General features: G+C 40.9%; 18 protein-coding genes and 1 pseudogene across 18 annotated transcripts; 11 read left to right on the top strand and 8 right to left on the bottom strand.

Moving 5' to 3' along the window:
* The first annotated feature begins 3,295 nt into the window (after nucleotides 1-3,295).
* LOC114582137 (olfactory receptor 10A6-like) lies at nucleotides 3,296-4,252 on the top strand. The gene has a single exon (XM_077918279.1). It carries the CDS (start codon nucleotides 3,296-3,298, stop codon nucleotides 4,250-4,252), a length of 957 nt encoding a protein of 318 aa, XP_077774405.1.
* A 3,724-nt stretch (nucleotides 4,253-7,976) lies between these two features.
* Nucleotides 7,977-8,933, top strand: LOC114582139 (olfactory receptor 10A7-like). The gene has a single exon (XM_028702933.2). The coding sequence runs from the start codon at nucleotides 7,977-7,979 to the stop codon at nucleotides 8,931-8,933; it is 957 nt and encodes a 318-aa protein (XP_028558766.2).
* A 3,875-nt stretch (nucleotides 8,934-12,808) lies between these two features.
* LOC114582140 (olfactory receptor 10A7-like) lies at nucleotides 12,809-13,837 on the top strand. The gene has a single exon (XM_028702934.2). The coding sequence runs from the start codon at nucleotides 12,809-12,811 to the stop codon at nucleotides 13,835-13,837; it is 1,029 nt and encodes a 342-aa protein (XP_028558767.2).
* A 4,098-nt stretch (nucleotides 13,838-17,935) lies between these two features.
* LOC114582142 (olfactory receptor 10A7-like) lies at nucleotides 17,936-18,907 on the top strand. The gene has a single exon (XM_028702935.2). The coding sequence runs from the start codon at nucleotides 17,936-17,938 to the stop codon at nucleotides 18,905-18,907; it is 972 nt and encodes a 323-aa protein (XP_028558768.2).
* Nucleotides 18,908-21,787: 2,880 nt separating this feature from the next.
* Nucleotides 21,788-22,777, top strand: LOC114582143 (olfactory receptor 5AR1-like). The gene has a single exon (XM_028702936.2). It carries the CDS (start codon nucleotides 21,788-21,790, stop codon nucleotides 22,775-22,777), a length of 990 nt encoding a protein of 329 aa, XP_028558769.2.
* A 3,303-nt stretch (nucleotides 22,778-26,080) lies between these two features.
* Nucleotides 26,081-26,867, top strand: LOC114582144 (olfactory receptor 6M1-like; annotated as a pseudogene).
* Nucleotides 26,868-33,518: 6,651 nt separating this feature from the next.
* LOC114582145 (olfactory receptor 10A4-like) lies at nucleotides 33,519-34,463 on the top strand. The gene has a single exon (XM_028702938.2). The coding sequence runs from the start codon at nucleotides 33,519-33,521 to the stop codon at nucleotides 34,461-34,463; it is 945 nt and encodes a 314-aa protein (XP_028558771.2).
* Nucleotides 34,464-41,849: 7,386 nt separating this feature from the next.
* Nucleotides 41,850-42,779, top strand: LOC114582376 (olfactory receptor 10AG1-like). Its single transcript, XM_028703349.2, has one exon. It carries the CDS (start codon nucleotides 41,850-41,852, stop codon nucleotides 42,777-42,779), a length of 930 nt encoding a protein of 309 aa, XP_028559182.2.
* A 3,959-nt stretch (nucleotides 42,780-46,738) lies between these two features.
* Nucleotides 46,739-47,668, top strand: LOC114582387 (olfactory receptor 10AG1-like). The gene has a single exon (XM_028703366.2). The coding sequence runs from the start codon at nucleotides 46,739-46,741 to the stop codon at nucleotides 47,666-47,668; it is 930 nt and encodes a 309-aa protein (XP_028559199.2).
* A 7,672-nt stretch (nucleotides 47,669-55,340) lies between these two features.
* LOC114582147 (olfactory receptor 10A7-like) lies at nucleotides 55,341-57,586 on the bottom strand. Its single transcript, XM_028702939.2, has 2 exons — nucleotides 57,550-57,586; nucleotides 55,341-56,290 (listed from the first exon to the last, which is right to left on the bottom strand). The coding sequence occupies exons 1-2, from the start codon at nucleotides 57,584-57,586 to the stop codon at nucleotides 55,341-55,343; spliced, it is 987 nt and encodes a 328-aa protein (XP_028558772.2).
* A 2,788-nt stretch (nucleotides 57,587-60,374) lies between these two features.
* Nucleotides 60,375-61,343, top strand: LOC114582150 (olfactory receptor 2D2-like). The gene has a single exon (XM_028702941.2). It carries the CDS (start codon nucleotides 60,375-60,377, stop codon nucleotides 61,341-61,343), a length of 969 nt encoding a protein of 322 aa, XP_028558774.2.
* Nucleotides 61,344-66,512: 5,169 nt separating this feature from the next.
* LOC114582153 (olfactory receptor 10A2-like) lies at nucleotides 66,513-67,466 on the bottom strand. Its single transcript, XM_077918344.1, has one exon. The coding sequence runs from the start codon at nucleotides 67,464-67,466 to the stop codon at nucleotides 66,513-66,515; it is 954 nt and encodes a 317-aa protein (XP_077774470.1).
* Nucleotides 67,467-73,008: 5,542 nt separating this feature from the next.
* Nucleotides 73,009-73,962, bottom strand: LOC114581954 (olfactory receptor 10A2-like). The gene has a single exon (XM_028702685.2). It carries the CDS (start codon nucleotides 73,960-73,962, stop codon nucleotides 73,009-73,011), a length of 954 nt encoding a protein of 317 aa, XP_028558518.2.
* Nucleotides 73,963-77,810: 3,848 nt separating this feature from the next.
* Nucleotides 77,811-78,764, bottom strand: LOC144325393 (olfactory receptor 10A7-like). The gene has a single exon (XM_077918343.1). It carries the CDS (start codon nucleotides 78,762-78,764, stop codon nucleotides 77,811-77,813), a length of 954 nt encoding a protein of 317 aa, XP_077774469.1.
* A 3,932-nt stretch (nucleotides 78,765-82,696) lies between these two features.
* LOC144325392 (olfactory receptor 10A7-like) lies at nucleotides 82,697-83,650 on the bottom strand. The gene has a single exon (XM_077918342.1). It carries the CDS (start codon nucleotides 83,648-83,650, stop codon nucleotides 82,697-82,699), a length of 954 nt encoding a protein of 317 aa, XP_077774468.1.
* A 4,807-nt stretch (nucleotides 83,651-88,457) lies between these two features.
* On the bottom strand, nucleotides 88,458-89,411 carry LOC144325391 (olfactory receptor 10A7-like). Its single transcript, XM_077918341.1, has one exon. It carries the CDS (start codon nucleotides 89,409-89,411, stop codon nucleotides 88,458-88,460), a length of 954 nt encoding a protein of 317 aa, XP_077774467.1.
* A 5,079-nt stretch (nucleotides 89,412-94,490) lies between these two features.
* On the bottom strand, nucleotides 94,491-95,444 carry LOC144325356 (olfactory receptor 10A7-like). The gene has a single exon (XM_077918278.1). It carries the CDS (start codon nucleotides 95,442-95,444, stop codon nucleotides 94,491-94,493), a length of 954 nt encoding a protein of 317 aa, XP_077774404.1.
* A 7,661-nt stretch (nucleotides 95,445-103,105) lies between these two features.
* LOC144325114 (olfactory receptor 10A7-like) lies at nucleotides 103,106-104,059 on the bottom strand. Its single transcript, XM_077917228.1, has one exon. It carries the CDS (start codon nucleotides 104,057-104,059, stop codon nucleotides 103,106-103,108), a length of 954 nt encoding a protein of 317 aa, XP_077773354.1.
* Nucleotides 104,060-114,283: 10,224 nt separating this feature from the next.
* On the top strand, nucleotides 114,284-115,435 carry LOC144325355 (olfactory receptor 10A7-like). The gene has a single exon (XM_077918277.1). It carries the CDS (start codon nucleotides 114,437-114,439, stop codon nucleotides 115,433-115,435), a length of 999 nt encoding a protein of 332 aa, XP_077774403.1. The 5' UTR covers nucleotides 114,284-114,436.
* Nucleotides 115,436-121,896: the final 6,461 nt, after the last annotated feature.

The raw sequence follows: 121,896 nt of genomic DNA, 5'->3' as shown, positions 1-121,896 counted from the left end.
CCTCTCACTTAGCTCAATTTCTGTGTCTGACTCCTCCCCTGTGCTCTGGTGAGTCACGTTCCTAACAATAGCAGCATTTCAAGTGAAAGGGAGAGGGCAAGCATGGGGAAAAGAATAAGGAAGAAAGAGGATATGGTCATTAATGCAGGGGGAAACTCAATAGGACATAACACAGCTGATGGTATGGGAAGCCAGAGCTGAAGGTGGATGGAGTCAGAACCAAAAGTGGTTGTTCTCTCTAGGATTGCAGGATTGTATGGATCTCTCTCTGTCACCCCATGTCTTCAAGCATATGTTCTGGTTTTTCTGGGACAGTTGATGGTATGGACATAGTTAAGATTCAGGCAGATGGAGGCTTCACCCCAACCCCTCAGAGTCCTTGAAGGGATGAAGCATATCTGCTTTAAGAGCCAATATGAAAGGAAACAATGATGACATTATTATGTAAAGACTAGGACTGTGATGGCCTGGGAATCAGATTCAGAGGCTGAACGTGAGGAATCCCAGCCTGCACAGGAGTCCCTGCCCCCAGGGCCGGCTGAGCTGGGGCTGGGGCTTGAACCTGAAGGGCCTTCACCTGTGCCGGATCCTCAGGAGCAGACACCAGCTTAATCCGCTCAGGCTCTGGAGGTGATCGAGGACCCATTGCCTGCAGGTGCACTTCTCTCAGCCCTGTCAGGGGAAGGTGAGGTTGTCTCTGGGTCCAGTAACCCTCCAGCCTCTCCGGAGCTGCAGAGGCTCAGGGCAGAGAGGCGGAGGGAACTAAGTTCTCACAGGAGGAGTGCTCGCCTTAAGGCCAGGAGAGGCAAGTCACCTGTGGGCTGGGACCGCCCTATGCCTCAGAGGAGATAAAGGCCAGTCAGCCCAGTCCCAGGTTGCGGGAGCAACATCGTTGGTAACCTGTTTCTGCCAGCACCCTGTCCTGCTCTTCCAGAGTTCCTGACCACACTCGGCTCCTTGCCTTGGACCTCGCTTCACCCTTGACAGACAGCCTCCATACCCTCGACCTAGGACCGGACTCAGACCACGCCACACGGTAACCTCCCCCCCCCCCGGGACCAGCACAAGGACTGTTCACAGCACCCTTAGCTCCAATCTAGGAGGCATCAGGTTGTCCCACTGTTAGGGTGCCATTACTGAAATTACTGGGATTTCAGTGGTGGAATTGATTGGATTTTCCAAAAAAAGTGGCTCAGCCACTTTGGGAATTTTTAATATATATATATATATTAGATAGATAGATAGATTAGATAGATATAGATATAGATATAGATATAGATATAGATATAGATATAGATATAGATATAGATGATATAGAGATAGATATAGAGATAGATATAGATAGATATAGATATAGATATAGATATAGATATAGATATAGATATAGATATAGATATAGATATAGATATAGATATAGATATAGATATAGATATAGATATAGATGATATAGATATAGATATAGTAGATATAGATATAGTAGATATAGATATAGATATAGATGATATAGATATAGAAAAAGCTCGACAATTGTGTCTGGATTTTCACTTCTTGAAATACGGCAACCCTACCCACCGTGGGTCAACCTGAGGACCATCACTCCTCCCCCTCAGTATCCATTCCTGAATAAGTTTGGGAGTGGGGCTCATGTTTAATTAACTCAAATTAAATATATAGATGGGGGAGAAATGAAGGAAGATCTTGCATGGGGGTGATGACCCACAAGGAGCAGGGGCAATTCTCTTTACCACCCTCATGCTGATATATCACTCTCTTCTGTCAACAGGTGTTGAGAGGGGAGAGAGATCCTGGGAGTGGGAAACAGCATCAGGTAGTAATGAGACTGTTCCAATATTCCGCATGAAAATAGGGACATTCTATTTGCTTTAGCCCAAAGGTAGTTATTGTAGTTGAGGGGAAAGTGCCGTACTCCCCCTGGAAAATCTTGCTTCCTTAAGTGCCTTTCCTTTTCCCATATATAAAAGGATCATTATCATAAATGTCTGGGGACACTTTCAACTTCATGATGCAGGATATAAACAATTATATATAAATAGTCACCTTATTTTGGACTAATGCAGACCTTGGTACCCATGAAACAGAACTCTTTCAAAAAGGAAGAGAGAGGTAAGCAAATCTTTGTTAAAAGAAACTCTAAAGGCTGGGGGGGGGGGAGAGAAAAAAATGGGAGCATGCTTCAAAATGTGAAAATGAAATAGTTATTTCCAGATAAAACTAGCAACATGTTTTTGATAAGATCAAAAAATAAAGATAGATCCCATTATAGATGGATTCAGGGGAGGGGACACCCTAATTTTAAAAACTTATATATTATTTAGCATGTGATCTACCACTTAGAAATATTATCTTATATGAATACTCGGAGGTTATTAAGAAGAAAAAGGATAACAACAAAGAGATGGGAAGATGGGACTTGTGAACATCAAAGCAGCAGAAATATGAGATGATTGGACCCTTTCTGAACTCGAAGCATGGGTACCCCCAACAAAAATTTAAAATTTGGCTAAATATTTGGAATTTATTGTGTATTGGTATAATTTGGAATTAATGTGATATGATTGGTTTGTTAAATGGAAATTTAATAAAAATTATTTTTTTAAAAAAGAAAAAGAAATATTATCTTATATGACTTGCAAAAAAATGTCGTGGTTTATGCTTCCTCCTAAAACAAATGCCCCTGTTCACAATTCCATCTAAACATTCTCTCTAAGCAGGGCATTCCACTATCTACCCCCTAACCATGTTCCATTTTTCTTTTCAAACTGCTGCTATACATTTCATAGCTATAAATTGTGTTCAGTACCTAGCAAGCTGTTTTGTGTTTTTGGAAGAAAATTCTTCAAGAGTTTTTTTTTTTAATACCTATTTGTACTCAAGTAACCCTCTGGATTTCTTCAAGCATGCTTCTTTCTTATTTCTCATTGCTCCCATTGGTTTACAATCCTGTTGGTGCCAGAATTTTGTGGAACAGCATCTCCTTTCTGCTCCAGCCATCATGGCCAAGGATTAGGGATAATGAAAATTATAGTCAAACAACAGTTCTCCATCACTAAGTAAAACATCTTGTTGAAAATCTGAAGCCTACTTTCTTAAGTATACTTCTTTAACATTTTGCAAGAAACATTCACAGAAACCATTAAAATGGTTAAATTAGGAATTCTTCATATAAGAATTCTACTTATCATGCAGGTAGTTTAGGTGAATGTGAGTCTCTTTCTTTCCTTTTTTCTTTGAAACAATGAAGACATGTCCTTCCCCCTCCCCAGATTCAGCACACATGGCAAAGAAAGTATGGCAAAATCAAACAAGAGTTTTTGAATTCATACTCTTGGGATTTGGGGATCTACCTAAACTGCAAGTTCTTCTTTTCCTGCCGTTCTTGGTGATCTACATGGTGACCATGGCTGGGAACCTTCTCATTGTTGTGTTGGTTGTGACCGATCGACATCTTCACACTCCCATGTACTTCTTCCTGGGAAACCTTTCCTTCTTGGAATGCTGCTATAGTTCAACAATCCTGCCTAAAATGTTGTCAAGCATCCTGGCTGGGGGGGAAGGTATATCTATAAAAGCCTGTTTTTTGCAATTTTTCATCTTTTCTTCTCTGGCTGGAACTGAATGCTACCTCCTAGCCATGATGTCTTATGACAGGTACTTAGCCATTTGTAAACCACTCGATTATGTTGTTCTTATGAATGGCAGAGTGAGCTTCCAATTATCTGTTGTGTCTTGGGCTAGTGGATTTTTTGTTGGCACAATTTTAACTTCATCAGCGTCATGGCTATCTTTCTGTGGCCCCAATGAAATTGATGATTATTTTTGTGATGTTAGCTCTAATGTAAGGTCTATTTCTTGTAGTGACACAACTTTCTTTGAACTATCAGCCTTTGTATTTACTTGTGTGTTCACATTACCTCCGTTTCTCCTCACCATATCATCCTATGGCTTCATCATAGCCACCATCCTCAGAATCCCATCCACAACTGGGAGACAAAAGGCCTTCTCCACCTGTTCCTCTCACCTCACAGTGGTTGCCTTGTATTATGGAAGTCTGATGCTTGTCTATATGCTCCCTCGGTCAAAAGACTTAAAACACATGAAGAAAGTCTCCTCTCTCTTCTATACTGTCTTGACCCCCATGATCAATCCCCTCATATATAGCCTGAGAAACACAGAAGTGAAAGAGGCCATGAAAAAGGGTTTCAGAGGGTTTATATTCTACATCACACCATGATATTAATATAAATCTGCACAGTAGATTAAATGGCCTGACAATTTACAGTACTCATAAATATACTGAAATATTTATTGTTCCTTCCTATATGTCTCTGGGGTTTTGAGCCCCTTTCAGAGCATATTTTTGCTTAGAAGTTTGTCATTTTATGGAAGAAGAACATGGACTATCACAAAGGAAGATTTAGGACAGTGAGACAGGCATTGCAACTATGATGTAGTCAATTGAGCAGAATGGAAGGTAAGAGGTGGGGTGCCAGATTTTGGCCTTGCACAGAGTGCCACTGAAATTTGAAAGACCAAGGTCTGTCCCTGACTCTTGTATACTTCTTAGGAATCCTGATGTCATTCTACTAACTTGCCTAAGATGTCTGGCCTGTATAAAATAATATGCCTATAAAGTACCACTTTAATACAGTTCTGTACATCTGTATCTGGTATCTGACCTTTGACACTCTTTCACTCTCCTATACAAACAAAATCTGGGACATGTGATGTTTGCAGCAGTGACAGTAAGTATGATACCACTGTCCCCCTCCATGCATTGATTTTTTTCCACAGGATTGTGAGCAGTTTAATTTCCAGCTTTGTAACCTTTAGCAGTGCACATAATGCAGTAAGGATTAGATTTCCTAGTTTGCCATTCGTGTCATTTCTGTAGTAACATATGTATTACAAAGTGAATGCCTTATTTCCAAATAATTTGAAAAGAAATAAATGCAGTGTGTGTGTGTTCTTTTTAGCAACCTTGCCTTAGGATTGCAACAAAACTTACCCCACTAAAAATCAATTGATTGTCCTGTTTTGTTTTTTAAAAAATGCAGTTGAGTTTATTCTCTGAATGAATTGTGTTGTGATTATCCTGACCCCAGACCCCAGAACCTTGAGTCCTGGTTCCATCTGGGCTTATTTCTCTCTGATTACCGTCCCAAGAAGTAGATACGTGAAGCAGTAGTCAGTGGCATAACCAGCATGGCGATTATGACAGCAGAAGACACCTTAGTTTCTTTCTCTCCATCTCCCGCTCTCTCTCTTACACACGCTCACACTGTAGGTTGGGGGGGGGGGGAGAAAGGGTTCATCAGGAAGACATTCTGCACAAATAAAACACTGCAGAAGCAATTATAAAGTCATCCAAATGTGAAGCATGCCACAGCACAAGGGCTATTTGTTTATGAAACAGAAATGGCTGTGAAGTGAGATGGACTCCCTTTCTTTCCAGGACTCCCTAGAAAAAAAGTTAGCAAACCTGGAGAATAATACAAATTACATCCCTAACCCTGTCTGACTGATGATTTCAGAGAAATGCACTTATTTGCAGTTTAATATTGAATATATCAAAGTGCAAGCCTGTGAACTTTGAAGTGAAACCTGACCTCACCACTGAAACCTGAAGTGGTGTCGTTAACCTATCTTCTTTCTTTCTCTATTTCAATACATCCATTTCGTAATTTGGTATTTGTCCATCTCTGTACACAACACTAACTTCAGAGATACATCTCTCTTCACCGACTACTCTGCATTTAGACTTCCTTTTATTTGTGCATTCATGTTGTTTTCTGCTCATGATCACATTGGGGCAGTTATATGTAATACTCAAATCTGCAGTTATATTCAACACTGGTTTGGGCTAGATATAAATGCCTTGTTTCGAATCCATTTATGTCCCATAGCCTTCTGAAGAAATCCTGTAACTTTTCTTAGCATGTGGGGTTTATTTATTTTTGTCCCACTTTTGTTGCATTATAGTGCAAAAGTGTCCCTCCAGAACATCAATAATACACTAGCATGGGGAAGAATGACCAATAAAGAAAAATGATATGTGTACAGCCCATTGTAAATCCACGAACACCACACTAATATTGAATCAATGCCATGTTGCCAATATACCTGCAAAAAACAAACATCCAAGAGCATGGAGAGGCTCTGTGGAAATTCACCAGCAATGGAACACTTTCTGAATTTTCCATCATGTCACCCTCTCCCTTCTTCCTGTATTTACTATTCTATAACAATAGGAAAGAACCACTTTAGGCCTAAAAAGAACCCTAATCCTTATTACTACAGCTGTGCACTACATTTGGCTGAAGTCTGCATCCTGACCAAATTGGGCAATTTTTTTTTTGGGGGGGGGGTGTGAATCTGGACTAGGGCTGAATCAGATCAAGACTGTCCTGGGCTGTCAGGGTGTCTGGGAGGAAGCCTGCAGCAGTCTTCTCCACAGCTGTTGAGTGGAGGATTCAATTCTGTGGACTTCAGGGTTTTGTTTCTCAAGGTAAATCAGGGGAAGGCTATTGGAAAGCAACACTTGAAAAGACTGAAGGAGGGACAGGAAACACTACTTCCTCGCCTGAGCAAGAGCAGGGGGTGTTTCATGCTGTGGGTGCTGCTTTGCAAAAGCCTTCCCTGCAGCCAGGCCCTGCTCTCAGCTGGGATAGATGAGGGATATGTTGCATCTCTCAACTGTATGTGTAATTAGGGCTCACCCTCACTAAGCATTAGCCACACCACAGTTGTCTCCAGGGACATATCTGGGGTTGGGCTGGTGGTCCCTGGTTTGGCCCTTGCTGGGTCAACACATTATGTGGTCCAGTGTTAGACTGGGGGGCTGTGTACAGCTCTGTTTGCTACTGAAACCTGCAATGAGGACCCAGTCGCAAGAACATTCTCACCTCCTGCAGGTTCCAGCAACTGATATTCAGACACATTGCTGTCTCCAGCTGTGGCGGTGAGGCATAGCCATCATGTCTGGTAGCCTCAATAGCCTTTTCCTCCTTGAATTTGTCTAATCCTCTTTTCAGCCATCCAAGCTGGTGGTTTTATCCCTGCCTTCTGTGAGAACAAGTTATATGCATGATAAAGAGAAATAAGATATGGAACCTGAAATTAAGTGGAACCATCTTTTTCAACAACAACAGTAATTGTCCTTGTGTCTCCCCATGTGCTCATATCCCAAAGGAAGTGGTTGAGGGAAAAGGGCTCTACTCCCCTTGGAAAAACTTGCTTCTTTAAGTGCATTTCTTCTACCCACAAGTAAAAGGCTCATTATCATAAATGTCTGGGGACACTTTTGACTTCATGATGCGGATTACAGTATAAACAATTCTATAGAGATAGTCAACTTATTGTGGATTAATGTAGGCCTTAGCATCAGTAAAACAAAAACAGAACTCTTTCGATGGGTCAGAGAGAGGTAAGAAAATTTCTGTTAGAAGAAACTCTAAATGCTGGGGGGGGGGGGGAGAGATGAAGCAGGAACACGTATTTCAAAGCCTTTTTGCAGATTGATATAAAATAGCTCTTTTTAAAAACAGTGGAAAACTTTACTTTGATAAGATAAAGCAAAATAGATCCAATTACAGATAGATCTAATCAAAATATGAAGCCATCCTTGTGAATCCAAAACCACCCTTGTGAATATGCAGTTATTGTTAGTAAGGAACCTTTTTTTCTTTACCAATGGGACTGCAGTGTGTTTTATGTATTTTTCTCTTCTAAGCAACATTAGTTGTGTGAAGTGTGAATGAGATGTGTGAATAAGACATAATAGTAATAGTAGTAGTAGTAGTAGTAGTAATAATAATGTCTGACTAGGAAATGGTCAAATAAAAAACCTATTCATTATATGGGCAAGTTACTTAAATGTGAGACTCTTTTAAGTTTACTTTAAAACAGTGAAGCCATTAACTTTACTCTCCGTGCTATTTTCTCCAGATGCAGCACACATGGCAAAGAAAGTATGGGAAAATCAAACAACTATTTCTGAATTCATACTCTTGGGATTTGGAGATCAACTTAAACTACAAATACTTCTCTTCCTACTCTTCTTATTGTGTTATTTGGTGACTATGGCTGGGAACCTCCTCATTGTTGTGCTGGTTGTGACTGATCGACATCTTCACACCCCCATGTACTTCTTCCTAGGGAACCTCTCCTTCTTGGAATCTTGCAGCAGCTCAACCATCCTGCCTAAAATGTTGTCATGCATGCTGACTGGGGGGAAAAGTATATCTGTCCAAGCCTGCTTCTTGCAGTTTTTCATCTTTTCTTGCCTGGGTGGTGCTGAATGCTACCTCCTTGCTATGATGTCTTATGACAGGTACTTGGCAATTTGTAAGCCGCTCCACTATGCTACTCTAATGAATGGCAGAGTGAGCCTCCAGTTATCCGTTGTGTCTTGGGCAAGTGGAGTTTTGGTTAGCACAAGCTTAACCTTATCACTCTCATGGTTATCCTTTTGTGGTCCCAGGGAAATTGATGATTATTTTTGTGATGTTAGCTCTAGCATACGACATATTTCTTGTAGTGACACTCATTTATTTGAACTATCAGGTTTCATATTTACCTGTATTTTCACCCTACCTCCCTTCCTCCTCACCCTAACCTCCTATATTTCCATCATAGCCACAATCCTCAGAATCCCATCCACCACTGGAAGGACAAAGGCCTTCTCCACCTGTTCCTCTCACCTCACAGTGGTTGCCTTGTATTATGGAAGTCTGATGCTTGTCTATATGCTCCCTCGGTCAAAAGACTTAAAACACATGAAGAAAGTCTTCTCTCTCTTCTATACAGTCTTGACCCCCATGGTCAATCCCCTCATATACAGCCTGAGAAACATGGAAGTGAAGAAATCCCTGAAAATGGGCTTCAGGAAGGTTCTATTCTACATTACAGCATGACATTGACACACACACATGCACACTTCATGCATATGCTCACTAAATTAAATTATGAGACAATTATGAGAATTATTTATTGCTCTTTCCTAATTGTTTTACACATAATGGATCCCTTTATCAAATGGATTTTTGCTTAGGAAATGGATATATAATGGATAGGGATTCTTACGAGAAAGGATTTAAAATAAAACTGCCAGAATCATAATGCCATCACACAAATCAATAGTGTGACTGCATTTGGAATATGCTGCATAGTTCTGGTGGCCTCGCCTTACAAAAGGTATTGTAGAGTTGGAAAAGGTTCAGAAAAATGGGCAACCGAAATGATCAAGGGGCTGGATCAACTCCTCTTAAGAACGGTTGAAGCATTTGGGAGTGTTTAGTTTTGATAAAAGGTAAGACGTGACATGATAGACATTTATAAAAGTATGCATAACATGGAGAAAGTGGATAGATAGTTTGTTTTTTATCCCCCACTCATAATTCTAGAACTCATTGCCATCCAATAAAGTTGAATGTTGGAAGACTTAGGATAGATAAAACACAGTGCTTCTTTAGTCAACCCCTAGTTAAACTATGGAACTCACTCCTGCAGGAGGCAGTGATGGTTATCAGCTTGGATGGCTATAGAAGAGAACTGAACAAATTCATGGAGGACAAGGCTTTCAATGTCTATGCTTTATCTCCATGGCAGGAGGCATCATGCTTCTGAACACCAGTTGCTGGAAACTGCAGGAGGGGCGAGAGCTGTTGTACTTGGGTCTGCTTGTGGGTTTCCCACAGGCATCTGATTAGTTGGGCTAGATGGGCCGCTGGCATGATCACACAGGCTCTTCTTATGAACAAAGTAGACACATGACAATTAATATACCTGAGATAGTCATGTTTCTAACTTTGAGATTTTGAAGAGGAAAGGAGTGTGTGTGTGTGTGTTCTGTAATAAAAAGTGTTTGTCTAAGTCCTGGTGTTTTCTGTATGTATTCTGTATTTTCTAGCAAATCTAAGAAGCAGTATCAACTTTAATTAGTTTCTCACTTTTAATTCCATATTAGCTTCTCTCTTGACTCTATATAGGTGGGCAGGCCAATGAACTGAAGCCTTTCTTTATCGTGAGATTCAACAGCAAAGTGATAGCAACAACACTCAGCACCAGGCTCCAGACTAAAAACAATTAGTCTTGTGAAACGATGGTTATTTTGCTATCGTCTAATGGCCCAAACCCTTTCCAAATGTTATGATGACTACATGTAATGGTTAATCACCCATTATCATTTATTCCATCACCTACATGCATTCAGCATAATTTCTGGAACAACCTACATTCATTAGATTTAGGCTCCATAAGTGTGACAAGTGCCCAGCTGTGCAAATGGACCAATGCACAAACACATTATACTTGTTGGGCTTTTGTTCAGAAGCTACGCTGAATGCAGTGGGTGCAAAAGCCCCACCCCATATGTCAATTTTAACATGTGTGGCAGAAAAATGTCACCAAGTTCCTTTCTTTTGACAGGGCATTTTAAAGCTGCAGAACAAGCATTTTAATAGTATTGTCCACTGTGCTATAAGATATTTTTGTCCACACTCAGAAGGAAAATGAAATGTACTTTTAATCCAATATACAGTATATCAAATTGTCAGCATTAACCTTGGGTATTTAAGTGGATTAAGAGTAAAGATATATAATTAATAAATGGGCAGAATTAATTGAAATACACAGAAACAAGAACTGAATTATAACCATCTCTTTCAAACTTGTCTTTGTGACATAATCATCATCATTATTTATACTCCACCCATCTGGCTGGGTTTCCCCAGCCATTCTGGGTGGCTTACAGCATATATAAAACATAGTGTAAAACATCAAACATTAAAAACTTCCCGATACAGGGCTGCCCTCATATGTCTTCTGAAAGTTATGTAGTTACTTCCTTGACATCTCAAGGGCAAGGGTGCCACTAGCAGTGGAGCAAGCAGATTGGGTGCCTGGGGTAGCGTGTGTGCCCAGGGGCAGAGCCAGCCACCCACAGGGTGGTGCGAGCTGGGGCAGGATGCTCCACGGGGCCTCCAAGGCGTCTGTCTGCCTCCTCCCACTCAGCCACCCTACAGCTAGGGGGGGGCACTGGGTGGACCATATGGGACAGCACGGAGTCTGCTGACACCCAAGCCACCACGTCACTCCCAGGAGAGAGACGTGGCTCAGGCACACTGCAGGCCCTCGCAGTGAGTGCCACCCGGCATTTTGTCACCCCTCTCAGTGGGTGAGACCCAGGGCAGCCCGCCTCCACTGCACCCCCATTCCTCCACCCCTGGGTGCCACTAACGAGAATCATGGAGGTTTCTGTTGTCGAGGGAACATGGGTTTACTCTTCTCTGAAACTCTTGATTCCTTTTGTTCCTTTGCTTTATCCATGCATTGATATCACTTGTTATCCGAACTGCCAAGGGACTTTTTCTACATTGCTGGGTAGATTATAAATAATAATTCTGTAGAGATCATCTCATTATGGACTGATGAATTTGCAAGCAACAAGGCAGGACTCTGTGAAAGAAGCAGCAGGGTAAGAAAGTTTCTTATAGAGGGATAGAGACAGGACATAGAGTAAGTGATTCCAAAATTTTGTGCAATCCCAGAATGCAATAGCTGTTTTCTAGGACGGTCATCATGCCATATACCTGTAAGATCTTATAACTAAGTAAGTCAGAGGAATCAGTTGAAAAGTTGATATTAAGTGGATTTTCTTCTTGCTATGAATGCTTTTTGCCATAGTTATCTGTAACAAAAAAGGGGGGAGATTACATGAACACATTATATGTAAATAGATTAAAAAATTACTTTGCAATGTGCATTGTTTAGAAAGACATTTATGTGTAATTCCCAGTGTTCTGATAGGCGCCTCATCGCTTCACTTTTTTCTAAAGTGTTTGTTGATTTTGTGTAAGTTTTTGTGACTAGATGCCACCTGCATGCAATAAAGCTGCAATTCTAACCATGTTAACTCTAAAGTATATGGGGCTTAGTCTCAGGTAAGTGGGTGTGGATTGTGGCCTTAATTTTCTTTCTACTTTCCATTAAAAAACCAATAGAATGCATAATTAATTATCATTGTTTTCAACCACTTTTGTTACCTATAGACTTTATCTTGGCTCCTTGGTTAAAGTCTAAGACTGCATTCATTTAGAGCCCATCACCCCCTCAAAACACAAAACTTGAAACTGCTTGTCAAGGGTGCTGAGAATTGTAGCTGTGTTCCAAGGATTCTTTTGAGTGTTTGTGATTCAAAAATATCATATCCCCCCCCACATGCAATAAACATAATTTAAAATGCAGTAAGCAACAATAGCAGTTGGCCTGTCATTTCTTAGGAAACGGTACAACAGCAACTTAAAGTCAGAAATAATAAGAACAAATTCATGATGTATATTAAAGTATCTAGTCCAATAAGTCTCTCCAGATGTTTCCATGGGTCTGCATGTACCGGTACTTTAAATTTATGCAATGTATGCAGTCCTCACACTATCTCCATGCTGCAAACAAGAAATTAACACAATCAATAAGTCAAAACACAAATTTGTCATACTCATTATGCAGAAAAGTAGAGTTTAACTCAAAGCCAGTCGGAGAACAGCCAAACATTTTCTACTCATATGAAAGGCTAGCTGGGAGGGATGCTGTGATGGCCTGAAATAAGCTATGTGGTGGCAGGCATTTTAAAGGCATTCATCCTGGCCTCCCCTATTGGTCAAGTTCCCAGAGCGTCAGGAGGTTCATGTGTTCCCATCTCCCTTTGCCCAAAATGAGGCGAGGAAGTGCAAAACCACTTCCACTAAAAGGATGAGTGAACAGTGTTGTGGAGAGTTTCCTCTGGTTTAAAATGTTGATTTGCAAGACAACACACCAACTTGCAGTTGTAAGTGGTGCATTCTGTTTTCTCCAGATGCAGCCCGGGACAAGCAGAGAGGGACAAAATCAAACAACTGTTTCTGAATTCATACTCTTGGGATTTGGAGATCTCCTCAATCTGCAGGTTGTTCTCTTCATGTTCTTCTTAACGATCTACTTGGCCACCATGGCTGGGAATCTCCTCATTGTTTTTTTGGTTATGGCTGTCCAACATCTCCACACTCCCATGTACTTCTTCCTAGGGAACCTCTCCTTTCTTGAATCCTGCTACAGCTCAACAATTCTGCCCAAGATGTTGACTGTACTTCTGACCGGTGAAAGAACTATATCTATAAAAGCCTGCTTCACACAATTTTTTATATTTTCTTGCTTGGGAGGTTCTGAATGCTACCTCTTGTCTGTGATGTCTTATGACAGGTACTTAGCAGTGTGCAGACCATTACATTATGCCACTCTCATGAACAGTAGGCTGTGCCTGCAGTTGGCAGCTGGATCTTGGGTAAGTGGACTCGTGGTTGGCACAGGCATAACTGTTAGGGTATCACAGTTATCCTTCTGTGGCCCCAACATCATTGATCATTACTTCTGTGATGTCATACCAGACATAAAACAGATTTCTTGCACTGACACATACTTAGTAGAATTGTCTGCCTTCATATTTGTTTGCATTTTCACCCTGCCACCCTTTGTTCTCACAATGGCCTCCTATGCTTACATCATCGCTACAATCCTCAAAATCCCATCTACCACTGGAAGACAAAAGGCCTTCTCCACCTGCTCATCTCACCTCACGGTGGTGGCCCTCTTTTATGGAACGCTGATGCTAGTTTATATGCTCCCAGGATCAAGGAAACTCAGATACACAAAGAAAATATTTTCTCTCTTCTATACAGTCCTAACTCCCATGGTCAATCCCTTGATATACAGCTTGAGAAACAAAGAGGTGAAGGAGGCATTGCAAAGAGTTATTAGGAAGTTCATAGCCTATTCAACGTTTTAGAAGTTGTAATGGAACTGGAGAATCAATTACGGTGTGAATAAATTGTATCCGTTGGATAGATGTTTCCACTTTTTCATATTTTATATCCCTGCAATTGATTTCTGCAACATGCAGACACATTTATTTCCTGCTTGTCTTCCCCCAACTGCAATCATCTATTAAAATTTATGACTAAAATGAAAACCTTATTTGCTTTTTTATTGATGGATTTATTTATGGAGAAGTGGCCCAAGGGTTAATATTTCTCTTCATTATCTTCATAGTTTAATATAGACAGAGTGCTCCAGGGTGAGGTAGTCCCTTCACTGCAGGTCAAAGGTGATTTTGTAGTTCAAAAATGGGTATCTTGAACTGTTCTTAGAATCATTTGGTAACCTGTGTGGCTGCATACAATTAGTTATATATGTTCCCACATTTCACGCCACCTAAGAGGTGTGCCACAGCATCCACTTGGAGCCAGAGGTTACAAAAGTAGGAGCATGCTCCCCCATTTAAAAAAAGGCTTCTAGCTCATGTATCAAAGAAAACTGATAAATAAGACACCAGGATAGCTTAGATGCCAAAAGTAACATAAGATCCATGAGGACAGAATCCTCAGTTTCACTCTAAATTCCACATTAGATGTTCTCTTAACTCAATATAGGTGGGCAGACCAATGAACTGAAGCCTTTCTTCATAGTTAGATGCATTATTTAAATTAAGCAAGCATCCAAAGGGCCCTGTCTCAAACCACTGACAACTACCGAAGGAGATCACATCAGCTGAGAATAATTATATAATGGAAACGGGGGGTAGTAAAATATTCCATTTTTTCCTAAACAGCTCTTTATGGTTTTTCTTTTCTTTTTCTTTTCTTTTGTTTACAGCTGTTGGGTCCCCATTTGTTTCTACAGTGTTTTGGAGTATCACATATATTACACATATATCTCTGTGTCAGACAGTGGCGTAGCGTGGGGGTGCAGGGGGGGCCGGGCGCACCGGGCGCAACATCTGGGGTTAGGGCAAATCCACAGGTTAGGGGGCGCAAATCCACGGGTTAGGGGGCGCAAATTACTTGCCTTGCCCCGGGTGCTGACAACCCACGCTACGCCACTGGTGTCAGATAATGCAAAATTTCCTTCTGAAGATATTATCCTCTGTAGACTGGTATACCTATTAACAGAATAGTCAAGGGATATTCTTTTTCTGTGTGGTTCATAAATATCCACCCCATGGAGACATTCAACATATTGTGACACTACATAGACATCGTAGCTACCAAAGCAAAACTCTGCAGAATAGTGTGGGAAGACAGAAGGGAGAAGGAATGTTAAGGACTATATCAGAATCAATTTATATACAGTATTATTGGGCTCATATACTGGGGTGATATGAGAGGTAATGACTGCAGTCCTGGAAGTAAGTTACACTGAATCAATGAAGATTAATTTCGAGCAAGATCAACCAAGTCATGAGTGTTTCTATGGAGAACAGAAGAATACAATGCAGCTTTGAGTTACAGAATAAATCCTTCTGTCATGATATAAATTCAACATTAAGGTAAAAAAAAAAAGTTTCGTATGTGGGTACTTCTCTTACACTTTCCCTGACTAACTATCTCAGTAGGGGAACCTCAAGCCTGGAGGCTAAATGCAGCCTTCCAGAGATTTCCACCTAGCCCTTAGCCTTGCTTCAAGCCATACCATCTCTCGCTAGGCTGTACATAGCTTAGAGTAAAACCAGTTGTACAAAGAAAAATGACACATCTGCTGTCCTTCCTACTTTTGCCATTTGTATGTGACACGTGGACAAAATGTGACCAGGCTGAAAGAGGTTCCCCTTCCTTGTTCTATAAGAATTTGCTTGATGTCTTTTTAAAGCCACCTAAGTAAGTGGCCGGGGACGCGGGTGGCGCTGTGGGTAAAAGCCTCAGCACCTAGGGCTTGCCGATTGAAAGGTCGGCGGTTCGAATCCCCACGGCGGGGTGCGCTACCGTTGTTCAGTCCCTGCGCCTGCCAACCTAGCAGTTCGAAAGCACTCCCGGGTGCAAGTAGATAAATAGGGACCGCTTACTAGCGGGAAGGTAAACGGCGTTTCCGTGTGCGGCTCTGGCTCGCCAGAGCAGCGATGTCACGCTGGCCACGTGACCCAGAAGTGTCTCCGGACAGCGCTGGCCCCCGGCCTCTTGAGTGAGATGGGCGCACAACCCTAGAGTCTGTCAAGACTGGCCCGCACGGGCAGTGGTACCTTTACCTTTACCTTTAAGTAAGTGGCCATCAGCATATATTCCATGAATTAATAATTTGTTTACTGCAGTGGAGCTTTTTTTTTTTTTGTCTGCCACGAATGTACTGTTAATCAATTTAATTAGATGACTCTGAATTTCAATGTTATATACATATAGATGGAAGAATCAAACTATTTTCTCTCCACATTAGTTTTGCATGTATTCAGTCATGCATCCATTCCATCCTGTTTCCATATCAATGTGCAGTTGTCAACTGCATAAAATTTCACATTTTAAAGTATTTCCCATAAAAAATGCATTTCTGGACACACTGTATCCTAAAAGACATATTTTGTACATATTTTAATTTTAGATTGTATGCATTTTGAGCCAAGATGTGTATCACAAAATTCAGAGAAATGTGAAAACTGACAAATAACTGAGTTCTAAACTGTTCATTAGTCCAAAAAGTGCCAATCAGCTTGGTTCACTTAAAAATGTGGAATTAAAAAATATCCTTAAACAAATTAGAGATAAAGTGGGGAAATATTCTGTCTATTTATTTCTCTGTACCATTCACAGTTTTTCTATACCTCCAAACTAATCCCAATTAGATAACTAAACCAGAACTTTGCAGTTTTCCTTACAATGACTGTATCATAGATTTATACATTATTATTCTAGCTGTTGTAGCTGTTGTGGTGTTACACACCACAATATAGTGATTTCTGAGTTCAGGTCCTTATTTAGTCAACCTGGTTTCACTTATGCAGAGGGAGGGATCAGCAGGCTTGTAAAAGTCTGAAGATTCGCAGAAATACAAAACAACACTGTAGGAAGGGAGTGGAGACCCTGAATGAGAAGACCTTAAACAGACCAAAAAACAAAACCCCCAAGGATGGTTAGTAGTCCAGAAATAGGACACCATGGGGGAGCGAGATGGAAATGAAATAACTTGGAGGAGTGCAGCATTCCAACCATCCATCCAACTATATATGAAAACAGCACTGCAGCATTTTGTTTCATAGTCACTTTGATTCCTAATAATTTCCCCAAACTGAACAGACCATTCACAACACTGAGTTGATGGTGTATTCCGGGCTTCTTGGACTGGAAGCCTACAAAGGGAAATTTGTTGGCAGAATTGCACATGCAACATCCATTGCTTTCTGTGTCTCTAGCAGCAGCAGTGATATAGCTGGATAAATAAGTCTACATTTGGTCTCTGTCAGTTTTACACGTGCTCCCCTATATTAATAGCCACATGAAAATTGTATTTAATATGTATTTTCAAATGTGTTTTCTCTATAAATACATATTTAAAATAGATGTTGACACACTTTTCAAATGAGTTGAACATTCAGGTAGTATGAAACCAAGTGGATTACTAAACCCCAGCAAATAAATTAGTCTGGGCTGTGTGGATCTGCTTAGGTTTTTTTTAATTCACAAAAGTTGCATTTGTCAAGCATCCCCAGGCAGCAGTTCCCTGTGCTCTTGAAGAGATAATCTATTTGATGATAAAGACTGATGTAATGAAAACAAAGAGCCTGGTTCTCTTCTATATTCATACGTTCCACTGTAAGATCCCTGCTAATATCAGCAAAGTTGGATTTTCTCACATCTGTAGTGAGGTTTCACAGGACATGTCACAGGCAGCAGATAGCAGAAGACAATCAATCAATCAATGAATCAATCAATCAATCAAAACTTTAGTTTGCGAAATACTGAAAGTTCACAGTGACTTGTCATTAACATGTTACTACTGAGTAAAGAAAAGGTCTTGATGTTCAACCTTTGGAGAGATAATAGCTTCAGAGTTTAAGGATATGAGAATGAGTCTGGTATAATGAAATAATGTTAAATATTTTGTGTTTGATTTTCTCCAGATGATGCCATTTGCAAAGAGAGAGAAGCAAAATCAAACAACTATTGCTGAGTTCATACTCTTAGGATTTGGAGACCTTAATAAATTGGAGTTTCTTCTTTTCTTACTCTTCCTAGTGATCTACTTAGTGACCATGGCTGGGAACCTCCTCATTGTTTTGTTGGTTGTGACTGATCGACATCTTCACACCCCCATGTATTTCTTTCTAGGGAACCTCTCTTTCTTGGAATGTTGCTACAGCTCAACAATCCTGCCTAGAATATTATCAAGTCTCTTGACTGGGGGAAAAAGTATATCCATAAAAGCCTGCTTCGTGCAGTTTTATATATTTGCTTGCCTCGGAGGTGCTGAATGCTACTTCCTGTCTGTGATGTCTTACGATAGGTACCTAGCTGTATGTAACCCATTGCACTATGCCAGTCTCATGAATGGTAGGTTATGTCTACAGCTGGCAGCCGTGTCTTGGGCAAGTGGAGTTTTGGTGAGCACAAGTACAACCCTTTCAGTGTCTTCATTGTCCTTCTGTGGCCCTAATGAAATTGATCATTACCTCTGTGATTTGTCCCCAGTCATCAAAGAAATTTCATGCAGCGACACATATGTTGTAGAAATGACCGCATTCATCTTTGCCTGTGCCTTCACACTGCCTCCATTTCTACTCACATTAACATCTTACATTTTCATCATCGTCACAATCCTACGAATCCCTTCCGCTACTGGGAGGCAAAAGGCCTTCTCCACTTGCTCATCCCACCTCACTGTGGTGGCTCTCTTTTATGGAACGCTGATGCTGGTCTATATGCTCCCACGGTCCAGGGATCTCAGATATGTGAAGAAAATCTTCTCTCTTTTCTATACAGTCCTGACCCCCATGGTCAATCCCCTCATATACAGCCTGAGAAATAAGGAAGTGAAGGAAGCCATGTGGAAAGGTTTTAGGAAGTTCACCAGCTTCATGACAGATCCAGTTTTTTAAGAATAAATGAAAATAGTTGTCAACTGAATGTGCATCATTTTGAACAGCGGTAAACTGAATGTGTAAGCCACCATTTTGTTCTACTTAAAAATCCACCTCAAATTTGATACAGTGTGTGTATTTAAAATGCTTGTATGTGTACTTGGAGACCTTTGGGTAACAAGAAATTAACAAGTCAAATAAATAAAGGAAGGAAGGAAGATAAAGGAACACCAACTTTGCTTTAATTGTACAATTTTAAATTGCTGTTATGTGATTGAAATGTGCCCACAAAATAGGGACAGTGGAAGTAACCTTCCCCACATGTAGCGCTCATGGGACCACTATGTATGCAGGAATTCTAGTAATGCTTAGGAATGCTTAGCTTTAATAATGTGTCCTAAAACTATTCTTTACACAATGGGAGTAATTTAAGAAAGGAATCATAACTTGAACATTAAAAAATTCAGAATTTCTCCTCTAAACAACATAAGATATTACTGGTAAATACCATGGTGATTTTTAAAAAGTGCATAAAATTAACACTGAAAAACTTTTGCAAGAATTGAACATTGTAACCCTTTGTGGAATAAGCATTATTTTTTAGGAAAATGAAGTTGTAATGCTATTCTTAAAAAAACCACAGGCGAAGGCCTGGCCAGGGCAGTCATCCTTTTATATTCCTGCTGGGATTGACAAGGCATCTGACCCTCACCTGAATGTCATAACTCTCCTGACAGGTGATTTGTTCTGCACCCACAGTGTGGAAATAAAGGATGAGATTGCCCACCAGATACCAGGCACGCTACTATTCAAAGTAGGCCCCAGTGTTTTTCTTACAATCCCCTTCTCAATGAAGTAATCAATTTTAATCTAGAATTTAAATTCTGAAAACTTTCTTATTTGTTAATTCCAGCAAGTTTCGCTGTGCCCCACTGCTTCAAATTGAGCCCCACTGGCTAGCCCTGAGTCTCATAATTTCTGGGCTTAAGTTGCCCTGCCCTTGCATAAAGTCTTGGGTTTGCAATTTTGGGAGAGGGGAGACTGCCCGCTGGGGAGCGGGTGGGCTGGTGAGGCCCCCTAGATTTAGAGGCCCTAGGCTTCAGCCTACTTAGCCTATACAGAAATCCAGCACTGCATCCATGTTCTATCCCTGGCATGTCCACTTAAAAGAATTTCAGGAAGTTTTTATGTGAAATTAAGAAAATAAATTCCCCAAAATGCACCATTTTGCATTTGTTTACAATGAACATCCTCAACAATTGGAATTCACTTTAGAATCTATATAAAATGTTTCTTCAGTTCAAAAATTGAGACTGATTCAGCAAAATAAGAAAAAGAAAAATATTTTGGGTGTACAGGCAACTCCCAATTTTGTGTGGAGATTGTTTTCCAGGTAATTGTGTGCTTGTGTGTAATTGCATGCAATTGAAACACCCTGCTCTATGCCACCCTTGTTCCACATCTACTCTGGCAACCTAAAACGGGTCGTCTGTACTGGACTCCATAATGCCCCTACAAGAAGGTATTGTCTAACTCAGATAGATGCTGGAGTTGTAATGCTGGAAATACCTCATTGAGGCTTATGACCTAGGAAAACAAGATTTGAATCCCCACGCAGTCATAAAGCTCATTGGGTGACCTTGGGCCAATCCCCGTCTCTCAGCGTAACCTATTTCACAGGGTTTTTGGGGGTACTAATGTGGAGTTGGGAAATGATGTATGCCACTTCATGTTCCTTGGAGAAAAAATTAATAATAATAATTCCTTTGTGGTTGTTGTCCATATCAGTTTTGTATTGGTGAAATCATCAGTATTTGTGGATGTTCATGAATTTTTAAATTATATTCCTATAGTAACCTTAGTACCTCAGGCTTGTACTCTGAACCCAGAAGGATAAATACTCACCCTCTATTATGCAATGGTCTGAAGAACTGAACACCCTTACTATATTTGAACGTACTTTGTTTAAACACCAACTTTGTTTGGATTCCTGTTGAGACATTTGGATGGCATGCATCAATCTGTATGTGTAAATTATGATGGATGACTTGATGCTTCTTGTATTGTTAATGTAAGTTGACACACACACCCCTTATTCCTTGTAATTTTTTTTCTTTTGCTATGCTTTTGCTGCTTTTATTTCTTTAATAAATTTGCAACAGAAACACCATTTAACAACAGGTGTAATATTTTTCTATCTCTATAATTAGCAGTGATCATTACAGTGCTTCTGCTAATTACACTGTAGAAGTATTGTAAAGGGAGTTTCTTCATTCTGCTTGTTGTAGATCAGAATGGGCTCATTTATTTAAGTAGTTCGTTTCCAACATTAGAGGATATTGTAGCACATCCAGAGACAGTGTCAGCCTTAAGTTGCTTGGTTTCAATGGGAACTGCAGGCAGCAGATTGAGTAGATTAAGGGTGATTTAAAAGAGAACATCCTACATGAAAACCAAGTTGCATGTCAACCACTAGTTTTCCAGAAAATTGCAGTACAGGGATTTTGACAGCATAGCAGCTTTTATTAAACATTTGTAATTAAGGTAAAGTGCTACTCTTTTCTCTTTTTAGTGAACTGGTTCTTTTTTTAGGGACTGGGTCCCACATGGTATGAGGGCACTGAAAGGTTGACCATAAAGCCCACAGGAAAGGCCCACTGTCCCTGGTTAAGGGGACAGATATGGGTACTAGGACTGTGTTTAAAAACAAAATGAAACAAAAGCATTGTTAGGCAGAGACATATCCTACTGTGAGGCAAATCTCTCTCTGCACTTTCTGCAGCAGTTGAAGGAGACTGATGAAATTGAGCTTCCATTGTCTTAGCTTTGTTGACTAAATTGTTGCTCCTCCTCAAAGAGATCTGATGGTTTATTTCATCCTCCCACAGAAAGAAACCTATGGGAAGAGCAGGATGGAGAAATCAAACAACTGTCACAGAATTTATCCTGCTAGGATTTGAGGATCTCCCTAAACTGCAAGGTCTTTTTTTCCTGGTATTTCTGATTATTTACTTGGTGACCCTGTGTGGGAACCTTCTCATCACCGTGCTCATTGTGACTGACCGACGCCTTCACACTCCAATGTACTTCTTCTTGGGGAATCTCTCTTGCTTGGAAATCTGCTATAGCTCAGCTGTTCTCCCAAGAATGCTGGCTAGTTTCTTGACCGGCTTGAAAGAGATTTCATTTGCAGGCTGTTTTGTGCAGTATTACGTATTTGCTTGCCTAGCGGGAACTGAATGCTATCTCCTTTCTGCAATGTCTTATGACAGGTACTTAGCCATTTGTAAACCACTGCGTTATGCAGCCCTCATGAATGGCCAGTTGTGCTTCCAGCTCTCAGCTGGGTCTTGGGTATGTGGGTTTTTGGTCAGCACCATTACAACCATTTCAATGTCATGGTTGTTCTTCTGTGGCCCCAATGAAATAGATCATTATATATGTGACTTAAAACCCATGCTAAAGCTCTCCTGCAGTGACACCTATTGGATGGAGCTCACCAATTTTGTTTTTGCCTGCACATTCACTTTGCCTCCTTTCCTGCTCACCATGACCTCATACATTTATATCATAGCCACGATCCTAAGAATCTCATCCACTACTGGAAGGAAAAAGGCATTTTCCACCTGCTCCTCTCACCTGTCAGTGGTCAGCCTGTTCTATGGAACACTCGTAATGGTCTATATGCTCCCAAAAGTCAGCATCCTAAGGCATCTTGACAAAGTGTTTTCTCTCTTTTACACTGTCCTCACTCCAATGGTCAACCCCCTCATATACAGCCTAAGGAACAAAGATGTAAATGAAGCTTTGGGGAAAATCCTTGGTAGATGCCCACCTTGCCCAATGCCTTTGAGAATCCAGTTTGGAAAACTGCAACAATTTAGTTGATAAATTAGATGTGGCTGCGATGATCTCTCATATTTAATGTTTTGCTTTTGTTTCTTGGGATAAAATGTTCTGCTGTGAGATTTGGAAAGTACGTATCAATGGGATCTGTACATGTTCCTATGAGACTAATGAGGGGCATTAGAATTGTGAGGGGGACTACCCATCGATACGGGGCCAGTGATGATCTATATAGGAACATTTGCAGCTGGTTGTTATACCTGGTTATTTAATGTAATAAAAAACCACATATCAAGCAGGACCAAATAATTCAGCCCAACATTTTTTCCAGGAATATGGGTGCGAAGGAAGCCTTTTTCTGTGGAGGCGAATACAGTACATTTTGAAGCTTAACTTGTTAATACAATACATTTTGCCAGTGAATGATACCATTTTGTCTTTACATTAAAAAGATTGTTTTCCTGTTATTGGTGGAAAGTTAATAAAGAAGAGGCGAATTCCAAACCTCATTCTATATTATTGATTGCCTGCTTTCTCCACTTCCTTGGCCCATTTAATTACTTATGAAGATTGCTTATCCCAGTGGCATGAAACCAGAGGTTTTACAGAAATTTGACAGCGTCTGTGAAATTGGCTTGTCTGCCATCTATTAAACTTCCAGAAGCTGGGGAACAATTTCGTTTTATCTCCTAAAAACATGTTAAGTGCAAATATTAATTCTGGGGGATAGATGCCAAATGTAGTTTATTTATTTCTAATTATGCATATTTATTTATTAAATTTGCATACCACCCTTCATCTGAAGATCACAGGTGGTTCACAATATAAAAATAAAAAAGGAGAAGTCAGAACAAAGGACAAAAAAGCAACAAACTAATAACCCCCTCCCAAAAACACATTTAAAAGGACATAGAATGTTAATCAGACAAAGGCAAATGCTTGGTTAAAGAGAAGCGTTTTTGCCTGACTCCTGAAGATATGTAATGAAGGTTGCAGGCAAACATCCCTGAAGAGAGCATAACACAAAAGAGAAGCCACTGCAGAAAAGACCCATTTTGTGTTGCCACCCTCTGGACCTCCTGTGCAGTAGGCACATGAAAATAATTGTCAGGTGATGGTCTCAGGGTCCAAGTTTGTTCATACAAGGAGAGGCGGTCCTTAAGGTATTGCAGTCCCGAGCCATTTAAGGCTTTATAGGTCTAAACCAGCGCTTTAAATTGGGCCTGGAAACTAATTGGCAACCAGTGCAGTTGGATCCTCAAGACTGGTGTACTATGCTCAAACTGTCTTGCCCTGGTGAGCTACCTGGCTACTAAATTCTGCACCAGATGAAGTTTCCAAACCATCTTCAGAAGCAGCCCTATGTATAATGCATTGCTGTAACCTAACCTAATTGGTTACTAGAGCATAGGCAATAGAAGTTAGGCTATCCCTGTACAGATAGGGGTGCAGCTGGGCCACCAGCCAAAGCTGACGGAAGGCATTCTGCGCCACCAAGGCCACCTGAGCCTCAAGCGACAGCACTAGATCCAGGAGTCGCGCTAAGCTGTGTATCTGCTTGTCCATTTGTGAGAGGAAGATGCCTATTTCTCAGATTCTTTTTTAAAATGTATCTTAGAATTGTTGAGACCTAGAACAAAGAGTTTTCTTCACTCATAATGTACAAATAATGATAAAGGATTGCATCTAATCTTAGTCATATGTAGGCCCATTGAAATTAACAGACATGACAACTGGTCCATCCATTTCAGTAGGACTACTATGAGTAGAATTTAATGACCAACTTATGTTTCCAATTAATTCATATAGTTTTATACTGTTTTAGTAATATTTCATTAATATGTATAAATTTGATTAATGTATTTATATTAACTAAAATATAACCCCCAGATATTTCTGCTATTCCCTAACTATCCATAACCAAATTGGACTTTAATAGCTCCATGCTGACTCTCAGTTTTTACTGGCAAAATCTCTGGTTTTGGAAAATTAACTGTAAACCAGACACCTTTCCATATCCGCAAATAAACTTATTTTATGAATCACTGAACGAGTATGAATCCCTTGAATTCCAGAATCCCATCTGATTGTTTCAGGAAACTGCTCCATAGAAGTACAATGTCTTTCTGTAGTCACAACTCAGTGGACTAATCAAAAGAATAATAATTTTGAAAATATAAAGTTGAAATTCTCTTTGGAAGTGAATCAACTTTTTGCCTAGGGTGAAATTGCCTGATTACTCCCTCTGGGATGAAACCTGCTTAGATGTTTGAGTTTTGAAACACTGGAGTCACTGTAGTCATGTTCTGTTTCATCAGGTGGAGATGTTTCTGAGCCAAGAACTGACAGAACACAGAACTTTGCTTTTAATTTCAGAAGAAGGGTAAAATGCTTCTAAGGAAATTTTCATTCCCAGATTCTTGTAGGAAGGATGAAAATCAGCTAAATGTCTTGGTTTGTAAACTATTAAATGAGGGTGGGAAAGTCAAAGCTAAAGTTTAATGCACTACTCTTAATTCCTTCACTTTAGTTAAAATAATGTGTTGGCAGTAAAATTGCTCAGTATCTAATTATTAGGTTCATGAGCATTTACCTTCTTCCTAAAAGAACATACTGTAACATACTATTTTCAAACTTCTTTATTTAGTTGCTGCCACAATTCTTAAATAGTGCTAGAAGTTTATGCTTGATTCTTCATGCTTAAATAGAATCTTAGATACAATTGGAAAGGCATATAACATAGAATTCCAAGGACCCAAGTAAGAGGTGGAAGGAAATATGGTGCAAACAAAGTAGCAACAAAATAAGTAGATAAGTAAGATAATATTAAATTTCTCTTTAGTTTATGCATACATGTTAAACATTGGAATGTTCATAGTGTCCAATTGTTTATTATGAATATTGATGTGTATGAAAAGGATGGCTGTAAACTAATTGAAAAACCAATAAAGATGTCTATAAAAAATAATAATGAATGGGGCAACTGTGCCCCTGAAGGACCAGGTGCTCAGCCTGGGAGTTATTTTGGACTCATAGCTGTCCAGGAAGGCGCAGGTCAGTTCTCTGAGAGAGCTGATAAGATGTGGGACTTTCTGTTTTTAAAGTATTATTTCATCAATTGCCTTTGTTTCATGACATTTTGATCCTTTCTTATTTGCAGTTTGCACCTAAGTGCATCCAGAAAACTACAGCACATTTGATGAGTTTGTTCTTCTGGGCATCCCAGTTCCCAATCACTTAGTGATAATCTTCTTCTATCTGCTTTTACTGGTATTTGCATTGTCATTGTTGGGGAACTTGACCATTACAGTTCTGGTTTTAGTTGATTCTCGTCTTCATAGGCCAATGTACTTCTTCCTCTTAAACTTGTCCATCCTGGAGATAGCATTTACATTATCCATCACCCCAGTCACACTTTCTAACCTTCTCTCAAGAACAAAAACATTATCATTTTATGGCTGCATAACTCAGTGCTTCCTCTATTTCTTCCTCGGAGTGGCAGAGTTTGTACTGCTGGCTGTCATGTCCTTTGATCGCTATGTAGCAATATGCGATCCACTACGCTATGCTTCAATCATGAGCTTCAGGCTCTGCTCATGACTTGTCATTTTTTTGTTGGTTGGCAGGATTCATTTTTGTGATTTGGCCTGTTTCTGCTATATCAAAACTATCATTCTGTGGCTCTAACATCATCAATAATTTCTTTTGTGATATTGAACCACTCCTTGCTCTCTCTTGCTCCAGTACACACCATATTGAGTTTCTAGATTTCATAATTGCTATAATTGTACTTCTGGGATCTTTGGTATTAACAACAGTGTCCTACATTTCTATCATCACTGCGGTGCTGAGAATCCCATCAGCTACTGGGAAGAAGAAGGCCTTTTCCACTTGTGTTGCCCACATCACTGTGGCTTCCATCTACTACGGAAGTGCCATATTCATGTATCTGAGGCAATCAAAGGGATCATCCCTGGATCTCAAGAAAGTGGTGAGCATCTTAACAGCGGTGATAACCCCTGTCCTCAACACTTTTATCTACACCCTGAGAAATGAAAAGGTGAAAGAGGCCCTGAGAGACTTAATCAAAGGAAGGTTGCATTCAAATGTACACATGAAAATAAATAAATGATGGAAGAAATACATGTTTTCCATATCTTTTTTCAAGATGTGGCTGAAACAATCTCATGAATCCATAACATGGGGTGGGCAGGGCAGAGTGGTGGTGCTACTGTTGTGGCAGTGCATTGACAATGATTTCTCCAGGATGGGGATGTAGTTGTGTGGTGGAGAAATTAGGGGAACTCCAGCTTTGCAGTAACATCCTATAGGTATGTCACCAATCTAGAGTTGCCCAGCCTTTGCTCCTGCCTCACCTAATCCCAATACCATGCTGACATCAAAAAGGTGTAACTCCACTTCTCACTCACTGGTGATGAGATTAAAGAAAGTTCACATGAAGCATTGGCAAAGACTGTAGGACTTCACTGCACTTCCTTTTTTATTTTCCAAAATGAAGTTTTATAACAACTTTAGAAAATAATAAATCAAAGTGATTAACAAAGTGATTCAGAAATGGAGAGAAATGAAGGCTGGCAAATGGGAAACTGAACGAACATGAAATTTCTTCCCTAACCAATACTGGATGATTGATGGTGATGATGATTCCATTAGAGTCCCCCATCTTTTCTCAAATTCTACACAGCTTGATATTTTGCAAATTTTCAGTTGGTCTTAATACATGATTTCCTCATTTTTTAAATGTGATTTTATTGAACAAGACTTGTATACTGCTTGGTCAAAAACCAACCATCTCAATCCCATTTACATAAAATGCTATCTGAAGCATCAAAAGGTCTAACATGGCAGGAAGCATTTTGGGTTGTATCCAAACTTAGTAATGCTTACAACAGATCCACTAAATTTAAGGATATTTAAGTTAATCATTATTTCTGTGGGTCTGTTCTAAGCACAGCTACATCTGGACCTAACACTTTACAAATATAGACCAATGGAGTAATACTATGGCAATATTTGAAGAGCTGGACAAGAAATTCATAGATAAATAAGTTCCCATAAATGTCAAGCATAATATACAATATTGATTCTTTTTCTTTCTTTCATAGTAATGGGATTGAAACCTGGACTGCCCTACACCCTGGATATCTGGGTCCCAATAATATGTGTCCGCCTTACACTGTAGATATAAACTTTGGCTCTGTAGATATAAAACATGAGGAATGGGGCCTATAACTCTAGGATTTCATTAGCTATGCCTTTGAGCAATCTGCTATTAGTCCCTTTAATTAGATCATGTTTCCAATTGGAGTTGTTGTAGATGTTTATTAAAGACTGAGAATTGGAATTAGTTTCTTTACAATTAAAATAAACATTGGAGAACCGTTACAGCAATATATGTTTTCATAAAGTAAGAGGACAATATTTAGTTATTTGGAAAAAGTTTACACATGAAACAAATGTTTGTAAGATTAGCTGCGCCTTCTAATTACAGGACGAATCCTCATCATACTGAGTAATTGGCAAACCTCCCTTTAATTGTAAACTCTCCCAATTGTATTCCAGTCTTCAACTTCAGCTGTTTATTATGAGTCCGGTGTGGCCTGTTGAAGTTTGTGCCTTGGGGCTTTATTTGACAAGGTCTTTCTGAGGTAATGGGCCTTGTGTGTTTGTGGCAACATAGAGTTGTTAGCTTTTGACTTAATTAATCCTTAATTGCTCTCTTCTTATTTAATTGGATGATTAGGACATAGGTTGTGCCTCCTGCACAAAGGTAGTAGATTTCTTCTTAGTTTTACATAGAACATAATTGTTTGTTTTTCATTTAAACAAATTAAAATGCTATGAATAAATGTATTCTGATTTCTTTATTTTTTAAATGAGATTTTATTGAACAAGATTGGAAGATTGGAAGAAAAAATAAAATTATTTTCCAGGTCATCCATCCATCCGTCCATCCATCCATCCATCCATCCATCCATAAGAAAGAAGTTGATTTCATCAGTGGTTTAATCATAAATTTGAAGCACAGAATCTTGACATAACAGTCCCCCATCCACATCCCCAAGGGGGAAATTAAAATGCAGGCAACTATGATGATCCACATGCTTGTGGTGTGTGTGTGTGTGTGTGTGTGTGTGTGTGTCTGTGTCTATTCTATGGAGCAGGTGTACATCACACATTGTGTCTAGTTTGTTAGGGTCAGCTAACAGACACAGAACAGTGATCTGGAAAATGATTGTATGGCTTTGTAGGCTGGATTATGGCTACAGAAAAACATGGATTCCTATCCTCAATTGGCCATAAAGTTCACTGGCCTGACTTTGTCACTGTCTAGATGTAGCCTGTCACAGAGGGTTATTATGAGAAATCCCAGTATGCTGACAGCTTTTGTGATCAAGGTGCTTTGGATGTCCTGTGTGGTGAGCCCCCAGTAGTTGAAGGCCTCATAGGATTCCCTGGGAGTCTCCACAGTATCACTGGACTTCTGGGAAATGTGGGGCTGCCTGGTCTAGAAAAGGTGGTCCAATTCACAACAGTAGCCCTACTCGAATCAAGAATTCCATGTTTACCCTCCCTTGGGGTTAGGTCTTTTGTTGGTAACATGTTTGGTGACTGGTTGTCAGGGATGGTTTTTTTTTTTTACTCTCACCTGATTGGCCTTGGGAGCTGAAGAGTTTGTAAAATAGGTTTATTAACTGGTTGCCTTTGACACTTATGCAGCTTCACTGGTCACTGTTAGAATTTTGCTGTACAGTCCCTGAGTTGGAGTAACTCGCACATAGGTTTGTACGTGCATGTACAGACCGTCCCAGTGACAAGTTTACGTGGTTGAGCTGATAATGACGGTAGTTGTTCCCTTTCAGCTGCCATTTTGCACTTAGCTCCTGAAGGTAACCTGAAGGTTGCTTACCTCTTATATAGTACACATGTTGCCATCTGACAGGCTGGGAGGGCTCATTCTGAAGGTTCATATAAAATTGTAGGCAGTGCTATTTTTCTAGTAAAAGAAGTGTCAAAATTTACCATGAACACCTCCCTCATTCTCTGAGAAAGAACTGAGTCCCAGTGAGTTCTGCCTAATGAAAGCCAGTCTGTTGCTTTCTAACACATATTTAATGTAAAGAACAGATACCTGCAGGCCCTTTAAAACAGTGAAGAACTTTGGCCACAAGATTGAGTTTGACAGGTAGGCTAGTGTGGGGAGTTGAATGAGCTTTTATGGGATGGGGGTTGAAGGGGATGGAGGATTAAAGGAAGGGGGATTAAAGGAGCTGGAGAGGTTGAGGGCATGGAAAGAACAGTGAGGGGGTGGGGGGGGGTCTGAAGGAGCTGCTCAAGAGGTGGGGATTGATGAAACGGCAAGGGTATTGGAGAGTTGACAGAGTTGTGAGGAGATGGTGGTTGAAGGTAAAAAAAATGTAAAGGTAAAGGACCCCTGGATGGTTAAGTCCAGTCAAAGGCAACTATGGGATGCAGCACTCATCTCGCTTTCAGGCCAAAGGAGCTGGTGTTTGTCCACAGACAGCTTTCCAGGTCATGTGGCCAGCATGACTAAACTGCTTCTGGCACAACAGAACATTGTGATGGAAACCAGAGTGCACGGAAACACTGTTCACCTTCCTGCTGCAGCAGTATCTATTTATCTACTTGCACTGGCATGCTTTCGAACTGCTAGGTTGGCAGAAGCTGGGACAGAGCAATGGGAGCTCAATCCGTTGTGGGGATTTGAACTGCAAACCTTCTGATTGGCAAGCCCAAGAGGCTCAGTGTTTTAGACCACAGCACCACCTGATCAGTGAGGGGATGGCTTATTTTGGCAAGGTGTAAAGAAAGGGGTTTTAATGATGGTGGGGGCAGGCCAGGTTGGCAAGCAATGAGGAGGAGGAGGAGGAGTTTGGAATTGATATCCCGCTTTATCACTACCCGAAGGAGTCTCAAAGCGGCTAACATTCTCCTTTCCCTTCCTCCCCCACAACAAACACTCTGTGAGGTGAGTGGGGCTGAGAGGCTTCAGAGAAGTGTGACTAGCCCAAGGTCACCCAGCAGCTGCATGTGGAGGAGCGGAGACGCGAACCCAGTTCCCCAGATTACGAGTCTACTGCTCTTAACCACTACACCACACTGAGAGCAAGGGTGGTAGCCCCCAGTAGTGTCTATATCAACAATGCACACATTTCTTCACATCGTAATCTTGAATATAGCTAGTGGAATATAGCTGGTGGAAAGATTGAACAGAACAAGCTACTGTTTGATCCTACATGAATAAATATTAAGTAGTATCTGCTGTAAACAATACTAATACTTAGTTGTTTAACAATTATGGTGAATAGTTGTAAGCAACTAAAAGAACATATTGGAACCTCTAGTGTCCATTGTAGCCATTTGAAGATTTGAATGTGGCAGATGATCAATGATTTTTTTCAACTCATCAAAGGAATATATATGTATGATTTTTCTTGGAGATCCTAAACAATTAATCAGTTATCTCTCTAGAGGGTCACTCTCAACAGATGCCAGAAAGGTTGAAAAGCGACTATGGGAAAGGATATGGTGATGATTCTTCCAAACAGCCTGCTTTCCCTGATAAATAAAAGGTAGAAATCCTCACACTAAGGTGTATTTTAAATAACCATGCCCTTCTAGATTTTTAGTAATAGGTTTCCTGACCACATTTGCCTTGGAGTTGTACCACAGATATCATCGATTTTTGAATAGTTAAAATAATTAAGTCAAGTATCTTAATATTTGTGTTTCTCCCACAGCTCATCTTGGAACATCCACTAGGAACATCCACTAGCATACTAGTGGGAAATGGTAACACAGGAGTACTGCAGGAGACTGTATGGATTGGACATAGGCTAATGCTGTAGTCTGATACCCTCTTACCTGTGAGCATAGATAAGCATAGGATTTCAGTGTTAGTGAGTCCCTCAAGCCTTGATATAAATTATATGGATTATGTATTTCTGAGATGGAATGCACATCTACATAGTTCCTGGAAATAGCCAGCATTTCTGACACTAGAATACATAGTGGTTTCTGCTTCAGAACACATTTGGCTGAACTGTGAGCGTTTTGTCCTTCACTCCTCTGCCTAATCACTCTTGGTGGATTTACACTGTGGTAAGTATTTTCTAATCATCATGATGTCAGGTAGTGAAATAACTAATATTGGTTATTTATGTATTTATGTATTTATTTATTATTATTTATCAAAATTCTATACCGTCCTTCATCTGAGGATCATAGGGTAATTTACAATATAAGAACACAAAATATATACCATAGCATCAAACAAAAAATATCCCCCATTTAAAATGCCATAGATTATTTAAATAGCCAGGTGAGCCTTCCTGGGAGAGTTATGGACATGAGGCACATGACACATGCTGGTTTTAATGTATGTATTGTTGTGCCTGAGTCCCTTCTAATTTCTGGGGTCCTGGGACCTGCAAGTGTTAAAAATCCAATGGAGAATTGCACTGTTGAATCAGCCAAGCAATATTCTTGTTGAGTTAATGGCCACAAGTATGGTCATTAGTATAACAAATGAAGTGACTTTGTGCTAGAAGAGTACCTGGCTGGTAGTGAGGAAAAACAAAAACCAGGGCAGTTGAGTGTGTATGAGCTGGACTAGAAGCAGACAAAAGCCAGAGAGTGAGAGCCATGTTTGTTTCCTGTTTGATCCCAAGGCTGTGAATATGGGAGAAGCACAACCTTCTGGGGTGCTTAGGCTCAGGTTTTATATATGTGTAAACCATATATCATGCAGCCACCACCGTCACTGCTGTCCCTCATTCCAAGGAAACCGAATCCTGGGCAAGTGCCTCAAACTCCTGGAATCTCGCACCTTTCAGAGATTGGGGTAGCATGCGACAGTATGCATTGGTTTTTTTTTTGCCTAAAATATTGTAAATTCTTTTGACTTGTCATGGCTAAAAGCAATCAAGAAATGTAAATAATGGTGATTCAATTGAAACTCCCAAAATCACATTACTTTCATATTTTCTAAATGGGGAGCAGGGGTTTGTAGCTTGTTCTTCTTAGCTTAAAATAATTAGGCAGCACCAAGTGGTATGTATTCTTGCTTGCACATTTCTAAAACATTAGCTGCTTCACATGACCAGGTTAGCTTTCTTGTGCTTGTCTGTGTCTGGAGTGAAAGAAAGTCTTCCATTAGGACTGGTAAGGTGAGCTTACACCGAATATTGCCTGTGCTGCAAAACTCTTGAGAATTCCTATACCTAGCCCTTTCAAACAGAGGAATGGACTCTTTTTTATATTATTCTTAAAAATGAAGCATTTAGCTTTCTAATAAAATCCTGCTGCTCTGCTTTAACAACAATATCATCCAGAACCGTTTGGTGCTCTGCAGACAATGTTTTGGACAGCTTTCTTTTTGCCAAAGCCCACGGCCATAGGGGAAAAGAGCTAAAAGGAGCAAAATAAAACAGAAACAACAAAACAGCAAAGTGGTGTGAGACTTTGCGGGAGACCTGATCTGACTTTATTGGCATCAGACTTCAATTTGAAGAGGAATAAAGTGCCCTCAAACACCTAACTTTGCTTCATTTTTCAGCCCCCCTCCCAAGTGCTGCTGCAGGCACAATGTTTACTGTCATTATTCACTATCAACATGCATTTGGGTACTATTTATTTACATTTTTTTCTTATTTAAATTAGATGCAACCTGCTGTGGGGGAAAAAGAGTTTTTCTGCAATGAGGGAAAATATCTTGATGATAATGCTTTGAACTATCAACATGGATGGTAGGAACCAGTCGTCTGTGTCTCAATTCATTTTTGAGCCGTTAACTGATGTACATTCTATAAAGATCATCCTATTCCTTCTGGTGCTGACTTTGTACCTTATGATCTTGATGGGAAACACTTTCATCATCGTTGCTACTTTAACCAATTCTGCTCTTCATTCCCCCATGTATTTCTTCCTTCGGAATTTATCTTTCTTGGAGATTGGTTACACCTCGACAATAATCCCCAAATGGCTCTCAAATCTTCTGTCAAAAGACATGAGCATCTCATTCATTGGCTGTGCCACACAAATGTATTTCTTTGGTTCCCTTGGAATAGCAGAATGTTGCTTGTTGGCTGCCATGGCGTATGATCGCTACGTGGCGATATGTCACCCTTTGCATTACACAGTCATTATGAACAAGACCATTTGTCTGAAGATTTCTGTGACCTGCTGGCTCATTGGAGTGCTGGTGGTTTTGGTACCAGTAACATTCATATTCACTCTACCTTTCTGTGGGCCCAACAGGATCAACCACTTCTTCTGTGACCTTCCACCACTTCTGAGTCTTGCCTGTTCAGACACTTTTAAGAATGAAATCATAATGTTCACTGTCACTGTAGTCTTCATAATGCTACCCTTTATGCTTATTCTCATCTCCTACACCCATATCCTCCTTATTATCATGAAGATGTCCTCTGCCACCAGCAGAAGCAAAGCCTTCTCCACTTGTTCTTCTCACATCACAATGGTAACTCTGTTCTATGGAGCTGGAGTTTTAGCATACTTAAGACCTAAATCTGATTATTCAATGGAAACTGGCAGAGTGCTCTCATTTTTTTACACTGTTGTGTGCCCTATGATGAACCCTTTAATCTATAGCCTCAGGAACAAAGAAGTGAAAGATTATCTGAAGAGGCTGATGGTCAGAAAAAATATTTTTTCTAGATTGTAAAGTTAATTCTACCTTTTCTTTACTATTCTATGTCATACCTAAGTATTGCAGGTCATTAGTATCTGTATGTATACAGAATTATACACATTGTAAAAGGAAAGGAAAGGAGGAAACAAACAAACAAACAAAATAACACTGAAAACAATGACAGAATCCAGGTGGATAAAGTTTTTAAAATATAAAAATTGATTTCAGCAAGAAAGTTACACTGGTCCTTGTTTTTTTGTTTTGTTTTGTTACGTCATTTACCGGTAAATTAATGAGACATAAACTTGATTTGCTTTACCTGGAGTGTGCTCTAAATGAAATATATAACTCTCTTGCTACAACAGCTTCACTGGACTGTTTCTGAGGATGGTATGGGAACTTCAGTTGGTGCAGAATTCAGTAACCTGGTTGCTCACTGGAGCAACATGGTTTGAGCATAGTACACCAATCCTGCCCTAACTACAGTGGCTGCCATTTAGTTTTGGGGTCCAATTCAAAGTGCTGGTTTAGACCCATAAAGCCTTAATGGCTCAGAACTGCAAGACCTCACAGACCGTCTCTCATGTAAACCAACCCAGTCATCATCTGAAGCCCTTCTCCATGTGCCCGCTCCATTTTAGGTCCAGAGAATGACAGCACGAGAATGGACCTTTTCTGCAGTGGCCCCTCATTTGCGTGGACAGGCAGAGTCCCCAGATCCCGAGCGGTCCCCCCGTCATGTGGAATAACGACTCAAGACAACGTGCTATGGGATTAAATTGGCCACAACTTTATTAAATTTCAAATGTGGGTAGACCTTGACTCAGGCATTGGGCGTTCTCCCTCCCCAGTCCCCAGCCAGGGACCTAGGGAGCATCAGGGTTATCCAGTGTGTGTGTGGGGGATGGGCCGACTCTGGAGAACATATGTTCAAGCAGAGATAGCCGCCTCCGTTACGCCGCCGCCGCAGGGGAGAGCAATGACGACCTTTCGGCGTACGGTCAAAGTCTCCCTTCAGAAACCCCTTTAATGGGGAACCCTGGTATCGCCGCCGCAAAGAGGAAGATGGACTAAAGGATTCCGCCCAAGGCCTGATACCGCCAAAGTTGTGACGTTTTGCTACGGGAAAGGCGAAACCTGCCAATGCAGGGAAATTCCTTTCCGGCCCTTTAACAGCGACCTTAACGTAGCAGCGCCCGCAAACCTGTGAAGAAAAGTTAACCTGCAAAACCTGTGAAGAAAAGTTAACCTGCAAAATAAGACATTAACTGAGGGTGGGTAGGGTGGGAGAAGCTCTGGAGCCAAGTGAGGATTCCCAGGTAAGATCCTCCCTCTATTGTGTGGGCAGGTAATCCCTCCCCTACCTGGCCTGGTCTCCTTGGCAACGCTTCCCTCAGGTGGGATTCGACAACTGACTGAGGTAGGCAGAGACCTCCAGGTATCCCACCTGAGGGAAGGCAAAGCCAAGCCTATGCTGTTGGAGCCACTCCAGATCTAGGGGCTGTGCGCGTCCACGCAAAGGGCGTTTTAAGCGGGGAGCGGTCATTGTGGAACACTCTCCCCCGGGAGGTTCAGCTGGCACCTTTATTATGCATCTTTAGGCACCAAGCAAAAATGTTTCTCTTCCATCAGATCTTGGGCTGATTAACAGTCTATGTCCTTTTAAATGTGTTTGGGAAAGGGGGCATTATTTTGCTTTGTTTTTGCTCTTCTTTTTATTATATACTTTGTAGTTTAGTCTGTATTTTTATGCTGTGAACCACCCTGAGATCTTTGGATGAAGGGCAGTATACAAATTTAATAAATAAAATAAAAAAGTAAACAGGTCTGCTACACTTCAGTCACTGTGCCCAAGATGTTGGCTAACTTTATGTTGGACACCAGAAGCATCTCCTACCCTGGATGCCTTCTGCAGATGTACTTCTTTGCTCTTTCAGGAACTGCTGAGTCCTTCCTTTTGACAGCCATGGCATATGATCACTATGTAGCAATATGTCACCCCTTGCGTTACTTCCTAATGATGAGCCAGAGGGTGTGTATAGGACTAGTAGCTGGTTCATGGTTTGGTGGGACCATCATAGCTTTCATACAGGCCATGTTGATGCTCAGGTTAACTTTCTGTCACTCCAACACAATTGACCACTTCTTCTGTGACATTGTGCCGTTAATCAAGCTGGCCTGTGGGGGCACCTCTGGAAATGAGATTGAACTTTTGGTGGTTGCTACTTTTGTGGTGTTGTTCCTTTTCTTGCTGATCCTTATTTCATATATTCATATAATTTCTGCTATTCTCGCAATGCCTTCTGCCGAGGGCAGGAGCAAAGCATTCTCCACTTGCTCGTCCCACCTGATGGTGGTCTCTGTGTTCTATGGAAATGGGAAGTAGGAATAATAAATTAATGACCCTTCTCTATGCAGTGGTGACCCCAATGTTAAACCCTATTATCTATAGCCTGATAAATAAGGAAGTGAAAGGAGTCCTTAAAACGATAATAGGCAGGCTAAGACATATCTTGCATATCAAGCATGAACATTGATGAGGTGGTTTGTAATTTTGTTCCTTCTAACAGTTAGACATTGTAAATGCAATATTTGTTTTAATGCTTTCTATCATTTCCTTAGACATTGGTTAAGAAACTACGACCCTTCAGATATTGAATAACTGCCACTATCTATGACCATTAGCTATGCTGATTGAGGCTGAGTGGAACAGGTGGATGAATGACTAGACAAAATAACAAAGTGTGTTCTGTCATGACTTCCATAAAGAATCACATGAACTGCAATTTGGTGAGAAAGACACAGAGAACTTTTCTGCTAGAAATTTCATTTCTTCTCAAAGAACTAGAAATCCCCATGGTGCTCTGGAAGAGGTAATGGCCTGTCAATCATTAGCACAGTTCTGATGTGTCAGCCCTACAAATCTTGTGGTAAGCAAGTAGTGTTTTTGAGGGGTTTGCAGTGGTGTAACAAAAAATCCCCCCTTTTACCATTCTCCATCCATTAAGGAGAACAGAAATTGCCTTCAGACACAAACAAAACTCAAACCTATGACTAGCTGGAATTAATTGCTTGCTGTGTCTAGTGGGCTTGCTCTTTGCCATCACTGTCTTGCCTGCCCTTTCCACCTGCACAGCGCCTGGACTTTCTTGAAATGGAGGAATGTCAAAGATTGGAACAATTTCCAAGGGGGGAGTGCAGGAAAAGCAAAAGCCCTCTCTCACACACAAATGGACATACAGGGGCACGCAGCTATAGAAAAGACAAGCACTCAAAAAGGGGGGAGGGGAAGGGAAAAAAGACAACAATTTATGTTTCAGCTACTCTTACTTAAAAGCAAGGAGCATTCCTGAGAAATCCAGAAGCCCACTCAATGTGGAAGTCAACTCAATCCATTTACATTGCCTTTCCACATCCTTAATAACTCTCATTTCCCCTCTGCATTCATTTCCTCTAACACTGATCCTCAATTATATCACAGAGCACTTTGCTCACTACTAAGTGTGTTTCAGTTGGCGTCACCTGCAGGATACAATATTTTGCTTTGTCCAAAGAACACTCCAGTGATGCATAATGCATTTGGTATCTCATGTTTAAGTGCACCTCTCTTTGACAGCTGAAGCACCACACCTAACCATGGAGCTTTGTTAGTGCCTGAAGACAAACAATGAGAGTTCACAAAGGGCAATGGGAGGCCTTTGAACATGAAAATAAACAGTGCCATTGAGGGTCATGCACACTGATTTTGGAGGGAAATAACCCAAAGGATCTTGGGGAAAATCACCCCCAAATAGCAGCAAGACACTCAAGGGTTCTCAGAAACAATGTGGAAGTTAAAAATGACAATGCTTGTTCTGCAAAAAGTGCTTGACCTGCTGCTGTCAAGGGCGGACTTTGGTCTTTCAAATTCAGTGGCACCCTGTGTGAAGTTAAAATTTGGTCCCGCCCCTCTTGCACCTCTCGCCTTCTGTTCTGCTCACTTCACTTCAACATAGTTACAACAGTCTGTGGTGCCCCCTAGGCTTGGCGCACAATGCAGTAGAACTGGTTCCACTCCCCTAAATCCGCTACAGAGAGCCAGTGTAGTGTAGTGGTTAAGAGCGGTGGACTCATAATCTGGGGAACCGGGTTCGCTTCTCCGCTCCTCCACATGCAGCTGCTGGGTGATCTTGGGCTAGTCACACTTCTTTAAAGTCTCTCAGCCCCACTCACCTCACAGAGTGTTTGTTGTGGGGGAGGAAGGGAAAGGAGAATGTTAGCAGCTTTGAGACTCCTTCGTGTAGTGATAAAGCGGGATATCAAATCCAAACTCTTCACAGCTGCTTTAGTGGCTGCTGTAAAGTATGCAGAATTGGGGGGGGGGGGAGGTTTAGTCTCTGTGGGTCATGAAAACCTCCTGTGGCCAAATATGGGCCACGAGATAGCCATACCTGATTTACATACAGATTACTAGCCCACCCGTTTTGTTTCTATACAAGGGCAGCTTGCAATAATTTAAAATCACAATGTGAATAAATATGTATAATAAAAAAGAAAGAGTTATTTTCTTTGATTACATGAGGGGATGGGATATCACAGTTTGGGATGGATGCATCACTGTGTATACAGTGTCCTTGTATGGAGAGGGGGAAATATATCTGGGTACATGTCAGCAGCCATTGCCACCGCTCCCCCCGCCCCCCTCATACACATCCCCAGGAAGTCACTGCACATTATGACCACTTTCAGGCGGTCACAGAGCTGTTCTTAATGATACAGTGGTTGATTGTGTGAATGAAGATCAGGGAAGACCTTAGAGTGCCATACCACACAATTCTTTGTAAACAGCAACACTTGGGGGAATCACTTCCTTTACTATGATTCTATAGTCCAGAGGTTGTAATGCACATTTGGGGTGCTCAAACATTATTTTGTTAAATGTCTCCCAAGACTCCATCCATTTGGTGGTGGTGGTAGTAAAATCATTTGATGAATGGAGTGCAGGCAATAGATCTTCCTTCTCAGTTGATTTGCATGGATCATCTTGTGAAGCAGAGACTATGTCCACCTCTCCCTCATGTGCATGCGCACACACACACATGTGTGTGAGAGAGTGAGTAGGGCTGGCTATGTTCCCACGGTAGAACCTAGTCTGCAATATTAGACTATGCTGGTTAAGGACTGTTTCTCAGTGCCCATGCTATGCAGGCCAAAGCTCCGAGGTTCAAACCACAGCATCTCCAGGTAGGCCTGGGGAAAGACTCCTATGTGAGACCCTGGACAGCCAGTCTGTGTAGGCTGTAGTGAGCTAAAGGGCCCAATGTTCCAATATGGTGTGATGCAGTTTCATATGTTCGTATGTAAGTGAATCATACAGTAACTAGCATTCTAGAAAGAATGTCATTGAGTTTTTGACTAGGTAGACATTGGTGCATGATGTGGTGATTGCATAGCACAGAAAGAGGTGATGTAATCAACAGAGATATGCTCCCTTCTGCTTCTAATTGGCACCTCCCATCTGATCAAGTAAACGTGAATATAATGAGAACAAAGATAAACTGATTCTCTGTTTGCTCTCTTGCCTCCCTTCCACTCCAGAGTAGGAAAGCCCCGACTCTGACTAACTTTCTGCTCCCTTCAATTTGAGCAGAGCTACCTTTGATCCTTCCTGGGTAGTCTGTAACAGGAAATGCTTATGGTGAGACGGGCCAGTGGAGATTGGAGACTCAAGAGAGACGGAACAAGTAAGCTTTGAACAAAACATCCATGTAGTTTAACAAGTTTAAAGTAATTTCACTAGATCACTTTTGGGGGGAGGAAAATAGCTTTTTACAAAGTATATATGTAAGTGCTTATGCTCCTGGGATATGATGTGAAGCCACATGAGTCCACCACCTTGTTGAAGCAAGGCAGGTCTGGTCAGCAACTTTGTGAGTGGCCACCTGAACATTTTGCATGCATTGGCCAGTACACCTGAAGGGAGGAATAAGTTAATTTCTTAAGGAGTAATTGCCTGTCCACATGCTTTCCCTTAAATATCCAAAAGTAAAAGGCCACAGACATGATTTTACAAATTAAAATTAAACATTCAGGGAGAGGGTCTGGAATATTTCTAAAAGGGTCAAAGCTGTTCTTGTAGCTACAATAACATTTCCTTCCCTGCTCCATTTCCAATACTGGATTGAACTTTGCCTCTCCAGACTCTCAGGTTAAAGAACTCGGATGTGGTTCCTGGTGCCCCTCATCTCCCTCATCTGCATTCTTGGGTCTTTGCTCATGTATTTCATTTTCACCTAGCTTTGTCATCATTTTAAACAGAGGCTGGGCAACCATCTCTCAGGGATTCTGCACTTGTATCCTTCATTGTGCATTCTACATTGTACCTCCTGCACTGAGCAGAAGGTTGAAACAAATGACCTCCAAGGTTACTTCCAAGGTCACTCCCGACTTTTATAATTCTATAGTTCTGTGATACTTTGATTTTGGCACACACACCAGCAGTGGCGTAGCATGGGGGGTGCAGGGGGGGCCGGCCGCACCGGGCGCAACATCTGGGGTTAGGGCAAATCCACGGGTTAGGGGGCGCAAATCCACGAGTTAGGGGGCGCAAATCCACGGGTTAGGGGGCGCAAATTACTTGCCTTGCCCCGGGTGCTGACAACCCACGCTACGCCACTGCACACCAGAACTGCGCCCTTGGCAGTGGCCAGCCTAGCCAACCCCTAGGTATGACCACTAACAGATAAAAGCATAATGTTTCCAACATTCATTATTGGGCTACAGAAAAGCCTCTTACCACCATGGTGATCAAGGTGGGTAACAAAATTCAGACATACAGTAAAACAATGATAAACGGATCAGTTAAATTCCCCAAAACATAAACAGCCAAGCAGATAACTAAAACAGAATCAGCATAAAATGCCAAACCTAATGAAAAGCCAACCTAAACTGCATTCTCTTCACTTAGCCAGGTAGTAGAAAGTAAAAAATATATAGGGCAGCAGCGAGGAGCAGTTGAAAAACCAGGGAGTAGCTACAGAAGTTCTGCTCATGGCTCCAAAACAATCCAGCACCCACTTACATTAGGATGGGGAGAAGAGCCTCTACACCAGATTTTAGGGTGTGGGCATGGATTTTCTATATAGGCCTACATCATAAAATAATAAATAAGTCTGAACACTCTAGCAAAGGAATGGGAAAGCTGCACACACACACACTCTTGATGCTGTTGAACTCCAGTTCCCATCTTCCTTGACATTTGCTCATAGTGGTTCGTGCTGATAGGACCTGGAGTACAACAACATCTGAAGAGCCACAGGTTCTGCATCCCTATGCTGGCAGCTTTGAAGAAAACAATATGTGAGTAGGGGAAGTATATAGAAATTTTGCTTGCACTGGTTAATGTGTCTTCTCTGTCATGACTATCTCTTTAGACCAAATATGGCACAAGAAAATCACACTGCATTTTCTGACTTCATTCTCCTTGGATACTCAGATCTCCCAGATCTCCAAGGTTTGCTCTTTCTGGTGTTCCTATTCATCTATACAGAAATTCTGATAGGAAATGGACTAATCATCTGCATTACTGAAACTGACCTTGCCCTTCACACCCCTATGTATTTCTTCTTGAAGAACCTGTCTTTTCTGGAGATCTGCTACACCTCAGTCACCCTTCCAAAGATGCTGGTCAATTTCATTGTGGAAAACAAGGGCATTTCATTCTATGGCTGTGCTGCCCAGATCTATTTCTTGCTTTTACTAGGAGGCACTGAGTGCTTGCTTCTCGCTGCCATGGCTTACGACCGATATGTGGCCATCTGTAACCCTTTACATTATAAACTCATCATGAGCAAACAATTCTGTTTAGGTCTCATTGCTGGAGCATTGGCTGTCAATATGCCAATACACGTAGGACAGACCTATCTAGTGTTCATTCTGCCCTTTTGTGACTCTCGTGAAATCAACAGTTTATTCTGCGATATCCCCCCATTGCTTGAGTTAGCCTGTGCTGATACCAACATTAATAAAACAAGTGTGTTTGTAGCTGCCATGCTTTTGGTAATCATGCCCTTTTTCCTTATCCTTGCCTCTTATGTCAAAATAATCTCTGCTATTCTGAAGATGCCTTCAGCGGAAAGTCGGAAGAAAGTGTTTTCTACTTGTTCCTCACACATCATTGTGGTATCTCTCTTTTATGGCTCAGCAACTATTGTATATTTGAGTCCTAGGTCAAAGGAGACAGAAGACATTAATAAGTCGCTTTCCTTGTTGTATACCATTTTAGTTCCTATGTTTAACCCAATCATATATAGCCTGAGAAACAGGGAAGTGAAGGCTTCCCTGATGAAATTGCTGAGGAAAAAAATGTGATACAATGTTTTGAATGTACTAAAAATATTTTGTTGTCGCCAAAACAGTTTCAGAAAATAAAATTTTCATCATCTGGGGCGGCATAATAGCATCCTAAATTTTAGAAAGCCATAATGGTATATTTTTTTCAGCTGATAATAAGGAAGATTAGGGTTGCCATATGTCCTCTTTTTTCCAGGCCACATCCTCTTTTTCATGGGTAGAGTCGTCATAGCGATCCATAGTTAAAAGTTGAAGTCGGCAAATGTGTCCTCTTTTTTGCTCCTCAAAATATGGCAATCCTACCTGAAATTTATACTTCTTCTTCCCTCCCTTCCCCCCAAAAGTGACAGCCAACAATTAAACTTGTTGGGCACTTTAGCAACTGTTTTTCACTCCCCTATCCCTTGCAATGCCTCTACCACTTCCCTGCTTCTGGCAATATGATTTGTGACCTTTCCATACCCATTGTTTCTCAGTAAGCTACACAACTCAATGGCTTGTCTTTCCACCAAGGGTTCCTAAAGCAGCAAAGAACAATAACAAATAAAATTGTTGCTGATTAAAATATAAAGAGGAATTGCAATAAAACAGAGTTTGATGTGGGCAGAAAGGGCCCTTTCAGTTTTATCATTCATCTCCTGTGATGGTTCACCAAACACCTCCTTCATGGAGACATTTGTGGGAGATTGATGGATGGATTTACTCAGTGCTTTTTTCTATATATATAAAAAATGTTTAGGGGTACTCTCATTTTGACTCTCATTCTCACCAAACACCTCCTTCATGGAGACATTTGTGGGAGATTGATGGATGGATTTACTCAGTGCTTTTTTCTATATATATAAAAAATGTTTAGGGGTACTCTCATTTTGACATTTTATAGAAATAGACCTGTGAGGGGGAAAGAAGGAAGTTCCACTGAAGCAGTCTCTGGGGTGGCCTTTTGCCTCCTGGAATAATTCTCACTGGACAGTTGATGGTACATGGTCCTGTGTGTTGTTGAGGGAGGGTAGTTTAGCTGGAAGAAGCTCTGAGGTGGTCATTGTCTGCCTCTCTCTTTCTCCTGGAATTATTCCCATGGGAAGTTGATGGGAGGGTGTTTGAATAGGTGAAGCACATTTCTTTTAAGGCTATTTAATTTGCTTTGAAAATTGACATGATTACAAACGTATGTGTACCCTTACTTCCGGGTAACCTATATCAAGGCTCCTAGATTTCTCACATCAGAGTTAGAGTTTTCAGGAAAAGTTACCTAAAGAAACCGCTTCCTATTGCCAAAATTTAATTAGACGTTTTCTAATGAAAGTCCATTACAGTTGAGACAATTTCCCTAGATAACACCCACAATTGCATTTCTAAATATGTGTATGTATACAAATATATAATTGCATATCATTTTTAAGTGTCTTTCTCAAACTTATCCCTTTGGATTAACATAACTGTCAAATGTATTTAAAATATCTAAATGGTTGGTTTGTAAAATGTACATTCAGAATGAGTTGCTTTTCTCTTTGAGCAAAATGATGCATTCTTATGGACCCTCAAGGAAATAAAATGTTGAAATGAAACTCTTTACTCACAACACAGGTAAGATGATACTTTTGTTCTGCTTAACTGTATATTTGCATCAGGGTTTCAGAAGTGTTTTCAATCACTCTGAGTCTTTCTTTTCTTTTCCATTTCACATAACTTATAGACAAGTAGATTCCTTCTGTTGTGTTCTTCAAGCTTCCAAACGTATGCACATTTCTCTGGGCATAGAGCTCACAGAACTAAATATTTATTTATCTATCTATTTAAAACATTTATATGCTTCCCTTAAGTGAAAAGACTCTCTTAAGGCATCTTCCATAGAACGCCAATATGCCACACAATCAGAAACAAATTAATAAAACAGTCTTCCAGCAAATATTAAAAGAAAGAAACATCCAGTTCAGAATTAAACCAGAACTATAACTAAGACCGAACATAGCCAAAAGCATGATATTCCCTTTTTAAAAGTAGTTAAAACAATTTGTATTTTGTAACACCTGTAACAATGCCAGTTCAGCAGATTGAAGCAGTTGATTCAAAAACTAGTTGTCATGATGGTTTATTTATTTTGACTTTATTATAAAAAATATTTCTAAAATACATAGATTGGGGTAGAAAGAACAGCAGAATAATACAAACAGGGATAAGAAACACCCTGCCACTGTTCCCTCATTCTAAATGAATCACTTAGTGTAATTATACTTCTCTTGTCTATTTTACCAATCTGGATATGGGTAGAAAATTGAGTCTTTTATATGTCAAAGCAAGCAAGGAAACATCATGGTTCATTCCATAGTTGAAGGAAAGCTTGTGACATATTCAGCTGTTGTTCACACATTGGGATATAAGCCCTAAGTGGACGCCAGACCACATGAAAGTCCAGTAGCTTAGATTTTCCTTTGACTAGTTTCAGTGTAAAAAACAATTTCTTTGCTATTGTTTTATCTATTTGACCAAGCATCAATTGTTTACACTTTCTCTAATTTCGAATTTTTAGCTACCTCCATCCAGGCTGCCACTTCAGTTATTTAGATATTTCTAAACCATACTTCCTTAGGAAATATATGTAGCAATGCCATAGCAATGTGGTGGACAGCATAAGCAGTGGGAGCGAATATGTTCCCTCCTGTTAGAAGCTGATCTTCCTGCAATTGCATTCCCCCATCTTCCAATTCAGACCAGCCCCTGACACAGGCCCAGTTTGGATCCAACTCCTACAGCAACTCTTGTCAGGGCTGCAGATGCAGCCGTGGCTCCATTAATCCCTGCCATCATGTAAAGCCCAACCAAGAAGCATCTGAAGTTTGGATTGTGACCTAAGGCTGGTCTTGTAACATTTATTGTTGCATGTTGCCCCTTTTATTTTTAAGGGTGCAGGAAATACTTGCATGCACAAGAGAAGAAGAAATCGGAAAGTAGTGTAGGAGTGACAGTGGGAACAAAAGAAAAATGAATAAATCTGTACAGCATCTACAGACCTCCAGACACTGTTTTGGATGGCAAGTGACAGAATAGCAATGAATAATCTAAGGCATATATTCTGTTCTTGGGTCAAATGCCAATTAAAATAAATATTTGAAATATTTAATTATATAAAGAGGAATGCAATATTAATAATGTTCATTTTGTAAACTCATAATTGAGCAATTTATCTTAGCCCTGTCTATGTGAAATTTTGTTCTGTTCTGGAGAATGGAACTTTTTTCTGTGTTAGAATATGGATTCCCAAGACTGATAAAATGGGATTGTGTGGAAGCCAATGTACAGAATGTACACATAGAAAGATTGAATCTGCACAACCCATGAAGCTTACAAGACCTCAGCATAAAAAAATCCTCAGTTTTGTGATCAAATAATCAGATAAAGCATGATATGTCAGAATTCCTAGTACAGGATTATTTATTCAGATGCTTTATAGCTAAACTTTCTACTTAGCAACACAGTCCTGAGATGAACTAATAACATTCAAGACACAGTAAAACAATCAACAGTAAAGCAGTTAAATACATTCAACCATACCAACAGCCACAAAAGCATGGCAGGTAACTAAAACACAATCAGCCGAATGTCCTAAACTTAATGGAAAGCCACCAGGAACAAAATTATTTTCATGTGGCATGGGGATGAGAGCTAAAAATAGGGAAGATGGAATGAACAACTGGGGCTTACAGAAAGAAGCATTTTTACCACTGCGGGTTAGCCTAGCATGCACCTATGTCAGGATGCAGAGAATGGCCACTTCAGCAAATACTTGAGTGTGGGCATGAATTTTGTTTCTGGGCTTACATGACACAATGATTGATAAATCATATTAATCAAAAATGATTAATATGGACTTTGTAGTAGCTGAGGTTTTGATAAAGGGAACTGTAAAACAATTCTGTTTGGGCTGACTGATTCTTTTTTCTGTCATTCTCATCTCTTCAGACTAAAGGGATCCAAATATGGCACGAGATAATCACACTGCGTTTTCTGACTTCATTCTCCTTGGATACTCAAATCTCCCAGATCTCCAAGGTTTGCTCTTTTCTGTGTTCCTGATCACATATTCAGGCATTCTAATTGGAAATGGACTAATCATTTATGTTACAATATCCGACCCTGCCCTTCACACTCCTATGTATTTCTTTTTGAGGAACCTGTCTTTCCTGGAGATCTGCTACACCTCAGTCACTGTGCCGAATATGGCGGCCAATGTAGTGGCAGAAAAGAGCAACATTTCATTCATTGGCTGTGCTACCCAGATCTACTTCCTACTTATACTAGGAGGCACAGAGTGTTTCCTATTGACTGCCATGGCTTATGACCGATATGTAGCCATATGTAACCCCTTGCATTATATGCTCATCATGAACAAGCAATTCTGTTTGGTACTCATCACTGGATCATTGGTTGTCAACATGTCCATACATGCAGGGCAAATATATCTAGTGTTCACCTTGCCCTTTTGTGACTCTCATGAAATTAATAACTTATTCTGTGATGTACCCCCACTGCTTGATCTGGCCTGCGCTGACACCAATGTTAACCAGTTAATTGTGTTTGCAGCTGCCGTAGTTTTCTTGATCATCCCTTTTTCCCTTATCTTTGCTTCTTATGTGAAAATAATTTCTGCTATTCTGAAGATGCCTTCAGCAGACGGTCGGAAGAAAGTGTTCTCCACTTGCTCCTCACACCTTATTGTCGTATCTCTCTTTTATGGCTCAGCAACTATTGTATATTTGAGTCCTAGGTCAAAGGAGACAGAAGACATTAATAAGTTGCTTTCCTTGTTCTATACCATTTTAGTTCCTATGTGTAACCCAATCATATATAGCCTGAGAAACAGGGAAGTGAAAGTGTCCCTGAGAAAATTGCTGGGTAGAAAAATGTGATACTACAAAATAGTAGCATTGCTTTCTTACACCAAATACATTTCAATGGCAAGGAGAGATTACAGATATTGAAGGAGAAGATTCCAGAAACAAGTGGGGGCTCCAACATATGGGGGGGGGGGGCTATGACAGATTACCCCTGAAGAAATGTCACTCTTGACAGAGAAAGCGATTCCCACCTCTAAGGTGAATCAAATTATAATGTATTAAGTTCAATGTGCTTAAATTTTCAGTGTCACTGTAAAACAGCAATGTTCTGTGCTTTCCATGCAGCCATTCTTCAGCTGTAACCCTTTGCAATTTTACCATACATATCTGCTTAGAAGTAGAACTCGTTAGAGTCAACAGACTTTAGAGTCCTGTGCATAGTTATGTTGGTAGAGCATGAGACTCTTAATCTCAGGATTGTGGCAGGTTCAAGTCCCACATCAGGCAAAAGATTCCTACATTGCAAGGGGTTGAACTGGATGACTCTCATGGTCCTTTCTAACTCTGTAGTTCTTGGAGTCTATGATTTATTCCCATATATTTTTTAAAAATAGGATTTCAGTCTAAATAAATAAATGTTTTGTCTTTCCATTAAAAAATACACGAAGCTCCCTTGGCTGAAACCTGCAAGCACTTCCTTCAGTATTGAAACCCACAGTAACTGGCACACATTAAGCAAACCAGCCTAAGGGTTGACTGAAAGATGAACGCACATGCACACTTTACATTCAGATACAAAATCTGAGGAATTCTGGATCTTCAATATCTTGTGAAAGAACAATGACAGCACAACAATATTTGGGATGCGTGCCCTAACGTAATGATTCTCAAACATAAAGCAAGATGTGCACCTGTACACATCACTCGATAACACGCCATTATGCACCAAACCATGGCTCATAGTAAAATAACTTCTTTAGAAAGTATTGTGTTTGAGGTCCTGCAAAAATTCCATTTCTGATCATCAAAGTAGGGTTGAGGGGAAAAGGGTATCTTGAAGTTATTCATACTATTTGTGAGTAGCGAAGGGGGTGGGGAGCATTTCACCAAATACGATTAGCGAGCTTGACATTCTACAATGATTAGTGTGGGGTGAAACAAAACATTAGCAGCAAACTCTTCTGAAAATGTTGACTTTCTTAGGTTACAGTCCAAGTATGAGGGAAAGGGTGGAGCCTGTTTACCTTATCCAATATCCTTCTGGACTCTTGCTGCAAAGATGAAAATGAAAGCACCTTTCCTGATATTTAGTGGAGGATTTTAAAGGAAGTCTCCTTCTCATTGGAGACAATGGGATGAAAATAAAAGGGAGCAAACTATGCCAGTTATTGAATGGACATCATTGTGTGACCAGGTGGCAACAGCCCCAGCCCCCAGCGATCATAAGGAAGTAATAATGACTCTGTAAACTTTATATGGAATTGAAGTTAGGCCACAACTTTATTAAATTTCCAAATGTAGGAAGACCTTGGCTTAGGCCTTGGGCATGTATCCCTCACAGCCCCCCAGCTGGGGGAAACTGGGGCACATCAGGGAAAATGGGATATGGGGGTATTCTGCGAGACATAAGTGTAGCAGGCAGCCCAGCCCATATCCCCACATGCAGGGTAGTTCACTGATGACCTTTCAGTGTATGGCCGGTGACACCCATATATATAACCCCTTTAAGAGGGGACCCTGGAATCACTGATGCAGGGGGGTGAGTCACTACTTCACGCCCCCCCCCCCCGATATAGGGAAGAAAAGACTAAAGGATTCCACCCAAGGCCATAACTGCCAAAGTTGCGACAAATTGCTACGGGGAAGACAAAACCTGCCAATGCAGGAAAATTTATTCCTGTCCTTCAACAGCAACCAGCCATAGACTGTAGCAGCGCCTGCTAGACAGGAAGAAAAAGTTAACCTCCAAACAAGAAACATTAAACAAAGGTATGGTAGAGAGGGTGAATGTGATGGCCTGGGATTCCGATTCTGAGAGTGAACCGGAGGAATCCCAGCCGGCACAGGAGTCCCCGCCTCCAGGGCCGGCTGAACTGGGGCAGGGCCTTGATTCTGAGGAGCCTGCACCTGTGCCGGATCCTCAGGAGCAGGCACCAGGTGAATCCATTCTGGCTCCAGAGGTGGTTGAGGACTCAGTGCCTACAGGTGAGTCTCCCCCCGGGCCCAGTAACCCTTCAGCCTCTCCTGAACTGCAGAGGCTTAGGGCAGAGAGGCGAAGGGAACTGGTTTCTCCCAGAAGGAGTGCTCGCCTTAAGGCCAGGAGAGGCGGGGCTCCTGGGGGCCGGGACCGCCCCTGGCCTCAGAGAAGATAAAGGCCAGTCAGCCCAGTCCCAGGTTGCGGGAGCAACGTCATCATTGAAGAGCTGTTTCGGCCAGCATCCAGTCCTGTTCTTCCAGTGTTCCTGTTCCCCGCCCGGCTTCCTGCTTCTGACCTTCCAGCGTTCCTGTTCCCCGCCCAGCCTCCTGCTCCTGATCTTCGAGTGTTCCTGTCCCCGCCCGGCTCCCTGCTTCGGACCTCGCCTCGCACCTTGTGAACTATTTCCAGGCTAGTGACTCAGGACTGAACTTTGACTACGGTAACAGTAACCTTCCCCCCGGGACCAGCACAGTGAATCTCCAGAGCCGACTGCCTGGCTATTGTCCACTCCACCCCCTATTTATAAATGGGATTGGCCCCACTTCCCAGCAAGAAACTTGATTACTGAGGCTGTGCATAAGCCTCTAGATAATAACACTGAGAAGTAAGCCAGCCCCCTTTTACCACTAAGCTCCCTGGGAACTGTAGTCCCATGCACAATCCCACAAAGGGCACCGACATTATGAAGTGTGAGCGATCATTATAATTGTTTGGGAGGTTTTGTGCAAACAAATGCCCATAAAAGATTAGAGTTTTTGCAATAATGGAAGTGATCGAGAATTGTGTGAGATAGCAGACGTTTTGATGCAACATCAACTATGCTCCCTGCAAACAAAACAGAATCACTGCTCATTAAATAGCCAGTGTTGGCTAAAGTTAAACCATTGGAGAGTTACAGTGCATACTGTGACTGTAGAGATCATTGACCAATATGAGGGAGACATATTCTATTGCAGATGGGACAAATTAAGGCGTCTGGTTTTGCTGCTGCAAGTGCACCATGCCACTTTTTCTTTCTGCGCCCCTCCCAGCCTTCATTCCTCCTTTGGTCACTTCTGTGGATCCACGACCTGACTGTTTCCAGGCACAGTGACCATCTGCAAAGGATTCCCACATGGCAGGGTTAGTGCTGCCAGCATTCATGTCATCTTTGCAGACATCTTTGTAATGCACAATTGGTCTTCCAACAGGTCTCGTATCTGAAGCAAGCTCCCTGTAGAGCATGTCCTTAGGGATCATGCCATCTTCCATTCTGTGGACAAGACCAATAGTGCAAATGTCACTGAGACAGAAGTGCAAACATGCTGGGAATGCTGGGTGGGGAGAGCATATCTTTGTTTAAGACTCTCTCCTGCCATGTGATGCCCAAAATCTTCCTGACACCATGTATATTGAGGTGCCACTGCTGGTTGAAGTTGCCTATGATTCACTTCCATAATGCAGTGTGCTCAACATGCAGGCCTTTGTATTTCACCTTTGTATTGGGCGTTAGCATCATATTCTCCCATACCCTTTTGGAGAGGCGAGGTATTGCTGTATTGCCAATACACTTGCCAATACACAGCATCAATGGGAAAGTTGGTGGTTATTCTGGAAGGCAAGTAGACAAAATCGTCTACCATCTGCCTGGAGTACTGGTGACGATGTCCTTACCTAGGTTGTTGTTCTTTGTCAGAGAGGACAAATTCCATGCAGGTTTGGGCAAAATGGTCAATGAGTCTCTGTAGAGCTTCTTTAGAGTTTGCCGGTCTTGGTGCAGAGACATGCCAGGTTGAACAGACCCCATCGCTCCTTAAATGGGATGGAATGGAAATACAGACTGTCTTCAGTGAAGCTGAAAGCATATGAGAACAACAAGGAGAAGACTATGCCAAAGAGAGTTGGGACAAGAACACAGCTCTGTTTCACCACTCTTTATAGGGAAAGCATCCGAGGATGAACCATCACACTGGATGTGCCAGACATATTTTCGTGGAAGGACGTGATCCTCTTGTGGACGTCCAGCTCTTCTAATGCTGTCTTCGTGCCTTCATACATTTTGCAAATGTTGCTGCTGTCAGCAGCAAGTTGAACGAGTTGACACAACTTCAGCCAATAGTTATTGACACATCCACTGGGCATCACTCCTTGCCGTTCTCAAGGCAGCATTTCCAAAAGGAAACACAGATCCTGTGTTACACGTCACCCCCAATCTCTACAACAGTGCGAGATTACAGGGAGTTCCCTGGAATATCACACTTCTGTAGAGATTGTGGGTGTTATATAACAATATGCTAAGTAAGTAAGCAAGTAAGTAAGTAAGTTGCATGAAAACAGTCCCTGGTTCAATCCCTCACTTCTCCAGTCAGAAGGATCATGGAGCAGATGTAAAGGGAAGTTTTCCTTCTGCCCATACCTGCTGCATTTTGGGGAAGCCTTGCACCCCTTTTCTCTTGCATTCTGGGAAGTCTTGCTTATAATCTTTTCCCTGCTTTTGCACACACTGTACAGATCTGTTCTAAACACCAGGACATTCTTTTCCTTGTTCAGTCATCCTAAGCTCATGGAAAACAACATGACCCGCTCTTCATGCCTAGCTGACCACATCTACAGAACTTGATTGTTATATTGTTTCATGCCATGATCCATCATTACAATTTAATTAGGAGGCTTCATGCCTGTCTAGTTCTAGCTTCGATTCCCAGCCTTTAATCCACCGATAATAAATGATCATACGTAACCCCCATTTCTCACATGTAATTCCCGCCTTATGCTTATGTTAACCAATCAGCAACAAGTTTCTTTGTGTATGTATGTATCAACCAATCAGCGACAAGCACACCTGTGGCAATGTTTGTAATATTCAATAAAAGAGGCTCCCAGGGTCCGCCCTGATCAGACGCCTCATGTTGCACCTGCCTCTCTCGTCTCCTGTGATTTTTCATTCCTACATCTGGTGACCCCGACGTGATCCTGATTTGCAAAATGATACTTGGTTTTATTCATCTTTACGCCCACCTTTGACCATTGATTTGCTGACCCCATACGTGGCTTCATTTAATGTTACTTGTGCACGTATGGTAAATTGTACAAAAACCAATTGTGTGAAAATGGGCAGAGATACCTTTAACTGCTCTGATTATGTAAATATTTCCTATGTATATAAATACACTGAGCTGCCTGCAGGCTGGTTCTGGTCGTGTCCTGGCTATACATTTAATTACATTCCAGCAAACATCAGCCATGGAACACCTTGCTGTTTAAGCCGTTTGTCCATCATTTTACCCAAGAAGCATCATTTATCCCGCCCTCGATATCGCCGCTCTGAAAAATTGACTAACGATTGTGATGCTTTTGTTTCTTTTCTCAGTAGGTCTGAATATATCTTTTTAGCTGTTTCTCTCTTAGGAGTCTCTTAGAAGTCCCTGGATTGGCTGTACGGAATCGTATGAACATTAATTCTTTAGCTTATTCTGCAGGAAAAGCCCTGAATTTTACTTCACAAGTTCTTCACCTTTTGAATAAAGAACAGAGTGGACTATATAATGGACTTTTACAAAATCGTGCTATCGATTATTTGTTCATGTTTCATCACTACGGCAGTGAACAAGTGGACAACATGTGTTGTTTTAATATTACTGACAATTCTAAAGCTATTCAAAGCCAGATTTCTCATTTGCAAAATCTTACACACCACATTACACAAGATGTTGGACTTTCTGGCCTCTGGGGTTCCTTCACCCAGTGGCTTACTGCATGGCTACCTAATCTTACTTGGCTTCGTAATCTCTTTCAATATGCCCTTGTCATTATATGCATCTTAATTTTGTTATGTTGCTTCCTCCAATGCGTTCCTGGCCTCATAAGTCTTTTCTCCCGGCTTCTCTCTCCCCCTCAACCACCTAATAAACTCCTTGCTGCCTACTTTGCGAAATGGCAACACCAACAGTAAACCTAAGGTGAGATGTGGACGGGCTTATTGTGGGCATGCGCTGGCAAACCACGTATCCCGAAATATTTCTGTCCCATCGACCCTGGCAAACTTATTTTGGGCATTTGCTGGCACACCACTAATCCTGAAATATTTTTGCCTTATTTACCCAGAATGCCTCGCAAACAAGAAAAGAAAGGGGGAGATAAAGGGAAGTTTTCCTTCTGCCCATACCTGCTGCATTTTGGGGAAGCCTTGCACCCCTTTTCTCTTGCATTCTGGGAAGTCTTGCTTATAATCTTTTCCCTGCTTTTGCACACACTGTACAGATCTGTTCTAAACACCAGGACATTCTTTTCCTTGTTCAGTCATCCTAAGCTCATGGAAAACAACATGACCCGCTCTTCATGCCTAGCTGACCACATCTACAGAACTTGATTGTTATATTGTTTCATGCCATGATCCATCATTACAATTTAATTAGGAGGCTTCATGCCTGTCTAGTTCTAGCTTCGATTCCCAGCCTTTAATCCACCGATAATAAATGATCATACGTAACCCCCATTTCTCACATGTAATTCCCGCCTTATGCTTATGTTAACCAATCAGCAACAAGTTTCTTTGTGTATGTATGTATCAACCAATCAGCGACAAGCACACCTGTGGCAATGTTTGTAATATTCAATAAAAGAGGCTCCCAGGGTCCGCCCTGATCAGACGCCTCATGTTGCACCTGCCTCTCTCGTCTCCTGTGATTTTTCATTCCTACACAGATGATAGAAAGGGTCTCTTCCTGAAAACTCACAAACCCACTGCTAGTCAGATAAGACCAGGGGTAACCAACCCCCTTTGCTTCATCAACCTCAGCTCATGATGCTAGTGGTCCAGGATGATGGGAATTTTAGTCAAACTTCATTAAGAGGATTCCACATTAGCTACTCCTGTATTAGAGTACACTAGACGAGATGGACAAATCACCTGACCTAGTGTAAGGCAGCTCGATATATTCATACACAGAATCAAGTTTTCTGTCAGTGACAGAGTTGAGGGGGGGGGGGAATGCAGAATTATTTTTACTTTGAGGTTAATTTAAAGCCAGTCAACGTTTTAGGTGTGTAAGACAGACCATAGTAAAAAATCTCTCTTTCTCTCCTGAGACCTTTGGGTGAAGGATGGGTAATAAGTTCAAGAAAAATACAATCATTATAAAATCCAGTATCCATTGCTCTTAGCCAACACAAATAGTAGAGCTTTGTTCCTTGAAGTTTCTCATTACCGTATTTTATTAGGAAGGCTTTGCTTTCTTTGGGTGTACCCTTGTGCTCACAGTCACAATCTAGGGTGCTGCCACCCATGCTTAAGCTCACTGAATACAAAGTAGCTGTGTGTACCCCCCCCCCTTTCCCTAGGGTCTGGTATGATTTCAGGCTGGATGAGGACTATGTGTTGAGATTCCTGCACTGCGGAAGGGGTCAGACTAGATGCCCACAGGTTCCCTTCCAAATCTACAATTCTATGCATTTATGATTTTCATTGCATGATATACCAATGTAGTATATACAACAAAGCTTACAACTTTAAGAAGATCCCAAATTTAGGGTGATTAATAAGTACACAGCAGTCACTAAAAATAAAAATCAGAACAATATTTTCCTCTTTGTCATTCTCTTCACTGCCTTTTTCACCTCTGTGTTCCTCAAGGTATAAATGATGGGGTTTAGCATGGGTGTTATAACAGTGTAAAAAAGGGAGAGGAATTTATCTCGTTCTAAAGAATAACTGGATTTGGGCTGCAAGTACATAAAGCTGGCTGTGCCGTAGAAAAGTGTCACCATGATGAGGTGTGAAGAACAGGTGGAGAACAACTTCTGCCTACCTGTAGCTGAAGGCACCCTTAATATGGTGCCAAGGATGCAGGCATAGGATATGAGTATGAAGACGAAAGGTATCAGAGTGATGATCAAACTGCTCACTAGCATCACTGCTTCATTCAGAGATGTATCAGCACAGGCTAGCTTCAAAACTGGTGGGAAGTCACAGAAGAAATGGTTGATCTCGTTAGAGCCACAGTATGGCAAGCTGAATGCCCAGCTTGTATTCACCAGCGGAAGAAGAATGCCACACAGCCATGAAGCGAAAGTTAGGCGTACACAAACACCTTTGGACATCAAAACCATATAGTGCAAGGGGAGGCATATTGCAAGGTACCGGTCGTAAGACATCACAGCCAAGAGGAAGCACTCTACTGTTCCTAGGAATAAAAGAAAATACATCTGGAGAGCACAGCCACTGAATGAGATGGACTTGTCTCTTGAAACAAGGTCATGCAGCATCTTGGGGAGGGTGACAGTGGTGTAGCAAATCTCCAGGAGCGATAGCACTCTCAGAAAAAAATACATCGGGGAATGAAGGCTTGTGTCTGCACAAGTGATGGCAATGATGAAAGAGTTCCCAGTTACAGTGACCACGTAGACAGCCGAAAGTAGAAGAAGCATGGGAATCTGCACCTCCAAATGGCTGGGAAATCCAAGGAACGTGAAATAGCTGGTGGAAGTTGCATTCATTCTTATGGTATCACCAGAGTGCTCTCATCTGAAGAGAAAAACAACAACAACATTTCTTGACATTTCTGTCCCTGTAAGGAGGGGTTCTGCATTATGTAAACAATAGTAAGAAAATGAAGGAATTGGAGATTAATTACATCAGTGGCATTTTACTGGGGCTTAAGTCTGTAGGCCTATTCAGCCACCTTTGTCCATTTGTACTCAGTCAGTTCTGCACACAAATAATTGCATGCACACAGTACACACACGAAAAAGAAAACTCAAGTGAGCGACTGTTTTTTAATCTTTAACTGTTGTGATTTGGCCCTATGACCTTGGAGTGAGGGGTGGGTACTAAGTCAAAATGAAACAACAATCACAAGTTTGTTTTTAAATGCACACTTTAAAAAATATCATAAGGGTACTGGATGCTTCTCTGTCTCCCGTTCTCTCTGACGCACACACAAACACATTTTAGTTGAGTAGATTGATCTTTGACAACTTGTGCAAATGTTTTCCAGGTCAGCCTATGCCTTCACTCTATAACTAAACCTATCTCCCTCATCTTCTTTCTTACATGTCTTGCTTTAAAATTCCAGGACCAAATCTCACTTCTTTGGATGTGCTCCTCAGTTATTTCTTTTTCCCAGCATCTCCAGCAAGGGCCAGGAATGATCCCTGTCTGTAACACTGCCTGAAGCCATGGCTCTTTTTCTTTCTTTGGCAATCACTCATAGCCGAGTAAGTTTGTCTTCCATAAACATGGTTTTAACGATGACTGTGGAGGCCAATTCTGGACCCACACATCCTTCAACAGTGGGGACATTGGTTTCCACGCGGGAGTTGATCACAGTGTGGATTTGCCAGGTGCCTTCCTCCCCCAGGGTCTCTGGAGGGACTGGAAAGAAAGGAATGATACAGAGACATATAGCTTATAACTCTCAAACATCAAACAATAACAGTATTCTATCTTAGGCTGCTACTCTCAGTACCAAAACCTCTTTTTTGAAGCTTTGTCTTACTGGCCACAAAGGGGGAAATTATCTATTCACTCACCTTAGTTCCTCAGCAGTCTTCTTAAAATGATTGCCAGTGCCAATAACTCCACAACAAAAATGAAATTTAGAAGCCCCACTTCAAAGAATTTCAGGGCTTGCTCTGAGTAAAATAAAACCCCTTTCTCACTATCGGCTCACAGTCCCTAATGGTGGTTGTTCCATGCTTCAACTCTGCTGAGTATGTGCAAGAATATTATTCCACTGGAATTCTTAAAAGAACATACACCAATGCGTTACAGTTTTACCTTGCAGAACACGGTTCATAACATGGCTCTGATCCATCTTTAATAAACCCAACTTTCGCTTTTTTGAGGATAACTTTACCTTTCTAAGCTGTCCTTAGACTACTCGGATAACACCAGCTAAAAGCATAACACTGCTTTTGTTCTGCTCCACCATAAAGATTCAACCTAAATCTCCTACAGTTGCACCAGAGGAATTCTAAGTGTAATTCTCCTAGGATTTTCAGTATAAACAACTAGTTAATTGTGGTGGCTTTTTGCAATTTAGCTCCACATTCAATTGTGGATATGAATGCGTGTATTTTAATATCACATTCACACCATAAATTTAAAGCACTCTTAGGTCCCATCAGCACTATACATGTAAAGCACTTTAAGTAGGCATGGTTTCACTGAAAGAATTATGGCAACTATACCTAATTTGTTAAGAGTACTGAGCAGGGGCACCGACTTGGGCCCTAGGTTGTGGGTGACCAGCGGCGCGCACGACATAATGTGATGTGATGACATCATGTTACGGCACACATGCCACATCAGTGCCTGGGAGCACCGGAAGTCATGTCCGAGGCCCCACAAAGCCTTGTACTCAACGTCTGAGGCCTTGGACACCACCCCCAAGGCCCCGCAAGACCTCAGATGCAACTTCTGGTGGTTCATAAGGTCCTGAAAGTCACTTGGAGGCCCCGCGAGACCACGGACGCCACCTCTGAGGTCCCACAAGATCTTGGGACATGACTTCCAGTGCTTCACAAGGGCCTGGAAATTGTTTCCAAGGCTCCATGAAGCAGAATGGCAGAATGATTTAAAAATAAACCCCTCAATGTTTGCAGCTCTGTGGGAGAAAGGGGGTTTCCTAGTAACTCTCAGCATCCTTGACAAAGTACAGTTTCCAGGAATTTTTGAGGGAAGCTATGAATGTTCAATGTGGTTGTAATTCTGAACTGTCTTCTTCTCTGGAAGGGTCAGGCTGGGGAGGCAGTCTCCACCATTCCTCCTCTGCCCAGTCCCTGACAACACCCAAACCTACAAGTGTTTCTTAGGACCCAAACCTACAAGTGTTCCTTAGGACACCTAAGAGAACTCCATGCAAAATTGTTAACCTGCAGGTAATAATTGGGAGAGACCGAATATTCATTGCTACTTCAGCATATGTAAATGGATGGATGTGCAGATATCGTCTTGAATCACAAGTAACCTTAAATCCTCAGGACACACCAAAATAATTGTACTGTGATTTCCAAAGAAATTCAGGGCAGAGTTGTATGTCTCATGTGAATCTCCTCCCAGCAAATCCTTACAAGTTATCCCTGTGTGTATTATTCATGTGCTAAACAAATCCCAAGCAAGGGACATTATTTTATATAAAGCATTTGCTTTCTCTGTTTCACATGCATCAAAAAAAACATTGCTGTTTGGCAGGGACACTATCTTCTAAGAGCATGGATTAACAGTAATTTATACTCTTTAATATTCAACACAGCAATGGAAAGTGGAGGGAAGAGGGAAAGAAATAAGACCCATAGTAATCCATTTTAAAGAAACGCACAACTTGAGGCTAGATGAATATTAGAGTTAAAATACTGTGCTAAAAAATGAGAACTACATAGTCTAAAGTGTACCAATTTCCATGTATGGAATCAGGAATGTTTATGGGCTACAGGTACCAGTTGCTGTATTTCTATGACACTGATGCTTTAAGGAGAGGAATGGCAAGTAATGGCTAATTAGCCATAGATTACTTATCATTGGGTCTCAGAATGTCAGTGAGAACTACGGCTTTTGGAAAATTCTGATTAAAAATAATAATTGAAAGTTTCTGATGTTCATTTAATTATCCGATGACTGGAAGAGAAATCAGGTTAGAGAATACATTCAGTATTTGCTATTCTTGTTTTCAATCCTCAAGTGATATGTAATTAATGACGCCCTCACATTTGCATTGTATTTCCTTTGCATTTGAATGAATGGCATTTGTATTGGTCAGAGGGAATATAAAGATTAGTACAGCTTTGGCTAAACAATCACATCCAGGCTATGTCCACAGCAGCACCCCTTTATGGCTTCCAACATATACAAAAATACAATTAAACATTAAGAATTAAACAACTTCTTTATACAGTTTTGCCTTCAGATGCCTTGGGGGTCAGATAACTCCATACCCTCCAATATTTTTCCAATGAAAATAGGGACATCCTAAGAAAAAGTGGGACATTCTGGGATCGAAGCAGAAACCGGGACAGCTACTGTAAATCCAGGACTGTCCCTGGAAAATAGGGACACTTGGAGGGTCTGTGAAAAGTATGTCTAAACAATATAATTTTTGGCTGACATCTAAAGATAAGAGGCCATTCCAAAGCCTGGACATCATCAACAAGATGGCCCCCTTCCTCATGGTCAACAGCAGCATCTCATATGGAGGTGAAATTTAGAGCAGAGAGTCCTCTGAAGACTGAAGCACACAGAGAAATACCTGTGAATAAAGGTGGGTCCTTTAGCTATCCAGCTACCAAAGCATTCAGAGCTTTAAATGCTTAAATAATAAATATTTAAATGCATAGGACTTTGAACTGGGGGTGGAAATTGTTCCGGTAACAGTAAATCATTATAATGTTGGTATTATATGTCAGTATGTAGATGGTGGCCACCATCCAACAGAAAATAATGGGCATTTATAGAGCAAACTGGAACAGGTCTACTCAGAAGCATGTTCCACTGAATGGGGCTTACTCTCAAGTAGGCTGCTACAGGAGATGGCAGCCTCATGGTATCTCTAAACCTGTGTTGGACCATAGCTAATTGCGACCATGATAATCTTTCTTTTAGATATAATGAAAGAAAGCAATCAGACCACTTTGCCGAAGGAATTTATCTTAATGGGGCTTACAGACAACGCTACAATCAAAGTTGCACTTTTTGCTGTGTTCAGTGTGATTTACATAACAGCTGTGATTGGCAACCTGCTCATAGTCGTCTTGGTCAAAGCGGATTCTCGCCTCCACACACCGATGTATTTCTTCTTATCTAACTTCTCCATCTTGGAGGTTTGCTACACTTCAACAGTGGTGCCCCAGATGCTATCTCACCTTCTGGCTGAGAAAAAGAGCATCCCACTGATCCAGTGTGCTGTGCAACTGTATTTCTTCCTTTCATTTGGCATTACAGAATGTTTTCTTCTCAGCGTCATGTCATATGACCGTCATGTTGCCATTTGCTTTCCACTGCACTATAGCCTCATCATGACCAAGCGGACCTGTATTGCAATGGCCACTACTTCTTGGGTGGGTGGCTTCTTCTTTTCTGCCGTCAACACTGCATTCACTTTGAAACAATCCTTTGGTGACCATAACAAGATAGACCATTTTCTCTGTGAAATGCCAGCCTTAGTCAGTATAGCTTATGGGGGGACACACCAAGCCAAGATGTGCATGTTTATTTCCTGTGTGTTCACCTTGATATTACCTCTTTCGTTAATACTTGTGTCTTATACTCGCATACTCTACACCATCCTTGGTAGCCATTTTGGTATGGGGATGCGAAAGGCCATCTCCACTTGCTCCTCACACTTGACTGTGGTCACACTCTTTTTTGGATCCGTCCTTTCAATATACCTGAGACCAAAATCCAGTGCATCCAAGGAGCATGTCAAAATAGCATCTGTGTTTTACATAGTCATCACCCCTGCACTCAACCCCTTCATATACAGTCTGAGAAATAAAGATGTGGTGCAAGCCCTGAAGAAATTGATGCATAAAAGCAGAGAGATTAACAAATCGGGTGGATGGGAAGGATGCTGGTAGAGGCTCTGCACATCTCTAGGATGGATGGATCTTGTATTTGTTACAAATCTCATTCTCTGCTGTGAGGTATACACTACTGAGGTATGCAACCTAAGGCCTGGAGACCGGATGCAGCCCAATTGTCTTCTCAATCTGGCCCGTGGACAGTCCAGGAATCAGCATGTTTTTACATGAATAGAATGTGTCCTTTTATTTAAAATGCATCTCTGAGTTATTTGTGGGGCATAGGAATTTGTTCATTCCCCCCCCAAATAAAATATAGTCTGGCCCCCCACAAGGTATGAGGGATGGTGGACCGGCCCACGGCTGAAAACATTGCTGACCCCTGCACTACTGGAAGAAATTTCATGCTTATTGAGTGCAAAGTCTTGAAGATCTGTCACATACATAATGCTCAGGTATTAAATTGTGGAAAAGTGCAAATATTTGATTAATCCAGAATCTGAAGTAAAATATATTTTTTTTTAAGGAATGCTGAAGAGAATAGTCAAGTAAAAGACAAAGGGAGGTTAGAAATAGGGTGGATGTCAAAGTGACTTTAAATTATGCAGTTCTAACTATAATTCCATCTATTCCATTATCCCATTTTTTTACTCTCCATGATCTCTGGCACAGTTTTAAACCCGGCCCACCCCTTCTTCCAATTCGATATGTGACCTTCCTCTATGTAACCCACCCCTCCAAACCCAAAGGAAGTGGCTAATGTAGCACCATTTTTAAATGTATCCTGGGGGAATCCAGGAAATTACAGGCTGATGAACATTTATTCCAGGAGAAGTGGTGGAAAGTAAAGATCAAATGATTTAAACATGTATAAGAATGTCTTGTTGAAGAAGACTTGCCCTCTGTTTGAGCCTGTCCATAGAACATAGGTTCCCACTCCGTGGGTTGGAGTGACTGAAGAGACAATGTGTACTTCAAAAACTTTGCAACAATGTCCTTCAGCACAAGCTTCTGAATAAGTTTATTTGTCCTGAGATATGAGAAGAGGTCCTTTTGTGTATCGGTAACTGGTTAAAGAACAGAAAACAGAAAATAGAAATAAATGTGAAATTCTCACAATGGAGGAATGTAAGAAATGGGGTTCCCAAAGGGTTGGGGAGCATTTTCAGTCTGATGCAAGTTGTCCTGATTTGCTCTGCTCATAACATTATGCAAACCATAACACAGCCAATCCTTGAAATTTGCACTTATCCAACTTCTTTACTCCCCCCAAAAAGTGCATACAAAAAAAAAAAAAAAAGGTATATTAGGGAAAGGTGTCCATAGTCTCAAACTGTGATATAAAGGGCCACATTGCCATTGTGTTGCTGAACCTAAATAGGTCTGTGTCTGGTCAATTTCTGGATGGCTAACTGGTTGAGAGCTACATGCATGTTACCTTAGTTTCCCAGATGAAAGAAAAGTGGGTACAAATCTAATAAAATATATAAAGTTTAAAAGGTATATATTAGTGAAAAAGCACACACAAAAGGAATTATATTCTAAGACTTTGCTTGCTGGACTATGTATATCAGACAAAATTGCATATGACTATGTGTATTGTAGGATAAACATGCACTAAAATGGTGACAAAGTTTCATAAATACACATACACAAACATACACACACACACACCAGAAACTGAAGTGGAAACATGGTGAACTGTACTTAAGACAGGTAAAATGAGAAACTCAGAGAAACTGAAATAGACATAGTTGCCCATCACTGTTGGCCACTGTGAGAGCAGGAAGTCTTTGGTCTGACCCAGCAGGGCCCATATTACATTATTTTAAGCAGTGCTCGTGCTCCCCTTTCTCTATGCACCCGTCTGGATTTTGGGATTGAGGTAACATTCTTTCAAAGTGAAAGTGAATTGGGGCAACCACAATGTACCCCCAACCCAGAAAACACTGTTCTAAGGCGCTTTTTTGAAATGCGAAGAACGCAAAATGGTTGTTGCATTAAAAATAGCTGCTTTCTTTCCCACTCAGGGAAATATATACATAATATATATACATAAAGAATATACATAATTTATTTGTATGCTGCCTTTCCATAGTTTAAACTATGCTCAAGGTGTCTTACAGCATGAAAAAAATACATAATCACAACGTAGCAACAGTAATCATAGACAATAAATCAAAACATCAAAAAATACACAACCAATTTGAACAATATCCACATAAATCGTAATAAGATCTTATATAAAGATACAAAACATAAATATCAGTAACAGCACCCCCACCCCCCGAACAAAACCCCTGTCCAAGATTCTGTTCAGCAGCCTCAGCTTTTGTAGTTGGAGTCAGTCAGGGCCCTGCCCTCCCAGGCCTGGTGGACAAAGGCCTTCAGGATAGGGAACAGGTCCTCCAGGACCCACTTGTACACGGTGGAACAAAAACTGGACATGCACTGGCCTGTGCCCTGTTAGGGGCCTGTGCCCCTGTTAGTGGAACATGACATCTTCCCTATCCCAGAGTTGACCTGGACCTTTCCCCCTTGAAATGCAGAAGTTTTCAATCCTAGGAAAGTCTGAACTGGGAAAAAAACCCACATTTAAAATAAGAATGTTCTAGGGGAACACTGAGAGGAAGTCCAAATCTGAAAGTAGACCCAGAGCTTTAAAAGGTGTCCCACTGTGGTGTATTTTGCTTCTGGTTTTTTTAAGAGGGGGCAAATCTGATATTAATAATGCAGTTCTGATTTGTTCTCAGAAGTAAATCACACTGAGTTTAATGGTTCTTACTCCCAAGTTAATGCACTGATGAATCAGCAAATCAAACTGGTAGGTGGGGGATTTCACAAAACTACCCCCCAACCCAAACATTTTCATGGTTTTTTTGGGTGGGTGGTTGAAATATTGTAATTGGCCTGAGAGGGTTTCTATGGCAGGTCTCAGAACTCCAAGGTGCCTAAGGGTGCTGACCTAACGTTAACCTACTTGGTAAATTATTCCACATCACATTGACCTATTTATATAACTCCTACCACTATATGATTTTGCCAACTCTCAGGTCACTACAGAGCAGGTGAAAACGGGGGGGGGGGGGGGGGGGAGAGAGAGAGAGAGGGAGAGGGAGAGAGAGAAAAAAAAATGGATGGAGATGGATCAGCACTTTGAATGAGCCAAAAAGAATTTGTACAGTGTGGAACCAGGGGATGCCATTTGAACCACAGGCATCATAATGTCTTGCATTGGTATAGGTGACCAACTTATCTCTGAGAGAACAAGACTCTAAGGCTTGGCACTTTCAAGTTAACCCAGAATGGAGATGTTCAATAACTAGGCTAAGCTAGATACATACGGTCCAGATAACTATCTGGTTCTTCCTTCTAGAGTGTCATTTGCCATGCAAGCTCAATAGATTGCACACAGTATTTTGTAGTATACAGACTGACACTACAGTGATGAACATGCAAAGTACAGAATCAGCTTCAAGCTGATAACAACAACATGCTATGAATACATGTTTCTATTTACAAAATTTATTCTTCAACACCCAATTTGTGTTACCAGGGCCATTAAACAAAATGCAGTATTAACAATATATATCAGGAAACATACACAATGCATCTCTTGTTATATTGTGAAACCATCAACTTCCTCTATGGAAGAGATTAAGTATATTATTGCAAAATTCAGAACAGGCACACTTGTTGAGGCAATTGGGTCAATTTTCTGTTGTCAATAGATTATTATTTTTTAAGCTCGGAATTGAAGTTAGGTTCCCTTAAGAAAGTCCTTGGAAGGGATGCTTCTGATTCCTTCCTTACTACAGTAGCCACATGTGACACATTAAACACCTTATTTGGAAGGTCATGGGGCTGTCCTGAACAATGCAGGATGGTGGGCAGGGGTCTAGAAACTGACTCTGATATTGGTCCATCTATCTCAGTGTGGTCTAGAGCTGTACAAGAGCTGTATTCAGATGCCACTTTATTGCACCTTCCCAGCATTTACTGACTTTTTAATTTTCACGTTATATATTTCACACAACACGAGAAACACTTCTGGAAATCAAGTGAAATGTTAGTGCACACTTCCTTGTTAATTGTTTCCGGGGGGGGGGGATGCTTGTAGCCCCGAAGAAGAAGAAGAAGAAGAAGAAGAAGAAGAAGAAGGTGGTGAGGAGGAGGAGAAGGAGAAGGAGAAGGAGAAGGAGAAGGAGAAGGAGAAGGAGAAGGAGAAGGAGAAGGAGAAGGAGAAGGAGAAGGAGAAGGAGAAGGAGAAGGAGGAGAAGTAGTAGTTTGGATTTGATATCAAGCTTTATCACTACCCTAAGGAGTCCCAAAGCGGCTAACAATCTCCTTTCCCTTCCTCCCCCACAAAAAACACTCTGTGAGGTGAGTGGGGCTGAGAGACTTCAGAGAAGTGTGACTAGCCCAAGGTTACCCAGCAGCTGCATGCGGAGGAGCGGGGAAGCGAACCCAGATTACGAGTCCACTGCTCTTAACCACTACACCACACTGGCATTGACTCAGAAAATCATGACAGCTTTGCATTGCAATTTCATATGACAAAATTTGGGACAGTATTCTCCCCCCCCCCCAGCCATTTAAAATATAGTGCAACATGGTGGGATAGTAATCAAAAAGTCACAGTTCTGGAATGTAACAGTTATAGCTGTATGAAAGGGATGCTAGAAAGTGGGACAAAACAACAAAAACTCATGCAATAAACCCCACTTTTGAATGCAGGCTAGCAGTAGATCTCCAGGGTTTCAGGCAAGAATCTATTCCAGCCTTTCCTGGACTGAACATGGGACCTTTTACATTGTTTTCCATCCATTCCAGAATGCACATTGCATAGGAAGATTTCTAAATCAGAGAGATCTTTGTGGGATTTCTGGTGGTTACAGCAGTAGAGGACCTCACATAATCCTCCCTCAAACAATAGTTTCAATAAAAACTTTTCTACTCTCTAATTATTATTATTATTTGTACCCATTCCTCTGACTGGGTTGTCCTAGCCAGTCTGTTAGGTGAGTTACAGGCAAGGTTAGATGAATTAGTTTCCCTTTTAAATCAATGGGATTTAGATTAAAGCATAATTAACCTAATCCCATTAATTTTAAAGGGAAAACAGTACAACTAAATCATTCTGGATCCAAGCTAATGTTTTCAGAAGTTAGAAGTTACAAGTTCCTACCTATTTTGGATCCCCCATAATGTGTTGGTTCATTTTTATCACCCAAAAGGCTTTCTATTCCAGATTCTTTTAAAGGCACGTTTTACCTCTTTATTCCTCAAGCTGTATATGAGGGGGTTCAAAATGGGACCTATAACAGTATAGAAAAGGGAGAGAAATTTGCCAGTGTTTGGTGAGTAAGTGGAATTGGGTTTCAAATATGTAATACAAGCAGAACCATAGAACAAGGTCACCACAATCAGGTGTGAAGAGCAGGTGGAGAAGGTCTTCTTCCGACCTTCAGAGGATGAGATCTTCAAAATAGTGGTTATAATGCCAGCGTAAGACATCAAGATCAGGATAAAAGGCAAAGTCCCAAAAATCATAGCCCCCACAAAGACTCCAATTTCAACCCTAGAAGTGTCCCCACAAGCCAATTTCAGCAAAGGAGGAATGTCACAAAAGAAGTGGTTGATCACATTGGAGCCACAGTAGGAGACAGTAAATAACATGCTAGTGTGTCCAAAGGACATCAGAAACCCACTTAACCAACACACCACAGCTAAAGTAGTATAAACTTTTTGGCTCATCAGGACGTGGTAGTGTAAGGGTTTACAAATGGCAACATATCGATCATAGGCCATTGAGGCCAAAAGGAAACATTCTGACCCACCAAGGAAGAATATAAAGTAGGTCTGCACAGCACATCCGATGAAGGAGATGGATTTATTTCCAGAAAGGAGGTTTGCCAGCATCTTAGGGACATTGACTGATGTGTAGCAGATCTCCAGAAAAGACAGGTTTCTGAGGAAGAAATACATGGGGGTGTGGAGGGCAGGATCAGCCAACGTCAGAAGAATGATGAGAAGGTTTCCTACGAGAGTGATGATATAGAGTACCAGGAAAGTGGAGAATAATGCACTTTGCAGGTTGGGATCACCAGAAAGACCCAGGAGGATGAATTTAGCTGGTGATGTACTGTTTTGTAGAATGTATTCTTTTCTGTTCTGCATCCTGGAAAAAGAACATACAGAACTGATAAATTTAGGATATTATTGCTTGGCTGTACACAATCTTTTTATATAGATTATATGTGGGATTATTATTCCCTGCCAGGCTGATCAGGGAACGATCCAAAGGCACATACTGCAGTGTTTAACTCCATTGGAATCAATAGGACTTAGAGGTGATCTTATAATAAAAATTCTAAATTATACCTAAATTATAGCTTCTGTGCCTTGTTCATATGGGGAGGTATAGTTTTAATAATCATTAAAGAGATTTTTCTGAACTTTCCATCTATATCATCATCATTTTCCTTATTAAACATAGCTAACCTTTATTAAACAAGTGCTAACGTTTGGTAGGATTGTTCTTAGCTAACATTATTAATAGGCATCAAGGCATCAAGCCTGAAAAATAATCATTGTCCAAGAAATTATTTAGTATCATTCATGAAAAGGAATGTACAAAGTGTGTTCCTTCAGAGTGAAACATGTCAAAGTCTTCAAAAGAAAATAATCTGCTACTTACTGAAGCCCTGGAAGGTCACAGCCAGCTCTCTGTTCCTGATGCCCTAGTTGCACTAGAGATTTCTCAGGCACAGTTATAGAAAGTATACACTGCTTTCAGTGTATTTGCCTCTTCACCATGTTTTATTCTGCCAGATTCTTCCCTCTGGGAGCTGTGCTTCAAGACAGATCACAATGAATAACTCACTGATCAGGCAGATGCATTAATGTAGCTATTCAGTTATCCATTGTGATATTTCTTTTAAAAGAACTTGAAAGCCCTTCATCCTTTGTTGTGTGGGGCATATGGCTGTGCAGACATAGAATTATAGAACTGTAGAGTTGGAAGGGATGTAAGGGCCATCAAGTCCAACCCCTGCATGGGCTGTATGGGGTGTTTGGGGAGAGGTAGTACATCTGTTGGTACACACATGATTCTTCTGGGGTAGTTTGTTCCCCTTTGCTCCCCACCCACCAATCAGCTGTCACCGGTGGCTGTCAGAAGCTGTCTTCTGGGACAACTCCTACAGTTAAGCTGGTGCCAAATGTATTGCTGTTTTCCTCTCAAAAACATCAGTGAGGTTGAGAAAGGGGTCTTGTCATCTGAGCAGCCCAGAGCATCCATTCATTTCTGCCAATTCAGTGGTTTGATTGTCCTCTGAGAGAAACTGATGCCAACAAACATACTGTAATGGGTAAACACTTTCTTGACCATATTGTATAACCTCCTGCAAACAAACAAGAATTAATGCTCACTTCCCCATCATTTTCCAGTCACAAATCCGAGATTGTTTCCTTGGTCCCTCCCCCCACCCCCGCCACATGCCAGAGCTTTCTCCATGAAAACCCACTCTTTCAGGCAGAATCACAGCAAATGTCAATTTGGGTTTTCTGAGGTTTGACATTTGCTCCTATTCAACTTTAAAGAGTGTGTTTTTACGAGAAAGCTCTGGAGGTGTTGGTGTGGATGCATTCAGAAAAGAAGCTATAAATTGCAGACAATGTCTGGAAAGCGTAGAAAGAAAGAGGGGGTTTTGCCCTGCCGGACTTGAAATTATACTATGAGTTGGCGGTTTTCTGCTGGCTGAAAGACTGGCTACTTCTTGAGAACACGGACATTTTAGATTTGGAAGGGTTCAATAACAGGTTTGGCTGGCATGCATATATATGGTATGACAAGGTAAAAATTCACAAAGGTTTCAAAAACCATATTGTTAGGAAAGCTTTATACAATGTTTGGATTAGATATAAGGATTTGTTGGAAAACAAAACTCCTAGGTGGTTGTCACCAATGGAAGCCAGAGAGGTGAAAAAGCTTAATATGGAAGCCAAATGGCCTAAATATTGTGAGATTTTGGAACAAGAGGGTGAAAAAGTGAAACTACAAAGCTACGAGAAACTGAAGTCTAAAGTAAGAGATTGGCTTCACTATTTCCAGATTAATGAGATGTTCAAACAAGACAGGAAAATTGGCTTCCAGGTGGAGAGATCAAAATTAGAAACTGAATTGTTAGAACCCAATACTAAGAATTTGTCAAGAATGTACAACTTGCTGTTGAAGTGGAACACACAAGATGAAACAGTTAAATCAGCTATGATTAAATGGGCACAAGACATTGGTCATGACATTATGTTTGCTGACTGGGAACAGTTATGGACCACTGGTATTAAATTTACGGCATGTAATGCCCTAAGAGAGAATATTATGAAAATGATCTATAGGTGGTACATGACCCCAGTCAAGCTTGCAAAAATATATCATATGCCCAATAATAAATGTTGGAAATGTAAGGAAGCTGAAGGTACTTTCTATCATCTTTGGTGGACGTGCCCAAAGATTAAGGTCTTCTGGGAAATGATCTATAATGAAATCAAGAAGGTTCTTAAATGTACCTTTCACAAGAAACCAGAGGCTTTTCTCTTGGGCATGGTTGGCCAAATGGTACCAAGGAAGGATAAGACTTTTTTTATGTATGCTACAACAGCAGCAAGAGTTCTTCTAGCAAAGTATTGGAAGACACAAGAACTACCCACACTGGAAGAATGGCAGATGAAGGTGATTGACTATATGGGACTAGCCGAGATGACTGGCAGAATCCGTGACCAAGGAAGAGAGACGGTAGATGAAGATTGGAAGAAATTTAAAACTTATCTTAAAAACTACTATAAGATTAATGAATGCTAAAATGTCAAGGGTAATGTAAAAACCTAAATTACAGCTGTAAATGATTGGGTAAAATAAGAAGAAACAGAAAAAGTTTAAAAATTAGCAGAAGTGAGGGGTTGCTGGAAAAATTACTAATTAGAGATGCAGAAAAGGGAGGCATGGGGAAGTCGGTGAAAGAGGGTAAATGAAAAGAAGGTTATGAATTTATACGTGTTTTATATGTTTGTTTGTTTATGTATTGTGTTGTGTATGTTTAAAATCTATGTTGGAAAATTATAAAAAATTATTTTTAAAAAAAGGAAAGCGTGGAGAAAAGGTAAATGTGGATGATGCTATACCTTGCCATAAACTGTACAAAGAAATCTGTATGAATGCTCAATAAACACGTAATTTAGAACTGACTTTAGTAGCAAGTTGGACCACTAAAATTCTTTATTTTTCCCCCAAGAGAGAGATGTGCTTGATGATAGATGATGATAGACAGATAGATGATAGATGACAGATAGAAAGATAGATAGAAAGATGAGAGAGAGAGAGAGAGAGAGAGAGAGAGAGAGAGAGAAAGAAAGAAAGAAAGAAAGAAAGAAAGAAAGAAAGAAAGAAAGAAAGAAAGAAAGAAAGAAAAAAGATATTTTACATTGGCCTTTGAAAGGGCTACAGGGGTGATTTTCATGAATGACTGAGACTAGGCTTGGTTTCACCAATAAAAGTTGTAATTGGCAGCATGTGGCATACAGAATACAGTGGTAAAAGGTACAGTGGTAGGAGTGGGGAGATCCTTTGTCCCTTTATTTCCATCGCTGTCAGTCTGAGTGTAGGCCAGCTAAGCCAGAACTAGCAAGTAATCTCCTCCCCCCCACCTCCTTAACATGCTCTGCCCCCAAATGGGTGGTTTCAGAGGATCCAAGGCAGGTAATGAGAAGGAGAGACACAGAGGGCACCTAGCCTTCCTGGATCTTCTCTGAGCCCAGTGTAGCTTTCTCCTCCTTGGCAGACTCCAATCTCATCACATGTAGCATGACTCCAAAATGTTGTAGACACATAAGTGAAAAATTCCCTTTGGGTCTGGCAACAATACACACGATAATCCAGACAGTTATTTTGATGAAGTTTATTAAGAGCTAAGCAGAAAGTAAGAGGGCAAATGGAAGACAGAAAGTTGCTTCAACAAGATAAAAGAATAAAAAATCCACCCACAGGTTATCCCATGTCTGCCTGCCATTGTATCATAGAATTGTAGAGTTGGAAGGGACCCTGAGGGTTAACTGGTTCAACCTCCTGTAGTACCTATCTTACTGCAGCTACTTACAATCAGCCTTTGGGTCTCACATTATGCAAAGTAGCAGCATTGATTGCAGACCCTCCAATATCTATCCATTGAAAAGAGGGACATCTTCTATTATTATTTCTTAGTGTTGTTGTTGTTGTTGTTGTTGTTGTTGCTGCTGCTGCTGCTGCTGCTGCTATCATTATAAATCCGCTGCCCATATGACTGGGTTGCCCCAGCCGCTCTGGGTAGCTTCCAACATATATAAAAACTGAATAAAATGTTTTAAAACTTCCCTATACAGATAACTTCAGATATCTTCTAAAGGTTCTATAGTTACTTGTGTAATTGGCTCAGGGGTTGCCTAACTCCATACACACAACCTTTCTCCAGTGAAAATAGGGACATCCTAAGAAAAAGTGGGACATTCTGGGATCGAATCAGAAACTGAGACAGCTTCAGTAAATCCAGGACTATCCCTGTAAAAAAGGGAAATGTGGATGGTTCATGATGGTCAAGTAATATGAGGGATGTTGAGAGACAATGGGCTATATGGCAGCAGTTCACTTCGAAGAGGTTTGATACAGGTAGGTCTTGCATGATATCTGGCACTGTCCAGACAATCACAAGGCAGTCAGTAGCCAGGGGAATGCCAATCAGTGATAATTTAGTCTCTGCAAATTTAGGAAATTAATGCAGAAAAAATGGTGTGCTTGTGGTTCTTTGTACTAGCTGATTCAGACAAATGAAAACAATTTGGAACAGAAGCATGCTAGGAGATGTCCAAAGAAAAGGAATTATAACATTGTAAGTACATGCGACAAAAGGTGAGAGTATCCCTTCATATAATTCTTTCCTACAATTTAAAATCTAGTGCAGCATGGTGGAAAATAATTTTTAAAACCCCCCAAAAAACAACAGTTCTGGAATGCAGCAGCTATTGAAGTACAAAAGGAATGTTAGAAATTGGGACAGAAGCACTAGCATCATAATCAGAAAAACACATGCAATAAGCCCCACATCTGAATGCAGCTTGGCAGAAGTTCCCCAGAGTTTCAAGAAAAAATCTTTCCCAGCCCTGCCTGAACTAAACATGGGACCTTCTGCATACAAAGCATGAGATTTACACTTCGGCTCTGATGGTATTGGATGAAGGGACAGGAAACTTTCTTTCAGAGAATGACTTTCGTATTAAGTTATATTAGGTTCCAAGCTTAATCGAGGATGATTCCCACTTCCCCAAAGAGTTTTCCATCCATTCCCCAATACAAATTGTTTAGTTAGGAATCCTCAACCCTCGCAGAGATATCTTTTGGGGGATTTCTGGTGATTTCACTAGGAGGGAACCACAATCTTTCCTTCCACAAATTTATTTACTATAAATTATCCAACTGTTTGAGCTGTTAAGTAGATAAAGGCAAGGTTAGATGACAAAAATCACCAATTAAATCAAGGGTCATATATTAACTCAAAATTAACGTAATCCCATTAATTTTAAGGGGACCACAGTTCTCCTAAATCATTCTGGATCCAAGCTAATGCATTCAGAAATTAGTAGGTACAGGTCCATACCTATTTTGGAACTCCCACAATACGTCAGTTCATTTTTATCACCCAAAAGGTCTTCTACCCCAGATTCTTCTAAATGAATGTTTTACCTCTTTATTCCTCAGGTTGTATATGAGGGGGTTCAAAATGGGACCTATAACAGTATAGAAAAGGGAGAGAAATTTGTCAGTGTTTGGTGAGTAAGTGGAATTGGGCTTCAAATATGTAATACAAGCAGAACCATAGAACAAGGTCACCACAATCAGGTGTGAAGAGCAGGTGGAAAAGGTCTTCATCCGACCTTCAGAGGATGAGATCTTCAAAATAGTGGTTATAATGCCAGCGTAAGACATCAAGATCAGGATAAAAGGCAAAGTCCCAAAAATCATAGCCCCCACAAAGAGTCCAATTTCAACCCTAGAAGTGTCCCCACAAGCCAATTTCAGCAAAGGAGGGATGTCACAAAAGAAGTGGCTGATCACATTGGAGCCACAGTAGGAGACAGTAAATAACATGCTAGTGTGACCAAAGGACATCAGAAACCCACTTAACCAACACACCACAGCTAAAGTAGTATAAACTTTTTGGCTCATCAGGAAGTGGTAGTGTAAGGGCTTACAAATGGCAACATATCGATCATAGGCCATTGCGGCCAAAAGGAAACATTCTGACCCACCAAGGAAGAATACAAAGTAGGTCTGCAGAGCACATCCAATGAAGGAGATGGATTTATTTCCAGAGAGGAGGTTTGCCAGCATCTTAGGGACATTCACCGATGTGTAGCAGATCTCCAGAAAAGACAGGTTTCTTAGGAAGAAATACATGGGGGTGTGCAGGGCAGGATCAGCCAACGTCAGAAGAATGATGAGAAGGTTTCCTGCCAGAGTGATGATATAGAGTACCAGGAAAGCGGAGAACAATGAACTTTGCAGGTTTGGATCATCAGAAAGACCCAGGAGGATGGATTTAGCTGGTGCTGTACTGTTTTGTAGAATGTATTCTTTTCTGTTCTGCATCCTGGAAAGAGAACATAAAGAACTAATGAAGTTAGAGTAAGATTGTTCGGCTATACACAATCTTTTTATATAGATTATATGTGGAACTCTGCTCAATGACTGCCAGGCTGTATAATAATCATTTTCTTTATTAAACATAGCAAGTGCTAACCTTTGGTAGAATTGTTCCTAAATAACATTATTAAAAGGCATCAGACTTGAAAAATAAACATTGTCGAAGAAATTATTTAGTATCATTCATGAGAAGAAATGTACAAAGTGTGTTCCTTCAGAGTGAAACATGCCAAAGTCTTCAAAAGAAAATAATCTGGTACTTACTGAAGCCCTGGAAGGTCACAGCCAGATCTCTGTTCCTGACACCCTAGTTGCACTAGAGATTTCTCAGGCACAGTTATAGAAGGTATACACTGCTTTCAGTGTATTTGCCTCTTCACCATGTTTTATTCTGCCAGATTCTTCCCTCTGGGAGCTGTGCTCCAAGACAGATCACAATGAGTAACTCACTGATCAGGCAGATGCATTAATGTAGGTATTCAGTTATCCATTGTGATATTTCTTTTAAAATAACTTTAAAGCCCTTCATCCTTTGTTGTGTGGGGCATATGGCTTTGCAGACATGGAATTATAGAATTGTATAGTTCGAAATGACGTAAGGGTCATCAAGTATCCAACCCCCAGCATAGGGTGTATGGGTTGGAGAGGGGTAATACCTCTGTTGGTACACACATGATTCTTCTTGGGTAGTTTGTTTCCCTTTGGTCCCCACCCTCCACTCAGCTGTCACCTGTGGCTCCCAGAAGCAGTCTTCTGGGACAACTCCTGCAGTTAAGCTGGTGCCAAATGTATTGCTGTTTTCCTCTCAACCACATCAGTGAGGTTGAGAAGGGGGGGCAGCCCAGAACATCCATTCATTTTTGCCAGTTCAGTGGTTTAATTGTTCTCTGAGAGAAACTGATGCCAACAAATATACTGTAATGGGTAAACACTTTCTTGACCATATTGTATAACCTGCTGCAAACAAACAAGAATTCATGCTGAGTTCCCCATCATTTTCCAGTCACAAATCCAAGATTGTGTCCTTGGTCTCTCCCCCCCACCCCACTCGGCACCCAGCAAGCAAGAACTTTCTCCATGAAAACCCACTCTTCCAAGCAGAATCAGAGCAAATGTCAATTTGGGTTTTCTGAGGTTTGACATTTGCTCCAATTCAATATTAAAGAGTGTGTTTTTACGAGAAAGCTCTGGAGGTGTTGGTGTGGATGCATTCAGAAAAGAAGCTATAAATTTCAGACAATGTCTGGAAAGCGTGGAGAAAAGGTAAATGTGGATGATGCTTTACCTTGCCACAAAACGTACAAAGAAATCTGTATGAATACTCAATAAACAGGTAATTTAGAACTGACTTTACTAGCAAGCTGGACCACTAAAATTCTTTTTTCCCCCCAAGAAAGAAATGTGCTTGATGATAGATGATGATAGACAGACAGATAGATGATAGATGATAGAAAGATGAGAGAGAGAGAGAGGGGGGGGGGAGGAAGGAAGGAAGGAAGGAAGGAAGGAAGGAAGGAAGGAAGGAAGGAAGGAAGGAAGGAAGGAAGGAAGATATTTTACATTGGCCTTTGAAATGGCTACAGGGGTGATTTTCATGAATGACTGAGACTAGGCTTGGTTTCACCAATAAAAGCTGTAGTTGGCAGCATGTGGCATACAGAGTACAGTGGTAAAAGGTACAGTGGTAGGAGTGGGGAGATCCTTTGTCCCTTTCTTTCCACCGCTGTCAGTCTGGGTGTAGGCCAGTTAAGCCAAAACTAGCAAGTAAGTCCTCCCCCCAAATGCTTAACATGCTCTGCCCCTAAATGGGTGGTTTCAGAGGATCCAAGGCAGGTAATGAGAAGGAGAGACAGAGAGAGCACCTAGCCTTCCTGGATCTTCTCTGACCCCAATGTAGCTTTCTCCTCCATGGCAGACTCCAATCTCATCTCATCACATGTAGCACGACTCCAAAATGTTGTAGACATACAAGTGAAAAATTCCCTTTGGGTCTGGCAACAATACACACAACAATCCAGACAGTTATTTGGATGAAGTTTATTAAGAGCTAAGAGGAAAGTAAGAGGGCAAATGGAAGACAGAAAGTTGCTTCAACAAGATTAAAGAATAAAAAATCCACCCACAGGTTATCCCATGCCTGCCTATCATAGTATCGTAGAATCTTAGAGTTGGAAGGGACCCTGAGGGTCAACTGGTTCAACCTCCTGTAGTACCTATCTTACTGCAGCTATTTACAATCAGCCTTTTGGTTTCATTCTGTGCAAAGTAGCAGCATTGATTGCAGACCCTCCAATATCTATCCATTGAAAAGAGGGACATCTTCTATTATTTTTTCTTAGTGTTGTTGTTGTTGTTGTTGTTGTTGTTGTTGCTGCTGCTGCTGCTATCATTATAAATCCCCTGCCCATATGACTGGGTTGCCCCAGCCGCTCTGGGTAGCTTCCAACATATATAAAACCTGAATAAAATGTAAAAATATATAAAAACTGAATAAAAACTTCCCTATACAGGGCAACCTTCAGATATCTTCTAAAGGCTCTATAGTTACTTATCTCATTGGCTCGGGGGTTGCCTAACTCCATACCCCCAATATTTCGCAAGCGAAAATAGGGACATCCTAAGAAAAAGTGGGACATTCTGGGATTGAATCAGAAACTGAGACAGCTTCTGTAAATCTTAAAAAAGGGAAGTGTGGAGGGTCCATGATGGTTAAGTAATATGACGGATGTTGAGAGACATAGGCTATATGGCAACAGTTCACTTCCAAGAGGTTTGATCCTGGTAGGTCTTGCATGATATCAGGCATTTTAAAGACAATCACAAGGCAGTCAGTAGCCAGGGGAATGTCAATCAGTGCTAATTTAGTCTCTGCAAATTTTGTAAGTTAATGCAGGAAAAAGGTGGGTTTGTGGTTCTTTGTACTGGCTGATTCAGACAAATGGAAACACCTCTGGAACAGAAGCATGCTAATTATTGCATTGTGAGAACATGTGACAAAATGTGATTGTAACCCTTCATATAATTATTTCTTGCCATTTAAAATCTAGTGCAGCATGGTGGGAACGTATTTTTTTTTAAAAAAAAACATAAAACAAAAAAACCACAGTTCTGGAATGCAGGTGCTATTGCAGTGCAAAAGGAATGTTCTAAATTGGGACAGAAGCACTAGCAACATAATCAGAAAAACACATGCAGTGAACCCCACATCTGAATGCAGCTTGGCAGAAGCTCCCCAGAGTTTCAGGAAAAAATCTTCACCAGCCCTGCCTGGACTGAACATGGGACCTTTTGCATACAAAGCATACGATTTACTCTTCGGCTCCGATGGTATTGGATGAAGAGACAGGAAACTTTCTGTCAGAGAATGACTTTCATATCAATTTATATTAGGTTCCATGCTTAATCGAGAATGATTCCCACTTCCCCCAATAGTTTTCCTTCCATTCCCCAACACAAATTGTTTAGGAGGAATCCTCAACCCTCACAGAGATATCTTTTGGGTGATTTCTGGTGATTTCACTAGGAGGGAACCACAATCTTTCCTTCCACAAATTTATTTACTATAAATAATCCAACTGTTTGAGCTGTTAGGTATATAAAGGCAAGGTTAGATGACAAAAATTGCCATTTAAATCAAGGGTCATATATTAAATCACAATTAACTTAATCCCATTAATTTTAAGGGGACCACAGTTCTCCTAAATCATTCTGGATCCAAGCTAATGCATTCAGAAATTAGTAGGTACAGGTCCATACCTGTTTTGGAACTCCCACAATACGTCAGTTAATTTTTATCACCCAAAAGGTCTTCTATCCCAAATTCTTTTAAATGAATGTTTTACCTCTTTATTCCTCAAGCTGTATATGAGGGGGTTCAAAATGGGTCCGATAACAGTATAGAAGAGTGATAGATATTTGTCAGTGTTTGGTGAGTAAGTGGAATTGGGCTTCAAATATGTAATACAAGCAGAACCATAGAACAAGGTCACCACAATCAGGTGTGAAGAGCAGGTGGAGAAGGTCTTCTTCCGACCTTCAGAGGATGAGATCTTCAAAATGGTTGTTATAATGCCAGCATAAGACATCAAGATCAGAATAAAAGGCAAAGTCACAAAAATCATAGCCACCACAAAGACTGCAATTTCAACCCTTGAGGTGTCCCCACAAGCCAATTTCAGCAAAGGAGGGATGTCACAAAAGAAGTGGTTGATCACATTGGAGCCACAGTAGGAGACAGTAAACACCATGCTGGTGTGTCCAAAGGACATCAGAAACCCACTTAGCCAAGATGTCACAGCTAAAGTAATAGAAACTTTTTGGCTCATCAGGATGTGGTAGTGTAAGGGCTTACAAATGGCAACATATCGATCATAGGCCATTGAAGCCAAGAGGAAACATTCTGACCCACCAAGGAAGAATACAAAGTAGGTCTGCAGAGCACATCCAATGAATGAGATGGATTTATTTCCAGAAAGGAGGTTTGCCAGCATCTTAGGGACATTCACTGATGTGTAGCAGATCTCCAGAAAAGACAGGTTTCTTAGGAAGAAATACATGGGGGTGTGGAGGGCAGGGTCAGCCAACGTCAGAAGAATGATGAGAAGGTTTCCTGCCAGAGTGATGATATAGAGTACCAGGAAAGCGGAGAACAATGCACTTTGCAGGTTTGGATCATCAGAAAGACCCAGGAGGATGAATTTAGCTGGAGCTGTCCTGTTTTGTAGAATGTATTCTTTTCTGTTCTGCATCCTGGAAAGAGAACATAAAGAACTGATGAAGTTTGAGTAAGATTGTTCAGCTATACACAATCTTTTTAAATAGATTATATGTGGAACTCTGTTTAATGACTGCCAAGCTGTATAATAATCATTTTCTTTACTGAACATAGCAAGTGCTAACCTTTGGTAGAATTGTTCCTAAATAACATTAAACATTAAAAGGCATCAGACTTGAAAAATAAACATTGTCCAAGAAATAATTTAGTATCATTCATGAGAAGAAATGTACAAAGTGTGTTCCTTCAGAGTTAAACATGTCAAAGGCTTCAAAAGAAAACAATCTGGTACTTACTGAATACTGGAAGGTCACACCCAGCTCTCTGTTCCTGATGCCCTAGTTGCACTAGAGATTTCTCAGCCACAGTTATAGAAGGTCTACGCTGCTTTCAGTGTATTTGCCTCTTCACCATTGTTTTATTCTGCCAGATTCTTCCCTCTGGGAGCTGTGCTCCAAGACAGATCACAATGAATAACTCACTGAGCAGGCAGACGCATTAATGTAGCTATTCAGTTATCCATTGTGATATTTCTTTTAAGATAACTTTAAAGCGCTTCATTCTTTGTTCTCTGGGGCATATGGCTGTGCAGACATAGAGTTATAGAACTGTAGAGTTGGAAGGGACCCAAGGGTCATGTAGTCCAACCCCTGCATGGGCTGTATGGGGTATTTGGGGAGGGGTAGTACCTGTGTTGGTACACACATGATTCTTTTTGGGTAGTTTGGTCCCCTTTGGTCCCCACCCTCCACTCAGCTGTCACCTGTGGCTCCCAGAAGCTGTCTTTTGGGACAACTCCTGCAGTTAAGCTGGTGTCAAATGTATTGCTGTTTCATCTCGACTACATCAGTGAGGTTGAGAAGGGGGTCTTGTCATCTGGGTAGCCCAGAACATCCATTCATTTCTGCCAATTCAGTGGTTTGATTGTCCTCTGAGACTGATTCCAACAAATGTACTGTAATGGGAAAACACTTTCTTGACCACATTGAATAACCACCTGCAAACATACAAGAATTAATGCTCAGTTCCCCATCATTTCCCAGTCACAAATCCGAGAATGTGTCCTTGGTCTCTCCCCCTCCCACCCAACATGCCAGAGCTTTCTCCATGAAAACCCACTCTTCCAGGCAGAATCAGAGCAAATGTCAATTCGGGTTTTCTGAGGTTTGACATTTACTCCAATTCAACTTAAAAGAGTGTGTTTTTATGAGAAAGCTCTGGAGGTGGTGGTGTGGAAGCATTCAGAAAAGAAGCTTTAAATTGCAGTCTATGTATGGAAAGTGTGGAGAAAAGGTAAGTGTGGATGATGCATAACCTTGCCACAAACTGTACAAAGAAATTGTATGAATGCTCAATAAACAGGTAAATTAGAACTGACTTTACTAGCAAGTTGGACCACTAAAATTATTTTTCCCCCAACAGAGAAATGTTTTTGATGATAGATAATGATAGATAGATAGATAGCTGATAGATAGCTGATAGATGATAGATCGATAGAGAAAGGAAGGAAGGAAGGAAGGAAGGAAGGAAGGAAGGAAGGAAGGAAGGAAGGAAGAGAAAGAAAGAAAGAAAGAAAGAAAGAAAGAAAGAAAGAAAGAAAGAAAGAAAGAAAGAAAGAAATTCTACATTGGCCTTTGAAAGGGCTACAGGGGTCATTTTCATGAATGACTGAGACTAGGCTTGGTTTCACCAATAAAAGTTGTTGTTGGCAGCATGTGGCATACAGAGTACAGTGGTAAAAGGTACAGTGGTAGGAGTGGGGAGAAGCTTTGTCCCTTTCTTTCCACCGCTGTCAGTCTGGGTGTAGGCCAGTTAAGCCAGAACTAGCAAGTAATCTCCTCCCCCTCCACCTCCTTAACATGCTCTGCCCCCAAATGGGTGATTTCAGAGGGTCCAAGGCAGGTAATGAGGAGGGGAGACACAGAGGGCACCTAGCCTTCCTGGATCTTCTCTGACCCCAATTTAGCTTTCTCCTCTTTGGCAGACTCCAATCTCATCACATGTAGCATAACTCTAAAATGTTGTAGAAACATAAGTGAAAAATTCCCTTTGGGTCTGGCAGCAATACACACGATAATCGAGACAGTTATTTTGATGAAGTTTATTAAGAGCTAAGCAGATAGTAGGAGGGCAAATGGAAGACAGAAAGTTGCTTCAACAAGATAAAAGAATAAAAAATCCACCCACAGGTTATCCCATACCTGCCAATCATAGTATCTTAGAATCGTAGAGTTGGAAGGGACCCTGAGGGTCAACTGGTTCAACCTCCTGTAGTACCTATCTTACTGCAGCTACTTACAATCAGCCTTTGGGTCTCATTCTGTGCAAAGTAGCAGCATTGATTGCAGACCCTCCAGTAATTCTCCAATGAAAAGAGGGACATCGTCTTCTATTATTATTATTATTATTATTATTATTATTATTATTATTATTATTATTTATTATTATTATTATTGTTGTTGTTGCTGCTGCTGCTGCTGCTGCTGCTATCATTATAAATCCCCTGCCCATACGACTGAGTTGCCCCAGCCACTGTGGGTGGCTTCCAACATATATAAAAACTGAATAAAATGTTTAAAATCTCCCATATACAGGGCAACCTTCAGATATCTTCTAATGGTTCTAGAGTTACTTATCTATAGTTACTTTCTTATTGGCTCGGGGGTTGCCTAACTCCATAGCTCCAACATTTCTCCAATGAAAATAGGGTCATCCTAAGGAAAAGCGGGACATTCTGGGATCGATTCAGAAACTGAGACAGCTTCAGCAAATCCAGGAGTATCCCTGTAAAAAAGGGAAATGTCGAGGGTATATGATGGTCAAGTAATATGAGGGATGTTGAGAGACAATGGGCTATATGACAACAGTTCATTTCTAAGAGTTTTGATCCAGGTAGGAATTGAATGATATCTGGCATTGTCCAGACAATCACAAGGCAGTCAGTAGCAAGGGGAATGTCAATCAGTGCTAATTTAGACTCTGCAAATTTTGGAAATTAATGCAGAAAAAAGGTGGGTTTGGGGTTCTTTATACTAGCTGATTCAGACAAATGGAAACGCCTCTGGAACAGAAGCATGCTAGGAGAAGTCCAAAGAGAGCGAATTATTGCATTTGAGTTCATGTGACAAAATGTGGGCAGTATTCCTGCATATAATTCTTTCCTGCCATTTAAAATCTAGTGCAGCATGATGGAATAGCATTTTTTTTTTAAAAAAAAAACAACAACCCACAGTTCTGGAATGCAGCAGCTATTGAAGTGCAAAGGGGATGTTAGAATTTGGGACAGAAGCACTAGTTTCATAACCGGCAAAACACATGCAATAAACCCCACATCTGAATGTAGCTTGGCATAAATTCCCCAGAGTTTTAGGAAAATTGTTTCTCAGCCCTGCTTGGACTGAACATGGGACCTTTTGCATACAAAGCATGCGATCTACCCTTGGGCTCCGATGTTAATGGATGAAGGGACAGGAAACATTCTGACAGAGATATTGTTATATTAGGTTCTAAGCTTAATCGAGGATGATTCCTACTTCCCCCAATAGTTTTCCATCTATTCCCCACACAAATTGTTTAAGAGAAATCCTCAACTCTCGCAGAGATATCATTTCAGGGATTTCTGGTGATTTCACTAGGAGGGAACGAGAATCTTTCCTCACAGAAAATTATTTACTATAAATTATCCCACTGTTTGAGTTGTTAGGTAGATAGAGGCAAGGCTATATGAATTAAATACCAATTTAAATCAAGGGACATATATTCAAGCATAATTAACTTAATCCCATTAATTTTAAGGGGACTACAGTTCGACTAAATCATTCTGGATCCAAGCTAATGCTTTCAGAAATTAGTAGGTACAAGTCCCTACCTGTTTTTAACTCCCACAATACAGATATGTCAGTTATGTCAGCCAAAAGGCTTTCTACTCCAGATTCTTTTAAAGGCATGTTTTACCTCTTTATTCCTCAAGCTGTATATGAGGGGGTTCAAAATGGGACCGATAATAGTATAGAAAAGGGAGAGAAATTTGCCAGTGTTTGGTGAGTAAGTGGAATTGGGCTTCAAATATGTAATACAAGCAGAACCATAGAACAAGGTCACCACAATGAGGTGTGAAGAGCAGGTGGAGAAGGTCTTCTTCCGACCTTCAGAGGATGAGATCTTCAAAATGGTTGTTATAATGCCAGCATAAGACATCAAGATCAGAATAAAAGGCAAAGTCACAAAAATCATAGCCACCACAAAGACTGCAATTTCAACCCTTGAGGTGTCCCCACAAGCCAATTTCAGCAAAGGAGGGATGTCACAAAAGAAGTGGTTGATCACATTGGAGCCACAGTAGGAGACAGTAAACACCATGCTGGTGTGTCCAAAGGACATCAGAAACCCACTTAGCCAAGATGTCACAGCTAAAGTAATAGAAACTTTTTGGCTCATCAGGATGTGGTAGTGTAAGGGCTTACAAATGGCAACATATCGATCATAGGCCATTGAGGCTAAGAGGAAACATTCTGACCCACCAAAGAAGAAATCAAAGTAGGTCTGCAGAGCACATCCGATGAAGGAGATGGATTTATTTCCAGAAAGGAGGTTTGACAGCATCTTAGGGATATTGACTGATGTGTAGCAGATCTCCAGAAAAGACAGGTTTCTTAGGAAGAAATACATGGGGGTGTGGAGGGCAGGGTCAGCCAACGTCAGAAGAATGATGAGAAGGTTTCCTGCCAGAGTGATGATATAGAGTACCAGGAAAGCGGAGAACAATGTACTTTGCAGGTTTGGATCATCAGAAAGACCCAGGAGGATGAATTTAGCTGGTGCTGTACTGTTTTGTAGAATGTATTCTTTTCTGTTCTGCATCCTGGAAGGAGAACATAAAGAACTAATGAAGTTAGAGTAAGATTGTTCGGCTGTACACAATCTTTTTATATAGATTATATGTGGAACTCTGTTCAATGACTGCCAGGCTGTACAATAATCATTTTCTTTATTAAACATAGCAAGTGCTAACCTTTGGTAGAATTGTTCCTAAATAACATTATTAAAAGGCATCAGACTTGAAAAATAAACATTGTCCAAGAAATTATTAGGTATCATTCATGAGAAAGAATGTACAAAATGTGTTCCTTCAAAGTGAAATATGTCAAAGGCTTCAAAAGAAAACAATCTGGTACTTACTGAAGCCCCAGAAGGTCACACCCAGCTCTCTGTTCCCGACGCCCTAGTCGCACTAGAGATTTCTCAGCCACAGTCATAGAAGGTATACACTGCTTTCAGTGTATTTGCCTCTTCACCATGTTTTATTCTGCCAGATTCTTCCCTCTGGGAGCTGTGCTCCAAGACAGATCACAATGAATAATTCACTGAGCAGGCAGATTCTTTAATGTAGCTATTCAGTTATCCACTGTGATATTTCTTTTAAAATAACTTTAAAGCCCTTCATCCTTTGTTGTGTGGGGCATATGGCTGTGCAGACATGGAATTATAGAATTGTAGAGTTGGAAATGATGTAAGGGTCATCAACTCCAACCCCCTGCATGGGGTGTATGCGGTGTTTGGGGAGGGCTAGTACCTCTGTTGGTACAGACATGATTCTTCTGGGGTAGTTTGTTCCCCTTTGGTCCCCACCCTCCACTCAGCTGTTACCTGTGGCTCCCAGAAGCTGTCTTCTGGGACAACTCCTGCAGTTCAGCTGGTGCCAAATGTATTGCTGTTTCATCTCGACTACATCAGTGAGGTTGAGAAGGGGGTCTTGTCATCTGGGCAGGCCAGAATATCCATTCATTTCTGCCAATTCAGTGGTTTGATTGTCCTCTGAGACAGACTGATGCCAAGAAATATACTGTATTGCAAAAACACTTCCTTGATCACATTGTATAACCTCCTGCAAACAAACAAGAATTAATGCTCAGTTCCCCATCATTTTCCAAACACAAATCTGAGATTGTGTCCTTGGTCTCTCCCCACCACCCCCACCCCAAAACCCACTCTTCCAGGCAGAATCAGAGCAAATGTCAATTCGGGTTTTCTGAGGTTTGACATTTGCTCCAATTCAACTTTAAAGAGAGTTTTTTTACGCGAAAGCTCTGGAGGTGTTGGTGTGGAAGCATTCAGAAAAGAAGATTTAAATTGCAGACAATGTCTGGAAAGTGTGGAGAAAAGGTAAGTGTGGATGATGCATAACTTTGCGACAAACTGTACAAAGAAATCTGTATGAATACTCAATAAACAGGTAGATTAGGACTGACTTTAGTAGCAAGTTGGACCAGTAAAATTCTTTTTCCCCCCAACAGAGAGATGTGTTTGATGATAGGTAGATAGATGATAGATAGATAGATGATAGATGATAGATAGATAGATAGATAGATAGATAGATAGATAGATAGATAGATGATAGATAGATAGATAGATGATAGATAGATAGATGATTGATTGTTAGAGAAAGAGAAGAAGGAAGGAAGGAAGGAAGAAGAAAGAAATTCTACACTGGCCTTTGAAAGGGCTACAGGGGTGATTTTCATGAATGACTAAGACTAGGCTTGGTTTCACCAATAAAAGCTGTAGTTGGCAGCATGTGCCATACAAAGTACAGTGGTAAAAGGTACAGTGGAAGGAGTGGGGAGAATCTTTGTCCCTTTCTTTCCACCGCTGTCAGTCTGGGTGTAGGCCAGTTAAGCCAGAACTAGCAAGTAATCTCCTCCCCCTCCACCTCCTTAACATGCTCTGCCCCCAAATGGGTGATTTCAGAGGGTCCAAGGCAGGTAATGAGGAGGGGAGACACAGAGGGCACCTAGCCTTCCTGGATCTTCTCTGACCCCAATTTAGCTTTCTCCTCTTTGGCAGACTCCAATCTCATCACATGTAGCATAACTCTAAAATGTTGTAGAAACATAAGTGAAAAATTCCCTTTGGGTCTGGCAGCAATACACACGATAATCGAGACAGTTATTGTGATAAAGTTTATTAAGAGCTAAGCAGAAAGTAAGAGGGCAAATAAGAGGGCAAATGGAAGATAGAAAGTTAATTCAACAAGATAAAAGAATAAAAAATCCACCCACAGGTTATCCCATGCATTCCTATAATAGTATCGTAGAATCGTAGAGTTGGAAGGGACCCTGAGGGTCAACTGGTTCAACCTCCTGCAGGACCTATCTTACTGCAGCTATTTACAATCAGCCTTTGGGTCTCATTCTGTGCAAAGTAGCAGCATTGATTGCAGACCCTCCAATATTTCATCATCATCAATCTTTATTACGGTCCACAGACCCAACAAATAATTCCAAAGCAATACATAATTCATAAAGCCTACCTCCAGGTTAAACAAGCATTTTGTTCAGAATATAGGGTTCATTTGTTCTTGCAACCACCGATAAAAACTTTGCCACTGCTAATGTTCTAGCAATCGTCCGGTCTTCCAATAGGAACCTGACATAGTGAGCCTCTGATTTTCCCGGGAAAGGTACCAATAAGGGTAGTATCAGTTCAGCCCTGGCCTGCTCATACTTCGCACAATGCAACAGAATATGATTTATGGAATCAATGTCTTGAGGACACGAGCAAAGTCTGTCCTGGTAGGGAATTCCTCTCAACCTGCCATCCAACACTGCAGAAGGAAAGACATTTAGTCTGGCTTTGGTGAAAAGCCTTCGATAGTTTGGTACTGTCATGTTTTTAATGTAAGATGTTAATTTAAAGACATATCCATATTGTACTCCTACTGCCAGAGGACTACAGACTGCGTTTGATCGAGATCGCAAGTCACTACGTACATTATCCCATAATCTTTGCTTTAACATCTTGTGGGTGCCTTCATAACCCAGGAAATACAGTTGGGGGGGGGGTGACAGACCTATAGAGGTGGCTTTTTTAGCCATGGTTTTCTGCCATTTGCCATTTCTCCAATGAAAAGAGGGACATCTTCTTCTATTATTATTATTATTATTTATTATTATTATTATCATTAGTGTTGTTGTTGCTGCTGCTGCTATCATTATAAATCGCCTGCGCATATGACTGGGTTGCCCCAGCCACTCTGGGTGGCTTCCAACATATATAAAAACTGAATAAAAAGTTTTTAAAATTCCCTATACAGGACAACATTCAGATATCTTCTAAAGGCTCTATAGTTACTAATCTAATTGGCTCGGGGATGGCCTAACTCCATCCCTCCAACATTTCTCCAATGAAAATAGGGACATCCTAAGGAAAAGTGGAACATTCTGGGATCAAATCAGAAACTGAGACAGCTTCAGTAAATCCTGGACTATCCCTGTACAAAAGGGAAATGTGGAGGGTCTATGATGGTCAAGTAATATGAGGGATGTTGAGAGACAATGGGCTATATGGCAACAGTTCACTTCCAAAAGGTTTTATCCAAGTAGGTTTTGCATGGTATCTGGCACTGCCCAGACAATCACAAGGCAGTCAGTAGCCAGGGGAATGCCAATCAATGCAAATTTTGGAAATTAATGCAGGTTTGGGGTTCTTTGTACTAGCTGATTCAGACAAATGAAAACACCTCTGGAACAGAAGCATGCTAGGAAAGTCCAAAGAGAGGAAATTATCGCATTTTAGTTCATGTGACAAAATGTGGGCAGTATCCCTGCATATAATTCTTTCCTGCCATTTAAAATCTAGTGCAGCATGGTAGAATAGCATTTTTTTAAAAAAACAAAAACCCACAGTTCTGGAACACAGCAGCTATTGAAGTGCAAAAGGGATGTTAGAAATTGGGACAGAATCACTAGCTTCATAACCGGAAAAACACATGCAATAAACCCCACATCTGAATGCAGCTTGGCAGAAGTTCCCCAGAGTTTTAGGACAATTCCTTCTCAGCCCTGCCTGGACTGAACATGGGACCTTTTGCATACAAAGCATGTGATCTACCCTTGGGCTGCGATGGGAATGGATGAAGGGACAGGAAACATTCTGACGGAGGTATTGTTATATTAGGTTCCAAGCTTAATCGAGGATGATTCCCACTTCCTCAATAGTTTTCCTTTTTTTAATAATATTTTTTATTAATTTTAACATATAAATTACAAAGTGTACCACAAAATGTATCACTTATACAATCTTTTTAGACTTCCATCAGCACCTGTGATGATTTACCATTTTAACCACTTCTTATGCATTTCTTAACTTTATATTGCCTTTACATCTCTTAACAAATCATCCTCCCCCTTGTCCATTTTTACAATACTTCTAATAATACTCCTCACAAAATTTCTTGCAACCCTACAAACGTCGTCTGTTGTTCACTATTACTTTTCAAATTGTCCGTAAATCCCCCAATAGTTTTCCATCCTTCCCCAACACAAATTGTTTAAGAGAAATCCTCACCTCTCGCTGAGATATCTTTTGGGGGATTTCTGGTGATTTCACCAGAAGGGAATGAGAATCTTTCCTCACACAAATTTATCTACTGTAAATTATCCCACTGTTTGAGTTGTTAGGTAGATAGAGGCAAGGCTATATGAATTAAATACCAATTTAAATCAAGGGACATATATTAAAGCATAAATAACTTAATCCCATTAATTTTAAGGGGACTAGAGTTCAACTAAATCATTCCATATCCAAGCTAATGCTTTCAGAAATTCGTAGGTACAAGTCCCTACCTGTTTTGGAACACCCACAATACAGTTATGTCAGTTCATTTTTATCACCCAAAAGGCTTTCTATCCCAGAATCTTTTAAAGGCATGTTTTACCTCTTTATTCCTCAAGCTGTATATGAGAGGGTTCAAAATGGGACCAATAACAGTATAGAAAAGGGAGAGAAATTTACCAGTGTTTGGTGAGTAAGTGGAATTGGGCTTCAAATAAGTAATACAAGCAGAACCATAGAACAAGGTCACCACAATGAGGTGTGAAGAGCAGGTGGAGAAGGTCTTCTTCTGACTTTCAGAGGACGAGATCTTCAAAATGGTTATAATGATGCCAGCATAAGACATTAAGATCAGGATAAAAGGAAAAGTCACAAAAATCATAGTCGCCACAAAGACTGAAATCTCAACCCCTGAGGTGTCCCCACAAGCCAATTTCAGTAAAGGAGGGATGTCACAAAAGAAGTGGTTGATCACATTGGAGCCACAATAGGAGACAGTAAACACCATGCTGGTGAGTCCAAAGGACATCAGAAACCCACTTAGCCAAGATGCCACAGCTAAAGTAATAGAAACTTTTTGGCTCATCAGGACGTGGTAGTGTAAGGGCTTACAAATGGCAACATATCGATCATAGGCCATTGAGGCTAAGAGGAAACATTCTGACCCACCAAGGAAGAATATAAAGTAGGTCTGCAGAGCACATCCAATGAATGAGATGGATTTATTTCCAGAAAGGAGGTTTGCCAGCATCTTAGGGACATTCACCGATGTGTAGCAGATCTCCAGAAAAGACAGGTTTCTTAGGAAGAAATACATGGGGGTGTGGAGGGCAGGGTCAGCCAACGTCAGAAGAATGATGGGAAGGTTTCCTGCCAGAGTGATGATATAGAGTACCAGGAAAGCGGAGAACAATGAACTTTGCAGGTTGGGATCATCAGAAAGACCCAAGAGGATGAATTTAGCTGGTGCTGTACTGTTTTGTAGAATGTGTTCTTTTCTGTTCTTCATCCTGGAAAAAGAACACAAATAACTGATAAATTTAGGATATGATTGTTTGACTATACAAAATCTTTTTATATAGATTATATATGGACTCTGTTCAATGACTGCCAGGCTGTATAATAATCATTTTCTTTATTAAACATAGCAAGTGTAACCTTTGGTAGGATTGTTCCTAAGTAACATCATTAAAAGGCATTAAACTTGAAAAATAAACTTTGTCCAAGAAATTATTTAGTATCATTCACGAGAAAGAATGTACAAATTGTATTCCTTCAGAGTGAAACATGTCAAAGGCTTCAAAAGAAAACAATCTGGTACTTACTGAACCCTGGAAGGTCACACCCAGCTCTCTGTCCTGACACCCTAGCTGCACTAGAGATTTCTCAGGCACAGTTATAGAAGGTAGTGATCTTAGGCTGTTTTTAGTGTATTTGCCTCTTCACTAAGTTTTATTATGCCAGATTCTTCCCTCTGGGAGCTGTGCTCCAAGACAGATCACAATGAATAATTCACTGATCATGCAGATTCTTTAATGTAGCTATTCAGTTATCCAATGTGATATTTCTATTATATTAACTTTAAAGCCCCTCATCCTTTGTTCTATGGGGCATATGGCTGTGCAGACATAGAATTATAGAATTGTAGAGTTGGAAGGGACCCAAGGGTCATCTAGTCCAACCCCTTGCATGGGGCATATGGGTTTGGGACAGGTAGTGCCTCTGTTGGTACACACATGATTCTTCTTGTGTAGTTTGTTCCCCTTTGGTCCCCACCCTCCACTCAGCTGTTATCTGTGGCTCCCATAAGCTGTCTTTTGGGACAACTCCTGCAGTTAAGCTGGTGCCAAATGTATTGCTGTTTTCCTCTCGACCACATCTGTGAAGTTGAAAAAGGGGTCTTGTCATGTGAGCAGCCCAGAACATCCATACACACTGCTCAGGCTTGTGTCCAGGAGGGCCCTTCAATTCTGCCAGTGGTTTGATTATCTCCTGAGGCAGACTGAGGCCAACAAATATAATGGGAAAACACTTTCTTGACCAAGTTGTATAACCTTCTGCCAACAAACAAGAATCAATGCTCAGTAAATACCTGATGTTGTCTAAGGGTTTATCTATACTAACCTTTTCCCCATCATTTTCTGGGCACAGGTCCGAGATTTAAATCTCTGCATCCTTGTGGGAATTTTTCCCCTACACCAGAGCTTTCACCATGAAAACCCACTCTTCCAGGCAGAATCAGGGCAAATGTCAATTCGGGTTTTCTGAGGTGTTACATTTGCTCCAATTCAACTCTGAAGAGTGGATTTTCACAAGGAAGCTCTGGGGAAGGTAATGTGGAAGCATTCAGAAATGAAGCTTTAAACTTTCAACCCTGTCTGGAAAGTGTGGAGAAAGGATAAGTGTGGAAGATGCCTGACCTTGCCACAAACTTTGTAGAAAGAAATCAGTATGAATGCTTAATAAACAGGCCATCTCGAACTGACCTTACTATCAAGCTGGACCACTAACATCCTTTTTCTCCCAAGAAAGAGATGTGTTTGTTGCTAGATAGATATAGATAGATAGATGATAGATAGATGATAGATAGATAGATAGATGATAGATAGATAGATAGATAGATAGATAGATAGATAGATAGATAGATATAGATAGATGATAGATAGATAGATAGAGATAGATGTTAGATAGATGAAAGATAGATAGATAGAGTAATGGTTTGGCTCTCTCACAGAAGCGAGATACTGGTAGTAATTATCTCAGGATTATTGCTCAAATACATAAATCACTCCGGAGCTCCTTCACTCCGTGTCTGACTCCAAGTTCACAGTTGCCGAGTCTAAACTCTGCCCCTTCCTCTTCCTCCAACAGGGGAAAACGCCCTTTCACTTTCGCTCTTTCCCCCTCCTCTCACTGACCTTTTCGCACCTTCGAGTTTTTGGGCTGGCTATTCCTGGCCTCCCTCCCTCTATTTCTGAGCTCAGACTGCTATTTTGTGTATCTCGGCTCTGGCTCTCCTTTCCTTGCTCACTATGCTCAGGGATCAGGTTACCATTGCTATCTGCTGCCTGCTCTCTGTTCTCTGAAGCCATGCCGCTAGGCTGCCCTCCTTCCTCTCACATTCCAGGTCACATTCCAGTGTCCTTATCTCTCTTTGTCTGTTCTCATTCCCAGTCTCTGTCAGCTCTGGAATAAACCTGACGATAGATGATAGATAGATAGATAGATGATAGATAGATAGATAGATAAATAGATAATAGATAGATAGATGATAGATAGATAGATAGATAGATAGATAGATAGATAGAGATAGAGATGATAGATAGGTAGGTAAAAGGTAATGGACCCCTGGATGGTTAAGTCCAGTCAAAGGTGCCTATGGGGTTGTGGCGCTCATTTCGCTTTCTTGCTGGCATTTGTCTACTGATAGCTTTCTGGGTCATGTGGCCAGTATGACTAAACTGCTTCTAGTGCAAGGGGCACCAAGATGGAAACCAGAGCACGCAGTTTACCTTCCTGCACTAGCAGTACCTATTTATCTACTCAAACTGGTATGTTTTCGAACTGCTAGGTTGGCAGCATCTGGGACAGAGCAAGGGGAGCTCATCCCATCACAGGGATTCGAAACGCCAGCCTTCAGATCGGCAAGCCCAAGAGGCTCAGTGGTTTGGACCACAGCACCACCCGTGTCCTTGTGATAGATGATAGATAGATAGATAGATATAGATAGATATAGATAGAAAGATATAGATACATAGATAGACAGACAGACATATTTACATATTCTACATTGGGAATTCTAAGTCTTTGAAAGGGCTACAGGGGTGATTGTCCTGAATGACTGAGACCAGGCTTGGTTTCACCAATATGAGTTGTAGTTACCACCATTTGGCATACAAAACAAAGTTGGCAAAAGGTACAGTGGAAGGAGTGGGGAGAACCTTTGTTCCCTTCCTTCCACCGTGGTCAGTCTGGGTGTAGGGCAGCTAAGCCAGAACTAGCAAGTAAGCTTCCCCTCCACCTGCTTAACATGCTCTGCCCCCAAATGGGTGATTTCAGAGGATCCAAGGCAGGTAATGAGGAGGGGAGACACAGAGAGCACCTAGCCTTCCTGGATCTTCTCTGACCCCAATGTAGCTTTCTCCTCATTGCAGACTCTAATCTTAACACATGTAGCATGACTCCAAAATGTTGTAGACACACAAGTGAAAAATTCCCTTTGGGTCTGGCAACAATACACACGATAATCCATGCAGTTATTTTGATGAAGTTTATTAAGAGCTAAGCAGGAAGTAAGAGGGCAAATGGAAGACAGAAAGTTGCTTCAACAAGATAAAAGAATTAAAAATCCACCCACAGGTTATCCCATACCTGCCTATCATAGTATCGTAGAATCGTAGACTTGGAAGGGACCCTGAGGGTCAACTGGTTCAACCTCCTGTAGTACCTATCTTACTGCAGCTACTTACTGCAGCCTTTGGGTCTCATTCTGTGCAAAGTATCAGCACTGATTGCAGACCCTCCAATATTTCTCCAATGAAAAGAGGGACATCTTCTTCTTCTATTATTATTATAATAATAAATTATTATTATTATTATTATTATTATTATTATTATTATTATTATTATCTTTAGTGTTGTTGCTGCTCCTGTTGCACTGCTGCTGCTATCATTATAAATCCCCTGGCCATATGAGTGAGTTGCCCCAGCCACTCTGGGTGGCTTCCAACATATATAAAAACTGAATAAAATGTTTAAAAACTTCCCTATACAGATATCTTCAGATATATTCTAAGGACTCTATAGTTACTTATCTAATTGGCTCGGGGGTTGCCTAACTCCATACCTCCAAAATTTCTCCTGTGAAAACAGGGACATTCTAACGAAAAGTGGGGCATTCTGGGATGAAATCAGAAACTGAGACAGTTTCTGTAAGTACAGGACTGTCCTTGTAAAAAAAAGGAAAACATGGAGGGTCTGTGATGGTCAAGTTATAATGAGGGATGTTGAGAGACAATGGGCTATATGGCAACAGTTCACTTCCAAGAGGTTTGATCCAAGTAGGTCTTGCATGATATCTGGCATTGTGCAGACTATCACAAGGCAGTCAGGAGCCAGGGGAATGCCAATCAATGCTCATTTAGACTCTGCAAATTTTGGAAATTAATGAGGAAAAAAAGGTGGGTTTGTGGTTCTTTGTACTGGCTGATTCAGACAAATGGAAACACCTCTGGAACAGAAGCATTCTTGGAGAAGTCCAAAGAGAGCGGTTTATTGCATTGTGAGTTCATGTGACAAAATGTGCGCAGTATCCCTGCATATAATTCTTTCCTGCCATTTAAAATCTAATGCAGCATGGTGGAGAAGCAAGTAGTTGTTTTTGTTGTTGTTTTTTAAAAAACCCACAATTCTGGAATGCAGCTGCTATTGAAGTGCAAAAGGGATGTTAGAAATTGGGACCGAAGCACTAGCATCAGAACGGAAAAACTCATGCAATAAACCCCACCTCTGAATGCAGTTTGGCAGAAGTTTCCCAGAATTTCAGGAAGAAAATCTTTCCCTGGACTGAACATGGTACCTTGTGCAAACAAAGCATGTGATTTACCCTTGGGCTCCGATGGTATTGGACGAAGGGACAGGAAATTTTGTGTCAGAGAATGACCTTCATATTAAGTTATATTAGGTTCCAAGCTTAATCGAGGATTATTCCCACTTCCTCCAATAGTTTTCAATCCATTCCCCAACACAAATTGTTTAGTTAGGAATCCTCAACCCTCACTGAGATATCTTTTGGGGGATTTTTGGAGATTTCACTAGGAGGGAACCACAATCTTTCCTCACACAAATTTGTTTACTATAAATTATCCCACTGTTTGAACTGTTAAGTAGATAAAGGCAAGGTTAGATGAATTAAATTCCCATTTAAATCAAGGGTCATATATTAAAGCATAATTAACTTAATCCCATTAATTTTAAGGGGACCACAGTTCTAATAAAAAATTATGGATCCAAGCTAATGCTTTCAGAAATTAGTAGGTACAAGTCCCTACCTACTTTGGAACTCCCACAATATGTCAGTTCATTTTTATCACCGAAAGGGTCTTCTATCCCAAATTCTTTTAAAGGCACCCTTTACCTCTTTATTCCTCAAGCTGTATATGAGGGGGTTCAAAATGGGACCGATAACAGTATAGAAAAGGGAGAGAAATTTGTCAGTGTTTGGTGAGTAAGTGGAATTGGGCTTCAAATATGTAATACAAGCAGAACCATAGAAGAAGGTCACCACAATGAGATGTGAAGAGCAGGTGGAAAAGGTTTTCTTCCGACCTTCAGAGGATGAGATCTTCAAAATGGTGGTTATAATGCCAGCATAAGACATCAAGATCAGGATAAAAGGCAAAGTCCCAAAGATCATAGTCGCCACAAAGACTGCAATTTCAACCCTTGAGGTGTCCCCACAAGCCAATTTCAGCAAAGGAGGGATGTCACAAAAGAAGTGGTTAATCACATTGGAGCCACAATAGGAGAGAGTAAACATCATGGTGGTGTGACCAAAGGACATCAGAAACCCACTTAACCAAGATGCCACAGCTAAAGTAGTATAAACCTTTTGGCTCATCAGGACGTGGTAGTGTAAGGGCTTACATATGGCAACATATCGATCATAGGCCATTGCGGCCAAAAGGAAACATTCTGACCCACCAAGGAAGAATATAAAGTAGGTCTGCAGAGCACATCCGATGAATGAGATGGATTTATTTCCAGAAAGGAGGTTTGCCAGCATCTTAGGGACATTGACTGATGTGTAGCAGATCTCCAGAAAAGACAGGTTTCTTAGGAAGAAATACATGGGGGTGTGGAGGGCAGGGTCAGCCAATGTCAGAAGAATGATGAGAAGGTTTCCTGCCAGAGTGAGGATATAGAGTACCAGGAAAGTGGAGAATAATGCACTTTGCAGGTTGGGATCATCAGAAAGACCCAGGAGGATGAATTGAGCTGGTGTTGTACTGTTTTGTAGAATGTATTCTTTTCTGTTCTGCATCCTGGAAAGAGAACATAAAGAACTGATTACTGTAATTTAGGATATGATTGTTTGACTATACAAAATCTCTTTATATAGATTATATGTGGAACTCTGTTCAAGGACTGCCTAGCTGATCAGGGAATGATTCAAAGGCACATACTGCAGTGTTTAACTTGATTGGAATCAATAGGATTTAGCAGTGATCTTATAATAAAAATTCCAAATTATACCTATAGCTTCTGTGTCTTGTTCATATGGGGAAGAATTTTTTAATAATCATACAAAAGATTTCTCTGAAATTTCCATCTATATAGTCATTTCCATCTATATAATTTTCTTTATTAAACATAGCAAGTGCTAACCTTTGGTAGGATTGTTCCTAAATAACATTATTAAAAGGCATCAAACTTGAAAATTAAACATTGTCCAAAAATAATTTAGTATCATTCAAGAGAAAGAACTTACGAAGTGTGTTCCTTCAGAGTGAAACATGTCAAAGGCTTCAAAAGAAAACAATCTGGTACTTACTGAACACTGGAAGGTCACAGCCAGATCTCTGTTCCTGACGCCCTAGTTGCACTAGAGATTTCTCAGCCACAGTTATAGAACATAGTGATCTTAGGCTGCTTTCAGTGTATTTGACTCTTCACCATGTTTTATTCTGCCAGATTCTTCCCTCAGGGAGCTGTGCTCCAAGACAGATCACAATGAATAACTCACTGATCAGGCAGATGCATTTATGTAGCTATTCAGTTATGCATTGTGATATTTCTATTAAGATGACTTTAAAGCCCTTCATTCTTTGTTCTATGGGGCATATGGCTGTGCACACATAGAATTATAGAATTGTAGCGTTGGAAGGGACGTAAGGGTCATCTAGTCCAAACCCTTGCATGGGGTGAATGGGGTGGGGAGGGATAGTACCTCTGTTGGTACACACATGATTCTTCTGGGGTAGTTTGGTCCCCTTTGGTCCCCACCCTCCACTCAGCTGTCACCTGTGGCTCCCAGAAGCAGTCTTCTGGGACAACTCCTGCAGTTAAGTTGGTGCCAAATGTATTGGTGCTTTTTCTTGACCACATCAGTGAGGTTGAGAAGGGGGTCTTGTCATCTGGGCAACCCAGAACATCCATTCATTTCTGCCAATTTAGTGGTTTGATTGTCCTCTGAGACAGACTGATGCCAACAAATATACTGTAATGGGAAAACCCTTTCTTGGCCACATTGTATAACCTCCTGCAAACAAACAAGAATTAATGCTCAGTTCCCCATCATTTTCCAGGCACAAATCCGGGTTTTAAGTCTCTGTGTCCTTGGTTCACCGCCCCTCATGCCAGCGCTTTCCCCATGATAACCCACTATTCCAGGCAGAATCAGGGCAAATGTCAATTCGGGTTTTCTGAGGTTTGACATTCATTCCAATTCAACTTTAAAGAGTGTTGTTTCATGAGGAAGCTCTGGAGGAGGTGATGTGGAGGCATTCAGAAAAGAAGCTTTAAATTGCAGACAATTTCTGGAAAGCGTGGAGAAAAGATAAGTGTGGGTGACGCCTATCCTTGCCACAAACTTTGTACAAAGAAATCAGTATGAATGCTAAATAAACAGGTCATCGAGAACTGACCTTAATAGCAAGCTAGACCACTAAAATCCTTACTCCCCCCCCCAAGAGCGATATCTTTTGATTAGATAGATAGATAGATAGATGATAGATAAATAGATAGATGATAGATAGAGATAGATGATAGATAGATAGATAGATAGATAGATAGATAGATAGATAGATAGATAGATAGATAGATAGATGATAGATAGATGATAGATAGATGATAGATAGATAGATGATAGATGATAGATGATAGATGATAGATAGATAGATAGATAGATAGATGATAGATGATAGATGATAGATGATAGATGATAGATAGATAGATAGATAGATGATAGATAGATAGATAGATAGATAGATAGATAGATAGATATAGATAGATGATAGATAGATATAGACAGATGATAGATTTACATATTCTACTTTGGCAATTATAAGTCTTTGAAAGTGCTACTGGGGTGATTTTCCTGAATGATTAAGACCAGGCTTGGTTTCACCAATAAAAGTTGTAGTTACCACCATTTGGTATACAAAACAAAGTTCGTAAAATGTACAGTGAAAGGAGGGGTGGAGAAATTTTCCCTTCCTTCCACTGCTGTCAGTCTGGGTGTAGGTCAGCTATCCCAGAACTAGCAAGTAAGCTGCCCATCCCCCATCTGCTTAATATACTCTGCAGCCAAATGGGTGATTTCAGAGGATCCAAAGCAGGTAATGAGGAGGGGAGACACAGAGGGCACCTAGCCTTCCTGGATCTTCTCTGACCCCAATGTAGCTTTCTCTTCTTTGGCAGACTCCAATCTTATCACATGTAGCATGACTCCAAAATGTTGTAGACACATAAGGGAAAAATTCCCTTTGGATCTGGCAGCAATACACACAATAACTCACACAGTCATTTTTATGAAGTTTATTAAGAACTAAGCAGAAAGGAAGAGGACAAATGGTAGTTGAACAATAACAACAACAGAAATGAGCCCACAAGTTATCCCATGTCTTCCTATAATACTATCATAGAATTGTAGAGTTGGAAGGGACCCAGGTTCAACTGGTCAACTGGTTCAACCTCCTGCAGGAGCTATCTTACTGCAGCTATTTACAATCAGCCTTTGGGTCTAATTCTGTGGAAAGTAGCAGCATTGATTGCAGACCTTCCAACATGTCTCCAATGAAAACAAGGACACCCTGTTATTATTGTTATTGTTATTATCAATCCCCTGCCCATCTAACAGGCTTGCCCCTTCCACTCTGTGTGGCTTCAAACATATATAAAAACATAATAAAACATTAATCATTTAAATAAACCTTCCCTATTCAAGGTTGCCTTCAAAGGCTGTATAGTTACTTATCTCCTTGGCTCAGGGTTTGCCTAACTCCATACCTCCAAAAGTTCTCCAATGAAAATAGGGACATCCTAAGAAAAAGTGGGATATTCTGAGATTGAATCAAAAACTGAGACAGCTTCTGTAAATCCAGGGCTATCCCTGTAAAAAAGGGAAATGTGGAGGGTCTATGTGGAGGAGCAAGATGGCGGCGCAAGCACTTGCAGCGGCTCGGCACTCCGAAGACCGGTATTCAGTGATTTGTGTTTTATTTTTATTTGTGAACTTATTGCTGCTATGGACTGTGAATACTCAGGCACAAGTAATTTATAGTCGTCAAGAGCTCTTAAGTATCGGCAGAGGAGAAGGTTGCAGCCAGGAGGTCTCAACCTATAACATTCCAGCTGAGCTTATCAGAGAGCCTCCATATCTTGCACATTCTTGGGATACTCCCCTTGCTCTCCTTGCCAGAAAGAAAAGAAAACGGAGAGGGCGCAAGCAGAAGAGGGGTTGCAGGGCTGGACTACGAGTGAGGCTAGGTAAAAATCCCCACAAGCCTGCATTGCCAAGTCTCCTTGTATCAAATGTGAGATCCTTACCCAACAAGGTAGAGGAGTTGGAACTTATTACCTCTCGGCAGAAAAGTATCCGGGACTGCTGTGTTATGGTCCTTCTAGAGACGTGGCTGGATCCCTCCTTTCCACAGGGACTTCTGCAGCTAGAAGGACGCTCAGTAATTAGAGCGGATAGAACCGCCGAATCCGGGAAGAGCAGAGGAGGAGGAATTTGCGTTTATATAAATAACAACTGGAGCTCGGACATTAAACAAATGGACACGCATTGCTCTCCTGACTTGGAGTACCTAGTGGTGAAGTGCCGCCCTTTTTATTTGCCACGTGAGTTTAATGTTGTTATAATAACAGCGGTGTATATACCTCCCGATGCAAACACTACTACAGCTATGGGCCACCTGCTAACTGCTATTAGCAGACAGCAGCGGGCCCACCCGGATGGAGCATTTGTGGTTGCTGGTGATTTTAACCGAGCCGATTTAAGGACTGTGCTCCCTAAGTTCCACCAATATGTTGATTGTCCCACTAGGGGGGGAAATACCCTGGACCAAGTATATAGTAACATCATGCATGGATACAAGACCAAGCCCTTGCCCAATTTGGGGCAGTCAGACCACATATCTTTACTTATGATACCATCATATAGACCTCTCGTACGCAGAATTAGACCATCAACTAGAGAGATACGAGTGTGGCCAGTAGGTGCATCTGAGCAACTTCAAGATTGCTTTCGGAGCACCGAGTGGTCGCTTTTTGTGGAGAATAATGTGGACACATACGCTTCAACAGTACTGTTTTACGTTAAAAGCTGCATTGATGTTGTCACTACCACCAAACAAATACGGGTGTTCCCTAACAACAAGCCCTGGCTAAACAGGGATGTGTATCTTCTGTTAAAGGCAAGAAATGCTGCTTTTCACTCTGGTGATGCGCAACAGTATAGAGAAGCCAGAGCCAAATTGAAAAAGGGCATTAGGAACGCCAAAGCTATGTACTGCCGGAGGATCGAAAAACATTTTGAGAGCTCCGACCCTCGTCGAGTATGGCAAGGCCTGCGACAAATTACAGGGCAAAATATTAAAAACGAACTGGCTAGCAGCAGTGCGCACCTGGCTGATCAACTGAATCAATTTTTTAGTCGCTTTGAGGAGGGAACTGGAACTACCGTCACTACAGCATTGGCTACCAGCACATCATCAGAAACTACTACTGATAGACAACCATTTTTATTACAGACCTGTGACGTACAACGTGCCTTTCGGAGCATTAACATTAGGAAGGCAGCTGGACCGGATGGAATCATGGGACGGGTTATTAGGGACTGCGCTGCAGAATTAGCTGGTGTATTTACGGACATTTTTAACCTATCCCTGTTGCAGGGTTCTGTCCCTACCTGCCTGAAGACATCGATTATAGTGCCAGTTCCCAAGCAGTCAGTGGTGGTATCTCTCAATGACTATAGACCAATAGCCCTAACATCTGTTGTTATGAAATGTTTTGAGAGATTGGTGCTAGATCATATTAAGGCTGGTCTTCCATCCACTCTAGACCCGTTCCAGTTTGCATACAGAAGAAACAGATCTACTGATGATGCTATTTCCATCGCTGTCCATACTGTACTGAGTCATCTAGAACGACAGGGAACCTACGCAAGGCTGTTGTTTGTGGACTACAGTTCTGCCTTCAATACAATTCTGCCAGACAGGTTATTTCTTAAAATGACCAATTTGGGTATACATCAGAAGATCTGTCTGTGGGTAAGGAATTTCCTGACTGATAGGCCGCAGACAGTGAGAATGGGACCTTACTATTCTTCTACTCTAGTATTAAGCACAGGAGCCCCTCAGGGATGTGTGCTAAGCCCATTTCTCTATTCCCTGTACACATTTGATTGCACCCCACTGTATAAGTCCAACACAATCATCAAATTTGCGGATGATACAACAGTGGTGGGGCTCATTAGTGAGAACGATGAGACTGCTTATAGGAAAGAAGTACAGGGGTTAATTCAATGGTGTAAAGAAAACAATCTTATGCTTAACACCAAAAAAACCAAAGAACTCATAATTGACTTTAGGAGAAAGAAAAGTGTATTTTTACCATTGCACATAAATGGCGAGGAGGTGGAGAGGGTTGGTAGTTTTAAATACCTGGGCATTTATATCTCTGAGGACCTCTCATGGACTGCAAATATTAATATGGTTGTGAGGAAGGTGCAGGGGAGGTTGTATTTCCTGAGAATGCTCAGGGGACTGAATCTATCTCAGCACCTACTTCTGTCCTATTATCACAGTACCATCGAGAGTGTCTTAACCTATAGTATATTATCGTGGTATGGGAGCAGCTCTGAAACGGATAAAAAAGCTTTACAGAGAATAATTAAAATTGCCCAGAATTTTATTGGGCTCCAACTACCAACCCTGGATGAGATCTTCACGTCTCGCACTTTGAAGAAGTCACACAATATCCTGAGAGATCCCACCCATCCTGCTCACAACTTCTTTGAACTGTTGCCTTCGGGCAGAAGATATAGGACAATGAAAACACGAACCACACGCCTTCTGAATAGTTTCTATCCAAGAGCTCTGATTGCACTAAATAATGATCTCAGGGCCAGCTGCAAGGAATAGCAAGCAGGGAGTAGGAAGGAATGAGATAGGTTTTAGGTTATGTTATGCCTTTAATAGGTTATGTTATATTCTGGATTATGTTATGTTTTTATAGATTATGTCTGAATAGGATGAGAGTGATGGAGATACGTGCAAATGTGTATGTGAACCCGGTCTTTGGGTGGGTGTTTGATTTTCGTTGTTGTGTATACAGTGTATATACGGACAATGACAATAAATTTATCTATCTATCTATCTATCTATGATGGTCAAGTAATATGAGGGATGGTGAGAGACAATGGGCTATATGGCAACAGTTCAATTCCAAGAAGTTTGATCCAGGTAGGTCTTGAATTATATTGTCCAGACAATCACAAGGCAGTCAGTAACCAGGGAGACGTCAATCAATGCTAATTTAGTCTCTGCAAATTTTGGAAATCAATGCAGAAGAAAGGTGGATTTGGGGTTCTTTGTACTGGCTGAAATAGACAAATGAAAACACCTCTGGAACAGAAGCATGCTAGGAGAAGTCCAAAGAGAGGGAATTATTGCATTGTGAGTTAATGTGACAAAATGTGGGCAGTATCCCTGCATATAATTCTTTCCTGGCAGTTAAAATGTAGTTCAGCATTTTAGCAATTTTTTAAATAAAAAAAACCCACAGTTCTGGAATGCAGCTGCTATTGCAGTGCAAAAGCAATGTTAGAAATTGGGACAGAAGCACTAGCATTATAACCGTAAAAACTCATGCAATAAACCCCACCTCTGAATGCAGCTTGGCAGAAGTTCCCCAGAGTTTCAGGGGAAAAAATCTTTCCCAGCCCTGCCAGGACTGAACATGGGACCTTTTCCAAACAAAGCATGTGGGGGATGAAGGGACAGGAAATTTTCTGTCAGAGAATGACCTTCACATTAAGTTATATTAGGTTCCAAGCTTAATCAAGGATGATTCCTACTTCCCCCCATAGTTTTCCATCCATTCCCCAATACAGTGGTACCTTGGGTTAAGTACTTAATTCGTTCCGGAGGTCCGTACTTAACCTGAAACTGTTCTTAACCTGAAGCACCACTTTAGCTAATGGGACCTCCTGCTGCCGCCGCACCGCTAGAGCACGATTTCTTTTCTCATCCTGAAGCAAAGTTCTTAACCCGAGTTACTATTTCTGGGTTAGCGGAGTCTGTAACCTGAAGTGTATGTAACCTGAAGTGTATGTAACCCGAGGTACCACTGTACAAATTATTTAGGAGGAATCTTCAACCCTCGCTGAGATATCTTTTGCGGGATTTTTGGAGATTTCACTAGGAGGGAACCACAATCTTTCCTCACACAAATTTGTTTACTATAAATTATCCCACTGCTTAAGTTGTTAGGTAGATACACGCATGGTCAGATGAATTAAATTCCCATTTAAATCAAGGGTCATATATTAAAGCATAATTAACTTAATCCCATTAATTTTAAGGGGACCACAGGTCTACTAAATCATTCTGGATCCAAGCTAATGCTTTCAGAAATTAGTAGTGCAAGTCCCTACCTATTTTGGAACTCCCACAATATGTCAGTTCATTTTTATCACCCAAAAGGTCTTCTATCCCAAATTCTTTTAAAGGCACCCTTTACCTCTTTATTCCTCAAGCTGTATATGAGGGGGTTCAAAATGGGACCGATAACCGTATAGAAAAGGGAGAGAAATTTGTCAGTGTTTGGTGAGTAAGTGGAATTGGGCTTCAAATATGTAATACAAGCAGAACCATAGAACAAGGTCACCACAATGAGGTGTGAAGAGCAGGTGGAGAAGGTCTTCTTCCGACCTTCAGAGGACGAGATCTTCACAATGGTGGTTATAATGCCCGCATAAGACATCAAGATCAGGATAAAAGGAAAAGTCACAAAAATCATAGCCACCACAAAGACTGCAATTTCAACCCTTGAGGTGTCCCCACAAGCCAATTTCAGCAAAGGAGGGATGTCACAGACAAAGTGGTTTATCACATTTGAGCCACAGTAGGAGACAGTAAACACCATGCTTGTGTGACCAAAGGACATCAGAAACCCACTTAACCAAGATGCCACAGCTAAAGTAATATAAACTTTTTGGCTCATCAGGACGTGGTAGTGTAAGGGCTTACAAATGGCTACATATCGATCATAGGCCATTGAGGTCAAGAGGAAACATTCTGACCCACCAAGGAAGAAATCAAAGTAGGTCTGCAGAGCACATCCGATGAAGGAGATGGATTTATTTCCAGAATGGAGGTTTGACAGCATCTTAGGGACATTGACTGATGTGTAGCAGATCTCCAGAAAAGACAGGTTTCTTAGGAAGAAATACATGGGAGTGTGGAGGGCAGAGTCAACCAATGTCAGAAGAATGATGAGAAGGTTTCCTGTCAGAGTGATGATATAAAGTGCCAGGAAAGTGAAGAATAATGCACTTTGCAGGTTTGGATCATCAGAAAGACCCAGGAGGATGAATTGAGCTGGTGTTGTACTGTTTTGTAGAATGTGTTCTTTTCTGTTCTGCATCCTGGAAAAAGAACATACTTGAACATGAATTTAGGATATGATTGGTTCTACAAAATCTTTTTATATAGTGTATATATGGAACTCTGTTATAAGAGTGCCTAGCAGATCAGGGAATGATCCAAAGTCACATAGCATAGTTCTAAAACAGAAGTTACTCCGTTCTGTTTCTAGCATTGTCTTAATATTATACCTTCTATGCATTATATTTAAGCTTTCATGAACTCTTTGAAGAATGAGTGGAATATAAGTAGATGACATGTTTTTAACTACTGTTATCTCATGTAAATTTTATATTATAAATAGGTGATCTGGCTACATCAGTTTTCAGTGCTAGAATAGAATAAAGTATTTAACTGAAATCAATAGGATTTAAAAGTGATCTTATAATAAATTATGCCTATAGCTTCCATGTCTTCTTAATATGGGGAAGTTTTATTTTAATAATCATTGAACGATTTCACTGAAAACGCAATTCATATAATCATCATTTTCTTTATTAAAAATAGGATTTATAAGTGCCAACCTTTGGTAGGATTGTTCCTTAAGAAATGCATCAAACTTGAAAAATTATTGTCCAAGAAATAATTTAGTATCAATCATGAGGAGTGTACTAAGAATGAAACATGCCAAAGCCTTCAAAAGAAAATAATCTCGTACTTACGGAATACCTGGAAGGTCACACCCAGCTCTCTGCTCTTGACTCACCAGTGGCACTAGTGATTTTTCAGCCACACTGATAGAAGGCAGGGATCTTAGGCTGCTTGCAATGTAATTGCCTCTTCACCAGCCACAATGGCCATGTTTTATTCTCCCATATTCTTCCCTCTGGGAGCTGTGCTCCAAAACAGATCACAATGAATGACAGTTGGAGTGGCCACATGCGTTATTAAGGTTATTCATTGTGACAGTTCTTTTAAAATCCTTTGCTTGAAGGGACATACGATTGTACGGACATGCACAGGTCTCTATACACATTTGCTGGTTTGCTGCATGTCACCACTTTAGTGCATGATTTGTTTGCTTCAATCCTTTATCCACCTACCTGAACGTGAGCCTTTTTGATCTCAAGGGAATTTACTTCTGAGCAGAAATGTACTGAAGTGCACTGTTAGTGTTTCTTTTTCCCCCTTTGCTTAATATTGACTTATAATATTTGCTTTTAATTTTTGCATATCACATTGAGTGATTCATACAAACAAAATGGAAACCAGCAACAGCACTTGGATGTGAACCCATCCCATTGTTAGGAGTGTTTCTTTCCTGATATCACATAGCGATATTTTGTTTTTCTTATTTTCAGTTCCTTTGTCTATTTCCACCAAACTTCTAATGTGTCTAAACCATTTCGGAGTCATGCTATTAGTGTTTTAATTGGGGAATGATGAAGAAAAGAAAGCCACATTGGGCTCAGAGTACAGCCTGGAAGGTTAGGTCTTCCCCGCTCATTACCTACCTTGTGTCCTCCCTATCTTGGGAAAATCACCCCTATCTGGGGGCAGAGGGTGCTAAGCAGGTGTGGTGACAGCTTACTTGATAGCTCTGGCCTGACTGGCCTATCCAGACTGGCAGTTGTTGAAGGAAGGGAATTAAAGTTCTTCCCTGCTTCCATTGTACTTCTTACTGACTTTGCCTTATATATCACATTGGGCCAATGTGAAATCATTGGTGAAACCAAGCCTGGTCTAAGTCATTCATGAAAATCACTCCCTGTTGCTCTTTCAAAGAGTTATAATGACCAATGTAGTCATTATATACACACACATATACTCTCCCAGACATGGAGATTATAAGAAATATTTTGAAATAAGAAAGTAAGGATTTAGGTGGTTCAGCTTGCTTATAAGGTCACTTCTAGATGACCTGTTTATGGAGCATTCATCCTGACTTCTTTGTACAAAATATGTGGCCAGGTTAGGCAACATCAGCTATTTACTGAGTATTCATTCTGGACTGCTATATACATTGTCCATGCTTGTACCCTATGGTTGTCACATAGGTGCTGCCAAGGATACCAACTTGAATAAAATATTGGGGGGGGGGGCAGATAAATCCTGCCCCACATCATTGATCACATGGCATGGCACACTCACACCATTTAAATGGCAATACCTATCAACATTTTTTGGAGGCCTCAAATATTTTATTGGGGAGGCTGAAGGGACCTTGGCCCCCATGAGCTGGCTGCTGAAATTTGGAATCCGAAGTCCACCAGTCCCTGGGGCAAGCCTTGATTCACTTTCCCAGATTGTCCTGATTCAGTTCAGGATTGTGGGTCTTTGCGGGCCGTATGCACAGACCTAATGAATAGCTGCTGATGTTTATAAAAGGAGAGAAAAACTTTATAGGCAATTTAATATAGGATGTATTTTTTATGATTTAATTTATTTATTTAATAAAAGTTATACATTGCTTGATTGTAAAGACAAACTTCAAAGTCATTAACAAAGAGAATAAAACGATCAGGAAAAACAATTAATATCAACTATTGAAAATATTCAAAAAATGAAATCAGCAGTAAACTAAGAACAGATAAGACATACATCAACACCCTAGATGTTTGGGTAGGCTTGTCTAAACAAAATTGTTTCTTAGCAGGCACAAAATAGATTACAGTCAAGGTGCCTGTCTCATGTCAACAGGCAGGAAGTTCCAAAGTGTTGGTGCTGCCACACTAAAATATCGATTTTGATCTTTTATTTAGGCCCTTTTGTTACTTTTGTGGCATGACTGCTGCTTCTGTGTAGGTCAGCTCCAACTGCAACTGTGTGTTTCTGTCATGTAATTCTACTCAATATTGATCCAGAGTAGATTCCAATGTATAGTTAGCAGAGTAACAACTTAAACATGTTGCAGGCTTCCCCAAAAATAGACAAGAGGCAATTGCAGAGCTTTACTGCTACTGAAGGCAAATAAGCATAATGGTCACAAATCCAATACATTCAGGATTGGCCCTGTCCATAAGAAATCCAATTACAGCAGACTTAACTTAAACTTACAATAACTTATAAATGTAAACCTTAACACACTAAGCACACAGTGGTACCTCGGGTTAAGAACATAATTCATTCTGAAGGTCCGTTCTTAACCTGAAACTGTTCTTAACCTGAGGTACCACTTTAGCTAATGGCGCCTCCTGCTGCTGCCGCACCGCCGCCACACGATTTCTATTCTCATCCTGAAGCAAAGTTCTTAACACGAGGTAATGCTTCCAGTTTAGCAGAGTCTGTAACCTGAAGCGTCTGTAATCTGAAGCGTCTGTAACCCGAAGTACCACTGTACTATGTACAGTATAGAACACCACACCAGAAGGAAAAGAGATAGAAAGAGAAAGTGAAACCCAGGCTCCTTCGGGCCTTAGTTTTACAGTCAGCATGACCTTGACAGAAGAGAGAAGAGAACCAGTTCAAACCAGCTGTACTCAGCTTCTCTGAGGGAATAACCCAAATATCATGAAGTTTCTTTCACACAGAGAAGCTTCTAGAACCCTCTTGAACTAATTAGAATAGGAAAGATCTCTACACTTTAGATCAATACTTTCTGCACTAAGAAATGCAGTCTCAACCTAGTGCAGGGATGAGGAGTCTGTTGTCCTTTGGATGTTGTTGGACTGCAGTTGTCATCATTCCTAAGAGAGAATGAGAGAGTGTGTGGTGTAGTGGTTAAGAGCGGTAGACTTGTAATCTGGTGAACCGTGTTTGATTACCCACTCCTCTGCATACAGCTGCTGGGTGACCTTGGGCTAGTCACACTTCTCTGAAGTCTCTCAGCGTCACTCACCTCACAGAGTTTTGTTGTGGGGGAGGAAGGGAAAGGAGAATGTTAGCCGCTTTGAGACTCCTTAAGGGGAGTGAAAGGCGGGGTATCAAATCCAAACTCTTCTTCTTCTCCTCCTCCTCCTCCTCCTCCTCCTCCTCCTCCCCCCTCCTCCTCCTCCTCCTCCTCCTCCTCCTCCTCCTCCTCCTTCTTCTTCTTCTTCTTCTTCTTCTTCCCACTGAGGCCAACAGCAACCAGAGGACAAAAGATACCCTACCCCTGCTCTGGCATCACCAATTTCTGAAGGGATAAAGGACAATTGGGTCACAAGAATAACCTAGAGATTTGGCCCTTAAGAGGTGCGTAGCCATTTCCAAAGAGATTGATTGTCTAATTAGTCAGACACCAAAATGAATGTTTCCCATGCCTACAAACTGTCTGCTTTTGGCTAACAAACTGCACAGGGCATGTTTCATTTGTCTGTTCCTCAGGCTGTAGATAACAGGATTGAACATGGCTGGAGCCACTGTAAAGGTGAGGGAGAGAAATTTGTCTGTAGGAGCTGAATAACTAGAACTTGGCCTCAAGTATGTGAACATAGCTGTGCCAAAGAAGAGGACCACGGAGAGCAAATGTGAGGAGCACGTACCAAGAGCTTTTTGCCTACCATCTACTGCAGTGATTTTCAAAATAGCTAGAAATATGAGAATGTAGGAGACCAGGATAAATATGAATGGTGTGATGAGAACCAGGAAGACAGTTAGAATTCTCTCCACCTCGTTTATGTAGGTAGTTGGGCAGTGCAATCTTACTAATGGGCGGATATCACAGAAGAAGTGATTGATGATACCTGGGCCACAGAAGGGGAGGGAAAATACCAACCATGTCTCCATAAGCGATATGGACAACCCACTGAGCCAGCATCCAGAAACCAACAGGAAGCAAGCCCTCCTGGTCATGAGCCTCATATAATGCAAAGGGTGGCAGATGGCCAGGTAGCGGTCATATGCCATAATAGCCAGGAGGTAACACACAGCAGCTCCAAGTAAAACATAGAAGAACAGCTGCATGGCACAGCCAAAAAATGAGATAGTTTTTTTCTCTGACATTAGGTTCACCAGCATTTGAGGAAGAGTCACAGATGCATAGCAGATATCCAAAAGAGACAAATGTCTAAGGAAGAAGTACATGGGTGTATGCAGAGTGCGATTTGATATGGTGGCAGCAAAAACCAGCAGGTTCCCCATCATTACGAACAGGTAGATTAGCAGAAAGGCAGCAAAGAGCACAGACTGTAAATCATATCTGTGTGAGATTCCCAGGAGCACAAATTCAAATGTGGTGGTGCTTGTGTTCCTTTTTGTGGTTTCTTCTGCATGCTCCTCCTGCAAGGATTTTTAAAAAGTAACTGTGATATGTGAATTTCTGATATTAGGACCTGCAAAGGAAAATGTTTCAACTCGCCCTTAGTTTTGGAACAGGTTATTTTCCACCTTTGTGACAAAAGAGAAAGAGACAGCTATAGGGGTTAAAACGTTGGACTAGTAGTAGGCCATGAAGCTAACAGGGTGACATTGTCTTGGTCATTTTCCCACAGCCCAAGGGACTACCATATTTTTCCATATAGAAGACACCCCCATGTATAAGACGACCCCTATTTTTGGGTGCCAAAAATTTTAAATCAATACTTTTTAGTTGTTGAACTTTTGGGGGGATATCACAAAAAGATCCCCTGATCGATCTACCACCCTGGCTGATGGAAGTGGTATCATATTTCAGCATCACTAAGATATGCATTTTTATGCACACTTCTTTACACATTTATTATTATTATTTTGCTTCAGAATTATTTTTCAAATTTCAGAGAATTGCAAAGGATACCTGCATTTTGGTTTGTGATTGTTCTTGGAAAGGCAAATTAGATAGGTAACTGTATGAGATCTGAACTGAATATCTCCCCCATCCATACTGAGCAGATGTAAAACTGAAACAGATTGTAAATAAGGCTGTTCCATCTATCTATAAGTGTAGGACTTTTATAGAAAATATATTCTCTGAAAGCCATGGATATAAGGGTCAGAATATTTTCAGTCTTTGCAAGAGAGATCAGAAGTACCCTCACTTGCATGCATTATATTGTCTGGCACTTTAGTCTACCTCTAACCCAAATGTATAAAAAAAAGCTAGAGTCCATGGAAGTTAACAAATTCTCTCTCTCTCTCTCTCTCTCTCTCTCTCTCTCGTAAGAGACAAGTGGATCCATAAAAGTAAAATTCTGTATACCTTGGGAGAAGTCCCATTGAACTAAATAGAATTTAGTTCTGAGTAGAGATATCACATGACTGGCTAAAGCACTGTTGGATTTAGTACCAAAAGAGCAGGCACAGAGTTATGTTGCACACCTCTCTCATTAAACCATTGGAACATTGATTCGAAGGTTCATCATTCAGCAGCAGAGCATTGGCTTTCCATGAAGATGCTCTCAGATTCAATCCCTGGGATCGCCAGGTAGGACTGGGAAAAAATAATATTGAGCTAGATGAAGCACTGATCTGACTTACTATAAGGCAACTTACTGTGTTCCTTTTTTCTTTTTTTAGAGAAAGTGTTTTGCATTCTGTCATATATCATGAATTGTATCTAGCACACTGTGCTAATTCTAATATAAGGCTCATCACTTGGCATTTCCAGTTAAAAGGCCTGGGCAGCAACTGATGGGAAATAGACCTCTTTCACTGTTACTTCCGAGTGACAGAGTCAGGCTGATTTCATGGGTATATTGGCCAAAGCGGTAAGTTGTAAAGTATAAAAAACTAATAGGTTTGCCAGTTGTCTGAGCTTGGCTTGTTCCTGTGCCTGTTACAGTCTCTGACAGCTGTTTACTCTGCACAAATCACAAGTTTACAAAGTATTAGCCTTTGAATGACAAGAACATATTTGCCTGGCCAAAACTATTATGCAAGGAGAAAGTTATCATTGCAAGCATCCAAATAGGGGTGGAGAAGAAATTTGGTTGAGCTCTCATTATACTGCAAAACCACACAATTTACACTTCCCAAGAAAGTGTGTGAACCAAAAGGCACCCCTACATCCAAATATTATATCAGTAATATTGCAATTAATAGTTGTAGATATTCAGGCAACAAGTTGCAGTTTTAGAAATAATAATTCCACACTTACCTGTGGAAAGCCAAACATGATGTGAATGTTGTAAGCGAATTCTGGAAGCTCCTGCAGTCTAAACAGTTATGATTACAATGGTAGTTAATTGATTTCTGTAACCTGCTTAGATTGTTTCCAGCAATATATAGAAGAAAGAAAATAACTGGAAGCAACAGTGTGCTTATTTGAATAGCAAATCATCTTGACACATTCCAATTAATTCCCAGCTAGGGCATTAGAGCCTTGATTCATGAAAGGAGCGCTGAAGTCCTCAGAAACTTTCATAACTAACACATTTGTACATATGCTTTTACAGTTTTATCTGCCCATTTTCCTATTTAAGCTTTTACACCACTGTTCAGCCCAAAACAATCCCAGAGCAGTCGTCTTCTTCTTCTTCTTCTTCTTCTTCTTCTTCTTCTTCTTCTTCTTCTTCTTCTTCTTCTTCTTCTTCTATGATAGCACCTGTCACCAGGTTTATAATTACAAAAATGCAACACAAAACATAAAAAAAGTGGGGCATGGAAAAGCAAACTTATCAAGCATCAGTTCTTAAAGTTGTCAAGTCCTTATAAGGACCAGCTAGAATGGAAACAGTTTAGTGAGAGGTGGGGCCAAAAGATGCTGGTCCCTCATCAGAGCTAAGGTGGTAGCTCTGCTACCAAATACTCCCTCTTCTGCAGCCTGATGGAATGATAGTCACTTAATGTCAGTTGAGGAAGAGGAAAAGTCAGAGGTAGCTTGGTCTCTCAGCAAAGCCAATTGAGTGACCCTTCTTCTTTTCTCTCCTGCTACAGGGATGCCAACTGGATTTCCTGGGCCTGGTACACTGTCTCCAACACCATGGCAATCTATTGGCAGAAACTGCAGTTTATGAACTTATATTAACTTAATCTAGCCTACCTCACAGGTTTAAGGGTGAGAATAACATAAAAATCATGATTAAAAACAGTTTTTAAAATAAATTACAGTTACAGAAATAGGGTGAATCCTAGTGCTTTGTTTTCTACAAAAAATGTTTAGGGGTACTTCTCATTTTGACTCAAGAAAATCACCATTTTATAGCTCAAATCAGGAAAAATAAATACAGTAAATGGACAAAAGTACAAAGATTCACAAATGCTTAATGGTATGTGTACCCCTGCATTCCCTCAGAAAAAAACACACTGGTGAATCCCATTACAATGACAGAAGTGGCAGACAGAGGATAATGTACACAGCTTTGATGTCCTGAATGGAACAGCAAGATACAAATATGTCATTTAGAGTAGTCCCCTTGCTTTAACTGCAACATTTCATAGTCCAGACATTTAAATCAAAATACCATAATCAAGAAGAGGAAGAAGAAGTAGCAGTTTCCCAACTCTTGTCATTGTAACTTGTGCAAGTGTACAGTGTTTGCTGATTCATTTTGTAGTTCGTATTTTTGTTTATGGTTACTATATATTAATAAGTAAGAGATGATGGCAAGCAGACCAGTAGTGGCTGGGTGGGTGACATTGAAAACCTGCTCAATTACAATAGCACCGTTTTTTCAGTGTAGCAAAGGAGACTTATTTATTTCAAAGAAATTACTTTTAAATAAAGTATACCCAAACCTGCCAGTTGTGTTTTATTCTGCAAAGACAGCACACCTGGGGAGTGAATGAAATAACAGGGACATGGAGGGAAGTGTCTTAAACTAAAAGACTAAAACTAGCCTTCTCTAGGCTTCTCTTTAAGCTGCAAAGGGTTGGCACTCTGCTGAACTCACAAATGTGAGAAAGGAAGGATAATATCTAATATATACTCTCCTAACATTTAATCACACCCCAACAAATTGGTCCTAAGGTTCCCTCCTTTTCCCACCTACTCCACACTACTGCGACTATTTTGATTGACAACTTAAGGAGTGTGACTGACTCCTATCCATGTGCAAAAGTGGAACAAGGTGGGTGCCCCCTGAGGGGGGTTGACATCACCGCCCCACCCCTCGGGACACTCGCGGCGGGCGGTACACACCTCCGGGACACTTGTCCCGCCCCCTGGGACATTCGTCCTGCCCCCCTGGGACACTCACCCCCTGGGATGTTCATCCCACCCCCACAGGTGGCTAGCCCTGCCCCCCAGGTGCATGCCACTCTGGGTGCCAGAGCAGCTAGCTCCACCTCTGCCTAGGTGAGGAAGTGAAAAATAAAATTGTAGCTATATCAGGGTATTATTGGGTATAGGACACCTTTTAGGAATATGTCAGAACTTTAAGGTGAATGGTGGACCGTGGGTTCTGGGTGTACATGTTGGGTTTTTCATCCAAGGCTCCCATAGCAAGGAGGGAGTCATTTCCTCTAGAACATTTGCTGCATGCACAGGGGCCTGGAGGGCTGTTTCTCTGCCAGAGTTAAATTATATCCTCCCCTGTCTATACTTTCTGAATTTGGTTAATTTATTGGCACTTCATCAATATTTGTTATATTTCAAAAAATATAACCTTCATCCCAAAGTTTGGTCCCATGAGTCATCTTTATGGCTTTTCAGTTGTTATGCACATTAACTGCTCAAATTAGATTCCCCTTATGAGAACTTAGCATCTGTTAAGAAACAGTTATAGTCATAGAACAATTCTCTTAAATGAGTCACACAATTGGCCCATCTAGTTCAGAATTGACACCAGCTCTCTGGGTTTTCAAACATGAATCTTTCCCAAACCCACCCATTTGAGACACCAAGGAATGTACCTGGGGACTTCTGCACACAAAGCACTGAACTTCCCCATATAAAATACAACAGAAAACAACACTGCCAACACATATACTGTTATCTCTATAGACAAGAAACAATTCACCAGTGGCCTGTTCTGTAGAGTGCTTCATCCCCATTGGCATGCTTTCAGTCTGCCCGTATGTATAACTAATCTCTTCTTAACCACCAGAGTCTGCAGGGGAAACCTCCACAGAATCGCCATGCATTGTGTGATATAGCGGTGTTTCATGAGTAGAAGCATTTGCTTCAGGCACCTGGCACAGGTATTTGTTCTCATCTCAGAGGTAAGTCTTTCTTTTGAAATGCTGACTAAACCTCATTGTGGTTGTTTCTTTCACAAGACAAAAGCACACTGATATAGGAGGAATGAAGAGTACTTGACTTGATCACCTGGATCAAATGACCAAAAAGTACGCCTTTCACAAGTATTTTAAAAAACTTTCTCCTATATATTTCAATGATATCCCCAGAACAGTTTATAAGAACTGAGGGGAAAACTGCCAGTAGAGAAGGATGAGTGAACTTTTGTCCCCCCAGATGTTGAACTCCAATTCCCATCAGCCCCGAACAACATAGTGAGTGGTCAGGGATGATGGAAGCAGTAGTACAACAACATCCAGACCACTGCAAGTTCCCCATCTTTGTGTTAAGGTGATCCATATAATTATAAATGAACTGAATTGTCTGCAAAGTAATTTTTGTTTTTCCATTTCCTTTTTTTAGATGACTTATATTCTGGAATATAAACTGGGAAATCATACCCTGACACCTGATTTCATTTTCATTGAATTCTCCAATAGCTCTGGAACACAAGTGTTATTCTGTGTTGGGTTCCTTGCTATGTATACTCTGACACTTTTGGGAAATGGCCTTATTATCACCCTCACCCTGGTTGACTCAGCCCTTCACACACCCATGTATTTCTTCTTAAGGAACTTGTCCTTCTTAGAGATCTGCTACACCTCAGTGACCCTCCCCAAGATGGTGGTCAATTTTGTGTCTGAGTTCAAGAGCATCTCCTTTGCTGGTTGTGCTGCTCAGATGTATTTTCTTCTCTCGCTTGGAACAGTTGAGTGCTATCTGTTGGCTGCCATGGCCTATGACCGCTATATGGCCATCTGCTCCCCACTGCATTATCCACTGATTATGAATAAAAAAACTTGTGCTCAGATGACAGTTGCCTCCTGGCTATGTGGCATTGTGATGCCTCTTGGCAACGTAGTTTGGATATTCACCTTGCCCTACTGTGGTCCCAATAAGATTAACCACTTCTTCTGTGATGTGCCACCAGTGCTGAAGATGGCTTGCACTGACACCACAAGGAATGAGATGTCAATTCTTGCATTCAGTGTGCTAATCACATTATCTCCGTTCCTGCTGGTGCTGGTTTCCTACATTCGAATCCTTTTCACTGTACTGAACATGCCATCAGCTGAAAGTAGGCACAAAGCCTTCTCTACTTGCTCATCACATCTCATAGTAGTTACCTTGTTCTATGGTTCTGCCAGTGCCATGTACCTGCGTCCCAAATCCAGTCACATTGAGGACATAGACAGGCTGGTTGCTCTGTTCTATTCCATTGTTACACCCATGCTGAATCCTATGATCTATAGTCTGAGGAACAAGGAAGTGAAAGATGCCCTCTGGAGGTTGAGAGGGAAGAACATGCTTCTCTGTAAACTCGGTAAATATATTTGTTGGAAAAGAAGTTGTAAAAAATGAATAATTCATATTTCATTTTGTTTTATTTTGCTTTTGTTTCTCAGGGACCCCTACAGTAGGTTATTCAAGACTATTTATGCTAATTTCAAAAGGAAGATCCTGTTTCCACTTATAGAGGCACATCAGCTCTTTTTCCAAAATGTGCCCTGACCTACTTCCCAGATCTACTTTTTCTTCCTGGTCCTTCACATATTTTAATTCTCTGCACAATATTTCTATTTGCTTGAGTGTATATTTAATGTAGCACAATGTAGTGCATATTTAATGTCAGAAGAACCTCTAAACATAGGACCTGCTCTGAGGTCTGTTGCTGTCAGGTGATGAGTGGTTAGTCCTAATTAATTGTCAGGATTGAATTAAGATTGTCTAGGTTTCTTTAAATATATATATATATATATATATATATATATGTGTGTGTGTGTGTGTGTGTGTGTGTGTGTGTGTGTGTGTGTATTAGTTGGGAACATAGGTGTTGTGAGTAAAGCAACAACACTTGAAATAGGTTACCTTCACCAATGGGGGCCTATAGACAGAAATGAAACCTTCCTTCTCGCTGATTCCTTCTCTTCTAGGAACTAATGCTGGTAAAGTGGATTACTTCATTTCATGCTTTTATTTCCTTCTTGCTTATTCTCCAAGTTTAGTGAGTCCAAGCCAGGTACAGTATGAGTTAACATGTGCTAGTGTTAGCTCCATCTTGGTGACATGTAAAATCTATACTTACTATAGAATGGCTTTGTTTGCCTTGAGTAATAAACCTCAAGTGTTCTTTATTCTTTCAACCAGCAGTCTTACCAGACTAGTTCTTTCTGCACACTGCTTCAATGTGTTTACCAAACTCCAGCAACAGGAAGCTCCCTTACCTTGAGTGAGACCATTAGTCTGTTTAGCTCACTGACTAGCAGTGACTCTCCAAGGTTTCAGGTAGGAATCCTTCCCAGCCCTACCTGAAGATGGCAGTGATTAAACCTAAGACCTTCCACTTTACCACTGAACTGCAGCCCTTTCCCATAATTTAGTTTGCTCACATGGGAATTCTAAAAGATCTCATTTAATGTTTGTAGTCAAACAAACCCGTTCAGTTAAACTGCCCTCTAGAAAGACAGACATGTATATAGTTTCCTCATAATATGGACCAAATACTGTGCAGGTAAAAATGGTCAACTTTCAAGAAATAATATCATAAATTCTCCTACATTTTTAACAAGTCCCTTGGTGACTAGTCAGTTTGCATTTTGGAAATACTGTCATTTTAAATAAAGCCCCTGGGGCATATTAAAACCTCATAATTACACTTCATGAATAGATGGGCTTTTGAATAAATCAAACAATATAATTCCATTGGGGAAATTTTTCCAAAAATGTATTTCTTCATTTTGTTCTCAAAATGAGATATTGCAGTGATGCAGAACAATTTCTTAACCCTAACAAAATCAAAGGGGCTTCAAATTTCCCATTAATTACTATTATGGAAGGTTCCTATAAAGTTAATTATCCCAAATACATGGTATCACAGTTGGTTTGCAAACCTATTACTTGAATACTACACATGTTGCCATAATATGAGGAATGGTTGCAGATGACATTTTGTCTCTTTCACACACCATATCAAGAAAACAGTCAATTGCTCAATTTTAGTTTGTAGGACTGTACTAGCAAGCAGTCAGGGCCATCGATATCATGTGTGATGTAAGACGTGGCATGTCGCCATCACCCTCGCAAGCTGTTGCCTCTGGCCATGGATGAGATCCAGGCACTCTTGGAAGAAACTGATTTTCATCATCTGAAGCCCTTCTTCTTGTGCCCCTCCACGAGACGTCTGGAGGGTGGCAACCTGAGAATGGGCCGTTTCTGTGTTGGCTTCACTTTTGAGGAATGTTCTCCTCGGGGAGGCTCACCTGGCATATTCATTGTGTATATTTAAGTGTCAGGAGAAATCGGGTCCTCCCTTAAAGAGGGCATGTATTGTGGTAAGACCTGGCAAACCGACACCCTGTGTTGTGGGTGGGTACGATTGGCCACAACACCCGATTGGTAGGTCCCTCGAAGCAGGGTGCAATCTGGCCAATGAGACGCAGTCCAAACAGATCAAGGGACCTTTACATACCCATGCACATGACCCAGAGCTTCCTCTTTTGGCGCATGCATTCGGAACACCCACCCACCTCTCCCTACTTTTAGGGCTTTGTGCTTGACTTTGCTATGCCGTCGTCATTGGGACAGGGGCATGGCAAGAATTTTCCCCACTTGGCTGATTGCCTGTTGCCATTTTGGTTTCACCTACTGCGTAGCAAATCGTGACAACTTGTAAGATTGTGGATAGGCTCTGGTTCAGGTGATAGGGATAGGAGAACGCTCTCGCCATCCCTATGTGAAGGGTATTCCGTTAAAGGAATCCAGGGACTCGATGGTTTGGTCAACCCCTGAGAGGGGGTTGTGCCCATGCCCGAGTCCAGGGGGACATTTGGGTGGTGGAGATGCCTGTTCCTGGCTTTCCGCTTATCCAGGTGTTCACCCTTGGCTGACCTATGCTGGAAACCTGGGTCAGTGCTACCTGCATGGCAGGGAGCTATTCGAACCAGAGCCTATGCAACCAGTCACTTTCTGTAATCAATAAAGTTGTGGCCCAAATTCTGCCAAAAACCAAAACCAAAATTTGAGTCAAGTGTGAATTTATTTAGGGGGGGGGGAGGTTTCTAAGTCTGAACTTGCAAAACATTCTTCTTCTCCCATGCCTTTGGCTAATTAAATAATCTATGGACTTTTAAACTATGTGTGTATGGGTGTGTGTGTGTTATGTATTTTTGTGTTTTCTACTGTAAACCACCCTGTGATCCTTGAATGAAGAGCAATATATAAATTTAATAAATGGATAATAAATAAATACTGGTCTTTTAGGTGAGAAAATGCTAACTGTTAAAGATGTTGAAAAGTAAATGATGAGATGCAAGTAAAAAAAGGGGGAGATTGGAATTCAGAATGGGGGTGGGGGTGGGGGAAGTCCACATTGTATTTGGTATTTTGGAAATGGATTGAATATTTGGAAAATTGTAAATATAAAAACTTGAAAATAAAATTTATAAAAAAAGAAAAGAAAATGCCAATTGTCTGTGATCTCTTGAAACACCAGGCCCATATTAAAATAACGAGCATTCACACTTTATAATGTGGGTGCCCTTTGCGGGATCGCGCACAGTGCTACAGTTCCCAGGGAACTTACTAGTATAGAGGGGGCTGGCTTGCCTCTCAGTGTTATTATTTGGAGGTTCACGCCCAGCCTCAGTAATCAAGTTTCTTGCTGGGAGGCGGGACCAGCCCCATTTATAAATACTCAATGCATGGTGCGTGTGCACTTTCCCCCCAGCTGGATAAATGGGTCTCTACCATGAAGGTCCATATTTTGCATATTTTGCTTTCGTGCTTTTAACTGTATTTAATTACATTCTGTGTAAATTGCCTTGAGATGGTGGTTTAGTAGGTGGTTCATAAATTAATGGCAATAATAATAATAATAATAAATTCAGAGATAGACATGTCAATGTGATGTGTGAAACACACACAGAGAGGTGGTGAACGAGAAGGAGAAATCTATTGATTAAAGATCCTCCTTTCCCTTTTTAATCCTGTTCTCAAATCTAGCTATACATTGTCTTGGTGATACCATGGTTTATAAATTTCCAATGCCTACTCATTGACCTTGATATTTGATAATGGGCTGCATATTTGTGAGTCAGTGCTTGATCATAGCAGTCCCATTTCAGATTTGGATCCTATTAACTTTAAACTTATGGGGCACACACGAAAAAGTGCTTGTGCCAAAAATGTGTTTTCCTTCCTAGAATGCAGAAGTGGGGGAAATCAAATTATTTTATCAGACATGACAATCCTATGATGAATGAAACTCATTTTCTGCCAGGCTCCAGGCAAACCTCTTAAATTGTTGTTCTTGCTCTTGGCCTTAATTATCCAAATCACATGCAGGTATTATTTCTCTTTAGATATAACAAGTACGTGTTCTTCAAGAAATGCTCAGAGGATACACTATAGAATACCTGCAATTAGCCAGAGGACTGTAATGGGAAAATTCTCCTAGGAATTCCAGTGGCCAATAAAAAAATAAATCACATACATTGTGAAGGATGCCATAAATATGCCACTTATTCAACACCAGGGCTAGGGAGTAGAGAACAACAAGTCTATGTTAGACTGATTTCTGCCAACTCTTTTTTTGTTGTTGTTCTTTTTGGCTGTGGGCAGATCTGCAAATTAGTCATTAAAATCAGGCTCTTGCAATCACAGAGATTCTAAGCCTGTGCTGAAGTTAGATGTGCACACAGAATGGTGACATTAGTAATTTTGGAGATATAAATAGATCGACTGAATTTAGATTTGCATTGATAATGCTGATATTCATAATTGTGTTGCTGCTGCTGCTGCCTCACATTACATGCAAGGCTCAAGATGTTCAGTGTAGAAAGTGGCGTTCCAGACCGATTTATCCCAGGTTTTATCAACGTGGAGATTTCACCTATGGAGCCATCGTTTTTCAGAGTGCCGTTTCTCTGTCTCCAATTACCTTGAACAGACATCCTGATTGGGAACAAGTACCTAAAGTGTACGTATAAGGAGTCATTTCTCCTTCCTACTTTGTCTCTGTTATGTTACATTCTGCAGCAGAAAATAAAGAGACTGAGCTTTGGTTCTTTGCAACCCTGATTTTAAAAGAGAAACTTTGAATAGACTAGGGAGAGGTAGTGGAAGGTCCACAGGAATCTTAAGTTTTCAGCCTCCAGACAATGACATGTTACTTTGTGCAATAGGAAAATCAATTAATAAATTAAAGGCATTTTATTTTCCACCTCCCCACATACAAATAGCCACTGAATATGTACTGGGGCTTTGGAAATGTCAACTGACTTTTATAGCATTTCCATCCTCTTTCCATTTTTATCTCTCTCCATCACCATGCTGTCTTCCAAAGCAGGATTCTCATGCTGTGGAAGAGTGATGGACAGCAGTACCCAGTTAAGTTATGATATTGAATTCTGCTTCACAAACCAAGCTACTATTCCCACCAAATAAAGGGTCTAAACAGCTGAGCTTTAGCACCATGTATAGAGCGAGGAGCATCCCTCTCCTCAGCTCCCAAAATATTACTATATCTCATTGGGTATGTTTGCAGTTATTCAATATAGGAATTAAATATGTCCTTGCCCGGAGACAATCTTGCTTGCAAGTCCTGGATGATCTGCTCCTTTCCATACAGGCCTTTTACCCATCAGGCCTGGGAGGGCAGTGCCCTACTGAGTGACTGACTGACCTCAGCTACAAAAGCTGCTGAACAGACCCTTGGGCTGGGGTCTTTGTTTAGCATTTTTTGTTGGGCTGTTTCGTTTATTTATTCATGTTATTTATTTATTTATTTTGAATTTTCATCTTTCAATCTGCTTATGAATCAGATCTTTGTCTGATTTCTTTGGAAATTATTTCAGTTTGGTAATTTTTGATGTATTTTATTTGTTCATCATGACTTAACCAGAATGCTGGTGCTTTGAGACCACCCAGAGATGCCTGTGGAGTAGATTACACATGAGGTTTCTGTAGGATTCTGTACTGTAAGCTGCCTTGAGCATGGTTTTAACTAGGGAAAGGCATACACATAAAATGATGGTGGTGATATTGATATGGTAGCTTTGCCTTACTCTTGTATAAGAACATAATATATAGTAATGAAGCACAATAACTAATTTTTTTTGGGGGGGTGACCACTCATATGCACAATAAACTGGATGAGAGCAGGGCAGTGTGAATTAAGCTGAGGTAAAGATGCACCACATCCAAGCCACGTTCAGCAGCAGAGCTGCTGCTGCTTCTTGGACTAAGCCTGGTCTGTGGTGGATTTTGGGGTCTCAGATTTCATGGGCACCCTCAGCCTCTCACCTTCCATTATACTTCATTGTTGCAGCACACACACCGGCTCCATGTGCAGTACAACTGAACCTGTTGAGATGCCCCAAATCTGCCTCTAGGCTTGCCAGGTAATGTCTCTTAGTGGACTATCCTAACTAGCCCCCACTTTGATTCTGCCCTCATACCTCTAGAATGACGATTTTTTCAGCTTCAGCTCAGCGACCCTCAGCTCAGCCAGCTTCAACTCAGCCACCTCAGCCAAGGCTCAGCTAGGATGAGACAGCTGAGACAGGAAGCAGCCCTCTGACTCACAGATCTGCTGTATTCTAAGATGCTCATCCAAGGGGATCTTGCGATAGGGTTGCCACTTTAGAAAATAACAGCTTCAGAAAGAGCAGGATATACTTGTGACACAATATGCAACTCTCTTTGTAGTGGAGTGACAGAGAACTATCAGCATCTTTTGGCTTTGGCTTTTGCGGTAAAGGAGGTTAATGAAAATCCCCAGATTTTACCTAATATTTCACTGGGATTCAATATATATGATAACA

This window comes from Podarcis muralis, chromosome 13 (genome assembly GCF_964188315.1).
Source record: "Podarcis muralis chromosome 13, rPodMur119.hap1.1, whole genome shotgun sequence".
Classification (NCBI taxonomy): Eukaryota; Metazoa; Chordata; class Lepidosauria; order Squamata; family Lacertidae; genus Podarcis; species Podarcis muralis.
Note: the sequence above shows the minus strand (reverse complement) of the source record. Positions and strands in the feature narration are given on the sequence as shown.

Bases quoted from the DNA above. Each gene is read 5' to 3' on its own strand.
- LOC144325114 (XM_077917228.1), bottom strand. From the start codon at position 104,059: ATGCAGAACAGAAAAGAACACATTCTACAAAACAGTACAACACCAGCT.
- LOC114582387 (XM_028703366.2), top strand. From the start codon at position 46,739: ATGGCACGAGATAATCACACTGCGTTTTCTGACTTCATTCTCCTTGGA.
- LOC144325393 (XM_077918343.1), bottom strand. From the start codon at position 78,764: ATGCAGAACAGAAAAGAATACATTCTACAAAACAGGACAGCTCCAGCT.
- LOC144325392 (XM_077918342.1), bottom strand. From the start codon at position 83,650: ATGCAGAACAGAAAAGAATACATTCTACAAAACAGTACAGCACCAGCT.
- LOC144325355 (XM_077918277.1), top strand. From the start codon at position 114,437: ATGACTTATATTCTGGAATATAAACTGGGAAATCATACCCTGACACCT.
- LOC114581954 (XM_028702685.2), bottom strand. From the start codon at position 73,962: ATGCAGAACAGAAAAGAATACATTCTACAAAACAGTACAGCACCAGCT.
- LOC114582142 (XM_028702935.2), top strand. From the start codon at position 17,936: ATGCCATTTGCAAAGAGAGAGAAGCAAAATCAAACAACTATTGCTGAG.
- LOC114582145 (XM_028702938.2), top strand. From the start codon at position 33,519: ATGGATGGTAGGAACCAGTCGTCTGTGTCTCAATTCATTTTTGAGCCG.
- LOC114582150 (XM_028702941.2), top strand. From the start codon at position 60,375: ATGAAAGAAAGCAATCAGACCACTTTGCCGAAGGAATTTATCTTAATG.
- LOC114582137 (XM_077918279.1), top strand. From the start codon at position 3,296: ATGGCAAAGAAAGTATGGCAAAATCAAACAAGAGTTTTTGAATTCATA.
- LOC144325391 (XM_077918341.1), bottom strand. From the start codon at position 89,411: ATGAAGAACAGAAAAGAACACATTCTACAAAACAGTACAGCACCAGCT.
- LOC114582143 (XM_028702936.2), top strand. From the start codon at position 21,788: ATGGGAAGAGCAGGATGGAGAAATCAAACAACTGTCACAGAATTTATC.
- LOC114582139 (XM_028702933.2), top strand. From the start codon at position 7,977: ATGGCAAAGAAAGTATGGGAAAATCAAACAACTATTTCTGAATTCATA.
- LOC114582140 (XM_028702934.2), top strand. From the start codon at position 12,809: ATGTTGATTTGCAAGACAACACACCAACTTGCAGTTGTAAGTGGTGCA.
- LOC144325356 (XM_077918278.1), bottom strand. From the start codon at position 95,444: ATGCAGAACAGAAAAGAATACATTCTACAAAACAGTACAACACCAGCT.
- LOC114582147 (XM_028702939.2), bottom strand. From the start codon at position 57,586: ATGGATCAGAGCCATGTTATGAACCGTGTTCTGCAAG. The intron at 56,291-57,549 runs GTAAAACTGTAA...TCTTCAGATGAG, and splicing joins TATGAACCGTGTTCTGCAAG to AGCACTCTGGTGATACCATA.
- LOC114582153 (XM_077918344.1), bottom strand. From the start codon at position 67,466: ATGCAGAACAGAAAAGAATACATTCTACAAAACAGTACATCACCAGCT.
- LOC114582376 (XM_028703349.2), top strand. From the start codon at position 41,850: ATGGCACAAGAAAATCACACTGCATTTTCTGACTTCATTCTCCTTGGA.